Source organism: Phascolarctos cinereus, unplaced genomic scaffold (genome assembly GCF_003287225.1).
Source record: "Phascolarctos cinereus isolate Bilbo 61053 unplaced genomic scaffold, phaCin_HiC Scaffold_5;HRSCAF=322, whole genome shotgun sequence".
NCBI lineage: Eukaryota > Metazoa > Chordata > Mammalia > Diprotodontia > Phascolarctidae > Phascolarctos > Phascolarctos cinereus.
Window position 1 is genome coordinate 242,697,185 of NW_027555958.1, and position 144,179 is coordinate 242,841,363.

Sequence of the window (144,179 nt, forward strand, 5' to 3'; positions counted from 1 at the left end):
TTTGGAATATCAATCTGATGTCCGGGTGGAGGATCAACTGGAGAGATGACAGCCTTGAAGGCAAAGAGCCCAGTTAGGAGATTATTGCAATAGTACAGATGATGAGGGTCTGAATTACATTGTGTGAATGGAGAAGGCTTCTGTATTACATCTAGGATCAAACAACATTCTCTGTCATTCAAAACTCTTCACAATGGGGCCCCTCCGTCTCTTTCTAGACTTCTTGCCCCCCACTCCAGGCACTCTATGGTCCAGTCATACTGGCCTACTTGCTAGCAGATCCCTACACATTCCATTCCATCTCTTTTCTTCATGACTTTGTACTAGCTGCCCCCATGCCTCTCCTCACCTCTTCATCTTAGAATCCAGAGTTTCTCTCAAGATTCAGTTTAAGCACCATCTTCTGCAGGAGGCAGTTCCTGGTCCCCTCAGGTAGTAGTGCCTCCCCCCTAAGATTAATCTGTACATCTACTTTGTAGATATATTGCGTCTAACTATATATGGACACTCTGTCCTTCCTTTTAGGATGTGAGCTCCCTGTGAGGAGGGACTGTCTTGTTTTTGTCTTTGAGTCTTTATTCTAGCATAGTTCCAGGTACATAGTAGTTGCTTAGTAAATACTTTTTGATTTATTGATCAACATGAGACGTTGGGGAGTTAGAATTGACAAGAAAGAAATTGATTTGCTATGGGGAATGAGGGAGAGGGGAGAGTCAAAGATGATTTTAAGGCTGCAAACCTGGATTGCTGGAAATATGATGGTGCCTTGGATAGAAATAAGAAATTTTGGAAGAGTATAATGTCTTGCAACAAATACATAAACAAGAGTTGCAAGACTTCATGCCAACTGAAGTCTGCAACAAGGAAAAACAATAGGAAATCTATGAAATGTTTTTTGTGTATACTTCAACTCTAAAAGTTAAAAGCTTATTTTTTTGGTTTGTTTTTCAATGAGGCAATCAGGGGTTAAATGACTTGCCCAGGGTCACACAGCTAGTAAGTATTTGAGGCTGGATTTGAACTCAGGTCCTCTTGACTCCAAGGCAGGAGCTCTATCCACTACACTACCCAGCTGCCCCCTGAAAGCTTATTTTTACAAATACATCATATCAGAGCCATAAGTACTGTAGATCAACTGGCCTTTTATTACTTTATATTTTGACTTTTGACTATAAATGAATTTTGTTGATTTTTTGTCTGTGACATCTATTTTCCAATTAATAAAAAAGCTGATTTAAAAAAAACCTCATCTGATAATACCTGCCATATTAAAATTCTGTCATAGACCCTAGCTGTGTGACCCTAGGTTTGTCATCTGACCTCTCTCTGCCTCAATTTCCTCATCTGTAAAAATGAGAATAATAACAGTGCCTACCTCAACAGGGTTGTTCTGAGGATCAAATGAGATACTATGTTGTCAGGCACCTTGCAAACCTTAAAATATTAGATAAATCTTAGTTATTATCAGTATTCTTTTCTAGTAGGCCCCCACCTGTCTCCTGTGAGGGAAGAGAGATATTTATCTCATTTCTAGGACTATCCCAGGTTTTTTGGTTGCTTAAAATCCAGCTTCCTTTTAGTGTTCATTTCATTTACATTGTTGTAATCATTGTACTTCTTGGTTCTGCTAATTTTGATCAGTATCACTTTATACATATCTTTCAGGACATGCAATTAAGAGGATATGGAAAGCAGCATCTTAAGGCATTTCCTTCCCCACCATGCTCCACTAATCTTTCAGCAGCACAGACAGCTCATGGCATCCCAGGGGTGGTTATTTCCATTGATGCATAAGAGGAGGCTGGTAGAGGGAAGATAGTCTCTTTTCTCCTTTCCCATTCTAGGTAGAGCTATCATACGCCTAAGGAAGGAGCCACCTTTATCAGGAGTCATGGAATTCTACCCTGAGTGTGGGACCAAAGCCATTGAGTGTGTGTAGCATCATTCTTGGCTCTGGTCTCTCTCAGGGCTCAACTTGTTCATAGGACCACAGATCTAGAACCTAAAGAGACCTTTTCGGTCATCTGGTCCAATGTACTCATTTATAGATGTGGAAACTGAGGCCCAGGCAAAATTATGAGATTTGCCTAAATTCACGTGATTTAGTAAGAAGCAGCCATATTTGAACTCAGGTCCTCTAAAATCCAACACTTCATTATGCCACAAGGGAGGAAGTTTCTCAGACAGCACAATGGAAAGGAAGTGTAGAGGAGGACATTGGCTGGAGGAGGGCCAAAGCTGAGTTTACTATAGTGGGTAGTAAGGGAAGCAGGGAGCCACCTCACATTTCCTATTCCCCCTAAGTGACCCTAGACTGATACTGAGATTCTGTATGGCACTAGTGGCCAGCCAGATCAGACAGTTTGTCTGGGGTCAGCAGCACTTTCTTTTAAGTTGAGTGGATATGTGTAACTTAGAACTACACTAGCCATATCTTAATCATCCAAATGTTGACCAGTACTCAATCAGAATCAATGTAATTTTTCAAAAAATAAATTTTTATTGATGCTTTTAAAAAAATGTTGTCACTTCCCAATGACTCCTCTTGACCCATAGAACTGTCTTTATAGCAGTTACATCTTGTAATTTTTTACCTTTACATCTGTTATCTACATGTTCTCTTCACTCACACAGCCACCACTCTACTACAGGCTCTCCTCACCTCTCACAGGGACTATTGCAATAGCATTTCATTTGGTTTCCAATCCAAGTCAAGAAAACAAACACTTGTTAAGTATCTATTATGTGCCAGGCACTGTGTGATAAGTCCTGGGGATACAAAGTGTTAAGTGTAAGAAGGATGGTAAGAAGAGGCTTTAAAAGTAACACAATGAACCACTGGAATTTACTGAATAGAGGATGATATCTCCTCTCCTCTCTCCTCTCCCCTCCCCTCCCCTCTCCTCCCTTTCTGTCCCCTCCCCTCTCCTTCTTCTCTCTCTCTCTCTCTCTCTCTCTCTCTCTCCTCTCTCTCTCTCCTCTCTCTCTTCTCTCGATTTAGACTCCCTATATTTCAGGTTTCCGTTTTTTAAAGACATAAAATATATCATAAAACATATATTTTGCTTCTTCTGAATCTTTTAAAGTCCAATATATTATTATTAATCTGAATCTTTTAAGTCTAATATATTATTTTTCCCCAATTACATGTAAAACTAGTTTTTAACATTTGTTTTTAAGTTTTGAGTTCCAAATTCTATCCATCCCTCCCCTCCCTCCAACCTCCTTGAGATAGTAAGCAATCTGATAGAGGTTATACACAAGCAATCATATAATACATTTCCATATTAGTCGTTTTATGCAAGAAAACTCAAACAACAATAAAAAAGAAAGTGAAAAATACTTTAGTCTGTATTCAGCTGACATCAATTCTTTCTTTGGAGGCAGATAGCATTTTTCATCATGAGTCCTTTGGTATTATCTTGGATCACTGTATTGCTAAGGATGGCTAAGTCATTCACAGTTGTTCACTGTACAATATTGTTGTTATTGGATATGGGGAGTAGAGAGTGAGGAACAGAGACTGACACCTAGGTTCTGAGCCTGGAGTACTGTGAGGATGGTGCTACCCCTTGATAGCAAAAGGGAAGTTAGGAAGAGGGGTTTTGGGATGGAGGGAAGATAATGAATTCCATTTGGGATGTATCAAGTTCAAGATGTCTAGAGAATATCCAGAGGACCATTTAAAGTTCTTCCCAACCTTGCTCCTTCCTGTCTTTCCAGGTTTCTCATACTTTAGCTCCTTCATGAACTCCACCCAGTAACACCAGACCATTTGCAGTTCTTCACATAGAACACTCCATCTCCTAACACCATACATTTGCACTGACTTTCCCCACATTCCTGGAATACTCTCCCTTTTCAATCTGATTCCTAGCTTCTCTGGCTTATTTCAAGACTTAACTCAGATCCTACCTTCTGTGAAATGTCTTCCTAGTGCCTCCTCTTGCCCTCCCCACCCCAGTCCCTTCCCTCTTCCAATGACACTGCATGTACATAGTTAGATAGTTTGCATGTTATCTCCCCCGTTAGAATGCAAGGTGGTTGAGAGCAGGAACCTGATTTTTGTCTTTCTTTCTATCTTTAGTGCTTTACACAGTGCCTGTCACATGATAAATGCTTAATAAATGCTTGTTAACTGACTAAATAGTTAAGCAAGAGACATCACCTTGAGGACAAAGGTCCATACTGTTCTTCCACTAGCAGTGTGTGGCTGTGAGAGTTGGACTATAAGCTGAGCACCACAGAGTTGATGCTTTCAAATTGTGGTGCTAGAGAAGAAGACTTTTGAAACTCTCTTGAAAAGCAAGATCAAATCAGTCAATACTTAAAGAAATTAATTCACTCACTGGAAGGTCAAATACTGGAGTTTAAACACTTCAGCTTCTGTATTTGACCTTCCAGTGAATTAATTGAATTAATTTAAGTATTGACTGATTTGATGAGAAGAGAGGACTCATTGGAAAAGACCCTGATATTGGGAATGATTGAAGGCAAAAGAAAGAGGGGAAGTTAAAAGGTGAGATGGATAGATAGAATCTTGAAACAACAGCTTTGAGAGATAGTGGAGGATAAAAGGGCCTGGTACGCTGTGGTCCATGGGGTCTTGAAGAGCTGGACACGACTGAATGACTGAACAACCAAAAAACCAACCACATAGGGCATCTCTGACAATGTATGCCTTATTCCATACCTACCTTCCATGTACCACCTTTCTGCCAGAGGGGGAAGGGATGCTTTTCATCCATCTAGCACAGCCAGTTAGCACCCAGGACAAGAGTGTTTGTTTTTCATACCCCATCAAGGATATGGGATCAGAATCTCAATTTTTGTGCTAAAGCGGGATGTTCATACCCTGTCCACAAACTTTTAAATACTAAGTAAATGTTAGTTTTGAAAAGCAGTGTGGCCAAGTGAATTGTACGCTGAACTTGGAGTCAGAGTGGATTTGAATTCTGCCTCAGATATGATGGCTGTGTGACCCTGGCCAAGTCACCTAACCCTGGTGAACCTTAGTTTCCTCACCTGCAAGATCAGTTGAAATCAAGTATATGCCTTGAAAACCTGAAGCACTTTATGAGTCAGCTGTTATTTATTATTTTTAGCAATAGTAATAATAAAAATAAACATCATCTCATATTGCCATTAAGCAGGAAACCAAATATTATCTCTGAGCCCCCTTTCAAGAAGATCTCAAATGGCAGATCCAGGACATTTGAAAAGAATCCTGTAATTGTTGTGTGTGGGTCCTACACCTTATCTGAGAAAAAACAAGCTGCAAAGCCAACCAGACTTTATATTTATATTTAGCATGGGTTTGGCAGCCTGAGAGGGCAGAGTGCCTTGCTTAGAGCTTCTGAGACACTTTCCAGAAGGCTTTGCCATGCAATGTGCCCCTTGTCTCCACTGGTCCTCAAATCCTAAAGAATCAACCCTTCTGAGTTCAGCTCAAGTCTTGAGTTCTGCATGGCATTTTCTTTTTTATGACTAGGCCAATCCACAGGGATTTCTCTCTTCTAAATCCCCTCTGAGTTCATGGTCTGTTTATGTCTAGATGAACAGTCCCTCTTCTTAATTCCAGTGTCTTTCCTCTGTTAATTATTTCCACTTTATCCTGTGTAGTTTGCTTTGTACATATTTGTTTTCAAGTTGCCTCCCTGATAGATTAGACTGTAAACTCCTTGAGGGCAGGAACTGTCTTTTGTCTCTGTTTTCCCAAAACTTAGTACCGTGCCTGGCACATAGTAGGCACTTAATAAATTGACTGACTTCTGTAGCTACCACCACCTTTATTTTATTTTTTTTTAAAGTTTCACTCTTGCTTTTTTTCTTTTTATTTATCATCCTTACTTCCTAATGACTCTTTCTTCTCCCGCCAGCTCCTGTTTGGCCTTCTCTTGTAACCTTGTAATGTAAGTATTGTCAAGCAAAACACACTACGGTTATGTTGAAAATGTCATTCTTTACCTATAGTCCACCACCTCTGTTTCACCAATGTCCTCTGAAGTCATAATTGGACACTTCATTGATTGAGTTCTAAAGTCTTTCAATGTTGTTTTCTTTGACATATTGTGGTCGTCATGCTACACCTTTCTAAATCCCAGGATTCACTCACTCTAACATGACATCTTTTTTTTTATCTCTCTGCCCAGCATATGATTCAGTGTTTGTGGACTTAAGAGGCTTCTATCTCATCAAGAAGTGTTACCCCTATTTATAGTGTGGGTGTTTTTGAGTGCCTCAATGGGTAAGTTAAACAACTTTAACTTATTTCCTAGAATTAGGAACAAAGGGAAGAAGAGAAGGAAGGATTATATAATCAGTAATTATTAAATCTCTGTTTATCCTTTGGGTAGCAATGCAGAGTTACCACCTCAAGATACTCTCCTTCTGGGATGCTTGGGGCAGGTGACCTTTAGCCAATATACATTCTTATAGGTGATGTAGGTTAGCATACTTTGAAGAAAAAGGAAGGAAGGAAAAACAAGCCAAATCTCCTTATTTTACAAGTGAAGTAAATGAGGCCTGGGGAGAGAAAGAGACTTGGCCAAGGTCACACAGTTAAGTAAATGGTGGAGTCAGGACTAGGACCCATGCCTCCTAATTACCAGTCTTTCTATACTAGCTCTATAAACCATACCATACAGAACACAACAACGGTTCAAATCAGCCGACGCATCAAATCTGTTGGGTATGTGATGCATGCAAAGCTCAGACTACAAGTTATCTAACCTGTTTTAAATCCTGTGCCTGCCTCAGAGGCAACTATGAAGTGATGGAATGTTTGGCTATGTTGTTGTCATCTCAATATTAAGTTCTAGAACATTTCAGAAGCCCAGGAACTTTGTAAAATGATGTACGTCTTCTTTTATAAGTGCAATGCTTCTGGTACTATTGTATGTTGTTTGTTGTAGTGGGGCCTTTTTCTCTGTTCCCTTTGAAAGAGTCATTCCTGGAAGAAGTCTGGGACAAAGGAAGAATCCAGTGACAATAGTCAGTCCTTCAGCCTTCTTGACTACACTGTTAACCATCCCCTACCTCTTCTTGACACAATCTCCTCTTGGCTTTGGCTCCTGTGACATTCTGCTAGATATCCTCCAGCCTGACTATTCCTTTTAAAGTCTTCAATCACTATTTCTCCTATTCTTCCAAGGCCTTTCTGTTTTATACCCTATTCTTTTCTCTATCTTTGCTCTTCCTTGGCAATTTTACTTATGTTTTCATGGCATTCATTTGTTACTTTTATGCATTGACTCCCAAATCCATATATTTAGCCTGGTAACTGGGCACCAGAGATAGCCCTTCTCTGATGTGGTAGCCTATTCTGTAGCTATATACAATATTTCCCCTCTCCCTGGACATCACCACCTGCCTGTTGGACATCAGGGGAAAGACCTGCTCAAAGATCTCCAACCAGTGGCAGAAATTGATTGTGACCAAGGAGACGGGATGGCAGACTGGATCAGAGCAGCTTTGTATTGTTCCTGATGGGAACCCCTCCTGGGATACACTAGAATAAATGATCCTACCTTTAGGCATATTTTTCTGTGCCTTTGTTTTTAAAGATAGACTATAAAGGACTTAATTAGATGTAGGAGGAGAGAGAAGTGTTAGTGATGACGATGAGGTTTTAATCTTGGATAACTAGGAGCATATTAAGGATATAACAAAATTAGGGAATTTAGCCCAGTTTTTAGTAGGAAGATGACGAATAACATTTGGACATGTTGAGTTTGAGGTTTTAGTACACCATTCGAGAAGAGATGTTTGACAGGTAAGTTTAAAAGAGAGGACTGTATCAGTTTTAGAAGTGACTCCTTCAGTGTTTCACTCTGCTCCCTTGAGTGAGACACTGGCCAGGTGGTGAGGTCTGACACTTAAAAGTCCTGAGAAATCTAAGGAGAAGGAACACAGGACCTTGGCTCTAATCTTCTTAACATTCCCGTCTAACTGGTCATCATGTCTTGTTAAAAAATCTTCAGTATATGCTTATTGATTTGATTGGCTTCGTCACTGTCTCCTTGATAAAACGGAAACAAACTCAGCCTGGCACTTCAAATCCTCCAAAGTCAGCCCACTTTTCCCAACCAAACTGGACTAATTGTTTTTCAGATTACTCGTGCACTTCTTTCTCCAGGTATTTTGTACAGCCTTATACAACATCATCCACATTTCTGCCTTGAAAACATGCTAACATACCATCAGTTATTGCATATAGACCAAGCTGGCCTGACCCCTTTCCATTCTCCTATTTCTTGGATAACATTGTTTAGATCTTTTCTATGCCTTTATTATCAGAAAGGAGCTAGGTGGTTTAGTGAATAGAGCACCAAGCCTGGAGTCAGGATAGACATGAATTCAAATCTGGCCTCAGACACTTACTTAACTGTGTGATTGCCTTAATCCACTGGAGAAGAAAATGACAAACTACTCCAGTATCTTTGCCAAGAAAACCACATGGACAGTGGTCCACAGGACCACGAAGATCCCATAGGACTGAAGAACACCAACAATGCCTTTATCTCATTCTACCTAGAGGCAGGGTGGCATGGTAAACACAAATTATGTAGTTTCAGGAAGACCTAGATTTCCTGGCTCCCACACAAGAGGGTGCCGGAGCTAGCTCTTACTGGCTCTCATGAGCTGATTGTTAAATTTTCAGTGTTAAATTTACACCTCAGAATCAGAACAAATCAGAACTTGATTTAGTATTTTGTGAATACTCTAGACTGGAAGTGATGGGGAAAATATTTCCAATGCAGATTAAATTAAAAGCATGTTGTGGGTTTTTGGAGAGCCGGTTATTAAAAGTTCACCAGTACAACTCTGCTCCCATAACTCTTAGCTCTGAGATCATGGGCAAGTAAGTTCCTTAATTTCCCTCAGCCTCATTTTCTTTTGTAAAATGGGGTGATAATAGGCAGACAATTACATCACAGTGTTGTGAGCCAAACAGCTGAAGAACTACATAAAGTGCCGTATAAATGTCGCTATTATGGTTATTTTGCATCATACATATTTCTCTATCCCTCTCTATCGAGTTAAAGGGAGGCAACGTGGTATAATGGAAAATATATTGGCCTTGCAGTCCGGATAAACCTGGGTTCAAATCCTATCTGTGACGATCATTACCTGTGTTACTTTGGGCAAGTGTTCTCTGTAATGCTGGGATACTTGTAGTAACTTTTTAGAGTTGTTGTGGGGTTCAGATGAAATAATGCATGCGAAAGTGCAGTATAAACATCAGTGATCATGTGACTGCAATTTCCTTGAAGTCAGAGGTTGTTTTCTCCCCCACCTTTATACTGCCAGTACCTACTAGCATAATGTCTGGTACAGAGTCCATAAAAGGTGAATTGAATATTTTCTATTTCAGCCTTGGAGAAAGGAAAGGAAACAAAGTTGGGGATAAATAATGGCACCTGAATGAGTAATAACTCCCAGGGGACACACAACAGTAACTGCTTCTTCTAAAGGTCAACCTTGACCTTCAGGGGAGAGGAGAGAGTCAGAATGTGCCTCCTCCTGACTGTCGTAGTGCCACAGACACTGTAGAACTGGGAATTACCTCTGGCAGGCTTGAGACCAGAGCAGCTGAAAAAGGTAGCGGGTAAAAATATAGAAATGAAGACTCCTGGTTCTACCACTTAACCCTCCAGGGCCTTTCCTTCACCTCTTCTGCCAATTACTAGATGATGTGGAAGGCTCCATTCAGTTTTAATATTCACTGATTCCATGAGCACATAATGGGGGCCTGACCAGGGAGGTACGTCACAGACTTGAGGTTGCATTTGTCATGTTGCTGAAGTGTGTGTTACAATGTTTGTTACTGTAGGATATGGATAATAAGTTCCTGGGACTTAGCCTGTTTTTGGTGAGGGGTTGACAAACCTTTGATTGCACTGTGTAGTTTATGAGGATGTTTGGTTGTATTATATGCATTGTGTTTAGTTAGCCCTGGGCTTGGGTATAATGTTACAGGGATGCTCACCAGGTTTTTGGAAGAAAGATGCAATCATTTATGTAATAATAAGAGAAACACATGTATATATGTAAATATATTATTACTATTGTATGTATATGCAAATATGTATACATACTGTAATAATAATATTGTATTTAGGGCTATTTATGAAAAATACTGATATTGAATTAAGGTCAATGATTATCATTAAGAGCGTACGTAAGGTTGCTTATAAGTGTATATAAGAGTACATATAAGGTTGTTTTACTCCAAGAATCTCATTTTGGAAAACTTTAAAGTACACTCCTTGGCACAGAGTTAATACTCCTTAATAATGCTTAATAGTGCTTGTTGACTATTATTAGAAAGAAAACTGGTCTGGGAAAACCAATAAGCTTGTGCTTTATTTTCCCGGCTTTCTTTTGTGACCTTGGGCAAGTCATTCCCTCTGGTCTATAGAGACTAATCTGTACAATAAAGGGATTGGCCTGGAAGAACTATTCTCTTGGGGCTCTAGAACACCACAATTTGGTGCCTCTCAGATCCCTTTCAACTGAAATTCTAGGATCAATGATTCTTCACTTCCACCCGCTTTTACTCCCTCCTGCTTCCTAGCAGATCAATTTCAAAGGTCATTTATTTCACTGTCCTGGAGCAAGTCACAATCTGCCTCAGTTCCTTCATCTGTAGAATAACAATACCAGCTATGTAGCTCTTTAAGCTAAAAGCCCCACACTGCTTTTTTTCCTTTCGATGTCAACTCGAATTTATTACGCGCCTACAAAGTGCTAACTGGATGACCTTCTAGCCACTACGCCACTGTTTTCCTCCGTACAGGACATCATTCCCATTTTATAGCTCAGCAAACTGAGGCAAGAAGCTCCGTCAAAAGTCACGGAGGCACTGATTGCCACTTAAAAGTCACACCTTGAACCCAGCTCCTCCAAGCAGGCCGGGGTTATCCCCCTGGACCCCTTTACTAGGGCGAGCGCGCCGCCTCCCCCACTGCCCCGCCGGCCAGACCACGACCCTCTCGGGGCTGTCTCTCCTCCACATCCTTCACTCTATCATGGAGCGAGCGCTTAGGCTCTTCTCTCCAACCCCCCACTCCTCCTCCGCTTCCCCCCCACCCCGGGCCTTCCCTCCCGCTCGTTCCACCGAGCTGAGGTCACGCGGGGGACGTCACGGGGTTGTGACGTCACTAAGGGGCGGGGGGACTCCGGAGAGGAAGGGGCAGGGAGGGGGTGGCCCCTCCACCCCCCCGCCGGGCCGCGGCGCCTGCGCAGTGGGTGCGGCGCGGAAGGAGGAGGGAAAGGAGAAGGTGGAGGCGGAGGTCTGGAGAAAAGGGGGGGAGGTGGAGGAGGAGGAGGAGGAGGAGGAGGCGGCGGCCGCGGCGGCGCTGGGGGGGGGGGTGGGGGCGGGGGCGAGCGCGGAGCGTGAGAGCGAGAACGAGAGCTAGCGAGACTTTGCCCCCATGAAGCGGTGAGAGGCCCGGGGCCTACCTACCTACCTACCTCAGCCGGGCAGAGCGGGCTCGGGCTCGGGCTCGGGCTCGGCTCCGGGGGGCGGGGGGGGTGGAGCCGGGGGAGCAGCGCCCGGCGGCGGCGGCGGCGGGAGGCACGGTTGTAGCGGCGGCGGCGGCGGCGGTCTGGGCGGCAGGGGTGTCTGGCCCCCGCCATGGAGGGCATGGACGTAGACCTGGACCCGGAGCTGATGCAGAAGTTCAGCTGCCTGGGCACCACCGACAAGGACGTGCTCATCTCCGAGTTCCAGCGGCTGCTCGGCTTCCAGCTCAACCCGGCCGGCTGCGCCTTCTTCCTGGACATGACCAACTGGTGAGCCCGGCAGCGCGCCGCGGGACGGCCGGCCAGGGGCCCCGGAGGGACGGCGGAGCCGGCTTCCCGGCCCGGGCCGGGGCAGAGCTCCGGGGCCGGGAGGCCGAGGGGCCGGGGAGAGAGCAGAGGGGCCGGGGCAGAGTTGGGGGCCGGAGCAGGCAGGGCTTCGGGAAGGAGATAAAGGGTGAGGGGCAGAGTTAGTGAGGGGCCTGTCCTGGGAGGAGCTAGGACTTAAGCAGGGGGCAAAGATGGGCTTGGGGGAGTTGTTCTGGGTTCGCTGGAAGGGGTTGAGCCATGGGAGGAGAGGTGAGGGATTCAGGAAGGTTTAGGGGAGGGGGGCAGCCGGGAAAAGGGAGGAATGTTTTGGGAATTGAGTGATTTTGTGAGGCTAGGACCCCGGGGAAGTGGAAGAAAGCAGTAGGTAAAAGTTGGGATAACACTGGAGGAGGAACAGTGGAGTAACTAGGGAGAGTTCAGAGGCAGGGGTTGAAGAAACTTTTTCCTAAAATAATAATACCTTGGAAGAAAGCGGAATGCTTTGGGAGGAGAGTTTGTGAGGAAATCAGGGCTATCTGAAGAAGACGTAGAGAAGGGAAAAGGCAGGGGAGAGGGAAGCTCAGAGGGACGAAGTCTTTAGATTAGGGTGCTTGTCTGTTCTCTGAGCACCTTAAGGTTCCAGTAAGGGGCATAGTACTCTGGGATATAGTTAAAAGGAAGGGGGGGGGGAGAAGGTGCTTTTCTTTTTCCTGAAATGGGTTTTTTTTAAATGGAAGGTAGAGAAATGGAAAACTCTTAAAGTGCTTAAGAGTAAGCCAGTTTTTAGCAAGCTCATTTCTCTTTGGTCAAGATGCAGTGGAGGAGATGCACTTTACCCTTTGTGTTGGGCACCCAGTCTCCTGACGTATGGCACCTTGTTTTCCTTGGCTTTAATCCCACAGCCTACCATCCTCTTATCCTGTTCTCACTGAATTCTGCATAAATACATTTAAAGGACCACAACGAGAAAAGTGACTGTTAACCACAAGCCCTGTTCAATTTTCTACCTATCTTTGAGGTCACATGTGTTTATTGAATTGATACAAGCACCAGTGAGTCCACTGCCAGTGTCTTATGTATCAGTCAGACCAGGCGTAATATTTGCTTTTTCCTGCTTCCTGCATCCTCAGAAATGTCTCTCTGCTCTTTCATGGTAGTTTTTTTTTTGAAGACTAGTAGTAGTAGTAAAATGGAATTGAACCACTTACTTGACCTCTAAAGTCCCAGTTAAGGCCTGGTGCCTAAAAAACTTTGTCATAAGTAGCAGACTGTATTTATATTCTCTTCCTATGTACAATATACATCAAATTTTGAGACATTGCTTTTGTGTCCTGCTTTGTGTATTATCATTTGATAATGCATGTGTAGTGCATTAAGATTGGCAGAGTACTTTTTTTAAAACAGTTCTCTGAGGTAGGTAGCACAACGATTTTCATCTCTGTTTTATAGATAAGCAAACTGAGGCTCAGAGACACTAGGAGTCACTTGACTGGTAGGATCACAGCTCTGTCACCTGTCAGAATTGGGATGAAAATCTAACTTTCCTGAATACTGTCTATATAGCTCTTTCTCCATGGGTGCTGCAGCTTATAGTAATTCCCTCCCTTCCTCCCTCTGAATGCCTATGGCCCTCATTGTCTGTACAGCTATTCAGCATTTATCATATATACTATTCATCATCATTTATCTAGTGTTTAAGTAACCTCCTTGAGGACAGGAACTCTTTGGAACTTCTTTGGAACTTAGCATAGTGCCTTTTACATAATAAGTATTCAATGAATAGTCAATGAAAAAATTGAGAAGAAAATCTATTGAAGAAGTGTCTTTTGGACATTTCTCTCCCAACTTCTAGCTTGTTTATAGTAGCACAGAATATAATTAATCCAGTGATCTCATTTGGGATGGATCATTACTTTCTTCAATTTGCCAGTGTGTCAGTGGTGCCCTTTAAATCCTGCTATTGTTAAGTTTAGTGGTTTCATGATAGTTTTTATTTTTAGTAATAGGATAGAGTTAGGAGCTAAGCTTGTGATTTCATTGCAGTAGGGAATGCCCAAGTAAGGAAACACCTTCTACCAGTGTAGTTCACTTTTCTGTAATTTATAATCTTAGTTTAGAACAATTGTAATTGTTAAGTTCAATGACTTAACTACGGTCACAAAGCCAGTATGTACCAGAGGCCTGGCAGGTCCTTCTGACTATCTGCTAAATATGGTGGTTGGAAAACCTTGCTGTCTAATGTAATGAATATTATGAGCCTGGAGAGAGTCTTATGTGTTTATTTATTTGGCATCTGAAATGTTTATTTTTAGGTATTATGACAGGTGAAGAATAGATGATAGTGTAAATAAGAATTTAAGTGACTTGAATACTTTTTTTTAATGACAAGCATTTTAAAGGGTCTGCACTTTCGTAGATGATCATGCAATAGGTACAATACGTAAATCACTTATATGTAACTGTAACACTAGATATATAACAGTTTTCAGGGTGAAGGTGAACCATTCAGAAAAGTTTCTGAGCACTTTCAAAAAGTATGATCTTTAAAATCATATAAGCTTTTGGGGTTTATCAGAGTCTACTGAAGGGGTAATCCAGTTTTTAGTAGCAAATTTTGTAGGTATGGAAGTAATGTTTTCTTCGCATTAATTCTAAAATAAAGGAATCATTAAGGAAATAATAGTAAGAAAGCTTGTTCTCATTTTATGAGTAAGTTATATAAACTGATAATGATATTTTAAAATGTTTCTGTTGACCTGGGTGAAATAGTTCACTTAGTTTTTATTTTAATCAAAATCATTTCTAGGTAAAATTACTAAAAATTTAGAATATTTTGTTAAAATAAACATTTAAGTTTTAGAATACACAGGCTTACTCTCTTAGTTAAAAATAATTTGCATGTCTGTTGCTTTTGGAGATAATTGTCTGATGGTTCTTCAGTAGTCAGTCACTAGTGATGTTTTCCATTGGATGATTGCACTTCTCAGTGACTGCACAAGCAATATGTTTTAGTTAGTAAATAAAATAATCAGTCAGCTCTCTGATGTATTTGCATAAATAATCTTAAAATCCAGTTAAATGTTTTGCCATGTATACCATTTACTTTGTAAAAATGAAACCAGTGTTATTCTGAATTATAAAGATTATACAATCTTAAGATTGTATTCAATAAGAATGAACATTTTGTAGACAAAATGTAGTAAATTGATTGTTTATGATTAGTGATTTAAATTAATGTGATCTGTAAAATCTGTCTTGGGTAGTAACTTTTAAAGAACTATATAGAAAGTAGTTTGGGATATTTTTGTGTAATTTAAAATCCTAGTGCCACAAGCTATAAGTTACAGAACAGTTTTAAATATGCATTGATAGATGGAGTTTCGACACTAGGAATTCCTATCCTGATGAATTTGTGGATGTGGTACCCCCAAAATTGTAACCAAATGCCCATTTTAGTTTTGTGTATTTTTGCAGTATTCACACCAGATGAGGAGTTGGGGTTAGGGGAAGGGAATAAGCATTTATTAAGTGCCAACTCTGTGCCAGGCACTTTACATCATTTGATCCTCACAACAACCTTGCTAGGTAGTTGCTTTATTATCTCCTTTTCAGTTGAGGAAACTGAGCTAAACAGAAGTTGTTGCCCTGGATCACACAGTGAGTAAGTGTCTGAATTGTTCAGGGTTATTGGGAATAAGTGTATGAAGCTGGATTTGAGCTTGGGTTTTCCTGACTCTAGGCCCAGCACTCTTATTTCACCACCTAGCTAGCTGCCTCTTGTCTCCTGCTGAAGATCAGTAAGTCTGAAGTTCCCAAATGATAATGGTTATAAAATAAAATTCAAATGATGAAAAATAAACCGTGGAACTTAAAGTACTTTTAGTAGTAGTCATGACGTGAAATGGCTTTTCTTACTGAGATGAATTTTTCACAGAATATGATGTGTGATGGGGGCCTTAGTGGCCAGCTAGCCCATCACATACTCAAAAGGCATCCTCACTACAACTTACCATAGTGGTCATCCAGTGTTTGAAGACCTCCAATATCACCACCTCTCTTGGCAGTCTGTTCTAATTTTGAGCCACTCTGATTTTTAATAGGAGAGTTTTCTGACATCAAGCCTGAATTTACCTATAGGCAACTTCTACCCAATGTCCTGCCCTTTGGGGCTGAATAGAACAAGTCTAATTCTTTTTCCATGTGTTGAGTTGGTACTTGAAATAACTTGTTACAGCTATCCTGTCCTCCCAGAGTCGTCTTTAGGCTAAATAAATGCCCCTACTTCCTTTAGCTAATCCTCATTTAATGTGGTCTCAAGGCCCTTCACCATTATCTGGCTTACTAATTTCCTTCTTAAACTGTAATGCCCAGAACTAAATAAAGTACTTTGAATGTAGTCTAGCTTTGGGCAGAGAACAGAGCTGTTGGACACCTTATTCCTGGAAACCATGCCTCTCTTAATGTAGCCCAAGATTGCATTAACTTTTTTGGCTGCCACTTCATAGTGCTGACTCATTGAGTTTGCAATCCACTAAAACCTCCAGATCTTTTTTAGACAAACTGCTAACTATGTTTTCCTCATTCTCTACTTGTGAAGTTGATTTTTTTTGAGCCTAATTATAAGACTTTACATTTATCCCTATTGAATTTCATCTTCAGTTCAGTCTAGTGCCCAGCATGTCAAGATCTTTTTGTATCTTAATCCTGGCATCTTGTGTGTTAACTATCTTTTGAAGCCATGTGCACATTTGATGAACACACCATCTAAAACCTTATCTATAGTTCATGGCCAAGTGCAGATCCTTAATGGACTGTACTGGAGACATCCTGCCACATTGATATTGAATCATTAACAACTACTCTTGGAGTCTGGCTGGTCATTCAGTTCTGAATCTGTCTCATTAATTGTATTGTTTGGTTTACATTTTCCCATCTTCACAGAATGATATGATGTACTTTATTAAATGCTTTCATTGAATCTAGGTATACTGTAGCTACAGGATTCCCCTGATCTACCAGTTGAGTGACCCTATCAAAAAAGGAAATAAGGTTAGTCTGGCATGACCTGTTCTTGAAGAAGCCATGCTGACTCTTTGTAATCACCACTTCCCTTAATGGATCTTTACTAGCTATCTCTTTAATGATTTGTCAAACAATTTTCTTAGGAGTCAAAGTCAAGCTCCTTAGCCTGTAGTTTGCAGAATACTCTTTCCTTACTTTGAATATGGAACATTCACCCTTCTCCAGTCTTGTGGTACTACTTCTGCTTTCCATGATCTTTCAGATAAATGTGTTACTGACAGTGGCTTAGCAATCATATCTACTAGTTATCTTAGTACTTAAGTATGTAGTTTGTTGGAGCTCAGTGATTTGAATCAATCAAGGGCGAATAAATGCTCTTACTATCCCCTTCATTAATCTCAGATATCAACTCCCTGTTAGCCATTTTAATTGTCATTTCCATTACAAAGGTCATTTACTTTGGCACAGAAAATAAGCAAAATAAGAATTGAGCTCTGCTGTGTTCTCTCTTGGTCCTTGGCTATTATCATGACTGCTTGAAGTTTCAAGGACAGATGATCTATCCATTCTTTTTATCCTCCTTTTTCTCTAGTATAGCTCAAAACCCCCCACTCCTGTTCAATTTCTTTAGCTTTCTTCACCAGCCTCACATGCTTAATTTGAGTACTTCTGGCTTTTCTGTGGGGTTGTACTGTGTTGTTTTTTAAACATCTTAAGTTTGTGAGTGAATTGCCTGTCTGTCCACGTCAGCCTCTTTAGAAAAGACCCGTTTTTCTTCATTGGCATTGTTCTCTTTTATGTCTAAAGCATTTCATTCTTGAGCATTTCTCATTTCTCCTAGCTTCCTCTGTAAAATTTAATCCATAAGATCCTACCTTTCCTGTCTCTGACTAGTTGAAATTCTCCTCTCCCTTTCTGCCCCAAATTTTGAGGAGACTTAACAGACTATAATTAGATTTCCTCTCTTTATCACAGAGTCTAGGAGAGAATGGTCGCTTCTCCACAGGGTGTCCCGTCATTTTCACTCCAGCAATCAGTTCTTCTGTGATAGTGAGAATCAGATTCAGAATAGAATTTCCATTATTGGTTCCTCCACCTTTTAAAGTCTGAAATTATCATTAAGACAAGTAAAAAGGTTAGTAGTTGCTTTGCTCTGGGTAGAGAGAGTACTTTAGTAGCCATCAAGACAATTGAAGTCCCTGGCTCTGTGCCAGGCTTGTGATCTGTTTCCTAAATTTAATCATTTATTTCTTCTTTCTGTTTAGGTGGTCTGTGGTATAGTCTAATAACAAAATTGCTTCTGTTTTTCCTTCCACTGATCTGCGCCCAAATGTTTTCCACAGTGCTTCCCCTGCTTTGCTTCCTGGATTTCCTCATGTGAGTTATCCTGTTTCTTTGGAATAAAGTATATCCATCCAGAGTTATGTTCCGGTTATGAGTTTCAGTGTTACCAAGTCTCAGTTATAACTGAGGGCAAATTTGCTCCCTCTTGTTATGACCTCTGATTCTTGTTACCTTAGTCATTTGAAGTATGGAATAAAATTATGACTATGGTAGTAAATGTTAGACCTAGAAGAGAACTCAAGATCTAGTACATTTTAGTTTTTCCTAAAAGATATGTCTAATCTTTCCAGAGTGTTGTCCTTTTATTCTTGGTCCTTAAGGACAGATTTACATGTTAGTCCTACATAGTATTTTAAATACAATTCAACAAGTATTATTTAATCATTTTGCTAGTTGTATATGGAATTCTATGCTTAGGCACTGGAAGTCCAAGAAGTTGACAGTCTAGTGGGATAATGTGACAAATTCAAATATAACTAATATAAAATAAATGGTAAGCATATTAGAGAGGTGCAGCCTTGTTAGGTTGAAGGTGGAAAAGACTAGGGAAGGCTTCGTGAAGGAGGTGGCAACATTTGGTTTGGCTTTAAAGAATGGGTATGAATTTTACTTAGGAGAAAAGGCATTGAGGAGATGTATATGAAATTATATGATATGATTATGTGAGAGGGAGCTGACACAATGAATGACAGCCAAGATTAAAAAAAGATTTTTATAGGAGCACTCAATGGGTCATATCTAATAAAATGAAATTAATAGGGATAAATGTAAAGTTTAAAATCTGGCTTCACAAGTATAGGATGTGGAAGGTGTGGTTAGGTCACAGTTGCTGTGAAAAAGATCTGGAAGTGTTAATGGAATGAAAGCTCGAAATGAGTAAAAAGTATGACGTGGCAACGAAAAAATTGAATTCAGTCTTACACTACATTTAGAGAGTCATAGTGTCTTGATTAAAGAAGGTGATGGATACTCTGATTGGAACACATCTGAGATAGTATGTTCAGTTCTTGGTCTCACACTCCTTTCTTGCTCCATACAGTGTTTTGCACACATTAGATGTCTAATACATGATAAACATTCTTGTGTGCTAATAAATTGGCAGAAAAACAGATTAATGGAAAGAAGAGAGTCCTGTTCCATGCATATTTGTCTGTACTGTTTTAGGTAGGAAAGCCAGCAGGTAACAGTGGCACAGTAAGAATCACAGAGTTTGAAAGTTGGGAGGTACCTCAGTGGCCATCAGGTACAACCTGTACACAAAGGAATTCCCAATTAATACAATGCACATGACAAGTGGCCATCTAGTCTCTGCTTCAAGACCTCTAAGGAGGTAGAATTCACTACCACTTGAAGTGCCCTTTTCCATTTTGGACGGCTCTAAGAGGTAGTTTTTCCTGATGTTAAACCTAAATTGGACTTTTTGCAGCTTCTGCCTGTTGGTTCTAGTCCTGCCCTCTAGGGGCAGAGCAATCTTCCTCTTAAATATGATAGCCCTTCAAAAACTTGACCATAGTCGTCATGTCCTCCTGAATCTTTTCTCTTGGCTAAACACGTCCAGTTCCTTCAACAGATCCTCATATGTCATGAATTCAAGGCCTCTTACCATCCTTGTTACCCTCCTTTGGACAATCTCCAGTTTTTCAATATCTTTCTTAAAAATGTGGTGTCCAGAACTGAAAGAGAAAAGAGTGCTGCTGAAAAAGAAACTTTTTTGCCATAAACTGCCCTCCAAACTGCAAGTAAATGGGTATGAGTATTGCTCTATGTAATTGTTCATTTAATACTGAACATACAAACCATGCTATGCCCTAGTAGACTCCACAGTTGTAAGCTCCATGAATCAAGAAGCATGTCTTAATTATCTTTTTATCTTCCCCTGTCTCCTGAGTTCATAACCTCAGGTTTTATCCTTTGACTCCTTACTTTTCTTCACCCTCCATATCCAGTCAATTGCCAGGTCTCATCATTTCTACCTCTACAATATCTCCCATCTTGATCCTTTTCTCTCATAGCTAACATCTTAATTCAGGTCTTTATCACTGCTTTTCCGGACTATTACAGTAGCCTCCTAATTGGTCTCCAAGCCTCTAATCCAAAGGTAGAGAAGCTGTCACCTTGAGGCCATATGTGGCCCTCTAGATCCTCAAGTGTGGCCCTCTGACTGAATCCACAGAAGTTTGTATTCAGTCAGATGGCTGCACTTGAGGACGTAAAGGGTCACAGGTTCCCCATCCCTGCTCTAGTCTTTGTCTTCTCCAGTGGAGCCTCCTCACAACTGCCAAATTACTACCTCCTCCCCATTTATTTGTTTTTTTTAAACTTTTTTTTCCTTTTACATTTTGAGTTCCAAATTCTCTCCCTACCTCTAGCCCCTTCCCCACCCATCAAGAAGGCAATCAATATGATATCAATTATACATGTGGAGTCATGCAAAACATTTTCTTATTAGCCATGTTGCCAAAAAAAAAAAGGCAAGAAAAATATAGTGAAAAAATTATGTTTAAATCTACACTCAGTTCATGAGTTCTCTTTCTGGAGGTGGATCCTATTTTTAATCATGGGTACTTTGAAATTGTTTTGGATCATTGTATTGAGTACCTAATTAGGTACCTTAGAGTACCTAAGTCTTTCACAGTTGATCATCATACAATATTGCTGTTACTGTGTACGATGTTCTCCTGACTTCACTTTCCATCACTTCCAAATTGATATTCCTGTAGCATTAGTCCATCACTCCCCTACTCAAGCACTTTCAGTGGGTCCTGTTGCCTTTAAGACAAAATGTAAACGTCCTTTTGGTTTTTTAAAGCTTGTCATGGTTCATATCAGCCTACTTTTACAGGCTTATTTCTCTTCATTCACTCTGTGTTCCAGCCAAACTGGCCTTCTTGCTTGGCTGTTCTCCAAACTCAGTATTTCTTGTCCTGCCTTATTCCATTGCTCAGGCTCTAGACAAGGCATCTCTCCTTGCCTCCACCTCTTAGAATTCCTAGTTTCCTTCAAGACTTGGCTCCTGTGCCCCCCACCTGTGTGAAACCTTTTGTAGAAATTTGTTAGTGCTCTTTCTCTTAAAAATTGTGTACATCCTTAAGCTGCTTATATGTTTTGCCCTCATCTCCACAGTAGAATGTAGATTATTGAGAGCATGGGCTAGTTTTACCTTTGCATCTGTGTCCTCAGTGACTAGCATAGTTTTTTTTTTACCTAATAGGTGCTTATTAGTAAATGCTTATTGTATTTAAGAAATTTAGCTTCAAGATACTTTTAGAAATAGAGTTGAATCATTCCACAGTGATTTGACTTAGCATAGAATTATCTTTGTGATAAAATATTAGAATTTGAGAGGCATATAGCCAATAATTTCATCTTTTCCAGAAGTCACATGATTTAAGTAATTCCTGAAGACAGAAAATTTATTAAATTCTAATTACTATCTTTTTATGTAACCTTCATTTCTGGATATGTCCCTCACCACCCCTCCTACCTAGTGAGTTAGTCCTATGAATGAAGAAGAAAAAGAGAAGGAAAAAAGAAATTCATCCAAATTAAATCTCATACCCCCTACTTAATACATTCTATGAAGTGTCCTTGACCTCTGCAAAGAAGGAGGGAGATATATTTTCTCACTTCTTGGACCATTCTTGGCCATTTTATTCACAGCATTCTTCTTTGTGGGTTTCTCTTTTAGTGTCCTTTGAGGTCCTATGTATATTTCTTGTTTTGCTTACTCATTCTGCTTCAGTTAATTTAAGTCTTCCCAGGTATCTCTTGAATTTTTCATAAACATTGTTTTTCACTGCATATTCTGTAATTTGTTTAGCCATTCCCTAATTGATGTGCATCTGTTTTATATCCTGTTCTTCATTACCACAAAAAATACTGCCATGAATATTTTGGAATATGTGGGACCTTTCTGTCTTTGACCTTTTAGTTATAACATGTGTAGCTGGCAGTGGGATCTCTGGGTCAGAGTATAAGGATAATTCCAAATTATTGTTTAGAATGCTTTTCTTCTACTTAAACACCTGTGTACAACAAAAATGACATTTTATCTTCTTGTTTTACATTGTTGATAACATACTGATAAAAATATTTTTCATTTTATCCCAACCCATTAAAATTTTTTTATATTTTCTTTTCTCCGTGTTTTGACTGGAACTGAAATTAACTTGGTTCTTCCTCCATATTTTCTGTCTTGGTAGCCATTTGTTATACACCTTAACATGTTTTTGGTGGGGTTTGTGGATCATTTTGATTATGGCTAGCAGTGGCTTCTTACTGCTACTTGTATTAATTTAAACTTAAATTCATCAGGAGTTTTAAGACCCTCCTCCATGTGGTGTTTTTTTTTTTTTGGCTAGGCAATGGGGTTAAGTGACTTGCCCAGGGTCACACAGCTAGTAAGTGTTATGTGTCTGAGGTCAGATTTGAACTCCGGTCCTCCTGAAGCCAGGGACTGGTGCTCTAGCTACTGTGCCACCTAGCTGCCCCCACCATATGGTTTTGCCATATGCATCCTGGCTTGTATTTTCTATTCTAGCTTTGCAAACCCTGTGCAGGGGAAATCCAAATACTGCCCCTCCCTGTCTAGATGGAGCCAGTTATCCAACTCTTCAGGCTGCATTTCCTAATCTGTAAAATATCAGCCTGAAAGCTGCATTAGCGTCCATGGCATATTTAAAAAACACCTAGAGGCGCACTTAAAGTAAGGACATTGGGCAGCTCTCCTGAATTTTTTTTTTTTAGGCAGTTGGGGTTAAGTGACTTGCCCAGGGTAACACAGCTAGTGAGTGTCAAGTGTTTGGTCTGAGGCTGGATTTGAACTCAGGTCCTCCTGACTTGAGGGCCAGTGCTCTATCCACTGCACCATCTAGCTGCCCCTGCTCTCCTGGATTGTTTATGGACAGACATGGACTAGAATCACACAGCATGTGAAGGCATGGAGGGATGTGTTTTGTTCTGTACTGATACAGAGAGATAACCATATCAATTTAGATTCATAGAATTACTGAAGCAATACTACCTCCTTCACAAGATAATTGTGAGGAAAGTGTTTGGAAAGCTGCAAAACAGTGTGTGTATACATAAATTTTTATGTATATACACAAAAAAACCGCTATCTGCATATGTTAATGAGTTACTAGTATTAGTATTGCCTTATGAAGGCTTATCAGTTTTTAACAGGTTACCTGTTTTTCTCATGGAACCATCACTCAATTCCCCTGGGAAAATTCTTATTTTTCTCTGCCTCTCTATGTCCTTTTTCCTTCAGAACTGTTGAAGATTTACTTCCTCCTTGCAAATTTTCCTAACCTTATCTGGCTGTAACACATCTGGCCTTGCACATAATAAATATTTGATTGAATGACTTCTCCAGCCTCTACTTTTTGTCTTCTCAGTTAATTAACATGTATTTTTTGATCTTTTATACAATTATAGTTAAACTATAGTATCATATAGTGTTAGTGCTGGAGGGGGTTTTAAAATGTAAAAGTTCAATCTGATTTTATAGATGAAGAAATTGAAGCCCAGAAGGGTCATGTGACTTGGTCTCATGGTTAGCTTGTTAGTTATATATATGTTCTTATGAGTATGTTTTTACATGTTGAGTATATATATATACATATATATACATATATGTATATATATATATACACACACATATATATATACATATATATAAATATATATATATATATATATATATAAAAAATTGGATCTTTCTTCCTCAATAGATTGGGAAACTTTAATGTTTGCCATATATTTCCCCTGGATGTTATATGTTGAATTTTCCCTTAAGTTTTGGGGTTTTTGTCACAAAAACCTGAAAGTCTTTGAGTTCATTAAATTTCCATTTTTAAATTTCAGGATTTTACTTAACTTTGCTGGGTAAATTACCCTTGGTTGTAGCCCTAGCTCTTTTGCTTTGTGGTCCTTCAACGTAGTAGCTGCTAGGTCTTATATAATCCTTATTGTAGCTTCATGATATTTAAATTGTTTTTTTCGTGTTGCTTCCAGTATTTTCTCCTTAACCTGGGAGCTTTGAAATTTGTCTCTGGCATTCCTGTAAGTTTTCCTTTTGGGATCTCTTTCAGGTGGTGATCGGTGGCTTTTTTCTCTTTCTACTTTGCCTTCTTGTTCTAGAACTTCAAGGCAGTTCTCCTTGAAAATTTCTTGTAATGTATCAAGATTATTTTTTTTCAGGTAGTCCAACTATTATTATTTCCAGATCGGTTGTTTTTCTGATGAGATGTTTCATTTTCTCTTCTATTTTTCCATTCTTTCGATTTTGTCTTGTAATTTCTTAGTGTCTTCAAATGTTATTAGTTTTTCCTTGTCCAATTCTAGTTTTTGAGGAATGATTTTCTTAAGTTTTTGATTCTCTATTTCCAGTGGTTGGCTTTCATTTCATAATTTTCTTGGATTGCCCTTTTTTTCCTAATTTTTTTCCCTAATTTTTCCTTGATCTCTCTAATTTGATTTTTAAAGTCCTTTTTAAGTTTTTCCAAGAACTCTTTTTGTGCTTGGGGACCATTTTACCTTTTTTTTATTGAAAAAGGAGTGGCATTTTAGCTCCATTATCTTCCTCTGAATATGAACTCATATCTTCTCTATCTCCCATAGTAACTATCTATGGTTGGTTTCTTTCTCCTTTGCTTATTCATCTTTATTTTGTTTTATTTTGCTTTTAGCAGCTATTAGTGTAATCAAGTTATAGTCTTGGGGCATGGGGAATGATGTGCCAACCCTTAGGTCCTTATTACTGTTATTTTCTGAGATCTCTCTCACGGTCTAACTTTGGGCTCCCCTCTTTACTCCTAAGCCACAGCTAGGGCCCCCAGCCACACAGTACCACAAATGATTTTGCTTCCTTTGGTCCCTCCAGTGGCTGCAAACTATAGCTGTCCTCTATGCCTCAGAACTGAAACCAGGGACTCTGCTCTCCTGCAAGTGTCCACAGCCAACGTGTCCCTGCCCCTTGCTACTTGCACTCAACAGGTTTGGGCTAGCTCCTTCTCCCTGCAGCCATAGCCTAGGACACATATGGTCAGCACAGCTGTGTTTGGTGTCCCTTAACAGTGGAAGGGCCTTCAGTCTTCTCCTACTCAGCTGTCAGACCCCAACACTGTGAGATTAAAGTTTCTAAGGGTGAGGCTGCCTCTCAACCCAGTTGCTCCCAGGGCTTGTTGTAAATTGATTCTACAGAGTTGGCCTGGAGGTGTCAGGCTACAACTTCGATTCTTGGAAGCTCAGTCTTTCCTGGGGTCTTCTCATATTGTCTTAGGAGGACAACTGCTTTATGCTTTGTTTATATCTGCTGCTCTGAGGCGATGTCTTTTTTTGTGGAGGAAATTTGGAGAGCCTAAAGTTTTCTGACATACTCTGCCATCTTCCCAGAATCCTCACCAGTATATCCACATTTTATAGTTGGGAGAACTTAGGAAACTTTGTTAAGTGACTTGCCCAGAGTATTAAGTATCTGTGATTGGATTTGAATTCAGGTTATCCAGTGTGTCACTTAGTTGCCTTGAGAGGCATCCTTGAGGAGGATATTAGTTAGGAGTAATCAGACTTTTACAAGTGATATTCCACAGTAAACCATATTTTTACCATTACATGATTTACCAGAAGATGTGTAGAATACAGGATCTCATTGTGCTCATTTGTTAATTATGAAAAAGCATTTGATTTGGTAGAAAAATGGTACTTAAATTACTTGCTTCCAAAAAGGTGTCTCCCACTTACATACCAAAATCATTCAAGATTCTTTGAAAGTTTTAACAGATGTGAACTTTTTCTTTTTCTATCTTTCTTTATTTTTTGGTGAGGCAATTGGGGTTAAGTGACTTGCCCAGGGTCACACAGCTAGTAAATGTCATGTGTCTGAGGCTGGATTTGAACTCATGTCCTCCTGACTCCAAGACCAGAGCTTGATCCACCTGGGCTACCTGGCTGCCACTTGATGTGAACTTTTTCATTGACTGATCATGAAAATCAGATGAGGAATAGAGTTCATCACTGTGATGGAGGAGATCCAGCCAAGAGTCCAGGTTGAAGAGGAGTTTTCTATTGCTTGTGAGGTCTTCCAGATGCTCTTGTTTGTGTGTGACATGGTGGTTGCATCAAGCCCTGGAACATTGCAGAGCCTTTTAAGAGGGAGCTGTACTTAAGAATTTGACCTGATTAGCTGCACGGGAAAGACCAAGTAAATAAAGAATGATATCCATGCTGCACCTCCTGTCCACTGCAGGTTATGATGTGTGTGTGGATGGACAACCTATAGAAATTGTTCATTAGTGTGTACCTTCTGAGGCAGAAGGTACAGAAAGACAAGTTGGGCCCAAAATTGCACAGGAGAAGGAATGGGCAAGATTTCAAATTTCAGTGATTCTTTAAAATACCTAAACTTTGCCAGAAACAAATCTAACTTTTTTTATTTTTAAAGAAATTTTTATTGATAGCTTTTGTTTTTCTATTACCTACATTTTCTAATATTTTCTTCCACCCCCTCAACTTTCTTAAAGTATAGAAAAGAGGGAAAATAAACCAATTTTTAAAAACTTCTCAATTTATCAAAAAAATCTGATACAATATAGTATTCCATATACATAGTCTCCCACCTCTTCAAAGAATCAGGGGAAGTAAGACTTACCACTTTAACTCTTATGGTATTGTTTGGCTTTAAGAGAGAGAGAGAGAACACAAGTCTCTTGAGTTGAAAGTGCATATCATTTAGAGGGCAGTAGAGAGGGAAATTAAGTGTGAGCAGGCTCTGTGGTACATAACCATTGAGGATCTTGAAAGAATAGAAATGCAAGATGTCATGAGGGAAATAGAAGATTAAAAAAAGATAGACTGGTCAGCTGGCAAGAGACAACAGGTAAACAGATTGAGTGCATCATAGGTGTCCTTGTGATTTCAGTAAAAAGTGAGGAAGGCCTCCAGCCTGTTGGATACATTCCCTTTGGAAAATTTAGAAGCCGACATGGACAATAATTGCACAGAATGAACAGGCATGTATTAGATTGTGATCTTTGTCATTAGAGGGGAATATCCACATCAGTGAAGTGGCAGATTCATTTGAGTATATGTGTATACTTTGACACTTTGTGACTTCATTGCAAAAATAAGCGTAAGTCAGAATGGCAAAAACTGTGTTGAAAAATATTATTGCTCTAGAATAGGGAGTGGGAGAGACCAAAGAAATGTAGGCTGCACAGTAGCTTCATGTCTTCAGATTGTCAGTACATTTTTTGAGAGCCAACCAACACACACGAAGTACTGTGCACCCTGCAGATGTTGCAGATGCAAAGACAAAAAAGAAATTGTCCTTGTCCTCAAAGAGCTTACATTCTATATAGGGAGACAACATGTGCAAGTGTAAGTATTTATAAAGTAACACAAGGTAATTTGAGAACAAAAGGTAGCAGCAGCAAGGAAGGATGAGGAAAGATTGTTTGGGAGAGGTGGCGTTTGAGCTGAGTTTTAAAGGAAACTAGACATTCTTGGAGGTAGAGGTGAGGGGAGAGGGCCAGAGATGGAGACACCACCAGTAACACAGATTTTAAAATATATTTTTAGGAAGATTGATGCTAGGATAGCCCTGTCGAATGGGGCACTTACACGTTGTATCACCTCTCATAATCAGTTACAACCAACTTTGATTCCGTGTGTACAGTATCCCTTACATCCATCCCCTCCATTTCCAATCCAGTAAAGGCCCTTAGTACTATCTGCCTAGACTATTTGGAACAGCTTTCTTCTAGTTATGGATTTAGAGCTGGTAGAAGAAGGCTTATTGAAGTCCATCCTTCTTCATTTTTTACCAGTGATGAGACCAAGGCATAGAAAATTTAAATGACTTATTCCGAATTTGTAGCTACAAAGTATGTGATTTGAAATTTGAACTTAGATCTGCCTGATTCCAGCCATGTTGCCTTTCCTAACTGGTCTTCCTGCTCTTAATTTATCTTGTACACTGCTGCCAGAATTATCTTTTTTTTTTTTTTTGCCAAGCAGTGGGGTTAAGTGACTTGCCTAGGGTCGCAGAGGTACTAAGTATCAAGTGTCTGAGACTGGATTTGAACTGAGGTCCTCCTGACTCCTGGGCTGGTGCTCTATTCACTGTGCCACCTAGCTGCCCCTAGAATTATGTTTCTTTATCAATGGATCGAGTCCCATCAGTGCATTGCTTAAAAATCTTCAGTGGTTCCCCATTAATTTAAACTGCTTTCATATCCAAGAGCCTCTGTAATGTCTCCTCCCTCTTTCAGTCATTTCTCATACTATTCCATGTCACTAGGTCTTACTTTAAATCGTCTAATCTATTCACCTTAACTTTGTTCAAAAGAAAGAATCTGAAACAGTTGAATGAAAGTACCAAATTATATCATACATTTAAAAAAGAAAGAAATCAGTTTACTGGCTGTTCCTCTGCAAATTCATCCAAGTACTTTTCTTTTTAAATATGTAGTTGTAGTGTGAATGCCGTTACAGTTTTCCTGATGCGGCTTTACAATAGGTCATGCCATCTTTGAATATTTCCTTTTGTTATTTGTATGCATCTATTTTTGTTTTATGATTTCATTCTTTGCATTAATATAATTCATTTGGCCATTCTTTTGTTGTATGCATAGATTTTTTTTAAGGTTTTTGAGGGATATGATTAGTAGCTAAAAGGATTAAAAACTTTCTCTTGAGTATCACATTAGGACTGAACAATTATGTTCTTGGATGTAATGTGAAATGTTGGTACCTGTATATAGGCATACCTCAGAGACATTGCGGGTTTAGTTCCGGATAACTACAATAAAATGGATATTGCAAATAAGCAATTCACATTTTTTTTTAATTTCCCGGTGCATATATTATTATTATTTTTTTTTATTTCTTGGTGCATATAAAAATTATGTTTGCACTATATTGTAGTCTTTTAAATGCAATAGTATTATGTCTTTAAAAATGTACATATCTTAATTGAAGATACTTTATTGCTAAAAAATGCTAACCATTATCTGAGCCTTCAACAAGTCATAATTGCTGGTGGAGGGTCTTGCCTCAATGTTGATGGTTGCTGGCTGATCAGGATGGTGGTTGCTGAAGGTTGGGGTGGCTGTGGAAATTTCTTAAAATAAGATAATGCAGTTTCTTGCATCTATTGACTCTTTCACTTGAACATTTGTAGGGTTATTTATTGACCCAATTTCAGTATGGTGTCTCAGGGCATAGGGAAGCCTGAGGAGAGAGAGACAGGGAATGGCTGGTTAGTGAAGCATTAGAATACACACAACATTTATTAAGTTTACTTGTGCATGGTTTGTGGCACCCCAAAACAGTTAGAACAGTGACATCAAAGATCACAGTAACATATAATAATAATGAAAAAATTAGGAATATTGGGATAATCACCAAAATGTGACAAAGACACGCAATGTGAGTACATGTCATTGGAAAAATGGAGCTAATAGATTTGCTGGACTCAGGGTTGCCCCAAACCTTCACGTTGTAAAAAATACAGTATCTTCGAAGTTCAACCAAACAAAGTATTATGCCTGTATTTCTTGAGCATTTTAAGAAGTTGGCATTGCAATATCTATAAGTGGCAGCCTTACTTTCTTGAAAGTAGGGATGATACTTGCAAATTAATCGTTGATTTTGAGTGGAGAAAAAACTTTTGTTAATCAAATCTTTACTAGGTATGAGATTGTGTGATTGTTCTTTTTTAAGTAATCTACAATCAGAAACCTTTTGTTATTTGAATAAAAAAAACTTGCTTCATGGAAACTGGAATTAAGGTTCTCAGAGGATTTTTTCTTTTTTGTTTCATGGAACTGGTAATCTGGTTAACTCTCAGTAGTTCCTGAGCAGTGATAGTTACTCTGATGAACTGGATGATTGTATTTACTTATTATTAAGTTATGGGGAAAAGAAAGGCACCATATAGAAATTTCTTTAACTTATCTAGCTTGGTATTTAGAATCTCTTGTCACTGAGTTTATATCCCATTTGGAATATGTGGAATATTCTGTTTTTGAGCTACTCCTATTCAAATTAGAGAAAAGGTAGCCACACAGAAATGTTTCTTTTTAAAACCCTGAGTTTGAAGGGCATTTCTCTTTAAAAACAAAATGTGTAATTGGTTTTTTATCAAGTTCATATCTGAATGGTTTTGTGAAATTAAAAAAGTACTAATTAAAAATGTATGTTTTGGGAGATAGATCTGTAAGATAACGACTAGATAATCCCTGTCCCCGGGCAATTTGCCCTCATATTACTGTTTAGCATAATTATGGCTGATTGTGACTGATAGTACTTGTTGCGGTTCACTTTTGTAGTTCATTGATTAACAATATATGTGCTTTAACTTTGACAGTATGATGCCAACTTTGGCAGATAGATTTGACCTGAAATTTTTACCCCTTATATAGATGTATTGTATTTTTGCTTTTCTTTATTTCACCAGCACTTAGCTCAGTGCCTAGCGCATAAGAAGTACTTAATAAATATTTATCGGTTCTTGTAGTTCTTGTGTATGTTCTTTGGTTCTGCTTTTAAAAATTCTGTACCTGTCTTTCTCACAATTCCTCATATGCTTCATTATTTATAGTATCAGTAATAGTAAGACCTAGGTCCATTTATACAAAAATATTTATAACCAACTCTTTTTGGAGTGGCAAAGAATTAGAAATTCAGGGGATTGCCATCACTTGTGGAATGGCTGAACACACTATGGTATATGATTGTGATAGAATACTATTGCGCTATAAGAAATGACAAAGGGAATAGTTTCAGAAAAACCTGGGAAAACTTATATAAGCTGATGCAAAGTGATGTGAGCAGAACCAGGAGAACATTGTTCACAGTAACAGTAATATTGTAATAACAAACAAAAGCTGGGAGAGGTGTCTTTTCGTATCTCCTCTGGGGCCAAGTGTGTTTCTTGAAATTTTGTGACATTCAGTTTTAATTGTTATTCTTAACATTTATGTAATATGTTATCATTGTGTATATTATTTTCTTCGCTTTGATTACTTCACTTGGAATCAGTGCATGTAAGTCTTTATGTGCGTCTCTGTATTCATCATATTCATTGTTTTTTTGTAAGACAGTGATATAATAATAATAATTTACAGAGCATCTGCTGTGTCTCAGGCACAGTGCTAAGTGCTTTACGAATATCTTATTTGATCCTCACAACAGCCCTGAGAGATAGGTGCTATTTTTATCCCTATTTTACTGAGAAGGAAGCTGAGACAGAGTTTGAATGTCTTGCCCAAGATCACACTGCTAGTAAGTGTCAGAGGCAAGATTTGAACTCACATCCTTCTGACTCCAGGCTTCTCATAACTGTCCACTGACTACCTACTACCTACCTAGCTGCCTCAGGTATAATAATCTATTACATTTATATATCACAGTTTGTTTAGCTGTTCCCCAATTAATGGACATCTTTTCTGTTGCACAAAATGCTGCTCTAAATATGTTCATGTATCTCTTTCTGGTATTTACTTAGCAGTGGAATTTCTGGATTAAAAGGTATGGATAATTTAGCTACTTTATTTGCATAATTCCAGATTGTTTTCTAGAATGATTGTACTATATCACAGCTCAGCCAACAAGACATTAGGGGGACTGTCTATAACCCCTACAACATTGACTATTACATCATCTTTTATAATGTTTGCCTATTTGTTGGTTGTGAAGTGAAACCTTAGGATTGTTTTGATTTGCTTTTCTCATTTTATTAGTGATTTGGATCATTTTTTTCATGATTGTCAATAGTTTGCAATTTAAAGAACTATTTATTCATATCCTTTGATCACTTCTCTACTGGGGAAAGGCTTTTGGTCTTACCTGTTTCTATTAGTTGTTTTTATATGTTGGATACAGAACCCTTATCTGAGAAATTTGGTATTAAGATTACTTTCCTTCCAGTTCCTTCTTATACCAGGTGCATAAATTTTGTGAAAAACTTTTAAATTTTGTCTGATATGATAAAAATTATGCATTTTGTCTTGTACAGTTGCCTCTATCCCTTGTTTGGTTAAGAATTCATCTCCTCTTAGTTGTGACAGGTATAGGATCTGCCCCTCTAATTTTTTAAATATTAAGGTCACATACTCATTTGGATTTGTTGTGGAATATAGTATAAGCCTTTCTGCCAGACTGCCTTCCAGTTTTTCCAAGAGTTCTTAATACATAGGGAGTTCTTTCTTAGGTGATTCATGGTCTTGGATTTGTGTACCGCGGTGATACTGAGTTCCATTATTTCTGATTCTCTTATCTGTCCTATTGATCTTTTTTTTTGTTTTTCATTTTTTATTCAGCTATATTATTTATTTTTTTGAATTATTAATTTTTTTTTTGTTTTCAACAATCACTTCCATAAGATTTTGAGTTTTAAATTTTCTCCTCCTCCCCCCCAAGACAGCATGCAATCTGATATAGGCTCTACTTATACATTTCATGTTAAGCACATTTTTCCCATTAGTCATGATATAAAGAGCAATTAGAACTAATGGGGGGAACCATAAGAATGAAGCAATAAAACAAAAAAACAAAGGAAAAGGAGAGCGAATAGTGTGCTTCCATCTTCATTCAGGCTCCATAGTTCTTTCTTTGGATGTGGATAGCATTTTCCATCATGAGTCTTGTGGAGTTGCCTTAGATCCTTGCTGAGAAGAGCCAAGTCTATCAAAGTCAGTTATCACACGGTGTAGCTGTTACTGTATACGATGTTCTCCTGATTCTGCTCATTTCATTCACATCAATTCATATAAGTCTTTCTAGGTTTTTCTGAAGTCTGCCTGCTCATAGTTTCTTATAGCACAATATAGTATTCTGTTACTTTCATATACCACAACTTGTTCAGCCATTCCCCAACTGATAGGCATCCCCTTAGTTTCCAATTCTTTGCCACCACAAAAAGAGCTGGTACAAATATTTTTGTACCTGTGAATCCTTTTCCCATTTTTATGACCTCTTTGGGATACAGACCTAGAAGTGGTATTGCTGGGTCAAAAGGGTATGCACAATTTTATAACTCTTTGGGCGTAGTTGCAAATTGCTCTCCAGAATGGTTGGATCATTTCACAACTCCACCAACAGTGTATTAGTGTTCCAGTTTTCCCACATCTCCAACATTTATCATTTACCTGTTTTGTCTTGTTGGCCAGTCTGATAGGTGTGATGTGGTACCTCAGAGTTGTTTTGATTTGCATGTCTCTAATCAGTAGTGATTTAGATCAGTTTTTCATGCTATTATACATAGCTTTAATTTCTTCCTCTGAAAACTGCTTGTTCGTATCCTTTGACCATTTATTAACCGAGGAATGACTTATGCTTATACATTTAACTTAGTTCTCTATATATTTTAGAAATGAGGCCTTTATCAGATATACTGGTTATAAAAATTCTTTCCCAGTTTTCTGCTTCCCTCTTAATCTTGGATGGATTGACTTTGTTTATGTAAAAACTTTTCAATTTAATGTAATCAAAATTATTCATTTTGCATTTCATAATGTTCTCTAACTCTTTTTTGGTCACAAATTCTTCCCTTCTCCATAGATCTGAAAGGTAAACTATTCCTTGCTCTTCTAGTTTGCTTATAGTCTCAGTCTTTATATCTAAATCATGTACCCATTTTGACTTTATCTTGGTATAGGGTGTAAGATGTTGGTCTATGTCTAGTTTCTACCATACTCTTTTCCAGTTTTCCCAGCAGTTTTTGTTAAATAGTGCTTTTTTTATCCGAGAAGTCTTTGGACTTATCAAATAGTAGATTTGTATAGTCATTGACTGTTGTGTCATACCTAACCTGTTCCACTGATCTACTATTATGTTTCTTAGCCAGTACCAAATAGTTTTGATGATTGCTGCAGTTTCTGATGAATAGGGAATCCTATTCAGCATTTGAATAATGGGTTCTTTTGCCTTAGGAAATACTATGCCACTTTGTGTGTTTGCTATATGCTGTGGACCTAATGATGAACTTCTCTGTTTTTGAATCATTGTCAAATAGTTCTTTGCAACTCAGCCTGTTTACTTTTTAAAATAAATGCATTTATTTTTATATGCATGTATAATCTGTCTTCTCACTGCCCCTACAACTGAACAATAACGAAAGAAACCCTTAAAATAAAACCTTATCATAAACATGCCTAGTCTAGCAGAACACATCCATATTAGTCATACCCCAAAATTTATTAGTAGATAGGTTTGGTAATTATTACTTTGTAGGATATTTTGAAATCTGGTACTCTGATTTCTTCCTAATTTTTTCATTGTCTTCTTGGGATTCTTGCTGTTTTGTTCTTTAGAGTAGATTTTTTTATTATTTTTTTCCTAACTCTCTAATCTTTTGCTAGTTTGAATAATAGGGCACTGGTTAAGTAAAATTAGTTTAGGTAATGTCATTTTAAAAAATTATCTTTACTTGAATTATTATATAGACCTTATATATATAGACCTTATATAGAATTATTTAGGTCTATATTTCGGTAAAAAGTGTTTTGTAGTTGCATTTATAGAGTTTCTGTATATGTCTTGGTAGACAGACTCAATTATTTTACATTCTGTAGTTATTTTGAAAGATTGGCAATACTTATTTATTTTTTATTTGCTTTTTGGTGAGGCAGTTGGGGTTAAGTGACTTGCTCAGGGTCACACAGCTAGTAAAAGTGTTATGTGTCTGAGGTCACATTTGAACTCGGGTCCTCCTGACTCCAAGGCTGGAGCTCAATCCACTGGGCCACCTAGCTGCCCTGGTTGGCATTTCTTTATAAATATTTATACACTGTTCTTGGCATATAAGAACATATAAGAACAGAATTTGACTGTTAATTAGTGGTTTTATGTTTGAATGGCATTCTGTTTTTCCCTTTCTTCAAAGAATTATTTATCTAGTTCCTGGAGCATGATATAGGCACTTAGATTTTTTGTTACAAGTTTGCCTTTTAAACATACTTCAAAAATTTTAATTACAGTTGTTTGATGATTATGTAACTTGTATTTTAAACTCGTTAAAATTTCATGAAAACCAACAAACAGACTTTAAAAAATTAAAATAGTACTGTCTGCTTTTCATTTTCTATACCAGTCATTCTTAAATTTGGCATGTATCTTGTATATTGATACTTTTTCCTGTTTTACTCACACTTACGTTTCCTTGGAAATTCCATTTGGCAAGAACTTTAGGAGAGTCAGTGTCATCTTGAACACAGTGGCAGTTCCTTACCTTAATAGCTTAAATCAGAGGAAGAGTCATCGACAGCTATAGATATGGAATGACTTCTAAACAGATATTTTTAATGGAAAATTGAGTTCTTGAAAGCTAATTATGGTGAAGGGAATGACTAAGCAAAATAGTACTTTGTACAAGATACTCTCTTACCCTTATTATTGGCATCTTTACAATTTATATCTTGAGATTAATTATTTTTCGTTTGTGTTTGGAATTTTAGTTTGACAGAAGGGAACAGTTATTCTTTCTCATAGCAACTCCCAACTTCAGAAACTGTCTTTTAAAATTGAAATTTAAATAGTTTTGGGGTGTGGAAGGAAAGAGGACTCAGTGTTTTTTGTTCTTTTTTTTGGTAGGATGATGATGTCTTAGATCCATTTGAATTGAGTCATCAGTCTAGCACTTTTTAAGCACCTACTGTGTGCTGGACACTGCTAGTTACTGGTTATACACATACAGGGAATTGAAACGGTCCCAACTTTGGAGGATCTTGTAATAGATACCTCTGTGTGTGTGTGTGTGTATGTGTGTGTGTGTGTGTGTGTGTGTGTGTGTGTGTGTGTGTGTAAAATAAGGGAGATTAATTTAAATGTTATAAGGTAGTTGGGGAGGGAGGGCACTTCAGTAGCAGTTGAGGGGGATCAGGAAAGGCTTCATACATAAGGTTGTGCTTTTGTCTTAAAAGAAGAGAAGGATTCTTTGAAGAGGAGGGGGAAAGCATTCCAGGCATAGGAAGGTCAGCCAGTACAAAGACCCAAAGATAGGAGATTGGAGGTCCATGTTTGAGAAACAGGATTGTAGGATTGGGAAGGGAAGTAATGTCCAATGCAACCAGAAAGAGGTTGAGGCTGGGTTGTGAAGTGCTTTCAAAGCCCTTTAGGAGTTTATATATCCTCCTGGAAACAATAGGGATCCACTAGAGTGTGATTGGGCAGTCACATACTCAGACTGGAGCTTTGTTGCCTGTGTGGATGGTGGTTTGGAGTCGGGAGAGACTTGAAGCAGGGAGACCATGTGAGAGACTGTTGCAGGAATTGGAAAGGTGATAAGGGTCTGAAAGAAGGTGTGATGTGAGAGATGTTGTAGAGGTAGAAGTGACAAGGGTTATGTGGGATGAGGGTGAGTGAGGAGTTATGACAGTGCTGAGGTTATGAATATTGGGAGGTGCCTTTGACAGAAAAAGTGAAGTTTGGACGAAAGGGTAGATTTGGAAGGACTGATTTGAACTCTTGAAATACAAGGAGTCAGGCACTTACTTGTACATTGTGGCTTTTTTTGTTCTAAAAAATACCATTTCTGAGACTCTTGGGCCAGTCCATCTTAATTTATCCCAAATCAAACCAGTGATAAATTAGAAAATTCAAATATGAGCCTGACTACTCAGCCCAACACTGAAATTTATCAGTATAGATAGAGCGGAAAGAATGAGGATGGTGGACAAGTTTTTCAAGTGTTTGACTGAAATATCCTTGAAGTAGCTAGCCAGAGTGTTTTTCATGGTAGTCTTTCTAATGAAATTTGGCCCCATAACAAAAACTCTTGGTTTGATCACCACTGCTTGCTTGTTACTTTTTTTTTTTTGCTTTTAGTGAGGCAGTTGGGGTTAAGTGACTTGCCCATGGTCACACAGCTAGTAAGTGTTGTGTCTGAGGTCACATTTGAACTCAGGTTCTCCTGACTTCAAGGCTGGAGCTCTGTCCACTGCGCCACCTAGCTGCCCCCTATGTTACTTTCTCTTGAATTGAGATTTTTCCTTACCAGTCTTGGATGGCTAGTGGCACCAGTCGGGACATTTCTATTCCTTTCAGTTTGAGGGACACTTGTATCCCCCAAATTCAGTTTATCAAGATAATCTGTCCCCTTTCTGTTACATTCTGTTAAATCAGTTGCCAACTCCATTGTTTTTCTCTTTAGCCATATAATATGAATTTGACCATTTTTCTGTTTTATGATAAGTGCTTTGTTGAAAACTTACTCTAACCATTCTCCTGTTGACCTCCCCGTTTTCATGCTTTCAAAATAATTTTCAACACTGTATCAAAATAATTTTCCAAGTTGACACCCTTGATTATATAATTTTATTTATAGCCCTGCAATGGCTATTCCATTCGTGTTTTAGTTTTGTTTTTATAAAGTAGTATTTTTATTTTTAAACACCAAAAAAGAGCATTCATACCCAGCAGAACACAAAAAGAGAATTGATTATATATTAAACTGTGGATGTCTATTTCATACCCCTTGCTTTTGTTTTAAAGGTATGTAATAATTTCACACATTATTTTCAGAACCATCTGGCTTGTCTGTGCTTCCTTTTGGACTTCTGTTCTTTTTTGTGCATTGAAAAAAAAGGTGTTTCAATTTTTTGACATCATTATTGCTAAACCCCTTTCCCTCCCAACCTCCTTGTGCAGTTAAAAACAAAGAGAAGGGGAAAATGAATATACCCTGTGGCCATGTCCAAAAACACATTTGCCTTTCTACACCTTGAATCCATCACCTCTCTGTCAGGAGGTGGGTAACATGTGTTTTCATGGGACCTCTAGAGATATGGTTAGTTTCTGCCTTGATCAGAGTTCTTCAGTCTTGTCTTTCAAAGTTATTTATATATGTATATATTTAAAGTTATTTTTGTATATTTATTTGTACAGTGTATAAGCTTAATTTAGAAGAATCTGAGGATAGACAGGTAGAGGATGGTGTTGTCATTGTATAAATTGTTCTCCTGGTTCTGCTCACTGTCAGTTCATGATATCCAGGATTCTCTGACATTTTCTCTTTTGTCATTTCTTATGATGTAATAATATTCCATTGTATTCATATATCAAATTTCCTTTTTAAATTTCCTTTAGAACCAGGAAATTTGTTTTGTTTGTGGCTGTTCTCTCCTCAGTATTGTCCTTTCTCTTAATAGTCTCCCCCCACCAAGTCCTGCTATTTCCCTGGGGAGTTTGATTTATTTCTACACCAAATTATCTTTATCCATTTCAATTATTCTTTGTCTGTTTCATTTGGGGGACGGTTTCTGATGCTGCTCCCTTCCCTTTCCTTTATGTTCATGTGATTTCCCCAGTGATGAGGAATAACAAGTCTGTCCCTTCTTTCCTCTTTCTACTCCTCAGTATTCCTCCTTTCACCCTTCCTTTTCTTTTCCTTCTTAAAACTCCTAACATAGACTTAATCCATCTCTGTGACAGTTTTTCTTATTTAATTCTCTCAAGTATTCTTTGAAGACTTCTGAGGAAACTTGTTTCTTCTTTCCCATTAGAATGTTAGTACTACACCCTCATATAGTCCCTTCTAACTGTTCACATAAATTTGTTTTTCTAGGTTTCACTTTACTCTTGTATTTATATTTCAAATTTCTTATTCTTTTTTTAGATAAAAAAATGCTTGGAAATATTTTTCGTGCTCCTTGTTTTACATGCTATACTACATCTTTCTGCTCTGTCATTTTCCAGGATACTTCTTTTAGGTGGTCTTTCTAGTTCTTCAGCCCATCACCTGACTTAGTTCTTTTTATTAATAATTTTTTTAGAGACAGCTAGGTGGCACAGTGGATAGAGCTCAGGCCTTGAAGTCAGGAGGACCTGGGTTCAAATCCAGACCCAGACATATAACACTAGCTGTGTGACCTTGGGCAAGTCACTTAACCCCGTTGCCTAGCAAAATAAAAAATTAATAATGTTTTTACTGTGTATGTGTGTAATTGTTTGCGTAGTTAGTTAATGCTGTTAAGGCTTTATTAGTGGGCTGGATCCCCAATGGAGCATCACTTCGACTGTATTCCACTTCCCTCCTTTGATCTTAGACATTAGACTTGGAGAATTTTATTTTGTTCTAGTCAGAGTAAAGATAAAGTAAAAATGTGTAGATGAATACAAATTAATCGCTACTACTGAAAAATACTCAAAGCATATGCCCTACTGTTGGTGATGGTGGGTCAGGTTAATGTTTCTATGTGGACAGCCTGTTCATTCACTTAAATTGTGTTTCTTGTTTCCTTATTTGAATATTTCAAATAAATAACCAACAAGCATTTGTTAGGGGCTTATTTACCAAGCATTGTGCTAAGTTCTAGGGATAGAAAAAAAGTGAAAAAAAGTTTGTGCCCTTAAAGAGTTTATATTCTAATGGAGGAGACAACATATATTGATACGGATGAGAGAAATGTAGAACAAGTGGAAGTCAGCCTTAGAGGGAAGACACTAGTGCCTGAGGGGATTGAGAAAAACCTCCTGTATGAGGTGATGTTTAATGTGAATCTCAGAGGAAACCAGAGATTCAAAGAGGCATACGTGAGAAGGGAAGAACATTCCTAGCTTGAGAAATATACAGCAACCTAGAGAGATGAGAGATGAAATGTGTGAGAAACACACAAGTTGGCCAATATAGCTGGACTGTGGAGCTAATGGAAAGGAGTGATGTGTAAAAATTTTGGAAAGATAGCAAGGGACTAGTTGTGAAAGGCTTTAAATGCTAAATAAGAATTTGTATTTGATTCTAGAGGTAGCCTTTGGAGTTTAGAGGGATGATGTGGTAAGATACCTGTCCTAGGAAAATTTCTTTGGCATTTGTCAGAGGATAGATTGGGTTGGGGGAAAACTTGAGGCAAGAAATCTAATTAAGAGACTTGCAGTAGTCCAGAGAAGAGGGTATGAGTGCTAGCTGAGAGTTAGGGTTTGTGATTGTGTTAGTGGAGAGAAGGAGATGCGTGTGAGAGATATTGTAAGGAAAGAAATTGGGACATTGAGGTGGTACAGTGAATAGAGCACCTGCCCTGGAGTCAGGAGGACCTGAGTTCAAATCCAGCCTCAGACACTTGACACTAGCTGTGTGACCCTAGACAAGTCACTTAACCCCAATTGCCTCACACACAAAGAAAAAAAGAAAAAGAGGAAAGAAATTACAAGATTTCACTATTTGGATATGTAGGGTGATCAAAAGAACTGAGGAAGACATTGAAATTGTGAAGCTGGACCATTGGAAGGATAGTGATGCCCTTTATAGTAATGGGGAAATGTGGAAAAGGAGTGGGTTTTGGGGGAGAAAGGTAATGAATTTTGTTTTGGTTGGAATTCTGTTCAGGTTGAGATGTCTATGGGATATTCAGGTTCATATGGATAGTAGGCAGTTTGCTATGTGGAACTCAAGTAATAGACTAGGACTGCATAAATAGATGGAGGAATTACCTATGTAATGTAGAGATGATACTCAAACACATGGGGGAGGTGATGAGATCACCTAGGGAGAGAGTACAGCGGCAAAAGAGAAGAGGGCCAGAGACAGAGCCTTGGGGGACACTCACAGTGTGTAAAGCACGGATGAAGAGCTAGCAGATGATATAGAAATGGAACGGTAAGACAGAACTGGGAGAGTACAGTGATGTAAGAAAAGAAAGTATCTAAGAGAGATAAAGGACAGGAATATCTAAAAGGCAGCTAGGTAGCACAGAGGATAGAGCACTTAGGACTTGAGTTCAAATTCTAGCCTCAGACACTTAGTAGCTGTGTGACCCTGGGTGAGACAATTAATGTCCGTTTACCTCAGTTTCCTCAACTGTAAAATGTGGATGATAGCATCTATCTCTTAGTGTTGTTGTGAGGATTGAGTGAGATAATATTTGTAGAATACTTAGCACAGTGCTTGGGCTAGTAGGTGCTACATAAATACTTATTTTTGCCCTGCAACAGTCTCACATGCTGCAAAGGGGTCAAGAAGGATGAGGACTGAGGAGAAAAGGTCATCAGATATGACATTTGAGATCATTGCTGTCTTTGGAACGAGCAGTTTTAGTTGAGTGATGAGGTCAAAAGCCAGATTGTAGGTGTATTAGAGAGTAGTGGAGAGGAAGTGGGTAATCCAGTTCAGGTGACTTTTTCGTGGAGTTTAACTGGGAAGGGGATGACATGTAAGATGACAGCTGGTGGCCATGGTAGGATCTAGTGAGGGTTTAAGAAATGGTGAGACTTCAGCCTGTTTGTAGGAAGCAGAGGAGGAGCCAGTAGACAGGGCCATGTTGAAGACGAGAGAAGAGAATTAGGGATGATGGTGGAGCAGTTTGTTGGAGCAAGTGGTATGTGTTTTCATTGGCGTCAGACTTTTTATTAGATGCCTACTGTGTGCTACTAGATAACTTTTGCTAGGTATATTCTTTTTTCCCCCCTGTAAAGCTTATATGCCAGGGAACAGTGAATCTCTAGGGAATGGAATAGACATCTGTACAGTGCCTGCTGTGTGGCAGGTGCTTTGGTTGTACAAATACCTCATTTGATCCTCACAACAACCTTGTGAGGTAAGTGCTGTTATTATCCCCATTTTACAGATGAGGAAACTGAGGCAAGCAGGTTAAATGACTTGTGCATGTAGGTCTCATAGCTAGTAAGTGTCTGAGTCTGGATTTGAACTCAGGCCTTCTTGACTCCATGCCCAGCACTCTGTCCACTGCACCACTAGCTGCCTCAAAAATGGCCACTTGGGATTTGAAACACAAAATGTAGGTAGGGAATTGGTTTAAGATTTGCAAAGCATTTTACAAATACCTCATTTTATCCTCACAACAATTCTGGGAGGTGAATGCTGTTATTTTCTCCTTTTTACAGATGAGGAAACTGAGGAAGAAGTTAATGCTAAAGTTCATACATCCAGTAAGGTGTCTGAAGCTGGATTTGAACTGGGGTCTTCTTGATTCCAGACCTAGCACTCTCCATTGTGTCACTAGTTTTGATTTCATTTTGCCTTGAGGGCAAGTACAAGTAGATGACTTCTGCATGTGTTCCTACAGTTGCAGAAATTTTAACCCCATTCAGTTTTTTTTTAAAAGGCAGTTTCCTGTAAGATCATATGAAGATGTAAATCTTAAGAGAATTTGTATTTCTCAGTCCATCTTTCTTGAGTATGTTAGGGTTTGCGTATTTCTATCTTTGTCAGTCTTTCCCTTTTTAAATTGGCCTTTGCACTTACTAATTGTTTGTGGAATTGAATAACTGATCATAATATGGAAGGGAAATAGATTTTTTTATACTTGTTACCCCTATGGAGTAGAATCTTATGTTCCTTTATCTTTAAAAGAATGAGCAGACATATTCTTTCATTAAAAAAATAAAACAAAGGGGCAGCTAGGTGGAGCAGTGGATAGAACACTGGCCTTGGATTCAGAAGGACCTGAGTTCAAATCTGGCCTCAGACACATAACACTTACTAGCTGTGTGACCCTGGGTAAGTCACTTAACCCCATTGCCTAGCAAAAACGAAAACAAACAAACAAAAAAATAAAACAAAAGCAAAAATCAGCACAAGAGCTGCCAGACTTAAATGACTTCCCTTTTTTGTGTCTCTCATCTTTTTTTCCCCCCTTATTGCTGGTTCTTATTAAGATGATGATTCTCCATTTTTGTTGCTATGAAATATTGATTAATGTAATTTTTAAAAAAGTCTTGGCCCATATCACTTCTGGGTGGTAAAAAATAGGATTTGAAAAGGGGATAGAGATTTGGCATACAGGAAATTTTTGGTTATGAATGGGCTGGAAATAGCCATGGGCACAAGACAACAACAGAAACTGAGAAAGTGTTATGGAAAGCAGCAGCAAAGTCGGGCAAGTAGAGCTTTGGTTAAGTGGGAAAAACCCAAGTCAGACTGGGTTTATGTGTTAATGTGGGGAGATTTCTGTTGCCGAATTGTGTGACAGTTAGGAGGTGCATAGATTAAATGTAATTTAACAACAGAGATGAGAGAAGGTCTAAGCACGGAAAGAACCAGCACCACCAGCCTCTAGTGATAAGAGAAAGTTGCTACGGGGCTATGGTTTCCACCAAAGAATGCAGTGGAGATAATGGCCTGGTACAGGTGGAAAGAGCCCTTGATTTGGAGTCAGGACGCTGGCTTCAATATGTGGTTCTGGCATTTTACTTAGTAATGTGACTTCAGACAAATCACTTTACTTCGCTGGTGCTCAGGTTCCTCATCATCTGTGCAATGAAAGGTCTGGATAGAATAACTTCTAAGGTCCTTTCCAGTTCTAAATCTTGGATCCTAAGCCGGGAGATTTGCGAGTTGGAAGAATGAAGTGTTTTGCAGATAGTAGGAACTCAGTGAATATTTATCTGGTTGATGTTATTATTAAAGGTGTGTGGGACAGCAACCCCAACCCAATTAAACTCAGAGACTTCTCAAAGTGGAAAGTACAGGTCACCTTTATTACACTCTCGGGAGTTGGCTGTCTGCTCCTCTGATACACGTGGGGGGGGAGAGAGAGAGAGAGAGAGAGAGAGAGAGAGAGAGAGAGAGAGAGAGAGAGATAGAGAGAGATAGATACAGACAGACAGACAGACAGACAGACAGACAGACAGACAGACACCGCCTAACAGGGGCTGCCTTATAAAAGCAAATCTCCGCCCACCATGAAAACAAGTCTCCACCCACCACTGTCCCTTACCCCCTTAACTGGGGGTGGGCTTACATTCTAAGCTTCAAAGGTTCTTCCTATCCCCTTACCGGGGAGGTGGGGCTTACTTACATTCCAGGCACAAGTTCAAAGCCAAGGACAAACGGCTCAGGTTGGGGGTGGGGCAGGGCTTATTCTTTCTGTTAAGTGCTTAAAAACAGGGTCTGAGTGGGGGAGGATTTTGAAAGTAGTAATCAAGAATTATTTGACCCTTTGAGGAACCTTCACTTGGAGAGTTCATTTCTCACACTACCTTCTGAACTCATTACCTTAATTGCACTGAAAAGTCTTCACTGGGACATCCCATTCAAAGGGAGGTTTGAAATCTTTTAAAGCTTAGAGTTCAGTTGTCATAACTGGAGATGTTAGACTGAGTCTTAGATTAAATGTTCTGTTTCTTTTCAAAATTTATTTGTGAGAAATAGAAATGGGAAATGGCCATTAGGATAAAGAAATAAAGCTGATACAGTTGAGTCTAGCTGACTTACAAAACATGTCTCAACTTGTTTTCTCATCGGTTTTCAAAGTCTGATCCTTGTTTAATGCAATTGACATCTGATTCATTAAAAACTAAGGTTTTTTGGTTTTTTTTTTAACCAAGCAGAATGCTGTATTAAGAATTTTGGGCCAGTGTTGTAATTGAGTTTTTCTGCCTCTCAGTTCTGTTTGATCTTTTGTATTAGCTAAAAGTTGGTAATGAGGAACCAATAATTTCTAACAGGATGTTCTTGAATAATAGCTATAGCCTCAAAACATGCTCTTTTGACCTTTTATTTTGAAAGACTCAGCTGGGGGGAAGAGGAAGCCCTGGAAATTGATCAAATTAAAGGATCAGTGTAAAGCCAGGAAGAGGAAATGTGATATAATTAACAGTTCTTGAAAATGATTTTGGCTATAAAGAGTCATGAGGGGGCAGCTAGGTGGTGCAGTGAATAAAGCTCTGGCCTTGGGGTCAGGAGGACCTGAGTTCAAATCCAGCCTCAGACCTTAACACTTACTAGCTGTGTGACCTTGGGCAAGTCACTTAACCCTGATCGCCTCATCAAAAAAAGAAGAAAAAAAAGTCATGAGAATTCTGGTGTGAACACTAGACATTTAATCAAACTTTTCACAACCTCTCCATTCTTGATTTTGCATATTGAATAGTAGCCCCATTTAGGAACTTCACAAGCATCCTATTCTTTCTCAACCCTGGGCCCTGTTTTTCACCTGTAGTCCTTTTTCTAGTCCAAGTAAATTGTTAGTCCCATCCCATTCTGAAGCAGATTGGAAGACTGGGCAGGGGCTTTTTCCTCCTCTGGCCCTCCCTTTAATTGCTATTTCAGTTAAAGTTAAAGTTCAGTTAAGTTCCTGTAGGACCATCTTTTTTGGTGTTCCATTAACAATAAGGCCTTGGCACTTTAAGTGAAGATAGCAAAATGCAGTGCAACATGGATCATCTGGGTTTTGCCAGTAATGTGGAAGTATTGTTTCATTATCTACTACTTAAAATTGTGTGAGTAGATGTGACATGCTTTAAAAAAAATTCTGCTTGTGTAGAGAATAGAAGGTATTTTTTTTTCATTCAAAATTGGGGTCCCAGTAATAGTTCTTGCCTAACTTACCTTCTCACAATGTCTTTGTCCCTGATCTGTTCTGTGTGTGTGTGTGTGTGTGTGTGTGTGTGTGTGTGTGTGTGTGTGTGTGTGTATATGTAGCAGTTGGGGTTAAGTCACACAGCTAGTGAGTATCATGTGTCTGAGGCCAGATTTGAACTCAGGTCCTCCTGACTCCAAGGCTGGAGCTCTATCCACTGCGCCACCTAGCTGCCCCAGTTCTACCCTTTTCTAACACAATGTCTTTGGGAGATTTCCTTGAATATATATGTATGTGATACAAATGGCCTCTTCTCTAGAGCTGTAGATTTTGTGCCATTTTGTATTGTAAAAATACATTCTGTATTTGCAGCAGTTTGCATGTATTCATTCTCATTCATCTACCTGAAAGACATTGTACCTGGTTGACAAGCAATCTGTTTATAGAATTTACTCTTCAGTATTCCACATCACTTCAGCTTTCAGAGATTCATATAATTGAAATATTTGGAATAAGAGTTATAAATTTTGTGCCCTTTGAGTAGATGGGCTGCCAAGGGTACAACATTATATTACATCAGGGAACATATGATCAGTATAGTCCATAGTAAAAATCAACTTGAGTTATTAATAAAAGTGGGAATATGTGTTGTGCAACTTGTCAGTGAATACTTGTTTTTATCCTAGGATCTAGGAAGGCTGTGTGTTGTTGTATAGAGAACTGGCTTGAGAGTCAGGAAGATCTGGGTTCACTTGAGGCTTTCAAGCATCCTGGTTATGTGACCCTGGGCAAGTCACTTAACCTTTCAGGGACCCTCAGAGTCTCGAAGGCTCTAAATTACACAACTGCATTGGTGGAGGGCAACCAGGGAAACTCTTCATACCAGTGAGATCCAGGGCCTGACTTCTGCCCCCCTTCCCAAAACCCTAGGCTATGGGAAGCTGCCTATGTGGGAGGGAGGTTGATGATTATAGGTATTTCTCAAAATTCGGGAGATTGATCTCTGTTTTTTGTTATTTTTTAGAAGAATAGACAGATGTCTCAATAAAACTGATTCCACATCCCTAAAACAGAAGAAAACTAAAAAGCAATATTTAACAGAAAGTACTGAAGTACTCTAGATGTTCAGACCTTCCTGCTGTCCAGAGTTCTGGGTTACTTACACTGCAAGGCCTTTGGGAGTGGTAAAGGGAAGTCTTAATCATGTCAGCTGACTTTATTTGATGCCGAATTTTTTGGTGGCTATGTACAACAGGATCATAGGTTCAAAGGTAAAAGGGACCTTATAGGCCTTCTAGTCCAACACTCCCCCATTTTACAGATGAGGAAAGCAAGGCCAAGAGATGTTGAGTGACGTGCCCATGGCCATACAGATAATGATAATAAGTGGTAGAAGTGATATTTGAATTCAGATCTTCTGACTAAATCCAATGTTCTTTCCTTTGTACTAAACTGTAAGCTGAATGTGTTGTTCAAGATATGAAAGAGCATGCACAGCAGGTCTGTCTGTTGGTGTCTATGGATTGAAACCTGAGTGAGTTTATTCCTACCATTGCTTACTTAGTCCATTGAGACTGTAATATGGATGATTTAATCACTGAGGAGTTTTGTAACTTACCAGGAAATTTTAAATTTGGGCTAAAAATCCTCTGTCAACTCTAAACTTAAATAAATTTGCTTTGTCATTCTTACTCCTTCTTCCTGCCAGGCTTGTGCTTTGCTACTTTCATTTTCAGTTTGATCTTTAAAAAAATTGTTTAATCCTTGCTTGGCTCAGCCACCTGCATTGTAAGCATTACCATTTGCTTTGGCTGTTTGAGAGCAAATTGTGGGGGACAAACCTGTTTAGGCAGAGTAGCAAGAATATGTTTTTAAACTTGCATCTGGAGAGCGTTTTAACTTTCTGCAGTGCTCTGAGTCTCATCTTCATGTTGGGACCAAGTGGTGAAATGTGACACAAGACAGAGAAGGGAATTGGCAGGAGGCCTGGGGGCATAAATAGCTTCTTTACTTTAAAGTATATTTTACAGCCAGGGGAACAGAAAGGAAACAACAGTTCTTCAGGCTCCTTGTTGGGGAATTGAAATAAGAAACAATTGTATTGACAGCAGGAAGCATTGCTTCCTTTAAAATAAAACAAAACAAAAAAAACCTTGAAAGAAATGATTGCAAACTGAAAAATCGGCAAGACTTATTAAATATGTATACTATGCATTATACACTGGGATACAAATAAAAAAATGTAACAGACTGTTCCCAAAGAGCATAGATTCTGCTGGCAGGTGGGGAGACAGGACAGTGTAACATGTTCACGGATAAGTGAAGGATATTTACCAACTAAATGCAATGTGATGGAGGTATGTTACTTTTACTAACAACTAGGGAGACTGGGAAAGGCCTCTTGACATAAGTGACATTTGAGCTGAACCTTAAAGGGTTGTGGGGATTCGAAGACAGACTAGGGGGAGTGGATTTTATGAAATATTCAGAGCTGGATGATGAAATGTTTGGTAATAAGGAACAACAAATAGACCAGTTTGTCTGGAGTGCAGAGAGTATGAATGGGGAGTAATGGTTACTAGGCTGTAGGTTGGAACCAGATCATGAAGGATTTTAGTGCCAAATAGAGGTGTGGGTAATGTATTCTATAGGCAACAAGGATCCACTGAAAGCTTTTTGAGTAGTGGAATGACTTGGTCAGATGTGGTCTTTAGAATGATTGGTGTAGGGATAGACTGGATGCAGGGGAATGCTTTTATAATAGTCCATGTGTGGTGATGGGGTCAGAGCTAAGGTAGTTGTGGTGTGAGAGGAGAGAACAAGATAGATCGGAGAAATACAGTGAGATAGAATTGATTGAGATTCGTTAACTGATTGGCTGTAGGGGGAGGGGGAGAGGAAGAAGAAGAGTGAAGAAATAAGGATGACTGAAATTGTTGACCTGAGTGGCTGGAAGGTGATGCCTTCAACAGAAACAAAGAAGTTAGGGACAGGTTGGGTTTAGAAAGGTATGTTTGGTTTTAGACATGTTCAACATTAGATGGCTGTGGGATAAGGACAGGTGGAGGTGTTAGCAGACAAATAGAGATCTGGAACTGGAGCTCAAGAGAGAAATGAGAACTGAATATGTAGATTTGGGTGTCATTTATATAGAGGTGATAATTGAATACATGGGAACTGATAAAATCACCAAGAAAGAGCATAGAGATAAGGAAGAGGACCAGGGATCTATCTACTCATAGGAGGTGTTGGAGTGGAGGAGTGCAGAATGATGACCCTGTAGAGGAGACTGAGAAGTATCAGGCAGTTAGGAAGAGAACCACAACAGATCATTGTTGTGAACTCAGGGAGAAGAGAGTATTCAGGAGGAGGGGAGGTCAACTGTGTTAAATACTTGGGGAAAGGATTAGGATATAGTGGAAATGAGTGTACCAATCAAGTATTTATTAAGTGCCTGCCATGTGTATATAAGACACTGTCCTGTATTACCTGGGGGGGATATACAGATAAAAATCAGCCTTTGTCCCTAAGGATCTAACATTCTACTGGAGGAGAGGAGAGAAGAGAGACAGAGAGTTTGTGTTTGTAATTTTTGGGAGCAGACACCGGCAGCTGGGAGACCAGGAAAGGTCTTATTAACAAACAGGTCAACAAATGTTAAGTGCCAGCAATGTGCATGCATTGGGAATAAAAGCAGAGAGATGGTTGCTGCCCTCAAGGAGCCTATATTTTAATGAGGAAAGACAACATATGGAAGGAACCTGGGATGGGGCGGGGGGGGGGGGGGGAGAAGGATGAAGGTACCTGTCCTAGGAATGAAGACGTGGGCGGTTGTGGGAAGAAAGCAAATCAGAGGAAAGAGCCTCATGTAAAAAGTAGCACTTGAGCTGAGTTTTGTCTTTAAACAGTTTTTTTTAAGAATTTGACTTATGGGGGCAGCTAGGTGGCACAGTGGATAGAGCACCAGCCCTGAACTCAGGAGGACCTGGGTTCAAATTTGACTTCAGACACATAACGCTCACTAGCTATGTGACTCTGGTCAAGTCACTTAACCCCAATTGCCTCACCAAAAAGAAAAAAAAATTTGACTATTAAAAAGAGATGAGAAACTAAGATAGCTTGAGAGGGATGGTAGGGTCAGGTGAAGGCTCTTTCAAGAAAAGAGAAATCTGGATCTGTTTGTAGATTGCAGGTTAAGGGTACAGTGTATAAGGTGAGGTTGAAAATTAGAGATAGAGGAGAGAAAAGGGGCAAGTTCCCAGAAGAAATAAAAAGGGGGATGAGATCAAAGGAATGAGTAAAAGAGGAAAGAAGGGCTTTTTATTCATCCTCTGAGATTGTAGCAAAGGGAATGAGAGATTGGGAGGGATGATGTTGAGATGTTTTGAAGTTTGGGATTCTGGAAGGAGAGGATAGGTGACAGATGGCCTCAGTTTTTTCAGTGATTTATGAGGTGAAATCATTTGAAGAGGTGTGGAAAGGTAAAAGGTAAGGTATAAGTAGCTTGAGGAGAAAATTTTGGTATAGACACCATGGAAAAGAGGTTGGTCAGTAGCTCCCCTCACTATTTTTCTATCCTACTCTGTTTCACTGGCTCCAAAATCTGTGCTTCGAGATATGACTATCTCCAGGTGTGCTCATATGCCAGTTTGTGGGAGGTAGGGGGTGGATTACATGCTGCTTTTGATTAAACACATCACTGTCAATCAAATAGGAAATTGCCATGAAGACTAGTGCCTAAGTTATACTGTTATCTGGTATAGCAAATAGGATCTATTTTAAAACTTAATAGTCCTGCTCTGCTTTATGTTTAGTATATATGTGGTCACTGTTGTAATGCTAGTCAAAATTGGCTAATGTTAGAGACATTCATTTTATAAAGTTTGACCAAGCTGGCCATTGTAAGGAAAATAAAAGCTCTGCAACTACAAACATCTGCAGCTGCAAGTGAGCATCGTGGTATGAAATAATTTATTGTTAATGGTGTGCCTGTTAAGTAACTTTTAGTGACTTTTGCTGCCATTGGCTGTGTGCTGTGTTTACAAATTTGAGTATCTGCTAATGCTGTGTAACTGCTATGCTGAGAAGATAACAGTTGATATTGTTGCTTGCTGAAGGAACTTGATTCCACTAGTTGTAGTAGAATGAGAAATGAAGCCACTAATGTAATTACCAACATTTCTTTGATTTTTTTTGAATAGTAATAAATATGACTTAAATCAGCTTTTTTTTTTCTTTTGGCAGTCTATATAATTTTTTAACCTTTGGTGTTAATGTAATTGTGGATCCTGTATTGGCTGCTTTGTAGTAACATGATGGAGCTTTCAAGGAGTTTGAATTTTAAAGTTATTCTTTTCATATTCCAGAGTAATAAACATTGACAGCTTCTGACTCTCATTCAGTCTGTCTGTCTGTCTCTTGACTCCACACCTCACCTGTCTTGGGGCCTCTTTATGAGTGTGGAGACTTCATGAACTATGCTTTTGCTTATTTTTCTTGGTATTTGGTAATCTTTTCTTTATGGGAGTACTTTTTCTTTTGTTACTTGGTGATAGCTATGAGAGTTGAAGACATTCTAGGAGTATGAGCATTTGTCATAAACTCTGAGGAAAAAACCATTGGGTTGGGTAGTGAAATACTGAAGTTTACTAAAGGGTAGATTTAGTTCTCTTAAGGGAGGCTTTACCTCACTGGGACTGAAGTGTGTTGCATTCTCTCTTGATTTACAGGAACCTGCAAGCAGCTATTGGAGCCTACTATGATTTTGAGAGTCCAAACATCAGCGTGCCCTCTATGTCCTTTGTTGAGGATGTTACCATAGGAGAAGGGGAATCGATACCTCCTGACACCCAATTTACAAAAACATGGCGGATACAAAACTCTGGTAAATGTGTGGCCAGGGAGTTTCCCTCGCCCACAACTTTTGGTTTCTCCTTAAACTAAAATTTAATAAAAATTAAGAGGTAAATGTTTTAACTTGAGCTATATGATTGTGTAACTTTGTTTTTTTTCTTCTTAAACATGGTACAGCATTTTCTTGTACTGCCATGATGAACAAAGGTCAGTGCCTTAAAATATCAATGTCCCTGACTAGGAAAAGAAATCGAGGTCTTCTCCTACTCTCTTCCACCCAACCACTTGTGACTTGGCAGCATATAAACATTTGAACTTTCATGTAGGAAATGGAAAAGAAAGAGAAGCCTTGTATGTGCTAGTGACTTCACCTGCTTCTGCTTCCCATTTTAGTTCTGCTCTAATTAGTCTTCACCTTCAGGGTTATTACCAGTGTGTAGTAGAAAAGGTGTCTTTTTGAGGAAAACTGGGTGGTTGGGAGTGTCAGTTAACAGCTATTCCTTTAAAAGTTCTTGTCATTTGGGACTACAAGGATAATTCTGTAAACTGTTCACTAGGGCCTGAGTACTTGTCTGTGATTTTAAGACAAGGGATGGTCTTACCTCTGTGGAAGAGGGACCAAAAATTCTAGGAGTTTGCCTATAACCAGTAAAGAAGGAAGATAGGGTTGGAAAACAAAATTTCATTGTATTGAATGGGCTGCTTTGTAGAAACATCCTAACTTTAAGGAATGTTAATTGTACTCCATTTGTTAATAGTGAATCTAAGTACCATTTAACTACTAGAAATCTCTTTTTACTGACCTTTTTTTTTTTAAATTTGAATTGGGATTTTATTTCTTCAAATCTTGTGCCTGCTCAGTTAGCTAATGAAAGTACTTTGAATGAGTGAAGTCCTAGTAAAGTGGCCTCTAAGTAAGTAGCCAGTTAATGAGGACTCTTGGAGAAGCACTGAGTGAGATGAAGCTCCTTAAAAGGAAGGGCAAGATTTAATTGAAACTTGTGGAGAAGACAGTAATGCAATTCTAGGAAAATGATCTGATGTGAGATGAAGCAAAACTCTGGACTCTCAGAACAAACCCAGAAAGAGATTATGACAATGGGACCTCCTTTAGTTTTTGCTTGTCTTTTTGATTAAGGAAAATGGTAAGAAAAAGCAAAACCAGAAGACTAGTAGAGTGAACTCATCTGTCTTAACCATCATGTATAGTATTTCTCACATATTTTAGAAAATAGTCTTGATTTGAGGGATCAGTATAGTTGATGAATAAGAAACTTGAATTAATACTGCTTTATAGGTGGTGCTTGTTTTTTAGAATAATACATCAGCTATAATGCACATGGTAGCTTATGTGGAGAGGGGAGGGTCAGATTTATGTAATTTTCTTGAGACTCTTGTCCTTTTTTTTTTCTTTACCCATTCTGATTTCTTTGTCAGCTTCCTTTGAGGAAACTCCTTCTGCCACTGCTGACCTGTAACTGTTGTTTCACAACAATTTGGGAGTTCCCTGGGACTGAGGGAGGCTGTGACTTGCCCAGGGCCACATAGCCAATAAGTGTCAAATGAAAGCTTTGAACCCAGATGTTGGTGACTCAGAGACTAGCCCCTCTAACCACTAAATGTTACCTCTCTAATTTCTTTTGTGTCTGTGCTGATTTCCATACTTGTTTCGAATTTAATAATATTAGAAAGGTACTGGATAGAGAGCTGGTCTCCTAATCAGGATGATCTGGGTTCAAGTGCTGCCCACTGACATGTACTAATTGTGACCCTGACAAAGTCACTTAATTTCTCAGTATCCCAGGCAACTTTTTTAAAAGTAGGAAGTGAAGGTGTTTGCTTACATTTATAGAGGACATTTCTTTATGGGGACACTCCCTATGTCAATAGAATCACCAGTCTGGTCCCTATCTCCAATATCACAATGGTTCTGCCATTTGGGTCCTCATCATTTCTGCCTTGAGTAACCTTATAGCATTGATGATTTACTATGTTAACTAATCAAAAACTAATTCAGTTGTCTTTGACAACTTTCTTTATTATGAGAGCAGCTTTTTAGAAGCCATTTACTTTTCTTTTTTCAAAAATTAGACTTTTTCCCCCTCCCAAATTAAATTGAGACATTTATTTTAACCAATGGCTTATGCTCAAAATTTTGGAGCTCCTATGAGCTTTTAGTTTTAGCACCTAGGACAGTGCCTGACACATAATAGGTACTTTATAGATGCTTGGCAGCTTGATTGAGGTTTTTTTTCTTTTCTTTTTTTCTTTTTTGGCTGGGCAGTGGGGTTAAGTGACTTGCCCAGAGTCACATAGCTAGTGAGTGTTACATGTCTGAGACCGGATTTGAACTCAGGTCCTTCTGAATCCAGGGCTGGTGCTCTATCCACTGAACCACCTAGCTGCCCCAGATCGATTTTTAATCCATGAGCTTTTTGGAGTTCCTTTTAAGGATGTTTAATACTGTGTTTCAGGAAAATGACCAAGTTTATGAAAGTCCAGATAAAGTTTTGGTTAGGCAGTTAGCTGGTTGTTAGATTAATTGGGAAAGTAGTGACAGCAGTGGCTAAAATGTCAAATTGTGAACTGGATGAGGGATCTGAACTCTTGGTTTTGGCTTGACTTTCAGGGCCTGTATTTGTGCACCAGATTTTTAAATGAGCATTGAGAATTGGACTCCTTGCATTTGAATTTTTTTTTCCCAAAGTGAAAAGGGTTACTTGAGACTAAAATTTGTTTCTTCAGCTAATTATGCAAATGTGATTTTATTTTTCTAGAACTTTGTCCATTTGTAAAATAGCTTTGTAGAGTTACCCGGATTGTTCCTGTTGTGGAAGAACCGATTTAAAGGAATGCATGCAGTTTGAAAGAGCTGTGATTTCATGCAGAATTTCAAATTGCAATGTACTGGAGCCCTTTGATATTTTAATATTTTGGAGTTGGGGCAATAATGTGCCACTTTGGATTGCTTAGCTCCTCTGGTTTTTTTATTATACTTATTAATAATGCCTTTTATTCTACTTCTAGCATCCAGATCATCATGTTACATGCTATAGCCTGCTTGCATCCACTTATGTTTTTCTGTTATCGTTTGGGTTATTTCTAATTTTAATTCTTAAGAGATTTTATTGGTCATTGATTCATAGGCATAGTGTCCTTGGAGAAATGTTGTTAGAGAGAAGGGCTTTTACAACTAAGAGCAGTTTGGGGATCCTTGAATGTGGTGTCTTAATGAATTCAGTCCAGCCCAATTTATTTACTCTTATTCAGCTCTGAGTCTATCTTATTACTCATTTGCAACACTAATCTAAGCTATACATATTGATACATTAATTCAGCAGATATGCCATCATCTGGGTGTAATATCTTTGATATGCTTTGTTTTTTTCACCCCAGTATTTGTTTGGACCAAACTCAGAGAGACAGCTAGATGGTGTAGTAGAGAGAGTGCTGGGCCTGGAATCAGGAAGACCTGATTTCAGATCTGGCCTCAGACAGTTTACTAGCTGTGTGGTCCCGGGCAAATTACTTCAGTTTCTTCAACTGAAAAATGGGGATGATAGTCTTGAAGGGTTGTTGTGAGAATCAAATGAGATCGTATTTGTGAAAGTACTTAGCAAGTAATGTGCTATATAGATATGTGTTCCCTTCCCCTTTCCCTTCCTCACCATTCCCAATATTACTGCGGATTTCACTGAAGAGGCTTATGGTGTTTGGGGAAAATCAGTGCAGCTTGTACATTGACATGTACAAATAGAAGATTTGGAGACTCTTGCCATAGGAAATTTCCCTTTTGTTGAGACTTAATTATGGCTAGTTTAGCTTTTAGTTTTGTTTAGACTTTATTGTACAGATAATCTTCCATGACATTGGTGAATACCTGTAGCAAACATGTATCTTTCTCTCTTCCTTTTTAACATGTCATTTTGGTGTTCAGCAGGTTGTTTGACAGATTAATCTCTAGAGTTGGACCTTTTGTGGAATTTTATATAATTTTACTGTATATCTGAGAGATATTTGTCTAAGGAAAGCTTTCAAGATTGTATTTTATTCTACCAAGTCAAATGCTTAAAAAAAATTCTGTACACCTTATAGTCATATGAATATAAAGATGTAGTCTGTTGTAAAAAATCATGCAAAAGGCTGACTCCTCTCTTCTTGTTTTTGTGAAGTTTGTATTCAATGTGCACAGACCCTTTTCATAAAAATTTTATGTAGCTAAGAAAGAAATATAATGCTAAGAAAGGAAGTATGTGGGTCAATAATTGCTAATGTTTTCTTGGTTACTTAAATTTAAAAAAAATGGATGCCTTTTATTTGTTATATTATTCCCATTTGGCTATGTCTATACTGGAAAATACATTTGCAGCCTTCCTTGTCATAAAACAGTTAAGCAAAAATGGCCAATATGAAGGGGTGTGTGTGTGTGTGTGTGTGTGTGTGTGTATGTGTGTGTGTGTGTGTAGGGGAAGTGTGAAAGAATGATTTGTGGTCTTTCTCATTCTTTTGGAATCAAATGACAATTGATTGAAGCACTTCAAAAATTATTGCTTCCAGCACAGGTTTTTTCCATAAATACTTGTTAAGGTCTAGCTGCTATTCTCAGTTTTATAATAAATTCTGTTATAATTAATTCACATACATCAGATACTAAGATGGAACTAATGCCACATTTGGACTCTCCCACCATTGTTAGCAATGAGAACACATTATTAAAAATGTCAGCAGATTGGTTTAATTTCCCATCTTCATATGTTCTTGGGATAAGCCAGCTTAACTGGATTTTATACCAAGATCTCTGTAAGCTCCTTTTTTTTTTCCCCTCAGCTGTTTCTTTAAACTATTTTTGAAGTATATACTGTATATTAGTATATACTGCTTATAATCTGTCATTTTCCTTGGTGTAATATCTTAATGGGGTCTTTTTTGGGGTGGAGGGTTAGGCAGTGGGGTTAAGTGATTTGCCCAGGGTCACACAGCTAGTAAGTGTCAAGTGTCTGAGGTCGGATTTGTACTCAGGTCCTCCTGACTCCAGGGCTGGTGCTCTATCCACTGCACCACCTAGCTGCCCCTGGTGTAATATCTTACAAATAAGCTTTTACCCTGAAACAGGCATCACCATTGTTCACAGAAAATGTTTCCTAGTTAGAATAAGTTTCTAGGTTCTTTGAGCTTTTTTGTGAACTGGGCTACTATTAGGTTTGAATTAAAAATTATCCAAAACAAAATGCCAATTTTGTGATTCTCCTTATTCTTATACTTCCCAGTGTTCAGGGTCTGACAAGCAGCTGCTTTTCCATGAGATTGTTTTATATCAACTACTTTTCCCCTCCTGAATATATACTTGGCAGGTCACCAATGTCCTGTATAATACAGTAGAAATAACAATAGTACTGGTGTGTGTTCTTAGTGTATTTGCAGTAGTGCTGTCACTGATTATTTTGCCTTCTATTCAACAGAAAGGTTTGACAAGCACAATTTTTGCTTAAGGAGACACATCAAAATACAAAACCCATCTCTACAAGAGGCTTTCTCCTTTAGTTACATCTTCTACTACCATTTATGGTTTGGGGTAGAAGCCAGAGGAACTCCACTTTGGATTAAAACTGTGGAACTTAATTCTTTGTCCTCAACTTTGTATCTTTTTTCAGTACTAAGTATCTCAAACTAAGCTAGTCATTGAAAAAAAATCACTACAGTTTGAGGAATTTGAGTATAAACCATAGATAGCTATGTAGATAGAGAATTATGTAAAGAAACATTATTTCCAGATTAGTTATTTTAGTAATTTCCTTGTTCTAGACTTTGCTTTACCCCTCAGAATTTATTTATTTCCGATCTAAGAGTTTCTCTTCTTGATTTTCTAAGTTAGTATTCTCATATGAGGTATCTTGATTCTAAACCTCCTACTCTAAGCTAGATCCCCCTTCTTCTAGTCTACTTTGATCACCAAATAAAGTAGATCTGTCTAAGGCCCTTCAATTAAAGTAGAATCATCTCTTAGTCTTAATTTTCCTTAGTCTTGTAGCTCTAAGATTTGGCTGTTTATCACCAGCTTTCTGGATGTTATTCCAGCTTTCTAGCCTCTTTACCTTACCTCCAAATTATCTGGCCTTTTCAGGCTATTATCGTTATACCTTCTTTTCTCTTATAGCTCACTAGTTTTTATTGTATAGGATGTCTAGGTCCAAAGGTTTTGATCTGCCAGATAACTTCCAGTCATTGGAATTAATTGCTTCCTTAGAGACATAAGCCTCAGGCTTCAGAGTAATGCATGTAAGTGGATGGAGAGGGCTATTGGTGATGGAGGCTTCCTGTCAGTCATGTTGTGACTCTGAATTTTTAACCAAATTGATACTTTGTAAATAAATAAAAATATATTCTAAAAGCACTGTTTATGTGTCTTCAGAGGATCTTTGCCAAAGCTTTTTGTTGTTGTTGTTGTTGTTGTTATTGTTGTTATTTGTACCATATCCTAGGGGATTGTTGGCCAAAGCCTCTAGGATCTCTCAGTACAGCTTGGTAGTAGTAGCATCTACATTAGTTGCCAGAACAATAGCACTGGACTTTTTTTTCTCTCTACTAATTTGTCAACTCCAAGAATGTTGACAATGTGGCTCTCCTACCACATTTCTGCCTAGGATCTCTCTACTTAGAGGACACAGGAAAGGAATAAAACCAATAAAAATTGTTTAAATGGGAAATATGGATGTAACTTGGTTGTCCCAAGCCCTCAGCAAATCAGGATGGTTCATAATTTGAAGAATCAAAGATGAGCAAAGTGACAGTTTCACTTTAAGGGCATCTTAAAAAGTTGAAGACCATATAGTGACTATTGAATAATAAATGAAGCCACCAAAGGTTTAGCAATGTGGTTGGATGACATGTAGACCCTTTGCACCTGCAGTTTCTTAGTGTAGTTAATGATGATGACATATCCTGGGCTTGTTAGACTGTTGATTTCTTTATTCTTGAGCATTTGTTTTACTTCTGCTTGTGTGTCCTCTTGAGGATGTGAACTCTTTTATTGATATGAGGTTATTTGCCATAATGCTTGTTCTTTCTGGCTGATTGTGGAAATGGTATAGTCCTAGGATATAAACAACTTGTGTGTATGAAGGAGACTCTATTTCAGGTTGCAGGCATGTTGCAAGCCACACCAACCATGGAATCACTAATGTCTTAACATTTTTCTTTTTGTTTGAACTCAGGAGCAGAGGCTTGGCCACCAGGGGTTTGTCTTAAGTATGTTGGGGGAGACCAATTTGGACATGTGAACATGGTGATGGTGAGATCGTTAGAACCTCAAGAGATGGCAGATGTCAGTGTCCAGATGTGCAGTCCCAGCATAGCAGGAATGTATCAGGGACAATGGCGTATGTGCACTGCTACAGGACTCTACTATGGAGGTGAGTCTGTCATGGTAACCCTAGATGAAGAGCGTTCTCATTGCTCATAGAACCTACTTGTGCAGCGTCTTTTAAACAATCCCCAAATATAGAGCCTAAAATAAATTTAGAGTAGAATAAACTCTAACACTCTACTCCATGTGGGGCAGATTTATTCCCTTTCACCTGGATAATTTGATTTAAAGTTAACTTAGTATAAGCAAAAGAAGTATCCTAATGTGCTATGCTATGTATTGCTTATTATTATTATGCTTATCACATAAGGTGTTAGGTGCTATACAGAATACAAAAGTCATAGTCTCCATCCTCAAGGAGGTTAATAGAGACCAGCCATACCAAACAGACATATGGGATAAGTATAGTTTTATGTAAACATCTACCAAGTGGCATGATAAGAACATTTATTTCTCTTCAGTTTTTTTTGCTTTTTAGTGCTTTTAGATGAGAGGAAATTGGTGTTATATTATTTATATTATTATTTTATTCCAAAGATCATTCTTTATCTTGTTTTCTGTAGTCCCTGAGGATTGTAGTCTTCAGGACTTTGTTTGCTTTTAGTGAAAAGTTGGGAATAATTATCATCATTCTGTGTAATATTAAGGTAGGTTTTTTTTTTTTTACCAATACCGGAGGCAGTATAGGCCTCCATTATATATAATATAAGCATTGTGGACTTTTAGGGATGGAAGGAACCTTAGGAGCTCACCTAATCCATCCTTTCCTCTAGGCCAGGCCCATTCTTGAACATCTTTAAAGAGGTGAAAATATATCTTGTACCCAAAAATCATTTTTTAATTAAATAGAACTGTCTTTTGGGGGGGGGGCGCAACAGGGTGACTGTTTAACAGGCTTAGTCTTCACAGGATCAAAATGTTTAAAATGGAAAGGACCTTACGGATTGTTTAAGTCTAATACTCTCATTTTGCAGATGAGCAAACAGATCTGTGAAGTAAAGGGTTTGCCTAAGATCTTAGAGGTCCTGGTTTGATGCCAGGTTCTCATATCTTTGCATTGAACCATAGTGGACTAAGTCTTAGAGGGTCTGATTTTCCTTTGTTAAATACTATCATATTTCTGTAATAGTAGCAATCATAAAGTAATTTATTTTTAATTTTTTGACATTTACAGAAGAGTTTCTTGTCTTTTTTCACTTTAGTTAGGTTGAATTAGATGGCACATTTTAAAAATCCTAGGTGGTACAATGATTGGAGACCGGTATCTGAGGTTGGGAACATCTGAATTCAAATGTGGCTTTAGGCACTTATTAGGTGTGTGCCTTAGGCAGGGCACCTGTTTGCCTCAGTTTCCTCAAACAGTAAAATGGGGTTAAAAACAGCATCTATCTTGCAGCAGGGTTGTTATAAGGGTCAAATGTCAAATGAGAACCATTGTAAAGTGTTTAGCACAGTGCTTGATACACAGTAAGCAATATATAAATGTTAGCTATTATTATTACAGTTGTCACTTAACATTTATGGGGGTTAGGGATGCAGGACCCCTGTGAGCCTGAAAAACTTTGAATAACTCTAGGTCCCATTCCAAACCTTTATTTTTAATAATTCTGATCAGATTTTAAACACAAAATAAGTAAAAAAACACTGTAGCCATAAAAAAGTTGCAGTTTCTATGAGGAATTAATATCTCATACATGGTGTAGTATCTTTGCAGCTGCTGGTGTAGCTGCAACAACTGCTTCATGGATTTCCTTCTCCAAAGCAAAGATCACTTCAGGAGAAAATCATGTGACTGTTTCTGGATAGTAGAGAGACAAAGAGGGAGCATTCCCCAAAAGAGTGCTTAGTTTTTATTTAGTGCATTGAAAGTTTGAACAAAGTGTAAGTGTTTATAATTTATGAATGTTTACATATATACATATGGTAGTAAAAGATAAAATAGAGTAATTTACAATATTTATGCATTTATGACTTAGTGAATTTTTTTTAGTTTTCTTTATATATGTGCATCATTTGCGATTTTCCACAGTACATCACAAATCTACAAAAATTCCATTTAATTATTGATGGCCAATCCGCTAATAACCCATAACCACAAATCTGAAACCTACAAATGTCAAGGGATAATTTATGTTTTAGCTATTAAGCAGTGTTTCTTACGTGAAACCTTTCCTGATCCCCAAGTATCTCTGATCTCACTTGCCAGCTTTGAATTTACCTTATATTTACTTTGCGTATGAGGCAGTGTGGCACAGTGGAGAGGTAGTTGTTCTCAGAACCAGGAAGGCCTGGCTCAGTTCCTGCCTCTGAGATCCCCTGGCTGTGTTGCCCTGTCAGTGCGCTAGTCCAGCAGAGTCAAACTCAAACAGAAACAGATGCCTGTGGGCCACACACTGACTCAGAAAGCCACAAAGCAACATTATCTGTGGTTTACAATACTATTTTGTTGAACATTTACTAAATACATTTAGATCTGACTCCTCTATGAGTTCAGGGCCTCAGGCAGCCTTGCCCCTTCTCTGGTCTTACCTTGCATTAACAGAGGAAGCTCCTTACCAGGTTCTCTCTGTACTAATTAAATCACAAGTCCAAGCCCTACCCCATGCCTACTTTGCATATATTTTCCATCTATTTGTGTCTGTACATGTTGTTGCATGTGTCCTCTACAGTGGGTATAGTGACTGGCACACACAATAATAGCTTAATAAATGCTTGTTGATTGACTGTTCTCCTCAGAGGAGGAAAAAAAAATAAGTGTGACATCTGTCATCTATAAAATGAGGTTGACTGGATGACCTCTAGTTTCCTTCCAGCTCTAAATCTGTGATTCTGTAATTAGGCTGAAGAAGATTGGGTTTACAAATGATATCTGATCTGTCAGTGAGACTGATTTTTTTTGTGTGTGTGTTAATTGTTGTTTGGTTGTTTTAGTCGTGTCTGACTCTTTGTGATCCTATTTTGGGTTTTCTTGGCAAAGATGCTGAAGTCATTTCTTTCTCCAGCTCAATTTTACAGATGAGGAACTGAGGCAAATAGCGTTAAATGACTTGCCCAGGGTCATACAACTAGTATGTCTGAGGCTGGATTTGACTTAAAGTCTTCCTGACTCCAGGCACAGAACTCAAACCATCGTGCCACCTAGCTGCCTTTGAGGGCCTAAACGAGGATAGTTGTGGTGTGAATGGATGTAGATAGACATGACAAATGTTCTGGAGATAAAATTGACAACACTTGGCAACTGATTGGTTATGTGTGGATTGGATGAGAGTAATCAGTGACTCTATTATCACAGCGGTGACCCCAAGTTTTTCCCTGAAGCCAAGGCCCATCATTTTTTAACACCAGTAGTTTGGTGTCGTCAGGTCAAAGTTGGTGGTTACTCAGAAGGCAATATGGAGATTCATTGTGGGCATAAGTAAGTTATTGTTCATTTGTTTTCAGTCATGTCCGACTTTTCATGTCCCCATTTGGGAATTGGTTCTGTAGATGGTAATCAGAGCTGTATGTCTGAAAAAGGAGATGGGCCATTCATGTAGCTTTTGATAGCTACATAATGGCAAGAAGGCTAGAGGAAGCCCCCTAGAATGTTGAATGTTTATGGGAGGATCCATGTAAGAGGAGGAGAAAATATAGATGTGATCTGCATTGTTACAGGGAATTCCTATGTTGATAAGATTACAGGCCTGTTGGAACATGAAAATACATACCATTGGAAGGTTTCCTATGTAGTTGATGTACATTATTTCACTTGATCCTCAAAACAACTTTGTGAAGTACAGGGAGCGTCACTCCATTTAAGAAAAGCATAGCTCTTTACTCATGTATACATTCATATTCTCTCTCTCTTTAGTTTGAGCTAATTTTTCTTTTTAGTTCACAATTTCATCATCCCTGTAGAGAATTAAAAGGGGAATTAGAAGAAAATACATCTTCATTACAACATTCTAATTCTGTTTTTGTTGTCTTTGAAATACATCATGTAAATTTTAAGCCTTTGTCACTATTAATATATATATTAACTTTCATTTTACTAATAATGCTACTGTGTATTTGCTGTTAATGAGATGTACTGATGTTGATGATAGTTTAAACGACAGAAGCAACTTTGTAAGCAACAGTTTGAATTTTATGTTAGGTTTTATTAAAAATAACTTTATTATTAATCTGTCACTCTTTGGTTTGAACCTTCATGTTGTTTTTGTAAAGTGAACACAAGCTACCTTGTCAAGCTTAAACCAGTTTTTTATTTTTTGTTTTATATATGCCGTGTATATATATATATATATATGTATATGTATAAATATATACATACTATATATTTTAGTTTAAAATGTACAATCAGTTTTATTGATTACTTTTGTTTTTGCATCACAGTCATTGCATGCTCTGCCTCCCATTCCAGTTGAATTCTGTCTTGTGACAAAAGCAGCTAGCATAAACAGACAGGAGAACAAGTGTTATCTGACTATTGTATGACAACATTCTGCTGTAGTATTCTCCCATGTCTCTGCTTTTAGGAGAGGAAGCTATTTTTTGGCTGAAAAAAGTGACTTTTTTTTCCACTTATAGTGGTTTTTAAAAATTGATGCCTTTAAAAAAAAAACATTTCCAATATATCCCTTCCCATCTGTCCCTCAGCAAGATAAGCCTTTTAACCAAAATTTTAAAAAGAAACAGGAAAAAAAATAATTTTGCCACAACGAACCAACACATTGACCTTGTTCTACAGTATAGGCAATATTTATACCCATTATCTCCCACCTGTACAGAGAAGTGAAATATTTTTCCTTAACTCTTCTCTGTGACCAAACTTGGTTATTAAAATTATACAGTATTCATTTTAATTTCCTTGTAATTTCCATTTATGTAGCTGTAGTCGTGTATGCTCTTTTCATTCTGCTTATTTATATCTGCATCCCTTCATAGTCTTCCCATGTTTCTCTTCCTCATCCATATTTTATTATACAGTGATACTTCATTGTTATTTACATGCCAGAGTTCGTTCAGCCATTCCCTAATTGATGGGTACCACTTTGTTTCTAGTTTTTTGCTGCCTTAAAGAGTATTATTATGAATATTTTGGTATGTATTAGACCTTTTTTTCTGTCTTTGCATTCCGTAGGGCATATATGCTGCGTAGTGAGAGCACTGTTGCAGAGTATGGACAGTTTAGCCATTTTTCTCACATGATTCCAAGTTGTTAACCAGAGCGGTGGAGAGCAAATTCTTGGTTCCATCAACAGTGCCAGTGTTCCTGTAGCCCTTCCAACATTTCCTTCTTTTTCTGAAAGTTCATTGCCTTCCCTAAGAGTACATTCTGAAATTTTGTTTTGATTTGTTTTATGAGGCATTTGGAGTTAAGTGACTTGCCCAGAGTCACACAGCTTTAAGTGTCAAGTGTCTGAGGTCAAATTGGAACACAGAACACCCACCAGCTCTGGAGTCAGGCAGATCTATCTATTGTGCCACCTAGCTACTCCCATTCTGAAGTTTTCTGAAGAATTATAGTCAAGCTCACTGGCTTTTGTAGGTTTCATCCCCCCCCCTTTTTTAATATTGGGAAAACATTTTTCCTTCTCTGGTACTGCTCAGTACTTTTCCATTCCATTTCTCTATTATCTTACAAAAATCCCTGACACTGGCTCAGCAATCACATCTGCCATTTTTTCTGTTGCCTTAAATGATAAATCATCTGGGATTTTGGTGATCTTTCTTTTTAACTCATCAAGGATAGCTGGTTATTGTTTCTTCATTCATCTTAGGTTTCAAATCCTTGTTAGCCATTTTTGTACTCTTCTTTTTAGTTATTTTTAGCAAAGAAACAAAGCAAAATAAGATTTGTGCTCCTTTGCTTTGTCTCTGAGTTGTGACCATCCTGTCTGTGCTGAGCAGGGATCAGTTTGCTGCTTCCCTTGCCTTGGGAGTGCCTACTGTTTTCTGAGTCCCAGAGACACCAAGTGTAGAGACACAGTTGAGACCCCAAGTTGAGACTCGGAAGTGAGCCAAGATCAAGAACATCATACTCTCCTGCCTTGGTCACTGGAGCTATTCTCATCCACTGTTAACTCTGTACTCATTCCTTGGTAGTCCTTGTGAGACTCAATTCCAGATGGTGGAAAAACATTCTCCACCCCCACTCCTGCCCAAACCTTGCTTTTTATACTCTCATCCTCTTTCATCTCAATTCTTGTCCTCTAGTCTTTCACTGTATATGTTCCCACCTTTTCTACAGTGTCCTCTGGAATTCTCACACTATAATAAACTAAATTCCCTTCCTTCAGGCCTCTTTGTCTCATGTTTCATTCATCTTTTGCCTCCCACTGAGACCTGGCTCCCCCTAAATCAACACATCCCTGGTCTTTCTTTCTAATACTGGTTGCACCTTCTCTCGTATTTCCCAATTTAATAGTCCCAGACGTAGTGCTGGAATACTCCTTGTTCCTCATCACTACTAGACTCTACCACTATCACTGACTTAACCTCTCTTTTTTTTGTTTGTTGGCTAGGCAATGGGATTAGTGGCTTGTCCAGGGCCACACAGCTAGTAAGTTAACCTCTTCTCCTTTGAGGTTGACTATATATCACCGAATCCTATTTCTGGTAGCTGTTATCTAGCAATCTCCAGGACATTATTGCTGCTTTTTCAGTGAGCTTAACCTGACTCATCTCCTTTTTTGTTCCAACTCCTGCCCTCATACTAGGTGACTTCAATAAACATATTGATATTCACTCACATATCCTAACCTTCAAATTCATCAATAGACCTATCTCCCAAGACTTACTTTTCTACTTCCCCTCAGGTACACATAGTTATCTGTCTATCACCCCTAAGCAGTCTACTTCCAAAATTACCATATCTGATAAGTTTCGTGTCTTTATATTTTGCTTTATTCCTCCTGAATTTATTTTTTTGTCCTCACTTCAATATGCAATCTGTCCACCACTCAGTTTTTTACCAGGCTAGACCTCTGTCTTCTGTTCTTGAATCTTCTACTACTTTTTCATATTCCTTCTTATGCCCTGTCAAACCTCACCCCTGGATTACTCTTACCACTTGGCTCCCACTCTCAACCGGGTGAGAAGTCAGGAAATTATGTTGATTGGGTCCATTACAAATTTGTGTTATCTAATTAACTAGGCCCTCCCTGTATTAAAGCAATCCTTTTACTCTTCCTTAATTGGGTGTACTATATACCATTGTGTGTCTCCATAATGGTTATTCCAAAATACTCCTTTCTTCCAGTCTTCTCAAGGCATACCCTTCCCCAGCCCGCAGATAAGTGCTTCACTTCCTAAGTCACTACAAAAGTTGAGGCACTTCACCTTAACTTTCACTCTCTTCTAAACTCTTCACAGTAGATTCACTGACTGGCTTTCAGTTTTTATCACTCAATTGCAACTGCTCTCTCCACTTACCAGTAATCTCTTAATTACCAAATTAATTGCCTCTTCACTGTCTTTTCTCCTACTTGTCATCTCTGTAACATTTGACAGAGTTGACCACCCTCCCCTACAGGTTACTTTCTCATGTCCTAGGTTTTCATGACATTTTTCTTTTCTGGTTCTTCTCCTTATGTAAGAACATACCTTGACTCATTCATCATTCATGTCATGTTCTCTCTGTGGATTTCTCTCATGACTATGTCTTGGTCACTCTTCTGTTTTCTCACTCATTAACTTCTGTGAATTTGATCTCTATACCAGAAACTCTCAGATCTACATATCCAGCTGTAGTCTCTCTCCTGATTTGCAAGCCTGAATAATGAATTACCCATTAGACATTTGTATGTCTAATATGTATGTCTTGCTAAGTGTCTTAAGCTGAGCTTCTTTCCCTGAAAGCCACCCCTCTTTTGACCTTTCTAGTCACCCAGATTCTCAACATTAGTGCCACTCTTCATATATCCAATCAATTGTCAGACGTTATTTCAGCCTTTGCAATATTTCTTACATATATATTCCCTTCCATATATATTCCTTCCTCATCACTTGGCCATTTTGCTGCTGTTTTTGTTCAGTCATTTTCAGTTGTGCCCGACTCTTTGTGACTTCATTTGGGATTTTCCTTGGTGAAGGTACTGGAGTGGTTTGCCCTTTTCCTCTCCAGCTCATTTTGCAAGTGAGGAAACTGAGGCAGACAAGGTTAAGTGACTTTCCCAGGGTCACACAGTAAGTGCCTGAGGTCAGATTTGAACTCATGAAGATGAGTCTTTTTGACTTGAGTCCTGGCATTCTATCCACTGTTCCACTGGGCTGCCCTTGCTTGGCTCATAGTAGGCCCTTAATTAATGCTTATTTTCTTCCTTCCATCCAATCCAAAATAATCCAACAAGTATTATTTAAATACCTATTCTATGCCAGTCGCCATGTTGGGCACTGAGGAATACAAGGACAAAATGAAAAGATGGTTTTTGCTTCAGGGAGCTGATTTTCTTTTGGAGGAGACTGACTCTAGGCCTAGTTGTCTACTCAGCCACTAATATTCTCATCACCTTTCCCCTGGTTTTGGCTTTTTATTTGGTTTCTTTACCTAAAGTCTCTCCCCACTCTAATCTAACCTCCATGCATTTGCCAAAATAATCGTGATAAAATGTAGGGCTGACTATACTACTCCTTTTCAGTAAATTTCAGTGGCTTCCTCTTACTTCTAGGATCAGGAATAAATATTATTCTTTGGCATTTGAATCTCTTTCTAACCTGGTGCTGCATACTTTTATCTAGCTAAATGGCTTACTTGCTGCTCCTCATCTACGGCATTCTATGTTGCCATGCTTGGAGTATACTTTTTCTCCCCTCAGAACCCCTGGTTTTCGTTACAATTTGGCCCAAGTACCACATTCTCTGTAGAACCTTTCCTGATTCCCTTGAGCTGCCAGTGAACTCCCTCCCAAAACTTATTTTTAGAATAGAAGCCCCTTGAGGTCAGGGACTGTTTCATTTTTGTATTTGTTACTCCCCACCCCACTCCCACTCCACCCTTAGTATAGAGCCTTGGCACATAAGTGCTCAGTAGGTATTTTGGCTATATTCCTTCTTTTGTCCTTTTTGGGCAGTGCAGCAAAAAAGCAACCCCTCCCTACCCAGAAACCTACAACAAAGCAAACAAAAAATCAAACCTTTCTATTTTCCTGAGCTTTTTTTTTTTTTGCAAACTTCAACTTATTCTTGATACATTCAACCAGTATTGTGCTACACTTTTTTATTCATTCTCCTTTTCTTTTATTTGCATTTATCTTCTCCGTATGTTTTTTTTTTAATCTAAATTGGTTCATGAGTTCCTTGTGTATCCATATTGGTTTCTAGTTAATTCTTTCTTTTCTTCCTTGATGGCTTTTCTTTGTATTCTCAAAATTTCATTCTTTAGAATTTCCTTAAAGAAATTTAGTCTTTGAGATTATACCTATCTTCTTTTCTCTGATCCCTTTGAAATGAATTTTTCCAGAGTCTAAGATGAATGTCATTATACCGAGCTTTCTTCTACTGTCTCTCAAATTTGAAGAGGGAGTGGGCCTTTTACCCCCAAAGTTCCTGTCATTTCCATTCTCATATCCTTTCCCCCTTGCAGGTCAGATCCACCATCATAGTGGTTATCTGAATTGGTTCTTCTATCATCTGAATGATAAAATCATTAAAACAAGGCATGCTTTGCCTTTGTCAGACTTCTTTTGTACATGCCTGGTTAATTGAATTCTATCATGATTACTCTATCATACCTCTATTTCAGGCTTATGATCTATTTCTAGGATTCTTTTCCTTCTCTGTCCAGGTGGTATGTAATATATTCTGGTGATAATTTCTATCTGTCTCTTTTGATCCTCCATCATGCTTATTTCTTTTGGTCGGTCCTGCACAGCATATGGCCCGAGCTGCTTGTAGCCCACCAAAGGATTTCAGGCAGCCTGCTACTACCCACTTTCCTGTTTGTCCCAAGGCTACCAACCATTGTCACTAGTTACCTTTACTTGGAAAGTGAGCCACTACTTGGAAAGTGAGCCACTAAAAACCTATCTGCAGCCTTGAAGAAGTTTAGCTTACTTTTAATTTTGGCCCCTACCTCCTACCAAAGCAGGTACTGAAGCAGGTCTGCTTTAGGTTCTTACGCCCTCCCATGAGTTGTCTTCCTAATATGTAGTGCTTTGCCACCCTACCCCCACAATATCCTCTTGCTTGTGTCTTTTGAATAAAGTATAACCTTCCAGAGGTATATTCCAGTCCCAGTGATCATCTGATTTGACTCCTTTTCTTTCTTTTTTTTTTTTTAAATAGGCAATTGGGGTTATGTGACTTGCCCAGGGTCCCATAGCTAGTAAGTGTCAAGTGTTTGGTCTGAGGCCAGACTTGAACTCAGGTTCTCCTGACTTCAGGGCCGGTGCTCTACTCGCTGCACCACCTAGCTGCCCCAAGGACTCCTTTTCTTGTGAGAGATTTGTCTCCAGTCCATCTTGCCTGTTAGATATACTTGATACATTTGTGTGTAGAACTCTGAAGGCATGAGTTTTATTGGATTTTATCAATTTTGGGTACTTTTACTGCTAATATTATGTTGTAACTATATAGTTAGGTGGTTATACAGTTAGTCAGCTTTTTTCTCTCTCATTTTCGTTCTAATTCCCAACCCTTATGGTTAGAACTGGAATACTCAAACACAGACCAGCCCTTGTTAGTTAGATTCTCTACCAGTATTTTAAGCCATCCTCTAGAACTCTGTACCATTCCCAAACACATCTTTTTTTAACCTGCCATTCACTTCTCAGATCTGTTGTCCTTTTCTGAATCTCCTACCCCTGAGGGCAGTAAGCAAGAAAATACCACCTCTGCTTCAAGGCCTCCAATTTCTTAAAATTTTCTTAATCGTTATCAAAGCTTTTTTAGGCTCCTTCAGGCAGTATCATTTATGTCCACATGAGTTATCAAGTAGGTGATAGTCAGCTGACTCCAGGGAATAGGCAAGCCTGAGTTTTAGGTAGAATTCATTTTCACGATTACTATCACTTCTGCTCTCAACCAACCACTAATCCCAATTAACACAGCATAAGCCCAGGCAATCTAAACATTCTAGTGTTGACATTAAATATTTTATTTTTTAAAAAATTCACTAGGGGCAGCTAGGTGGCACAGTGAATAGAGTTCTGGAGTCAGGAGACCTGAGTTCAAATGCAGCCTCAGACACTAGCTGTGTGATCCTGGGCAAGTCACTTAACCGTGATCACCTCAGCAAAAAGTAAAAACAAAACAACAACAAGAACATTCATTGGTTATCTCCCCCTCCAGTTTTCTAGCTACTATACGGAGAATTTTTTAGTTCCTGTTGACAACTTGGGCCTTAATGGCAGTGTTTTGAACTCAGGTATTTAACATTGATCTGGGTCACTTATTATTTTCATATCTGAGAAATCACTGTAGTCAAAATTCCCATATATCAGATGCCATTATGATGAATGATTGTCTACAGTAGTGATTCATATATACTCTAATGTAGGCCCCATAATAGTTTTTTGATTTGTTTTTAACAAACTTCTTATAGCAATTAATTATGTATAGCAAATCCAGTAAAAGAAGTAACTTAAAGGAAGTTAGGTCAGTAGGCAGAGCAAAGGAGGAAGAACAGGGACAGCCAGAGAAAATGCCTAGAACCAAGAGTCTTTTTTGAGAAACCACCAGGAGGACAGTATCACTAGATTGAAGAGTATATGTCACAGAGTAAGGTGTAAGAAGACTGGAAAGGTAGGAAGAGGAGTTAGGTTATGAAGGGCTTTCAATGCCAAAAAAGAACATTTTGTATTTGATTGTGGGAGTTTATTGAATAGAAGGTGGTGTGGTTGGACCTGTGCTTTAGGAAAATTACTTATTGACTGAATGGAGGATGGATTGGAGTGGGGAGAGATTTGATGTAGGCATTCTATTGCAGTGGTCCAGGCATGAGGTGATAAGGGTCTGTATTAGAGTAGTGGCATTGTCAGAAGAGAGAAATGGGGGAAATGTGAGAGATGTTTCAGGCCTTGGCAACAGATTAGATGTGGGGAGTGAGAGATAGTGAGAAGTTCAGGATGACCCCTAGGTTGCAATGCTGAGGATATTTCCTTCTATAGTAATAGGGAAGGTAGGAGTTGGGGGAGAGTTTAAGGGGAAAGATGAGTTCAGATTTAGACATGTTGACTCTAAGATGTCTACTGAACATCAAGATGTCTGAAAGGCAGTTGAAGATGTGAGATTGTAGATCAGGAGAGACTAGGGCAGGATTAGGTATATTTGAGAATCATCAGCATAGAGATGGTGATTAAATATGTGGGAGCCGATGAGATCACCAAGTGAAGTAGCATAGAGAGAGAAGAGTAGGAGGCCCAGGACAGAACTCTGATGGATACCTAGGGTTAGAGGACATGATTCTGGAAGAGGATTCATCAAAGGAGAGAGAGAATGATTCCTCGTATAGGAAGAGAACCAGGAGAGAATGGTTTCCTGAAAGCATAAAGAGAAGAGGATATCAAGGAGGAGAACTTGATCAACATTATCAAAGCCAGAAGGGAAATCAAAGAGAAAGAGACTTGACAAAAGGCTGTTGGATCTGGCAGCTAAGACATCATTGGTAACTTTGGAGAAAGCAGAATGATAAATAGGAAGCCAGATTGTAGATGGTCTTTTTAATGAGTTTAGCTACAAAGGGCAGAAGAGAGATAAGATGATGATTAGTAGAGATGGGAGGATCAAATGAGGATGGAGGAGGCCTGGGCATAATGGTAGACAGGAGGAAATGTACACAGAAAGAGATTGAAACTAAGTGAAAGAGTGGGAATGACAGAGAAGGCAATGTTGGAGGAGATGGGATGGAATAAGATTTCTTAAATAAGTAGAGGGGTTAGCCTTTGTAAACAGTAAGGCTACTTCATCATGTGAAACAGGACTGAAGGAGGAGAAAGTGGCAGAGGCATGTGAGTGATAGGAAGAGGGTGCTCACAGAAAATAACCTCAATTTTTTCGGTCAAATATGAGACGAAGTTCTCAGCAGAGGGTGGGGAGGGGGAGCTATGGGGGAGATTTGAAGAGTGATGAAAAGGTTCTCAAAGAGCCACTTTGGAAAGTGGGGTTAGTGAGTTATAATAGGATTGCCTAGCAACAATGAGGACCCAGTCGAGGTTGTGTTAATACAAATTTGTAGTAATTTGTGTAACACAATCCACAAATGGATTTTTTTCTATTGTTGTTCAGCCTGTGTGTAGAAATGAGGCTGGCTAATGGTGGGAATGATCCAAAGCTAAGGCTTGGCTGGTGTAATTCGTGATATCGTAAGGGGTCTTAGAGATTCAAGAGAGGAGGACAGAGCAGAATTTGTTCATCAAGGGGTCAAGATGGGGGGGGAGAAAAGAGAGGGACTAGTGATGGGGAAGGAGGACTGGGGAGAGATGGCCTGGGAGAGAATTGAGTAGTCAAGGGACTGGAAGTCACATTGTGGATGGAGTTTTTTAAGGGAAGGCAGAGGGAGAGGTGAAAAAGCAGATTTTAGTTAGATGGGAGATTTCAGAATTCTTGAACATAGAGATGATAGATTTTCTAAGTGATGGCTTGATCGATGTTATAACTCTCTGTATGTGACTGATAGGTTGAAGAACCAAGTAGTTAGAGTATTTGAGGAAGAATCAATTTGTATGTTGAAGTTCCCTAGTGTGAGGGCAGAATCTGGGGAGGGAAGAACAATTGTGAGCTGGCTTAAACTCATTGAGGAAGAACAGGGAGTGACCGGGGATTTGTAGATACCAGCTATCAGGATTTTGATTGGTTAATAGAGATGAACCTCTTGAACTTTAGAGGAGAGCTTACTAAATGATGGAGAAGGGGTGAGAACCTGGAAGAGGCAGTGGGAACAAAAAGAATTCCAACTCCCTCATGTTGACCAGTGAGCTGAGGAGAAGGAGCGGAAAGGCAGCCAGTACTGGGAAGAGTGGCCAGGGAAGCTGCGTCATCAGAGAGAGGCCAGGTTTTGGCAATATCTAATAAATGGAAGGAGTGGGAGAGGAGAAGATTTGAGATGAAAGGAAGTTTACTGTCTGTGGAACAGGCAATCCGTATACGGGACACAGTGGGAAGGCTGTGTGGCATTTGGTTAGAACTTCGGGATGGGAAGGTTGAAAGTGATGGGGGTGATCAGGTCAGGGTGGGGTAGGAAATGGGGTTTGGATGATGATCTGCAGGATCACACAGCTAATAAATACCTGAGTGTTTCCCACTCTAGGTGCGGAGCTCTATCCACTCTACCGCCTATTACCTTAAGCTGAAAGATTTGTTTCTGTTCTGCTGTTCCCCAGTGCCTTTCACATAGCAATTTCTGAACTTGAGTTGAACCGTGAAGGAGAAGAATGTGGTATAGATCTGGAGAGGGATAGGGATGGGGAAGAGGTTTCATAGAGAAAGGACAAGCGAACTGATGTTAAGCCAATCTGAGTCTAAATCTCTGGGCCCTTTTGAACGAGTATGTTCTCATGGGATTATGAAATCCTGAGCAAAAAACTGAAAACCTAAAGGAGTGGGACCCAAGTGGTTATTTTTTGTTTTCATGACCACTGCTTATTGATTGGGACTTTTGGAAGGTGAACAGCATATTTGGTAAGTAAACAGCTGGTTAAAAAGCCAATAGGATCATAGATCAAGGCCTAAGAGACCTGAAAGGGACCCGAGAGACAAAGATATGGTGTCTGAGAGGGGGTCTTGTGTTTCTCAATTGTGGCTTAAAATAAATGGAGCACATATTCTTGTCTGAGGACTGGTGAAAATATATACTTATAGACTTAAAAAAAATTAAGACTACTTTAAATTGAAAAGAGTTGGAGATGAGGTCATCTACTTGAGTCTAACAAGCTAGGTATCAGAGACACTAGCAGCTACAGTATAGGAAGAAAAGTAGAAATAGAGAGACCTAGAAAATTCACAGGAGAAAAATATAGAAAAGAACCCAACATTAAAACCCATGACCCTATAAATAAATGTACAAAGTATGATGAGCAAATAAGTTGAAATATTCTTTTTGAAAGGAAGCAATTTTGGCCTTATAGGAATCAGTTAAACTTGATGAGGGATGGGACAAATGATTAAAATATGGTTGTTAATCAGATAATTATTAAATACTTGCTATGTGGCAGGTACCCTTCTAGAGGCATGGTAGATAATTAAGATATGAAAGAAACCCTACTGTCAAGGAATATTAGATCCTATCAGAAGAAACTTGTTCATATATAAATAGATACAAAATAAGCACAAGGTAATTTGGGGATTGGAGAGGGGTGCTAAAGAACTAGAGAAATTAGGAGAGGCTTTATTGTAGAAGGTGAGGCTTGAGATGAGTTTTGAAGGAAACAAGGAATTCTAAGAGGTGGAGGTGAAGCAAGAGTGCTTTCCAGGCACTGGGAAAGTGCGAAAGTAAAGCAATAAGAGATGAAGAGTGTTGTATGTGAGGAGCAGTGCGATGCAGCCCATGTGACTTGACATCTGAGTGTGAAGGGGAGAAGTGCATAACAAGGTTGGAAAGATGAATTGGAAGAAGGCTGTCAGAGGTTTTAAAAGCCTTTGTATCTGATCCTAAAGGCAATAAGGGAGCCATTAGAATTAGATGGATGCTTTTAAGATGATCACCTATGTGGAGGATAGGTTAGAGGAGGGAGAAGCTTCAGGAAGTGGGACCAAGTAAGAGGCTGTTGCGGTAGTCCAAGGGATGAGAACCTGAATTAGCATGGTGGCCCTGCTAGTAGAAAGAAGGGAACAGATGTGAGAGATGTTGTAAGGTAGAAACCAAATACTGGCAGCTCATTGGGAGAGTGAAGAGTTCAGGATAACACTTAAGTTGTGAATCTGGGTGATTGGAAGAATGGTAGTACACTCAACAAAATCAGAGAGGTTTGGAAGATAGATGGATTTTGGGGGTTAGAGAATGTATTCTAGTCTGGAAATATTAAGATTGAAGTAACTGGAACTAGGGGAGGGGATAGGTAGGTCTAAAGACCTGAAAATCGTCTGCGTTCAGATAGTCATTAAGCTGACTTAGGTCACCAAGTGAGAGAGTATAACAAAAGAAGGAAAGAAGACACAGGAGAGGAAGAAAATGCCCTATTCAGAAGTAAAAGAGGGAAAAAGATGATGACGGAATAGCATTAAATATAAAGATACAGTCATGAGAAAACCCAGGAACCACAGAAGGGGGGAACATGGGGAAAAACAATTGAGGTGAAAATCATCCAAAGGAAGAATAAAAGTGATGCTGCTACTGCAAGATACATGAACAGAAAGGAGAAATAGATGAGAAATTTAAGTAAACCCAATCACAATACGGAGGCCGTATTCTAGTAGTGATAGAATTCTTGGATTATCTGTTCCTGTGTTAGAATGTTCTCCTCTTGAAACAGAGCTATCTTTCAATTCTTCTATGCCTTAATGATTACTTCATGAGAACTGCTCTTTTGGACCTGATTTTCAGTCCTTAAAGGAATGAGTTACTGAATTAGAAATGATGCAAACTTTGGGTAGCCATGACCATTCTATCTTAGTTCATGATAAGAGAGGCAAGGAAGCAGAGATTGTGTGGTATGCATCTTAGATTTTGTAGGTTGGGCTTCAAAGGTTTAAACATGTTAGGTATCATCTCATGAGGTGAAATACTTTGGGATAGTGGGGGATCATTAACAACCTTAGATTTTTAAAAGCTGTGTTTAGATGATAGAAGGACAGATAATAGGGGATGAATACAATAGCACAGCATGATGCTGTAATAGTTGTCTTGGGCACATTAAAGTGCAGAATGAACTAAAGTTGAAGACTGTTAAGGACCAGAAAAAAGCAGTATTATTTTTCCTCCTCTGTTGGTGGGGAGAAGAAAAGGAAAGGAGAGTAGTAGGGTCACTGCTTTGGGTGGATGAGACAGTGATAATGGATGCTGGAGAGAAAGAAGATATTTTTCATTTTTCTTAAGTTTTATTAATGTGTTTTATTTTCATATTAAACATTTCCAGATTACCCCCATCCTGTTACAGCTGTCTGGTAACAAAGTAGAACAAGCAAAACTAGTAACACCATGACCTAACATTCTCCACCTATGGCCCCCCTCTATTTTTAGTGTGTTTTTTAAAATTTAACAAATTGTTTTTTTCCCTTCCCACCCCCCCATTCCATGGAAGAAAAGAGAAAATAAAAATCTCTTATTTTAATCAACTTTCAGTTTTAATTAATCAATTTAATTTTAATCAACTCTCTGTCAGAAGGTAGGTAGCATGTTTCGTAATTGGTTCTCTGGAATCATGGATGATCATTCTTACAGCTTTCAAAATTATTGTCATTGTACAAGCTGTTCTCTTGGTTCTGCTTATTCCATTTAAAAAATGAATTTATAAAAGTCTTCAAAATTGTTTTTATAATGTTGATGTTATTTTGAGGCATTTGGTGACACAGTGAATAGAATGCTGTACCCTTAGTCAGGAAGTCCTTTGCTCAAATCTGGCCTCAGACAGACGCTTAACCTCTGTTTTCTAAATTGTAAAATGAGGATAATAATAGCACCTAACTCCCAGGGTTGTTGTGAGCATCAAATGAATTACCATTTGTAAAAGAACTTAGCACAGAGTCAGGCACATAGTATGCACCAATGTAAATCTAAATGTAAAAAAAATCTTCCCTAACATAAAATCTTCTTGTTCTGCTTACTTTGCTGCATCAGTTTGTACGCGTCTTTCCATGTCACTTTGAAGTCATCTGTTTCCTCATCTCTTACATTCACATGCCACAATTAAGCACCTTGCTACTCTCCTGAAGTTTTTCACCAGCTTCAGGGTATTGAAAAACACTTTCATATGAGGCTGGTAAGCCGCTAACCTGTGACCTTTTAAAGATTATAGAGAAGAGGAGGGGTGCTGTGGAACTGAAGAAGGTCAAACAACAAGAAAATCAAGGTGGAGTTATGTCAAGATACTAGTGGAATGAAATTAGGAAGAACACAGTTCTTCCCACGTCCTCTGCCCCCATGAAGAATGAATAGTTTAAAATGTCTCCAAATACAAAATAAATAATTGAGAGAAGAGGAAAGGGAATCAACTAAAAAAGCCTTAAAAGAAAGAAACCTTTTCCATAGGATAAAGGAAAGAACAAGAAAATGAGCAAGCAGCAGGAAAAAAAATAACTACTATGGATCCTGAATAAAAGTCACCAGAAGGGGAAAAAAACCCCAAAACTGAATTTTAGTAAAAGAAAGTTGTACCTGATAGAAAACACATCAAATTGGATAATAAACACTTTAAAGGTAATGGAGGATATTCTAGCTTTAGTAAAGAGTGATCTGGAATTGGTCATCAGAGTTCTGTCAGGGAAAATAGGATAAGCCAAATTAATAATGAAAATTAACAACTTTGAGAAAGAAGTAGAAAATTTGAATAATGGAATGAAACCAATGGAATAATGGCAATAAAATTCTCCGGCTGAAAGTGAAAGACTATTCTTCAGAAGTGGCAGAAAATGTAACAAAAGAAGATTGAAAGAAAACACATCTGAAGAAAGATAGAAACCTTTACAAAGCAAAGGTGGTACATCTAGAAGACAGAACTCTGAGAGATAATTTAAGAATTTTTACATTACCTGAAAAACATGCAAATAAAAAAGTTCAACCATCATCTTTAAGGAAATTGCTCAAGAAAACTTTTTGGACATGGAAGATAAAATCAAGGGACAGACTACACATTGATAGACTTCAAAGAATACCCTCAGTCTTAACTCATCCAAACACATTATTAAACCCCCTTGGTAAGTGATATTTTTATTCTTAGATACTATGAAATCCTGCATCACAAGAAAACACAGGAAGAGCTGTGAATGTAATTTACAAAAAGTCAGTAGGAATTGTACTTCACTCCAGAATTTTCTAACCAGGTAAACTTGGAGTTACATAGATTTTATTTAAATCTGGGCCTGTGATTTTATTGATGTAGATGAGGAAAGTCTCTGTACCAACGCATTGGCAAATGTTCTTCAATATGATCTTAACCTTCCAAAATATTTAACCAGGGTTCAGAGGTGGAACTTGAATCCAGATCTGCCTGACCCCAAAGTGGGCTTTCTGTTGAACCTTATTGCTTGTCTGAAATAACATAAAATTAAAAAAAAATTTTTTTCCAGTACTCCACAGCATTTCCAAGAAAAACATTTCTATAGGAAAAAGAAAATCTTGCTGAAATCTTTTTTATGCACTCTGCTTCCTGGCAGATTTGTGTGGTTGGCTTGAAGAGATAGAGATGCAAGGTGAACATTTCATGAAACAAAGTTATCAACAATATGTAGTGCCACAAGATAAGTATTTATAATCATATTTTAAAGACTGTAATTTACAGGTCCTTAAATTCTAACACAAATTTACTATTTCCTGGTTAGTAATTGTTATTTAATAAAGCCAGTATTTTTTTGGGGGGAAGGGGATTTATTTAGTATTTTATTTTTCCTCAGTTACATGTAAAACATTTGTTTTTAAAACCTTGAGTTTCAAATTCTCTCCCTTCCTCCTTCCTCACCCCCCATCATTGAGAAGACAAGCAATTCAGTATGGGTTATACATGTGTAGTCATGCGGAACATTTCCATAGTAGTCATGGTGTGAAAGAAAACATAGACAAAAAAAACCTCGAGAAAAATAAAGTAAAAAGAATATATACTTCAATCTGTATGCAGCCACCATCAGTTCTTTTTCTGGGGATGGGTAGCATTTCAGCACAAGTCCTTCAGAGTTGTCTTTGGTTGTTGTATTGCTGAGAATAGCTAAGTCATTCACAGCCAATCATCTCACTATATTGCTGTTACTTTGTACACAGTACATTTTACTTTTCATTAGCCCGTGCAAGTCTTTCCACGTTTTTCTGAGAGCATTCGGCTCATCATTACTGATAGTACAATATTCTTCAATCATAATCACATACCACTTATTCTGCTGTCCCCCAACTGATGGGCATCCTTTCAATTTCCAATTCTTTACTCCCAGAAAATGGCTGCTATAAATATTTTTGTATGTAATAGGTCCTTTTGGTTTTTGTTTTTTCTCTCTTTTGGGATGCAAACCTAGTAGTGATATTGCTGGTTTAAAAGTGATATGCATGGTTTTATGGCCCTTTGGACATAGCTCATACAGAATGTTTGAATCAGTTCACAACTCTACCGTTAGTGCATTAATGTCTCATTTTTCCCACATCCCCTCCATCTTTTGTCATTTACCTTTTCTGTCCTAATTAGCCAGTGTAATAGGTATGAGTTAGTACCTCAGAATTGTTTTAATTTACATTTCTCCCGTAGTGAGTTACAATATTTTTTCATATGGCTATAGATAGCTTTGATTGATAGCATCTGAAAACTGATTGTATCTTTTGATGATTTATCATTTGGGGAATGGTTCTTATTTTTATAAATTTGACTCAGTTCTCTATATGTTTGAAAAATGAGGTCTTTATCAAAGAAACTTGCTTCAAAATGTTTTTCCACAGTTACTATTACTTACTGTATTTCCCTCCTCTTCTTCCTACCCCCGTTTATTCTCTGTCTTCTTTCACACTGTCCCTCCTCAAAAGTGTTTTGTTTTTGACTACCCCTTCCCCTAATCTGCCTTCCTTTCTACAGCCCCTCTTTTTCTCCTGTCTCCTTTCCCTCCTACTTTCCTGCAGGGTAAGATAGATTTCTATACCCAATTGAGTGTGTATGTTATTCAGTCTTTGAGTCAGTTTTGATGAGAATAAGATTCATTCACTCTCCCTCACCTTCCCCCTCTTCCCCTCTACTGTAAAAGCTTTTTCTTGCCTCTTTTATGTGAGATAATTTACCCCATTCTACCTCTCCCTTTCTCTTTCTCCCAGTACATTCATCTCTCACCCCTTAATTTTATTGTTTTTTACATATCATCCCTTCATATTCAGCTCACACCTGGGCCTTCTGTCTATATGTATTCCTTCTAACTTACCCTAATAATGAGAAATATATAATGTATATTATTATATATAATATATAACTATATTATATATAATAATATATAATGTATATTATTATATATAATATATAACTATATTATATATAATATATAATATAAATAATATATAACTATATTATATATAATATAAATAATAATACAAGAAATTTGGGATTCATAAAGTGAAGGAATGAATGAAGAAAGGACAACCAAAATAATTTTTTAAATTTTTATATATATATATATATATATATATATATATATATATATATATATATATATATATGGGGGGGTTGCAGTTTTTTTTCCTTTTTTTAGGCAGTTGGGGTTAAGTGACTTGCCCAGCATCAAGTGTTTGGTCTGAGGCCGGATTTGAGCTCAGGTCCTCCTGACTTCAGGGCTAGTGCTCTATCTGCAGTGCCACCTAACTGCCCCTTTTTAATCTTTTTTTTTTTTTGGGTAGATTTTCTTTTTCCACTGCTCTGAATAGAGAAAATAAGTCACTATCGATTGGAGATGGGACAAAGATGGTATCTACAATCTTTGAGATGCTTGGGGGGTGTGTGTATGTGTGTAGGTAGTTCTTGCTGTTGAAGTGGGAGAAGAGAGAGCATATCAATAGTGTATGTAGCTGTCTACCCAGGCCTGTCTTCTTGCAGCACAGTTTTTTTTTAAATGGAATTTCATTTTTCCAATTACATGTAAAGATAGCTTTCAATATTAATTTTTTTTTAAAGATTTTAAGTTCCAAATTTTTCTCCCTCTCTCCTTTCTACAGAGGGCAAGCAATAGGTTATACATGTGTAATCATGTTAAACACATTTCCACATTAGTCGTGTTGTGAAAGAAGAAACAGAACAAAAGGGAAAAATCACAAAGAAGAAAACACCCCAAAAAGTGAAAGTAGTATGCTCCTATCTGCATTCGGACTCCATAGTTCTTTTGGAATTGTCTTGGATCATTGTAGTATTTAGAAGAGCTAAGTCATTCATAGTTGACCATTATACAGTGTTGCTGTTATTGTGTTCTGGTTCTGCTCACTTCACTCAGCATCAGTTCATGTAAATCTCTCCAGGGTTTTTCTGAGATCTGCCTGCTCATCATTTCTTATAGCACAATAGTATTCCATTACATTCATATACCTTAACTTGTTTAGCCATTCCTCAGTTGATGGGCATTCCCTCAATTTACATTTCTTTACCAGCATTAATTCTTGAGGTTTCCCCCCTTTCCTTTATTAGATAATAATTGTTATTGTATCACAAAGTTTTGGAAGAGACCTTAAAGATGATCTAATCTGAGGGTACTTAGCTTTTTTGTGTCATGGACAGTTTGAAGCCTAGGATTACAAAGAAAACCAATTATACTGAAATAGTTATCAAAATGTTTTTTAAAAACTAAGGGCATGGACCTCTCATTACGAATCTCTGGTCTAATCTAAACCCTTCATGTTACAGATGAGGATCTGAAGGCCAAAGCACACAGTAAATAGCAGAGCTGGGAAATTGAACTTTAGTCATCTGTTTAAAAATAATCCTGTGCTTTTTACCATATTAGGCTACCTCCAGTGGACCTATTTCTTCAGAGTATTACAAGATGACTGTTTATGTCTATATAGGGAATTCTTGGAAATCAGTCTTAACCCAAGGCAATGTTCGTGGTAAAAAAAAGGGTCAGGCTTGTGAGGATAAGTTGAGTGACTTCACAGTATTTTGGTAAATGGTAGTCATCTCATCAAGTCACACCATTATAATTTTCCAAGTCTAATAGTCTATAATTCTATTCATAATATTTTGATGATAAAGCCAATAGACTTTGGCATACTTGATAACCTAAATTGCTTGTTATTCTTTTAGAGAATAAGGACTTGAATTCTGCTAATTGTTTTTTGTAACAGCATAAAAAATTTAAAAACAATCTTAAGTTTGGCTTCTGACTTCATCCTTTAACTGAAGGTGCTCTGTCCAAAATTACCATTGGTTAATTGTCAGACCCAATGGTCTCTTCTTAGTCCTCATCCTTCTTGATCTCTCTACAACTTTTAAAAAATATATTTTAATTTATTTTGTTAAATATTTCCTAATCATGCATAAATTTTAAAAAATATACATTAAAAATCTTTTTGAGTCCTAAATTCTCCCCCTTCATCCCGCCCTTTGAAAAGGCAAACACTGTAATATCAGTTATGTGTGAAGTCATGCAAAACATTTTCATATTAGCCCTGTTGCAAAAGAAAACACACACACACACACACACACACACACGCCCAAGAAAAATAAGATTTAAAAAGTGTGTTTCAGTCTGAACTCAGAGTTTATCAGCTCTCTCTCCAGAGATGCATAGCATTTTTCGTCATGGGTCCTTTGAAACTGTCTTGAGCTAAATCTTTTACAATTGATTGTTGTTGTAGTATTTCTGTTTCTATGTACTCTAGTCTCCTGGTCCTGCTCAGTTCACTTTGCATCAGTTCATGTAAGTCTTCTCGGTTTTTCTGAAACTGTCCTCATCATTTCTACAACCTTTTATACTGTTGATCATCCTCTTCCCCTAGATATTTTCTTCTCTTTAGGTTTTCATGACACTTTTTCCTGGCTTTCTTCCTACTTTTCTGATCAGTCCTTCTCAGTTTCCTTTGCTGGATGTTCATCTAAGTTAGGCTCGCTCACCATGGGTATCCCTCCAGTGGTAATGCCCTTGGCCATCTTCTCTTTTCCCTCTGTACTGTCTCATTTGGTGATATTATCAGCTTCCATAGATTCAGTTATCATATATCTAGAGATGATTTCTAGATCTATATAGCAAACTCTTCTGACTTCTAGTTCTGTATCACCAACTACCTATTATAGCTCTCAAACTTGATGTCCGGTTGATATGTCAAACTCATTTTGGCCAAAAGAAAGCTCACTGTCCTTATCTTCAAACCCTTTCTGCTTCCCAGCTTCCCTGTCTATAAAGAACAATACCATCTACCCAGGCTGGATCAGCTCTACTTAAACTACCCCACGTATCCAATCTGTTGCCACAGCTTGTCATTTCTACTTTCATAGCCTCTCTAGTATATATCCCCTTCACTACATCCCCATAGCCACCACTCTGCTGTGGGTCCTTGTAGCCTCATATCTGGGTAATTGGAAGAGCCTGCTGGCTCATCTTCCCACCTCAGGTCTCTTTTCATTCCAGTTCATCTTCTACTCACCTGCCAAATCTTCTTTTTGGCTTTTAAAGCCTTTCATATTCTAGTCCCTTACTATCTTTCTAGTGTTCCATGTATTTTGCAGTCTTCCAACACTGGTCTTCTTGCTGTTCCTTCTACAAAACACTCCATTTCCTGACTTTGTGTATTTTCACTTGCTGTGCCCCGTGCTTGGGATGTTTCCTTCCTCAGCTCCTTCAAGACTCAGCTCAAATCCTACCTTCTACAAATGACCTGTCCTGGTCTTCCCTCTGAGATTACGTTCCGTTTATACTGTATGTACTTATTACATACAGTTGTCTTCATGTGAGCTCCTTGAGGGCAGGGACTATGTTTTTGCCTTTCTTTGGATCTTCATTGTTTGACACATTGTAAGTGCTTAATAAATAATGATGATAATGATGATACTTTATCATCATTCTTTTCTGGCCTATTTTCAGTTTTATTTTCTGATTTGTGGACAATAACTTTACTTATTCTTTATTTCTCTCTCTCATGGGGATAAAGCTCCTGAAGTACCAAGTTTAAGTTTCCTTCTTTATCCAATTTCTTTGTTACTGTCTTTGTAGATCTTACCCCACTCCTTTTTTCACTGTATCTCACTCAATAGAATAGAAATTCTTGAGGTAAGTAATGTCAACTGAACAGTATTTTGTAGTAGAAGTCACCTCAGGGTCCCAAATTGTGAAACCCTTACTATCCCCTGCCCATATCAGAGTCTAGGTAGGTACAATCCTTTCTCAGATAAGGTGGTCTACTGTGCAAATTCTCCACAGATGAAGCCTGCTATTGTGTTCCTGTCTTTTACTTGTAGACATTGTAGACATTTTCTCCTATGGGAATATTTTTTAGTAGAAAATCTTTTCCCTTTCCTTTCTGGGACAAGACCCTCTTTGTCCCAGTCGATCTCCACTATTGTTTCTAATCCTGGTCGTCTTCAGCACCTTCTCCTTTTTACCCTCCTACTCATGTTCCCTCTTGTTGAGAGGCTATAGCTGTTAATCATGTTTCACTGTTCATCTGTGAACTTTATAGAGTATATGACCCACTGTTTTCTCCCCATTCATGCAACTTCCCACTGTTATTCCCTCACATAAAAGATATTGGTGCTTTAGTCCTGGAGCATTAATTCAACTCTTCTACCTTTGCTTCTACTGATTAAGTTCCTCTTAAATCTTTAGTTGCTTAATTTTTTTTTTTTATTTTTTTAATCCCTTAATACGCTTTTTTTTTTTTTACCTCATTGAGCATTCTTTTTTGGGGGAAAATAAAAGAATAATTATGAGAATTTATTTCATTATGTAGTTTTATTTTGATAATTGTACTTGCTTTTCTCATGCTTATGTTATTTGGAGTGTTTACAAGTTAAATCTCCCCCCCCCCCAAATTCTTCAAATGTTCAAATACTTCTTATCCATTTCTACCCATTTATTACAGTAAAGGTTGCACATTGACCTTGTTTGCTTTTTACTAATTCATTCTCTCTAATTTTTAAAATTAATAAACATTAATTTTCTTTCTCCCATCTCCCATCTCCCTTCCTCCCAAAGAAACACAAATTTCTTGTAACAAATATGGGTAGTCAAATGAAATAAATTCTCACATTGGCCATGTCCAAAAATGTATGGCTCAGTCTTCATCTTGAGCCCATTCACATCTGACAGGAGGTAGGTAAAATTCATTGGTGCTTTGGAACTGTGGTTAGTTACTGCATTAATGAGAATTCAAGTCTTTCAAAGCTATTCATTTTTACAGTGTTGTTGTTTTTGTTTATTCTCCCTCGCTCTATACTCTTTGCATCAGTTCATTCAGGCCTTCTCAGATTTCTTAGTGAAAAATAGGATACCTTTATGTTTAGGTACCATAATTTGTTCAGCCATTCTCCAAATGATGGGTACTCTATTAGTTTCCAGTTCTTTACCACCAAAAAAAAAAAGCTGCTATGAATATTTTTGTACATATGGGTCCTTTTCCTTTTTCTTTCCTCTCTTTAGGATGTAGATCTAGTAGTGGTATTGCGGGGTCAAAGGGTATGCCCAGTTTAGTAACTTTTGAGGCATAGTTGCTCAAAGTTGCTTTAATTTGCCTTATCTAATTATCAGTTATTAATTTGTTACAGTTATTCTTTCATATTTGAATGTTTGTTCAGAGTGGTTTATTTTTCCTTCTGTCTTTATGCCTTTTGGTTTGTCTTCTTGTGGCTTGGGCTTTCTCCCCTCCCTCTGCCCTCTTATATCCCCCTTCCTTGATTCTTCTTCCTTTGGCTCCTCTCCTTCCTCCTAGGTCTTCATCCTTCAGGCTGAGGCTTCCTACTTTGGTTGCTCATCCTGGGGATTAGCTAGCCTTTAGTCGTCTTGCGATAAGGGAGGAGAGAGGACATGGTTTGTAGTCCCCTTTGCCTCTAACCTAACACTGTTCTGTTGCCGGGAACTCTTGAGTCCTGAGTCTTCTGTTTGCCCTGTACTTTCCTTCTAGGAATTGTCACATCTTTTCAGGTTCATGAGTGAGAGTATTTTGGGAAGAATCTTCCAGTTTGCTGGTGCTCCCTTCAGTGGGCATGCAGTCAGTAGGAGGTGGGTAGGGATTGTTATGGGGTAGGTCTACTGAAATGGAGCTCTATTTATTAAAGTTCTCCAGTGTTAATTCGTGAGGTTTTACCTTGCTCTGTTTTCTTAATAGGTTCAGCTGTAAGTACTCTTTATGTCTGGCACATAATTTACTTGGGGGGAAAAAGAGGATTTGGGGCTAGAGAAGTTTGTGAAAAAGCACTGTATTTGGCTATTTTCTGGGCACATGATTCTTTCATTAAGATTTTATTGATTTTTTTTGGTTTTGTTTTTACATTTTAATCATCATGGAGACCTGTTTCTTCTTCTTCCTTCTCTCATAAGCCTTTTCTTGTAACAGAGAAAAACAGTTAAAAGCAAAACCAATGAACATAGTGACCATATATGAAAATCATATGAAACATTCTGAACTTATAGTCCCTCCACTTCTCTGAGGCGTGGAGGCCCAAGATTGGTCATTACATTTGTATTGCATTTGACTTAATTTTAGTATTTTCTTTTCTTTTCTTTTCTTTCCCTTTTTTTGGTTTCAACTTTTAAAAATTAATTTATTTTTAGTTTTCAGCAATCACTTCCATATGCTTTTGAGTTTTACATTTTTCTCCTCCCTCCCCAGGACCATGTGTTTTCTCCCCCTCCCTCCTCACCTCCTTCCCCAAAAGGGCATACAGTCTGATATAGGTTCTACACACACATGCTTATTAAACATATTTTCACGTTAGTCATGTTGTAAGGAAGAATTAGAACCAATAGTAGGAACCACAAGAAAGAAGAAAAAATAAAACAGAAGGGAAAAAAAAGAGCAAATAGTATGCTTTAATCTGCATTCAAACTCCTAGTTCTTTCTCTGGGTGTGGATAGCATTTTCCATCATGAGACTTTTGGAGATGTCTTAGACCCTTGGATTGCTGAGAAGGGCTAAGTCCATCAATGTTAGTCAGTCATCACACAACGTGGCTGTTAGTATGTATAACATTCTCCTGGTTCTGCTCACTTCACTCAGCATCAGTCCATACAAATCTTTCCAGGTTTTTCTGAGGTCTGCCTGCTCATGAATTTCTTAGAGCACAATAGTTAGTATTCCATTACGTTCATATACCACAACTTGCTCAGCCATTCCCCAATTGATGGGCATCCTCTCAATTTCCAGTTCTTTGCCACCACAAAAAGAGCTGCTATAAATATTTTTGTACATGTGGGTCTTTTCCCCATTTGTGTGATTTCTTTGAGATACAGCCGTAGAAGTGCTGCTGCACATTTTTATAGCTCTTTGGGCATAGTTCCAAATTGCTCTCCAAAATAGGTTGGATCAGTTCACAACTCCACCAATAATTCATTATTGTTCCAATTTTCCCATATCTTCTCCAACATTTATCATTTTCTTATTTTATCATGTTGGTCAATCTAATAGGTGTGATATGGTACCTCAGAGTCATTTTGCTTTGCATTTTTCTAAACAATAGTGATTTGGAAAGTATTTTCTTTTTTTAAAAAATGTTTTTATTGATATCTTTTTTAAAAAAACATTCTTTTCATTTATATTACTTTAGTTGTTGTCACAGATTATTGATCAGGAAAACCATAGAAAACCACTGGATGAAAGAAGATATTGTGGAGAGGAAGAAGGAAACTAACTTTGAGTTACATTTATTTCTCACTTGAGTTTATCTCACAAACTGCTTCATGCCTGGAACCAGCACATCCTGCCACATCTCCAACGTGATGAATTCCTTCTTTTCTTTCAAAACCCAACTGAGATGCCACCTTTTAGTTATGTGACCCTAGAGAATGGATTTAATATCTGTATTTTTTCTTTTTGTATCTCTAGCACTTAGAGCAGAGATTCTTTCTTGTTCCGTTGATGTTCTGGTAAGGCCTAAGGATCCCCTTTTCAGAACATTGCTTTTTTAAAAACATAATTGGAGGAAATGCTAAATTTCAGTTAGAAGTTGGTGAAAACAAATATGTAATTTTTTTTTTACCAAGTTCTTGGACTCCCCAAATTTGTTTGTGAACCCCAGTGAAGAATCTTTGACCTAGAGCATGGCATTATTGGGTGTAATGTGTAGCAAATTAAATTTAATTGTGTGGTGGCATTTAGTATAGGACAGTATTAAATATAGGCCCACCACTTGATTTTTTTTTTCCCCAGTCAATAAAAACTATTGTTTATATGATTAATTTGGTTCTGATTTACATTCCTGCTTTGCTCTTGATACATTCTCAAGTTCCGAAATTAAATTGTGCACTATGTGTTCTCTTGATGTTCTGGAATCCTATGCTGTTTGAAATAGCCCTGTCTAGATTGAAGGCAGCCTTCTACTCTCCCTTCACACATGGGCCGAGCTTTTTCTTTGTCATGGTGTAGTGATGGAGGACCCTATATTCCTTGGCTAATTGGGACTATTTGCCATAAGTTAACAGCAGATGGCACTATATTCCCATTTACATTAGAATTTGGACTTGCAGCTGTTAGATTTATCTGAGAATTTGAGAGCCGTTTATATGTTGCCACTAAGATAAGGTATTCCCAAAGCAGTTCTGAACAACAGACTTTTTTTTGACTAGGAAATGCATCCCATGCTGTATAATTTCATAAAGTCAGGGTTGCTAAGTATCTACTTGATTTTTAACTGAAATTGGGTTAGAATTTTTTTTTTACCCTGTTTCTCATTCTTTGCTGGTCTGTCACTCCTAATCAGTTTAAAATTGATCCCTATCCTAGTCCTTCAGCAGTTACCTGAAAGGCTAGAATTTTTTTATTCTTTGTAAAATGGTAATCCTTTGAGAATGTAAATACAACTATTCTCCGAGTCTTGCCATTTAATTTAAAAGAAGTCCCCCCCCCCTTTTTTTTTTACTTTATGCCTAACTTAGTCTGTCAGTTCAGGAAATAAGGAACTAAATTAGGAAATTTAAAGTGTGGTATACCTTACACTGTTTTCTTCAGTGTAACCAAGTAGTTGGGGTTTTCATTTATTTGAAACACAATTAATATTAAATTATAGCACAATTGGTATTAAATTATAGATGTTAATTTTAAAATTATAAACTAATCATTAACAAAAAAAATAAGCCTATACAATAAGGAGGAAAACCTTAGGTAAAACCCTAGCATTTAACACAAAGCTAAATGAATTAATGAACTAGCAAAAACAATTTCTGTTCTGTCTGTCATTCCAGGCCTACCTGAAGTTATTCTACCTTTGGCTTTTTATCTTCAAAATAAATAAATAAATAAAATTTTAGTGTACATGCAGTTTGGTGCTATTTTTCTTTGCATCACTTTTATTTTTTATCACATTCATTTTTATGTACCATAATATTCTAATACATTCATTTACCATTACATTCATATACCACGATTCATTCAGCTGCTCCCCAGTTATTGAAAATAAAGTTGTTTCTGCTTTTTTGTTATTAAAAATAGAGCATATATAATATGTATATTATATGTATATAGAGGGGAAAGTGGATTTATGATTACTTTGGACATATAGTTAGCATTGGAATTGAGTCAAAAGATGTGATCAGTTTTGTGACTCTTTTTGCCCTGTCAGTCTCCAAAACTTACTAAGTTATGGTCCCACCAAACATCAGAGATGTCAAACTCAAGCAGGCTGCAGGGAACCAGATGTAATTTGGAAATGTTTAACAAAATAGAAATACAATAGGACATAATATTAATTTATGGTTTTCTAAGTATGTAGCTGGCAAGGATCCATTCCTTTTTGAGTTTGATACTGTCTTAGATGATCAGTTATGGTCTCAGAAAATAAGATAATGAAGCACACTTCCTTTATCTTGGTAGAAGTGAGTAACTGTAGGTCCATAAGGTTGTATATGCTATCAGCTGGTAGTTGTGAAATTGGGTTTTCAACTTTGTTGTTGCTTCTGTTGTTGTTGTTGCTACATGGGTAGGTTATAGTGGTGATATGATATATTAGAAAATGACGGGTATAAAAAAGGTAATAACTCCTTCCCTCAATCATCAAGAGAGCTTGAAACCTGTGATCAGTATATTTAAGTGTTTGTTTCCCCACAGCCCTACTATTATTGGCTGAAACAGTTTTTTCCCCTGGTTTTGCCATTCTTGATGAGTATGAAATGTCATGAATCCTTGACTTGTATTTCATTGCTTATTAGGGAATTTTAGCAACTTCTTATATGTTTATTTATGATTTTATGTTTTCTCTCAGAATTTGTCTAAAACAAAACCAATGACGGGAGTGGTGATGGGAAATGTTAGAAAAAAGAGCGAATTATATCTCAAGGTTTATTTTTCTTTTATTTTTCTTTTTATTTATTTTTCTTTTTTAAGAGTTGTGCCTTTATCTCTCTGAATGCACTTATAGTGATAAGACATAAAACCACAACTATCTATCTCGTCATTCTGGGAGTTATATCTTTTCTATTCTTGTCTAAATGACTATTTTACTACATAGGGCCCATGAAAGTTGAATTTGGAATTTAAAAAAAAGGAAAAAACTTTGTGTAGAAATGCCACAGCAGCAGTTCTTAAAGATAGCATTCCCCCTTTGGTGCCTGTTAGACACATTCCAGCCTCTAGACTTGTTCAGCATTGGGGTTCCCTCTGATTGTCACAGTGGCCTGAGGGTGGTTTCTCCTTGTGTTCATATGAATTGATTTTATTTTTCAGATGTCATCTGGGTGATCCTCAGTGTGGAGGTGGGAGGACTTTTAGGAGTAACGCAGCAGCTGTCATCCTTTGAAACTGAGTTCAACACGCAACCGCACCGCAAGGTAGAAGGAAACTTTAACCCATTCGCCTCTCCGCAGAAGAACAGGCAACCAGATGAAAACAACTTAAAAGACCCTGGGGGTTCCGGGCTAGGCACTATCAGCAAAAACACATGGGCTCCTGCTCCTGACCAAATTGAACAAGATCAAAACGGACTGTCACAAAACTCTGTAAATCTCTCCCCCAGCAGTCACTCAAACAACTTATCGGTAGTGACTTACAGTAAGGTAGGTGCCCTAGGAGAAATGGAGAAGGGGTAGGTGATGGGCCTTGGTGTTTGTTGTCACTGCAGACTTCAAAGCCCAGAATGCCGTTCATCTAAGGAGTTTCTTTTAAGACTATTTAACTCACTTGTTGGCCCTTATGTTTTGATAACATCATCTTAAAAAAAAAAAAAGAACCCCTATTTAAAAAATCTTCATGTCCTGTAGACTTTGCTACATCCACATTTTCAAATTCAGTCTTTAGTTGTTCTGGTCTTGTTTGGGTGCTGTAAAAGACAGAGAGGTCCTTCAATTTCTTGAGTATTATTTAAACAAAGTCAAAATATCACCAGCAGTGCTTCCAGGTTAAATGTAGACAATCTTATAAGTTCTCTAAAAGAGTTTGAAAAAAATGTGGAATTTGTCCAGGATTTGTTTCTGAAGGAAAAGACCAACTCGATACTTTGGATCCAGCCATTGCCATTGGGTCTCTCCAGATATTCTTATCCCAGACATATGTATTCTTCTCTGTACTCTTTGACTATATTGTTGCCCTTTAGCCTGTTCACATAAAGAGTGATCTGAGTGGCATTTTGACTTTGGCTTTTCATCTGTGGAAAATGCATGTTGAGTTTATTATGATTTTAAAATCATTTTATTGTTGTAAGATCCTCTTAGGTGTTTTCATACCTGTCCTTTGTCTTTATGACAGTTGATTAAAACCTTTTAATCATAGCTTATTGTCTTTCAAGCTCTGTCAGGGTTATTATGCCCAGTTGTTAATTTTTCACGGTTTAATAAAGCCCTGATGTTGGGATCTGTACTGTTGCAGGTGGTTCATATGGCTGGGTCCCAAAGAGTGTATTTGGTATATTTTGTATCATTTCGCTCTGACTGACAATACTGGGATGAAACCATCAGTGATTTGAATTTAGTCAGGTGTTAGATCCAGCATCCCTTTCTGCTGTAATCATGAAAGCAGTTTATAAACTAACTTTTGCTTTGCTTCAAGATAGCATTCAGACAGAGGAAGCTAAAATAAGACCATTTTATTTGAGACGTGAGCTGTCTTATTGTAACCCTAGCTTTTAACGTCTCTGGCCAAAGGTTTATACCTAGTGTGGATCGGGAGCCTTGGAAAGAAAGCTGGTAGTTTGATTCATATTTCTCAGTGTAACCTTGTAGGAGAGACCTTCAAGTAATAATGGAAAAATCATACAAATATGTGTTGTTGGAGCTGTGGTCGGAGCTCTGACATCATTTCAGGATATGCTGTGGAAGTTGGCGGAGTTTATCTTTATTTGATGACAGCAGCTGCCTACCTGTGTATTCCCTAATTTCAAAATTGTAGAAACTCTAGTGTGTGGGTTCATTCCAATTGGCCCTGGGTAAAAATGAGCTGGATCTAAGGTGAACCCTGCTATTTCTTCTGATTAGAACACTGCAGTAAAATTGGAGAGCTCAGAGTTCATTAAAAGGGGATTGATGGGAAGGTGAGGGTTGGAGGAAGAAAGGATTGAGAGAATTGATTGCCTGTGTGTAATCTCGGTCCTTTATATGTGAACTGCTTGTTATCACATCATTGTTCTTCAGAGTGTCATCTACTTCAGTGAATATGGGCAGCACCCTTTTTCTTGTACCTGAAGACCTGGCCAACAAAAAAAGCTAGGGAGGTAATTCGTCACACTCTACTCTTTGCTTCTCAGACTACCTCAGAAGTATTGTGTTCTGTTTGGGATACCACATATTGATGAATGGGAATATGTCTGGAGGAGGACAGTAAGCTAGTGAGAGGAGCCTTTCAAACCATGCCTGAGTAGCTTAGAGAAGAGAAGACTTAGCGGGAGAACATAGTAGTTGAAGGGCAGTGGACTTAGGCTTGTGGAAGAGGCGGTAGACTTAGGCTTTGTAGCTGCTGAAGGTAGAGTGTAGGGCCAGTGGATGAAAATTATGAGAACTGTCTAACAATTAAAATGCTTCCCAAAATATGCTGCTGCCTTTTGAAATATTCCTGGATGGAGTGGTGGACCTAACTAGGTGACCTCTAAAGTCCTTCTTCTAAGATGCTCGGATGGTATGAGGACATGTACTGATTGGTTGAAATTTGAATTGTTCTCTCTTTTAATTGTGACTTTTACTTTTCACTTGTACTGGTGCTTTTAAATGAGGATTGGGTTGGTTTTTTGTTTGTTTGTTTATTCTTAACCTTGTGTTATATTTTCTCCGCTAGCCCTCCTTGGATTTGCAGACATTGCTTGACACTTCTTTGGAAATGTTAGGTTATAGTGAGAAGGTTTTGATTTCCCTTGTAGTTCAGGTAATACTACTCTTGTACTGCCTGAAGTTTTTCCATGGACCGTATTGGATTCTTTAGGGCTTGGAGATACTACAGTTGGGGTTAAAGTTTGAAAAGAACTGTGGCAAAGAGCAAGACTCTGAAGATGGTACTCAACAGAAAATAACATTGACTATGGGGCATCTGGAGAGATAAGACTCCAAAACTGAAATTTGATTCCTAGATTCTCCACACCTGAACAGCATCCTGGTCAGAAATATTAATCACTGTATTTGGCCTTATAATAAGGCCCCTGCTGGCATATCAAGCTAAGGTCCAGTCATCTCCACTTCTTATCTCCTAAATAGAGTAGAGCTCTTGGAAAATCAATAGGTTTTGAACACCTAGAATGTGCCCAACAGTTGCTTAAGCACTGTGGAGAATTTACTGCCCCTCCCACCCCCCATGTGACATGATCCTTGACCAGTTTACAGTCTAATTGGAGAGATAAAACCTAAACAAAACAATTAGAAATAAGTCAATATATATTAAAATACCTGTTAAGTACAATTAAATGGTCATTTATAAAGTTTTATAACGTTTGTTTAATTGAATTGAAAATGAAAATGCCAATTTTATGTTACAGACAGTGAGTCTAATAGGAGTTAGAGAGGTCATTGTGGGATAGAATCATCAGGGAAAGCTTCATGGGTTTTGAAAAATTAGTAGGATTTGGGTAAATGGAGAAGGAGGATATTTAGGGGTGGGGAAGCTAGGGAATGTCATGAACAAAGGTACCAAGGGGAGAATAAGTAAGGGAGGGGGCGTGTATGTATGTATGTATGTATCTATGTATGTATGTATGTGAAAAGGAATGGGAAATAAGGTTGAATACATAAGGTGGGGTTGGTAGTTCTCTATTTCTAGTTTCTTTATATAATTTCTAGTTTGTTTTTAGTTAAACTAAAACTTATAAAACTTTTAAAACTCTCCTTCATACTACTGCCAAATTAGTCGTCTTTTAAATCCCAGTTCTGATAATGTCACTTGCCCACTTGAAAAAACTTTTAGTGGTTTTCCCATTGTTTGCTGGAAAAAAAGTTCAAGCTTCTCAGCCTGGCATTCAGCAGAGAATTCTGACTTTCCTCCCCCCACCCCCATGTCTGTCTTCTCTCTCTGCCATGATCTTATTTATTCTTAAAGGACTATTCTACATATATGCTGCCTTATTTATGAAGAGCTTCCTGGTTCTGTCCAACTGGATATGATTGGCTCTCTGTCCTCTGAGCCCCCAAAGTACTTTGTTGTCTCTCTTATGACACTTATATTCTGTCTTGTTTAACAGTATTTATGTACTAGGTGTATACTCCATTAGATTATAAAATTTTTGAGGGTAGAATATACATCATCTCTGAAATTACTTCTACCAGGTCTTATGTGGGGTAGATGTTTTGTGAATATTTGTTAAATTGAATTACCACAATGAGCATAGTAACAATACTTCTCTCTCTCTCTCTCTCTCTCTCTCTCTCTCTCTCTCTCTCTCTCACACACACACACACACACACACACACACGTGTGTGTAGCATCTTAATTATTTTTGCTTATAGAGGCAAATAGTGGCGGATATTCTGAAAGTCATTTACAACTGCCTGTAGAATTATGAATTTTTGATCTATTTAAATATGAGTATGTACTGGGGATACATTATGATTCAAGCTAAATAATAAAGTCCTGGTGTGGATACCTGGCTATGGAAGGTCTGGAAAACATTACCTTGAAGACCAGTGCCCTCGCCATGAGTAAAGTCATACATGCATTTCTCTAAGTTTATTGTTTGATTCACCCTTCTTGGGCAGAGGGGTGAAAAACTAAATATTTTTGGTTTAAAATATCTTTCCTGGTGTCACAACTTAGAACTTTTGCCAGATCTTCCTAAACTTCATTGAGGAAATAAACAAAAGAGTTAGGTAGGTAGAGAAACTGAATAAATAAAAAAGATTGAAGCAGCATCACCTCAGAGATAAATTGGAGGTTGGTCCATGGCACCTTTTTTCCCTAAAAAGCATCCATATGTGTCATTTGAATGTTGTTTATTTGAGTAACTTTCATGATTCCTGATTTATCCTTCTAGATTTGGGGTGGGGGGGCAGAAACATTATCTTTATTTCACATAAAAGGAAACTGAAACAAAGAGACATTAATTGATTTGTCCAGGAAATTTTAGTGGTGGAGCCAGGACTAGACAGGATGCCTGATTTTGACCCAGAATTCTTGCCACTGGATCTTAGTATGTCATCAGCACAGATTTTTAGGTCAGAGACAGCAGCATGATGTAGTAGGGAGGATTTTGAATTTGGGCTCATGATACTCAGCTCTGCTACTTAATACCTGTGTGATCTTGGACAAGTCATTTAATGTATCTGGACCTCAGGTTTCCTTATATGTAAAATAAAAGGTTTGGAATAAAGGATCTCTGAAGTCTTTTCTAAATCTAAATCTTTCTATAAGTGTTGTTTCTCCTGGCTTGATGTAAGCAGGTAGGGAGGAAACATCCTTGGCATCAGAAATCACTGAGTTAATATGGGTGGAAATTTGGTTTGCCTTAAAAGAAACTTTCTGTATGGCAAGTGTGTCATGATGCAGTTGGTAGCTCATGACAGCAATTAAAGAAAGTAGGTACAGATTCCTGCTGCCTTCACAGTTACAGTTTAACTTGCTAAGGTTGGCAGCATAAAATTAAAAGATTTCTTCATGCATCCTGCTTTTTTAGGGCTGGGTGGATGTGTCAACATAATGGTACATCTGTCACCGTCAGGAACTGGACACCTTTGCTCTATGTCTAGAACTCCTCCCCAACAACAACTTAATAATAAAATGCTTAATGAAATGTGCCCAGTGGGAGCCTGCAGGTGGGAATGACTCTTCTGTCTGCATCCCATACCCCAGGAGCTCCTGAGAGCCTTCCAAAGGTAGCCAGAAAGTGTATGTTGACCTGCTCTGTTCAGTCATAAATCTGGTTTATTAGAAATTGACTGGTCTGTTTGTCAGCTCAATTGTAAGTAGCCTATCCCGATCACTTATCCTTGAAGGTTAGGACCTGTTTTAATTAACCCTTATCTAAAAAGCCTCTGTAACAAAATAGACAATATTTTGTGAATAGACATTCATTCTTTTGACACAAGGTTAATCTAGCAGATATGTTTATTCTAGTGTTCTGAATTATGTTTTACAGTCAAAATAGCTTCTATTTGGAGATGTTTAGTGTAGCAAGAAGCAACTTCAGTGGTGTGACAGGATGGAAAAGAAGAGAAAGATTAAAATTAGTCTGTTTCTCTTGTAATTTTGCTCTTTAAATTTTTGAAGAAATGTAGTTTGTTAGTTTGAAGGTACTAGTCACAATTCCTCAGAGACCAAACCAATTGTTTTGGTTCTGAATGTAAAATCATTCTGAAAATAAGACTAACCTAGGATCATGAGAGCAGCTTTTAATTAGCCAGTAACTGACCTGCCCTGAATGAGTAATTAATTATGCTGGACAAGAAGAGACTCTTGAATTAATTTATTAACTACCTGGGGTAGGGTGTTTTGGTTTTACTTTTTTAAACTGCTTCTGGCTACTTGACATTTCCTAGACCAGATGATGGTATAGTATGATCATCTGTTACTGATTCTACTAAATGCCATGTCAGAATAATTACCTTGCCATTCTTTTATCTGTGTAGAAAGGTTCACTTTGTTCCCAGGTGTTCATTCATCCATCCATTGCTAAGTCATCTATTCTGCTTTCCCTGTACCCCAGCCCACTTGCATTCTCCTGCAGATTTGTCTTCCTAATAGTCTCTAACTGATGAGTTCTATATCTAGAATTTAGCAAAAATTAATCTGCTGTTATTAGGGGAGGAGGAGAAGGGAACAAATATTTGTATGTCTACAGTGTAAATATCTACAATGTGCCAGGAACTGTAGTAAGCACTTTTTATAGATATCATCTCATTTGATTTTCACAACAACCCTTTGAGGTAGGTGCTGTTATTAGCCCCATTTTGTAGTTAAAGAAACTGAGGCAAACAGAGGTTAAATGACTTGCCCAGAGTCACACACAGAGTATCTGAGTCTGGATTTGAACTCAATCTTCCTGACTCCAGGTGCAGCACTCAGTCTCAATCCGTTGCACCACTTAACTGCCCCTCTCAAGTATTAAATAAGTTAATTGTTCTGGCTACTAGTCAGTGTCTGTAGTAACTTAAATATTTAAACTAAAGTATGTATCCTTCATTTCATTCAGTTTTATGGGAGTTGTTAGGGGCAGGAGATTTAGCAAAGGAGAGTGCCGTCCTGTTGAAATAGCTTTCTGAAGACTTTATGCATGTGAAACAAAGGTGGATACTATTATTCACAGTTTGGGGAAGAGGTTGGATGTTTTGGTAGAATGAGATAACGACTTCTTAATTCAAAGGTTTTTTTAAAGTATGCAATATTCATCTGTAGTGAGGCTAATGGCTTTGTATGACATTAGAGTATGTATGTAACCATTTATTTTAGCCACTAATCTACAGGATTGTTCTCTTTGACTGTCAGACAAAGACCTTTTATAAAAACTTTTAAAAGATGGTTCCTGGAGAATGTAGTGGCTTCGCAGCTCTCCCTGTTTTAGCCAGTGTGTAATAGTTTCTGGCAGGGATCAGAGAGCATACCCATTCCATTGTGCTGTCAGAAGCAAATAGTGCAACCAGTTGTGGTATTTAGAATTGTGTTGTTCCCTTGGTGCCAGCCCCTTTGGCAACTATAGCAAATCCAGCTAACAACATTGATTTGTGAGCCTCTTATTACTGATTTAACTGAAATCTGTTTTACTCATTTTCCCATTCTCCAAAGGAAGGAATAGTTCTTCATAAAGCATTATTTCCTGAATTTAGTATATTGTAGGCAACACTTATGTCTTACGTTTCTTGTGGCAGCAGTGGGTGAGATATATACTTCTCAGAATAACTCTTCTGTGGCTGTGTCCTCTGATTACATCCAAGATAGTTTGGGCTTTGGTCATCCATCAGTAATGATTTTAAATTTCTTTTGAATATGTTGTGTTGATTTCTAATTCAGAAATACACCTAAGCACAACTTGGTTACATTTTGTTCTTAGGGTTATAGGTCTCAAGAAGATCATTTTCTCAAAGGAACCAGGTCTTCTGCCTTGGAACAGGAAGTAGTCCGCCCAGCTCTGTTCTAATAGAGCAAAGAGTCTTAAACAAGGGTTCATGAACTTTTTTAAAAAATTATTTTGACAGCTATATTTCAATAAACTTTTCTTTGCAGTCCTAAGCATTTTTATTTAAAAATACTGTTTTGAGACGAGCTCTCACTAGATCTTCACCAGACTGCCAAAGGGATCCATAATATAACAAAAGGTGAACTTCTGCTCTAGGGGCATAAAGGAAATAAATAGGGGCAGCTAGGTGATGTAGTGGATAGAGCACTGGCCCTAGAGTCGGGAGGACCTGAGTTCAAATCCAGCCTCAGATACTTGACACTAGCTTCGTGACTCTGGGCGAGTCACTTAACCCCAATTGCCTCACCAAAAAAAAAAAAAAAGCCGAACAAACAAACAAAAAAAACTTCTGCTGTAGAATCTCCTTCCTGGAAAGTTCCTTTCTGGCACATGATTAGGTACCAACTTCTGTGTCACTGCTGCTGTCATTAACTCTCCATGGGCAGCTTGTGGTTGTAAGGGCAAGTAGGCTAAGTCTTGCCAGGTAGTAGTGTAAAGTGTAAAGTCTTGCAGGCATTTGAGGAAGCAGTCTACTAGCATTCCTACTGTTATATGGTCTGTTGCTGTGGGGAGAATGAGCCAGACATTCCCATGGGACTTTTAAGGATTTTCAGGCCATTTGAGATTTTAATTTTTTAAATGGAGGGACAAATCAGCTACCAACATAAATACTTTCCATGGAGCTCAAAGGAAAGTAGAAATTCATGTATAAATACGGATTGTCTGAAATTCTTATATTCCTAAGGGAATCCACAGAATATAGTAATAATACTGTGTAGCCATGTAGTGCTTTATACTGTAGAAGTCCTTTTGCAAATGTTATTTCATTTTATCCTCAAAACATTCTGTGGAAATGTGCAGGTATTATGCCTGTTTGACAGATGAGAAAAAGACATAGACAGGTTATGACTTGGCAAAGGTCATTCATGAATCTGTGGTTGACGCAGGATGACAGCTCTCCTGACTTGTAATTATAGTTCTGCCATCCTAGACATACTATTTATTATGTGTTCTTTGATGTCAGATACCAAGGTAAGTTGTGTTAAAAAAAAAGTAGTCTTACACTTTTAATTGTGATGTGGATATATATACCTCTTTCTTCCCCCAAAGACTCCAGAAACACTCCAAAGAGTTTTGTGGCTGAGAAGGAGGTAACACAGGATGATTAAAGCAACTTGCCATGGGTTAAGGCAGATTAACAACATGAACATTTTCCAGTTTTGCTTGATTTCGATAGTTCTAAAGTAACTCTTTTTTGAATATTAGTTAAATTAGAATATTGGTTAAAATTTTACTATTTTCTCCTGTGTTTAAATTGGCAGGGGTCATAATAAATTAATCAAACACTGTGGGCTTAAAAACCTTTCTCTTATAACACATTAGAAAGACTGAAGATTAAAATTATGTCCAAGGACTGATCTTTTTTCCTCATTTAATAAGAATGTTTCATTTATTTCTAAGTGACAGCAAAACCACTTAGCTCCATTTTGTTTACTTTTGAACTTTGAATGTTATCCAAGCTGCCCAGATTCTGACTGTACTTGCTAACAACTAGAATGAAGTTTTGTTTTTTATGAATACTGAGCTGTTTTGGGGGATGAGGGGGAAACACTTTACCATCATATTTATAGTGCCCAATCAAATCCTAGTAAAAGTTTTAAAATAATTTTTTTTAAATGGGGCTTTTAAGGGATTATTCATGGATGGCAGGGATAGGTTCAACCACGTTGACATATTTTACAAATACCTGACAGTTTTATTCCTTGTTTAGTTGACAATATCTGTATTCTGAATTCATGCTCAGTTATGGCTGTTGTTACTATGTGAAGCCTACTAGAAAATGTAAAGTCTATCATTGTTCTCCACCAAAAAACTGGTTCCCTAAATTACCTTCATTTCTTTAAAACCCTTTCCAAAGATTTGGTCATGTTCCAGCAGGAATATCTGTGTTTTTGCTGCCATTTCATCTCCTGGGGGCCCGTTATATTCACTCCATATATTCACATTTACTACTCTGGTATCAATCTGGTATTAATCAATAATTATTAGGTAAGCACAGTGAGGGATGCAGAAAAATATGAAATAGCCTTTCCTCTCTAAGAATGTATGGTTGGAAAACTAAAGCTAATATACTTGATGAATAATGAACTGTATGTGATAGTGCTAGATTATAAGTCAAAGGCCATAGAATTCAGAGGAAAAGAGAGATCAGTGAAGGCCAGAGTACAGGATCTTAGAATATAAGACTGCAGGGGAAACTTAAATACTATCTGCTATTCCCTGGGTATCCAGCTATGGACTATTGACCCCAGGTTGCAGTCCTCCAAAAGTCTTACCTAATAAGCTAGCATAGATGTGCTTGTATTACCTGCTTCCGCAACACCATTGTGTAATCAACTGCTAACAGCTTTGGATCAGTTAGTATTTGTAATTCTTAAAAAGTTCACATGTACCAAACACTGATAACTAGTACACTATTAGATCTGATCCAGTCTCCTCATATTATAGATCAGGAAATCGAGGCCTACAGTAGTCAGAGAAGATTTAATAGAAAAGGAATTGAAGAAGGATATAAGAGGGGAACTTCAAAAGGAGAGGTAGGAATGAGTATGTGAAACAGTGAGAAGGCAACCCCAGATTAGAATAACAGTATGTCTGTAAAGAAGTATAGTAGGAAATACGTGTATGTAGGTAGAGTGGGGGGCCAATTAGGAGGGTTGTGGCCACTAAGTAGAAAAGTGAAGGTTTTATGGGAAAAGAAATGGAAAACCATTGACTACTTTTGAGCTGAGGAATGATTTGAAAGCAAGGTATGATAAGACTTGGAGGTTTTTTGTTTTGTTTTATTTTTTCCTTCGTTGTCTTCATACCCAGCAACAGCATAGTGGGTGAAGTAATTGTATTCTATGGAAAGGAGTAGTATTTAGAGAATACTGCACAAAGTTGAATGGAAGTTCAAGTAGGATTGTGGGACTTGGGGGAGGGTGGAGGGGAGTGTTCATAAGTCTCAGTCTGTTCCTTACCAGAAATCCTTATTTGAATTCAGACTTCTTCCTTGCACCAATGTCAGTTTGTTTATATCACCAGGAACTTGGATCTCCATCGGCCAACAGACCTTCAGACTAGATCCTCTCCATTGGGTTTCCACCCCAGCGGGACTCGACAGGTGTTTGGATCCAGTTCTTACTCCCATTCTAGTGTTCTCCCCTGCCCTATGGGTAGAGAAAAGGCCACCAGGGAGCTCTGCCATTATCCCACCTGGAGTCCAGCACACTTCACTGTTGGAGAACCGTTTTGTTTTTGGTTTTGGTTGTTGTTTTTTGTTTTTGCATTGTTCCAAACAGTTTGAAGAGTGCACTTTCTAAACTTTTTACTTGGAGGGGTGTGTCTAACCCAGCTGGAAGCTTCCTGGTCTTCTTGTAGACCTTTAAACAACTTGTTCTCATTCAAGTTAGTGTTTGAGTTTTATTCTTCAGAGTGCTTTTCTTGAAACTTAAATGGGTGGGGGAGGGCTTCTCCACAAGGGTAGGATCTGCTCTGCCCCTTTTGGGTTGGGGATGTCCAAGTTGACTCTGGGAGCTGCCTTTGACCATGGGGATTCTGGAACACATGAGTGAATCCGAGGGGACTGACTGCCCCCAGCAGGGTTGAAGAAGTTAGTTGGCAGCCACAGAAGAACTGCTGTAGGCGGTAAGTATGGAGAATGGTTTAGCAGTGCTTTTTAAACCCTTTTCATTCTGCGGCATGCTTGGAGCTTTGTGGCACAGTAAGAGGCATCACCAAAAGACTCATGAATTGAGTGAGCATGTGCCTGCTCATAACCAAGCCATGCTGACTTCTACTTGTGCTGGTCCTTTCACTCATCCTTGGCCAGCACATATGTGAATCTTCTGTAATCATGTTGGAGTGGGTTTTTTTGTTAGTGTTACAGTGGCCAGAAAACTTCTTTCACTAATGACATACCACTAGCATGCCTCAGCATGCTGATTGAAAAGCACTAGTTCAGAAGAAATGGGAAAAAGAAGCCAGATTTGACTAAATGATCTTTGCCCATATAAAATTGTCGCTAACATCTATACCAATATGCAGTATATTTTATTTTAGCTGACAAGTGACTGATGGTTTGAAAAAGTGTCACTGATTTAACCAGGGTAGCCTTGGTGTATATAGAGAGGTAGGGCCTTACCACCTGGCCACACCATATTTGCATTAGTAGGATTGGGGTAGAACCAAAGTACTAAATGCTGTCTTCTTCTGTGTTTGTATTCAGTGTACGTAAGTGATACAAAACAACAAGCACTAGTCTGGAGAAGCATTGACCGGGAATGACTCAGGAAATGATATAGAAGAGAGAAGGGACTCATGGTGTTATCTGATGCTGCCATCAGTATACACTGGGAGATTTATGTTATTTTGCAGCCATGCAGCAAAAGCCTCCTGTCTCTTTAATAACCTGTGTGAACCTTTTTATTTATTTAAATCAAATTACAAATAAAAGCAAAATAAAGACAGGTGTGTGAAGTTTCCGTGTTGTGGTGGTTTATCCAACAGCAAACTCACTAATTTTAAAAGGGTAACAAAAATAAATAAATAAAGGCCTTCAGCAGTAATTTGAGAGCAGACTTACAAGTATAGTGAATTTCAGTCTTGATTTCAAAAAATAGTTAAATGCCTAGTATGTATACCATGTTGTGCGAAAGCCTTAGCAAAGAGAGGGACTAGGGATTGATCCTGAGCCAAAAAAATGCAAAGTATGCTCTCTGCCAATAAGCTGAGTGACAAATTTGTACATCTGTATAACACTTTCCAGTTTACAAATCACTTTTATCCTTTTTATTTTTCTGATCTTAGAGCCTCACTAAAACTCTCAGGTGGTAGTTGAGATGGGTGATGATGACTCATATTTCTGTTACATTTCAAGGTTTACAAAGTACTTTTCTCATAAGGATCCTATGAGGTAGTGGTTCAAGCATTGTTATCTTCATTTTACAGATAAATAAACTGAGGTTCAGATGGGACTGTGACTTGCCCAGAATCACATGATAGCTGCTAAGAGCCAGTGCCTGGACTTTTGCCCCTATTTCCTAACTTCAGGTCCAGTGCTCCTTTCCCTCTTCACTTGTCAGATTAGGAGCTTTTAGAAGGTGACTTATTCAAGGTCATGCAGCTACTAAGTGGGGGAAAATGAAACTAGAAGGCTAGATCTTATGAATCTGAATCTTATTCTGTACTGTGATGCTGAAAGTAATTGGTGAATAAATAACATCAAAAAGACTGTTTCTTTCTGCCCTTGGCACCTTGGCTCAGTAAACATCCTCTTGCTCAGAAGTAGTTTTCAACTCACAATTTTTCTTTGAAGATGTTATTTTAGAGCAGAGTATTTTAGCCAGAGCCATAAAGTGCTTCAAGTGCCAGACCCAGATAAGACAATTAATAACCAAATCATAGTACACATAGACTTCGTATTGTACCCCACAGGCATCTTGAAACTATCCTGCTACCTGCACATTTTGGGCCACTGGGACCACAAAGCCAGTTACAATGCCTGTTTGGAAAGTTAGTGTAATTCACAACTAGTCGCCCAGGAAAACATTTATCAGTAAACACTTTACATTGTACATTGCACATGGAAGCTGAAACTCAAACTGACTCTTGATAATTCACAACAGGAGAGGTCAATGTTATTGTGATGACCAAAAGCAGAAAACAAATTGGAGACTCTCTAAGGAATATATATGAAATAATCTTCATTCACACCCATTTTGACAACTGTAAGAGCAAATGATGTGTTTGATTTTTTTAAAAAAAGTTTTGATAGATGCTGTGTACTAAGGCTTAGAAAAAAAAATTTTTTTTTTTTAATTTTAGGAGCCTGAATTCAAGGTAGATGGAAAATGAGTGTCTCAATTTCAGTTTTTAGAAGAATCTTTTTAATAATCCTGATTATCTCTGGGTATCTTACGATATAAAATCTGGAAGACTCAGGAGCCTCCCTGACTACTATACCACCTGATTGGTTTGAAGGTCTTGCTCCTGCTCCTCACAGCAGAGCGAATTGTTCATGTGAGGAGCAGAAAAGCATCCCTGACCCAGCTGAGAGGTAGAGAATACTCTATACCCATGAGAATTCCTCTGCCTCCTAACTTGAGTCAGGGCTCTGGTTGCATTTCTAGCACGATGATATGACCACCATTGGATGCTGAAATCTCCATTGAGAAAAGTGGGAATACTACCTGAAGAAGGAGGTCCTTATTGTTGAATACTTGCTATACTTTTGTTGGGAACCATAATCCTATGTGAATGAAAGTCTGTGGTAGCTGGGCCCAGTAACCCTACCTCAGAAAGCCTATCTACTTGTCTAGGTAGGGCCTCGTGAATTTTGGCCACTGGGTTGTCATTATAGATAATTGAGATGGTATTCCTTGTTCCCCAGAAAATATTCTTCTGTTTCCCATAAAGGCAGCATAGCACGGGCAGCTAGATGGCGCAGTGGATAGAGCACTGGCCCTGAAGTCAGGAGAACCTGAGTTCAAATGCGACCTCAGACCAAACACACACTTGACACTTACTAGCTGTGTGACCCTGGGCAAGTAAGTGACTTAACCCCAATTGCCTTTAAAAAAAAAAAAGACAGCATAGGAGCTTATCAGTAATCTGCAAACTCAGCTTTAAACTGGGATTTTGTAAGCAAAACTTCTGTATTATATAAAGGATTCCTGTTTGGGTACTGGTTAGATTAAGATAATCTCTGAAATCCCTTCCCACTCTGAAATTGTGACCTTTTCTCGAAGGTATGAATGAAGATTATTTCATATATATTCATTAGATATATATTCATTAGAGAGTCTCCTATTTGTTTTCTGCTTTTGGTCGCCACCATAACATTGACCTCTGTTGTCGTGAATTATCAAGAGTCAATTTGAGTTTCAGCTTCCACTTGAAATGTACAATGAAAAGTGTTTACTGATAACTGTTTTCCTGGGCAATGAGTTGTGAGTTATACTAACTTTCCAAATAGGCGTTGTAGTCAGCCTCATGGCCCCAGTGGCCCTTTGTTTCATGTGTCTTGTAGTGGGCTCAGTACTTAGTCATTATATCCCTCCTGTTGGATTCCATTGTCATCTGTGGCATGACTGACTTGTGGAAGAAACCATGCTACTGAAACCAGGTCAGATCAAGTGCTTTTGGTGTCATGATCTCAAAGTGATCTTGAGCCTACCTACTTTAGTCCTTAGCTTAATTTCACAGGTTAATGTCTACATTCACCCTGTTTGGATGTGCAGTGAAAAAGAGTCATTTCCTAGTGTGTAGATGCCTTAACTCTGTCTTTTTTTTTTTTTTTTTGCTTTTAGGCAATTGGGGTTAAAGGACTTGCCCAGGGTCACACAGCTAGTAAGTGTCAAGTGTTTGGTATGAGGCCACATTTGAACTCGGGTCCTCCTGACTTCAGGGCAGGTGCTCTATCCACTGCGCCACCTACCTGCCCCCTTAACTCTGTCTTCGTGATGGAAGCTGGTCATATTTGCCACCATACACTGTTATCCTGTCCTTTCAACTCTAGCTGCTAGAGAACACTAATCATGGTAGTGAAACTGCCCATTAAGTTAGGCTGACAGCTCCTGATGAGGGAAAAAAAAAATTGGAGTTTGTGGTCTCCTGCCATGAGACAACCTGCGCAAGCTGTGCTTGGAAATTCCTTCATTTCTTGCTGCCTCTAAAAATCTATTACTTTTTCTCTCTACTTGAACGATCAGCTCTCAGTATTTAAAATCAAGTCTATGTACAGTTGATGTCTTAAACTATTTGAAAATTGTATTCTTTTTCTTCCTTAAAGTGATAGTGCTTGCTTTGATGGTATGAGAGCAGTGGGAAGAGAGTTCGTGGAAAGGGAGAAAGAATGTGCACCAGAAGGTACCTTTCTGCCTCTCTAAATAGGCCTTCAGTACCTCCACCTCTGCAATTAATGCCATTCCTCTGGTGAAAGGGAATTAGGAATCGTTTCCTCCTTTCGCCCTCCCCTAAATGTCAAGGAAATAGAAGATCGAGGAAAGCTTGTATAAAATAGATTAAATACCACATTGTAAGTTGAGTAGGTTAAGGATCAGAGCACTAGTGTGGAAGTTTTAAAATGTGTTCTTCCATCTACCTCGGCCAACAGGCTGAGTCTTTAATGTTTCCTTCTCAGTAAAATGAAGATGCATACCTGTGTCTTGAGCTCTGTACTGTGTATTTCCCAGACTTTTAACACTAGGCAGTTCACATATGTGTAATGTGAGTTGGAGGTAGGATGGGTGTGCCTCATAGAGACTGTACTGAAGTTTGAAAGGTAGGCCAGGAAGTTTAATTTGGTATGAACAAACACTGGACAGCAAATGAATACTCCTCATATCAAGTTTATCTGTATGAAATTTTTCCTCACTGTGTGACTCCAGGCAAAGTCATTCAGATCTCTCTGAGCCTTCTTTCCTCATCTGCAAAATGGACACAAAAATAGTACCTACCTCGAGGTTCTTGTGAGAATCAAATGAGATCATAGATCCAGTATGTGTTATGGTAGTGATGCCTACTGTCAGTGATACTTTAAGGCTATTACATAATTATTTCCTCTCAACAGCTCTTTGTAGAGTAGGTAGTATAATTTTTATTTTCTTTGTCTTATAGATTAAGAACCTGAAATTCAGAGAGATAATGACATGCTCAAGATATCACATAGCTAATTTATTCAAAATCCAGGGCCTTTTCTATTATACTACATACTTAATAATTCTGTGTATTCTGTAGTGCAAATATTTATTATCTGCCTTTGACAGATGGAAAATGGTGCCTTACGGAGGAAGGAAAGCAATTTGCCCATAACTCATAAACTGACTTGGTCTTTATTTCTGACTCCCAAGTGCAGTGCTGTTTCTGCTACATAGTGCTGCTTCCCATAATATTATTTCTCTAAACTGAAACTCTACTGGCTTTTTGATATTTTTATGGCAGACTAGGATAAGTGTTTGAAGTGTTGTTGAGAATTGAGTCTGAACCACTTATCTTAAGCCTCCTTCTTTCCTTTTCCTTCCTTTTCATTCAGTAACTGCAGTTCTGCTTGGAATTGTCACTCTAAAAAATAGTTATTTTTTAGGGACTAGGGAAGAATGGAGCTGTCTGCTGTGCAGCATCAGGGTAGTGCAAGTGATAGCTCCCAGGGGTTTTGGTTCAGTTTCACTATTCAGTAAATGGGATTTTGGCAGGGCAGAGTAAGGTGATTGGTAACAACAGGAGGAAAACCTCTGGTTAGCACTTAGGTAAGATTGTACTTTACATTGGAGGCCCTCTCCCCATTCATTCTAGTTGCCCTAATCTCTAGGTTTGAATATAATCAAGCTGCTGGGTCTCCGGATCTTTTGTGGTCTGGTTCAGGTAGATTTTTGTAAACTTGAAAATCAAATCACTAAAATACTAGAACTGGAAAGGATCCTCAAGATCTCTAGTACAGAAGTCTTTAACCTTTTTTGAGGCATGGACTCCTCTGGCAGCCTAATGAAGCCTATGAACACTTTCTCAGAGCCATGTTTTTAAATGTATCAAATAAAATACATAGTGTTACAAAGGGTACTCAGTTATGTTACAATAAAGATGTCATTTTTTCCCATCCAAGTTCATGGACTCTCTGAAATCTATCCACAGATGCATTGAGGGGAGGTTTATGGGCCTCAGCGTTAAGAAGCCATGCTGTTATCACCTCATTTAATAGAAGGGAAAAGGGAAGCCCAGGGAAGGGGATTTGACTTGCCCAGAATTAAGCCGTCAGTCAGTGCCAAGACTGACCCTCCTGAGCCACAGTCCTCAGCTCTGCTCTTGCCACTACTATGCTATGTTATCATAGTCCTTTGGTTGATAGCACTCCCAGAAGTTGGTAACATGGCCTGGCAGGTACAACTAATGAAATAAGTCAACATACTACCTCTGTCTGAAAATGTATGTTTTGATCTATAACTCCAGTCATTCATTTTTTTACTGGGAGAAAGTAAGCGTGCTTCGCTCTCAGTTCTTGTCACTCCTTTGATGAGAGTTCTGAAGTCTTTCAGTATTGCTTCCCTTGACGTTGTTGTGTTTGTTTTTTTATAAATTGCTCTCCTGGTTCTGTTTACTTGGCTTTGCAACAGTTCATATAAGCCTTCTTAAATTTTCCTGAATTCTTTGTATTTGTAGTTTTCTTATGATGCAATAATATCCCATTAACATTAGTTTATCATAGTTTCTGCTTTCCTACCACAAAATAGTTTCTACTTTCCTACCACATCTGTTTTAGTGACTTGTTTCTCTTGACACTTTATGTGGCTAGCTAACATTCCTTGTTGAAGTAGGGTTATCTAAATGTATAAATATTAATAGTTACTTATCAAACAAAGGATTTTTTGGCTAATGGGATTTTGTTCCCAGACACTTAAAATTGATCGCAATGAAAAGAAAGAAGGAAAGAGAGAAAGAAAGAAAGAAAGAAAGAAAGAAAGAAAGAAAGAAAGAAAGAAAGAAAGAAAGAAAGAAAGAAAGAAAGAAAGAACTAGTGGGAGGAGGGCGATAGTTGCAATATTAAGAGAATGGAGAAGAAAAAACTATATCTTGCTCTTTGGTCATTGCTTTCAACAGGTGTACTAGACTAAATCTGGTTCTTAGCAGATGGGGAAATAAGACCATGAAACATTGGATTCCTGTATGTGGGATGTGGTCAGAAGCATGGGGTTTGGGGGCAAACTTCCTTGAGAATGGGTGACAGCAGGTGACCTACACATGTGGTACACCATGTCCAGATTTACAGACGAAGAACAAAAGTGTCATGTTAGCTGGCCACTTTGGGGGAAATCTTTACACAGTGTCAACACTGGTACTTGAACCTAGGCCTTCTCACTCCCAAGTCCTTGGTTCCCTCCACTGTCTTACTGACTTCTAGTGACCAAGAGACCTTACTGGCAGTTGTTGAGATGGTGGAACAAAGGAAAGTGTATTGGATGCAGTTGATTCTATTAATGGTTGATTTGTCAACACTGTCTTGATGCTGTCAAAAATAAATCACATATTGTCTTCAACTCTTTTCTAGGGGTTCCACGGCCCTTATCCTTTTGGACAGTCGTAAAACGGGTTTCATCGTGAAGAGAAATTTACAAAGAAGGATTGACTTTGGGTGGGGAGGGCAAGGGGTTCCTTTGGATTCCAGACAACACAATATGGACCTCTGGCTCTGACTCCACATCCTGGATGAAGAGGAATCTAAACAGACTAGTTTCAAGTAAACTCCGTATGCATGTGTGAATGCTGAATTGCGGGAATGCTGATTGAGGCTACAGAGAAGAAATCCTCACGGTCAAGCTGTGTTATGGGAAGGGGGGAGGGGCTTTTTTCTTTTTTTTTTTTTTAAGGTAACACAAGTAATTAGATTGCTTGGAAGGGGAAAAAGGTTTAGAAGTGGGAGAGAGAAAAAAAGCCATCTTTTTAAACAAAACTTATTTTGCCTATAGAGAGGCTGTTGTTTTGAGAAAATGTTAAGTTGTTTTTGATTTGTTTTCCCACCCCCCCTTCTCTCCCTGTTCTCCAACCTCATTTTTAAAAAACAAGGGGCAGCATGCGTGGTTTGGATTGGCTATTTTACTCCTTGCTCTGAGCAGGGGCAGATTGGAAAGCTCGAGTCAAGCGTGTGTTTTGGGAGTCTGTGTATCATTGCAGCGAGTGTTTTATGTGTTGTTTAATGTGAGGTCAGAGCAGGTGCTGACCTTGTGTTTTGAATGGCATCAGCCATTTACTTCTCCCCCTCCCCCCCTTTAATCTTCTTGATTTACCCTTTTGGCATTTGAATTAACCGACCTGTGGCTCTTTTTCACCAAAAAACCTCTCTGGAGACCACTTTCCCCATGTCTTCAACAGAGGAGGCCTCTGGAACAGGCCTCAGATGGTGGAGGTCTTTATTCATCTGAAGGTATCCCTGGCACACATGGGTGCACACGCACGCACGAGCACTCTGAAATCTGGAGCAAGAAACAAAATTGCTTTTCTTCTACATTTCTCTTATTATAGAGAAATGTTGTCCACAGGTGAAATTCTGTTTAGGGTCATGCATTGACTTTCAGTAACAGGGTATAGATTCCATGCCCTTACATTCTTCTCCCCCCCCCCAAAAAAAAAGCGTGTATGTTTCTTGGTGTAATTCATCAGCTAGTGTGTAGTGTGTAAGTTTTAAGGTGTCATGTATTTCTGTTTTCCTCCCCTGTATTTTCCCTCAAGTCCTACTTTGTGATGTGTTCACAGCCAGCCTGTGGAGGCTGAGCTGCTGCTGTCTGGAAATATTGAAACTAGAGCCGGAAGTGTAATCAGCCATAGGGGAGAGCCACATTCAGTCACTTCTCAGTTTTAGAGGCCACATTAGTCTGGAAACGAGAGATCTTCTGGGCAGGGTGCTTTGTAGAAGTGGCTGGGAACTAGGGTTAATGGGCAGGGGAGGGGGTGGGGTGGGGTGGGGTGCGGGAATTACAGCCAGAGCTGGAGCCCAGCTGCTGGCTGTACGTCTGTTTCAGGCTCAAATCACTGCACTGCCCTAGCTGCCTGTTGGCTCTGGGACGTGTAGGATATGGATATCCCAGTGGGAAGCTTGAACCAGGCTAGAACAGCTGTCTGCCAAAGATACAAGAATATGCAAAGTCCTCTTCCGGCCCCTTCTTCCTTACCCCCTCCAAACCCTCTTCCCCATTACCCTTCTCCCCAAACCACACTGAAAAGTCTTAGCAAATAACCAGGTCTGGAGGGTTGTGTTGTCTCTCAGTAAGTGGACCTGAAATGTAGTCGCAGTATTGTCTGCCCATTGCCACTGTCAGGGTGGCATTAAGCTTCCCAGACCAGATATGCAGCTGCAGGGGGTCCTGTAGCCTCGTCTTTGTGTGGTTGAGCGTATGTATGTGTAAGGTTTTGGTGTCTCTTGTTTGGATGATAGTTCTGAGAGTGTGGTCCTTCTCGTCCTCCTCTGATACTGGTGTTTTGTTTTTTTAAAAGAATGATTGTAAGAGAGGGGCGTGTGTGAGAGTGTGTGTATGTGTGTGTGTGTGTGTGTGCTATAATGGGAGGTTGGCCTTTTGCCTACTAGGGAAGCCCTGGGGAATGTTAGGAGCCAACTTGATCATAAGGGGGCAATTGTAGACCAGTATGGGATCGGGGGTAGTGTTTATACTGCAGTAATCATTTTCTATGCACAGGCTGAGTGCCTCATCCTCTTTGCAAAGGGGGAAAATGTGCTGGGTGACTGACTAGTAGGCCACGGAGCTGAGTTAAACCAGCAGAGTTCCAAGTTCTAAGAAGCAGATTGTGGCATTCTAGAGAGAGGCATAGATTTCTGCTTCTGCTACCATCTTCTGCCCTTTCAAACTTTTTGCAGGCTTAGGCTATATCCTGAGACCCAGGAATCTTCTGCTAGTTCCTTCCTCTTTTACTAGCCCAGAAAGTAGAAAATCAGTAGCCCCTCCCAGGGTACCCTTTGCTACATGATACTCAGGCCTAATTTGTATTTGAAAGAGTTCTCCCACCCACTGTAATAGCAATAGGGGGGGATCGGCTACAGATGCCATGGGCCTTCTTGAATCACAGGCCTGACCCCTTCCCTGCAGTTGGGTGATGATTCTTACCTGCACACACTGGAGTCAGCTTAAACTCCCTTCAAAATACAGACCAAGGAGTGAGTGCTGTCTGGGTCAACTGAAGCAGGGCATGGTCAGCAGCTCTCATGGTGTAACAAGGGCACCAGTCAGGTATGAGTTTTTAGCTGCTGACTTCCCTGTTTGTTTCCTTTTTTCTCCTTTGACTAACTGGTAGAATGCTCCCATTCTTTCTGTCCTTATTTTGGAAACATCTGTAAATGTCTGGACAGGGCAGCCTTCCCCATTGAGATAAGGAGGGAGACATTTTGCTGCCTTGTCTGCAGAATGGGAAATATTTCCCCTTTGGTGCTGACTCATGGTCTACCTTATTTAGGCCAATGGGGAGGAGCTAGGGGGCTCAGGGTGAGATCAGTATGTGTGGTATGTATGCATGCGTTCCTTTGGGGGAAGGAGGGATAAGAGTTTGGGAGCATTTTTCTAAAGTAGATTTGTGCTTCCTTCTGGGAGGAATGCTTCCAGCCTAGGAAAGAATCTGCCCTGACACAGTAGTATGGCCTAAGGTTAACTAGGAAGGGAAGGTAATGGGAACAGAAACTCCAGGACTTGGTCTTGTATCCTAGCTCCTAGAGTGTAGGGGTGCTGGGCCCACCTGGAAATGCACTTTGTTCCCTGCCTAGACTTTCCTTCCTTCTCTCTGGTCATTGGAGTGGGGTGGCATGACAGAGCAGGAGCAGCTCCAGGCTGCCCGCTCTTGTTAGGGTGGTGATGCATGTGTTGAGAGAGAGAGAGAGAGAGAGAGAGAGAGAGAGAGAGAGAGAGAGAGAGAGAGAGAGAGAGAAAGGTGGATGATGTGGTGGGGCCTCACAGTGCCTGGGAGGAGATGGTGAAGAGGCTTTTCATTACTGTATAAATGAATATTTGTATGATTAAATTAACGCAGAAAATCTACATCTAAACCTGGTGTGTTTCATTGAACTCGCTTATCAAGCTCTTCCACTGATCCTTTGGCGCCCCAGAAATTTCATTCACTCTGGTTGTTAACTCTGTGGTGTTTTGCAGTCTCCATTTTCTGGGTTCCCTGGGCTCTCCCAGCATCTAGAGTCTGGAGTCCAAGCAACCAAGGAGAACAATTAGTGTTTAGCACAGTCCAGAGATGATGACATGACTCCTTCCATAGCACTGCTCTAGCTTGTTTGTCCTACCTGTATGATTGACTGTTTGGTCTCCTGGATAGATCATCTGAGAGTGGGGAGAGATGGGAGGTGCCTAGCCACAAGAATGGTCAAGAGGATGATGGGAGCTTAAGTTCATTCATTTTTTCTTTCTTTTTTTAAAATTTTTAATTAATTTATTTTGAATTATCAACAATGACTTCCATAAGCTTTTAAGTTTTAAATTTTTTTCTTCCTCCCTCTCCAAGACGGCGTGCAATCTGATACAAGTTCATTCTTTCAAACACCAGTTGCTCTGGCTCCCTGCCTGATCCTTACGCCTATGGAATCTTTGAATCTATTTCCTCATTTTGTCCTTGAGCAGAGAAATAAAAGCTCAAGAGAAAACCAGGTCACACAGCTGGTGTTAGAATTATGGTTAAAACCCTACTCTCCTAGCTCCAAGACCAACACTGTTTATGGGCCTGCATTATTATTATCATTACTATTATTATCATTATTATTATTGTTATTAATATCCTAACCTCCTCATAGATCCCTGAATTTTTCTCTCAAGAAATAATATCTCTAGGTAATAATATAATAATATATGATATTTAGCTAGCATTTTAAAATTTACCAAGGGTTTTACATGCACATAATTTGTGCCTCCCTGTGACTGAGATAGATAATATAGTTATCCCTATATTACAGATAAAGAAACAGGCTAAGGTTACACACCAGTCAATCAACAGTAAGTATTAAGTGCCTATTCTTTGCCCAACACTTTGCTAGGCTCTGGGGAAAGAGATATTCCTTATTCACATGGAGTTTACCATTGTAATGGAGGAGACTGCATGTACATTAATATGTAAATATGTACAGCATAATATAACATGAATAAATACAAATCTACACATGAGATAGTTTGGGAGGGTTATGAAAGGCTTCTGTAGGAGATGGTCCTTGAGATACTGTCTTCAATGAAGAGAGGGACCCTGGAGGAGGAGGTAAATATGGAATGTATTCCAGAAATTTAGAACAGCCAGCTCAAAGCAGTAATAGAGGAGATGGAGGGTTTTGTGTGAGGAACAAAGAAAAAAGCCAGTTTGGCTGGTTCATAGAGTATAGAGGAGGAGGAGGAGGAGTGATGTCCACCGAGGCTGGAAAGATAGGTTGGGTCCAGATTTTGTAGGTCTCATTTAAAAGCTAAACAGAGGAATTTGTTTTAGAGGCAATAGGAAGCCATTGGCGTTTATTGAGTAAGGGGGTGGGGGAATGACATGGTCAGATATGCACTTAAGGAAAATTTCTTGGAAGTAGTGTGTAAGATAGACTGTAGTGATGAGAAAATTGGGGCAGGAGACCATTTGGGAGGCTTGTTGCAATAATCTAGGAGAGAGAGGATGAGAGACTGAACTGAGGTGGGAGCTGCTCGAGTTGAGTCTCGAGAGATGTTGTAAAGATGTAGAAACAGTGAGATTTGGCAGTTGGTTGGAGAAAGGCAACAAAGAAAGGTAAAAACATGATCCCTGTCCTCAAGGTGCTCACATTCTAATGGGGGACAAGATTTGGAAATTATGTCTCTTGTGTGTTACTGACCAACAGAGGTCTTGGGCTTCACTGTAGTACCTTTGGTCATAAGATTTAGAGCTGTACGGGGTCTGAGAGATGGTCATTTTATGCATGAATGAAAAAGCATTGGTTATTTACTATGTGTAAAGCCCTGTGCTAATAAGCTTTGAAGGTTCAAATAGAAAAGCAGAGGCAGTCCCTTTTCTGGAGGAGGCCACATTCTGATGGGAGGCAATACATATTGGATGTTTCAGCTATAAGTCAGATGGAAAGGTCTTGTGGTCCATAGGGTGCATCTGCAAAGCAGGTAATGAGGCATCTTCTTTAATGTAAAACACTGATAAGATGGTGTTTCTGGTGTTGGATCATTTGACAGTGCCAAGGACTTTGGTGTGAAGATCTTTTTTCTAAGCCTTCAAGGGGCTTCCTTGGATAATGGCTGTCAGTTGCTGGACCAGAAACAGGGCCAGTATCTTGGGGAGTACTGCCATTCCTGGTTCTCTTGGTCTTATCTGCCCACTGTGGTAGCTGACAAATGGTTGTTGGTAATGGTGTTGAGAAAGGTAACCGTCTCAGGGAATGCTCACGTCAATGTTTGTGGAGGCTAAGCATTCCAGTGGCGACTGCTCTTCCTGAGACTGTTGGGTTTCAGAGTCCTGGGTTAACTCCATTGGGGTCCGAGGAGAGGTGATGGTTTGACCCTCCTGGTATGTTGCTTTGTGACTCGCTTTTGTTATGCTAGGCCAGCTCACCCCCCTCATAGGTGGCAGATAATATAAATGGTTGGGCCCTTGTCCACAGTAGTTATGGGAAAAAAAGTTCTAGAGAAGGGAAATCACCCAATCACATTTATAATAAGTACTAGAGCCAGAGTTCATATCCAAGTCTCTTTCTAATTGGTGATCTTTTCCCCCTGTGCCCCTTGCAACCCAGCTTATCACAGAGTGAATAGTTGTGTATTATAGAGAGTGGAATTTTCTGGCATTGAAAACATGTATATTTCTGAAGAGGAATATCTGGGTCTTCGGTTGCATTTCCTGCCTACTCTTAGTCCCCACTCTGCCAGGATGAGTAGGCCCTGAGATCTAGAGATGTTCTTAGAAAATTCGACAGGGGAAGCTGGGCCTCATGAGCCAGTGTAATGGGATGAGGGGTTACACAGAAGGGAAAACACTTGGCTGAAGTTACACAGCAAGGTAGTGCTCAAATTGGGGCCTAAACCTAAGGTTCTAGGTCTGTTGGTCAGATCAGAGATGCCAGTCTCTGGCGTCCATCAGATAGGGCCCAGCCCCAGGAACAGCTGGGGTGGGGTGGCTGGAGAATGGGATTACAGAACATTACAGCTGCATGGATGTTACAAAGACTTTAGAGGCCAACATTTTGGACATAGATTGTTACTGATAACTTTTTTTTTTACATTGCCTTCATTTCCCCCGTTTCTTTCTCTCCCAGAGAGCTATCCCTTAAAACAAAGACTTTTTTAAAAAAGAAAACAAAAAAGAGGGAGGCAAAAACAACCCCCTCATTGTTATGGAGAAAGAAATTTAGGACTAAAGAGAGAAACAGACTTGCCCAGGATCACATAGGGTAGTAAGTAGCAGAGCAGGAATTTGAACCCAGGTCCTCTGACTACAAAAAGAGAAACACTTCCCTCCAGACTGGAGTTCTTCTGGATTGAGTAAGTGGTTACTACCCATATTCCTTACCCCACCCGTATTCTATGGCACAGGCCATGAACCCATATCCTGCTTCAAGTGCCTGTAGCTGTTTGTTCTGGTAGGGAAATGCAGCCCCTCCACCCCGTCCCACCACCTGACTTCTTTCTCTCAGGACTGCCCCTCTTTGCTACTCACTGTCGTATACATACCCACACCTCTGTCACTGAGCAGCTAAATACTTGACAGAATCTGTTTGTCTTTGGGGCTGTAACCTGTCACAAATCCACTGAGCTCAGGGAGAGTGGAGCAGATCAGATGGCACCTCCTCGCCCAGCTCATTCCCACGGGGGCTTTGTGACACAGGTGAGGGCTGTCAGCCATAGTTCTGTGAATGTGTGCGTTGGGGGGTGAGGGGGAGTAGGGAGCAGCTTGCCAGGGCCTAGCCCTCCTGGCAAAACAAATGAGTCCCCCCCCACTGAGGTTGCGCCTGGGCCAGCCTTACCTCCCACCCTGTTCTTCAACCGTCCTGCTGGGCACCTCCTGGTGTCCATACAGCTCTTTCCCAGAGCAGAATTTGGATGCCTTGGCCCTATTTGGCAGCAGGGGCAGCCTCAGCTCAAGAATTGAACACACCCCACACCACATCCTGAAGACCAGGATGGTGAGCCTTCACTGTTCTGTGGCCATGGTAGCAGTTACTGTTATGATTATTATTATCATTTTTGTTTGTTTGTGGTGTAGCCAGAAGACTTGGAAAGAAAGGACTCTGAGGAAAGTATCAGCTCTGACACTGACTGACTTAGCTTTGTGATCTTGGGCGGGTCGCCAGGCCTTCATTTCCTCATCTGTAATCCATGGAGCTGGACTTATGGACTTTAATGTCCAGGTGTTGTGCTAGGCCCAAAGGATACAGACAGCATGGATGAAACACTTCCTACCCACAAGAAGCTTACATTCTAACGAGGGAAACAAAGACACAGAATTAAAAGTAGCCAAGAGAACGAGGGCGCCAACAGTTGTGGACGTCAGGAAAGGCTCCACAAGAAGGTGATGCTTGAGCTGTGATTTGAAGGAAGAGAGGGACTGTGGGGTGGATGCCCTTCCTGTTTTAACATTCGGTTACTATCATCATCACTACCATATTGTATTTATATAGTGTTTGGGGTTTTATAAAGCACTTCATAGACATTATTCCACTTGAGTCTCACAGCAAATCTGTCAAATAGGTAGTATAAATATCCCCATTTTATAGATAGGCAAACTGATAGCCTGTAGTGACTCTTCCAAGGTCAAACATTAAGTGGCAAGAGCAGGGGCTCAAAACCCCATGTCATTTTAACCCCAAATCCAGTGCCTATGGATGGTTGTTATGGGTTGTTGAGCTTCTCTCCTCAAGAGTGGGTCTGTTGCTTTGTCTAGAAATGGGAATCATAACTTTTATTTTTCCCTGCCAAGTCAGTCTGTTGCCTTGTATTTTTATACCATGGTTATTTCTGCTTAAATCCCCTCCTCCTCTTGAATCCTACCTTTGTAATCAAGAAATGCATATAAACCAAACTAGCCGATGCAAGCAGTTTGTTGAGACAGTATATGTCATATTTCACATCCATAGTCTTGCATCTAACCCTGTTTGTTCACCTCCCCACTCCCACCTGTCTACTGAGAGGAAGGTCATATGTTTGGCCATTATAATTTATCTGTGTGTGTGTGTGTGTTTCAGTTACAATATTGTCATTGTGTCTGTCCTTCCCCAGGGTTCTATGCTTTACCCTACCTCAGTGCATAAAAAATCTTTAATAACTTCTAAAAGCCAGGAGGCCAGACTGGAAGGCATCAAGGTTTCTTTCCTGGTTGGAAATCTGTGATTCTGTGAACAGATCTATGGTCTCTTCTGGTGTGGGCATGAAGCAGAGTGACAGCTTGCCCCTTTCTGGATAGAATGCCCTTGGGGCTGAGCCAGATTGACCACTGATCACCGTAAGATATTATCTGCCTGTCCAGAGAGGAGCTGACAGCTCAGAGTTATCAGACCCGGGTGGGAATTAGATTGAGCAAAACCTTGTTTCCTTATAAATAATAATGATTTACATTTTATAGCACTAATATCCTCTATTTCTTCATTTGATCTTCATAATAGTTAACATTTATATAGTGCTGACTATGTGCCAGGCACAGTGTTAAGCACTTTACAATGAATGTCTTGGTTAAACCTCACAAAAGCCCTTGAAGGTAGGTGCTGTTATTATCCCCATTTGACAGCTGAGGAAACTGAGGCAAACAGATTAAGTGACTTACCCAGGGTCACAAAACTATTAAGTGTTTGAGTCTGCATTTGAATTCAGGTCTTCCTGACTCGAGGCAGCTAGGTGGCGCAGTGGATAGAGTGTTGGGGCCTGAGTCAGGAAGACCTGAATTCAAATGTGGCCTCAGACACTTAGTAGCTGTGTGACTCTGGGCAAGTCACTTAGCCTCTTTTCCTTAACCCACTGGCCAAGGAAACGGCAAACCACTCCAGTATCTTTGCCAAGAAAACTCTATGGACAGTATAGGCATGCTGTGGTCCATGGGATCACAAAGAGTTGGGTTCAACTGAACAGCAACTTCCTGACTTCAGGCCCTGAACATTATCAACTGTATCACCTACCTGCCCCTTAATAATAATAGTAAGTAATAATAATAATAATAATAGCTAGCATTTATCTAGAGCTTTCAGGTTTGCAAAATTCTTTAGATATATCTTATTTTAGCCTCACAATGACCCTGAAATGTATGAAAGGTATTTCTTCCATTTTACAGATGAGGAAATTGAGGCACAGAGAGATTAAGTGACTCACCTAGGGTCTCATAGCTAGTGTCTGAGCTTGGATTTGATCTTGGGTCTTCCTGACTCTAGGTCTAATGTTCTGTCCACTGTACCACTTAGCTGCCCTGCGCTAAGTAATAATAATAACAGCTAACATTCATATAGTGCTTTAAGGTTTGCCAAGCACTTTGTATTTCATCAGATGCTTGCAACAACCCTTGGAATTATTGTCTCCGTTTTATTGATGAGGAAAGTAAGACTGAGAGGTCAAGTGACTTCCCATACTGATAATAAGTGTCTGAGGCAGGATTCTGAGCCTGGTAGCTTCCTAGCTAGTATAAGTTATCCCCATTTTATACATGAGAAAACTGAATTAGTATGGCTAATGCTCGGCAGTGCTGGGACACAAAGTTGGGTCTTCTGGTGTAACTGCAGTGTTTATTCTACCATGTTGCATTATCTTTGCTCTGAGTGGCCTGTCACAATGTCTGGACTGCTGTGCACTTCCCTCGTCCCCTCTTGCCCAGCCCGTTATTCATCTTGATCCCTAAGGCGATCGGGGCTGGAATTGGAATGTTGCTGCTGAGTGGGCAGAGGAACCCCAAGCTTGATTGGGTTTTTCATGGAGGCATCATTAGAGCTTGAAGCTGTTCATCCTTCATTTTCAAAGAGGAGCAATGACATCACCAGTGACTTGCGTGTGAATTGGATTTAAGTGAGGCAGAGTTGAGCAGAGTCCATCAGCCTCACTCTCTCTTCTAGAATCAGCAAAGTCCAGTGGCAGGACAGAAGTCAGGAGGACTGGCCATGGCCCAGGATGCAGCGAATGACCTCTTTGCTTCACTCCACAGCACCAGCTTCAGCCGCCTTCGTGACCTTTGGAACAAGTTGTTCTCATCCACCCGTTCTGCCAGAGACAGTCTTCACGTGCTTAGGGTAGTCATCGCACCCCCCAACTCACCGATGCATTTGAGACCTGTCAGTTACATTCACCCGGGTTAGCCCATCTTCTGAGAGGGGTTTACTGGGGTGCATGCTACAGTTTCTTGGAGCCATGGGTAAGAGATGGGTGCCAGGTGGACACGAAAGGTAGATGAGCAGCTCTGAAAAGATCTTCACAAGCCCTCATAGCAGAGGTGCTAGACTTCTCTGAACACCCTATACGCCTCACAGCTCGAAGGTACTTCAGTGGTCAGTGCTGGCATTCAGTCTTAATAAGCATTTAGTAAACACCTTTGGCCAGTAACTTTACTGAGTACGTGAGATAACAAAGAAAGTTAAACACACACAGGCCCCGCTCTCAAGGAGCTCACGTTCCAGTGGGGAAAACAACATGCAAATAACTATGTACAAACAAGACATACACAGGATAAACTGGAGATAAGCAACAGGGGGAAGGCAGTAACTTTAATGTTTCTAACTTTTCCCCGTGTCTGTATTTTGTTTACACTGTAAATGAATAATGGCTAATGTTCCACTGTTCTCTTTGATGTAGGTATTGATGTTTGCCCCTGTCTTGGAGGACAGGGAGCAGTTGGAAGAGGCATTCTCTCTAGGTCAATCAAAAGCAATTTTTATTCACCTGCTATATGCTGGGCTCTGTACTGAGCATTGAGGGTACAAATACAATGAATGAAACAATCCCTACTCACAAGTAGCTTACATTCTAATGGGGAGACAAGAAGAATGTGTGTGTGTGAGAGAGAGAGAGAGAGAGAGAGAGAGAGAGAGAGAGAGAGAGAGAATAAACATAAAGAGAATAAATACAGGGCAATTTGAAAAGGAGGAAAGGCTTTAAGTAGTACATGAGGGTACATAGGTCTGTGATTGGATAAATTCATATTATTCAACTTCAACTGAGCCATCCTTTTATTTTATTTTTCCCTAACTGATTTTTCTCTCCACGAAAAGCCCTTCTAAACCTCTTTTCAATCCTCTCACACCTCCACCATCCACATTTCTGCCCATAACCTCAAATCTTACTTTACTTAGAAAAGCAAGGGTGTTCTATATGAGAAGCTCACATATGCTTCCTATCCCTTTCTCTTCATCTCAGAACTCAGTATCCTCCGCTACTCTCCCTTTTCCCAGTCTCTCACAACGAGGTGGTCGTTCTCTTTGCCAAGACTAGATAATGCCCTCAATCCCATGCCCTTCCGTGTCTTCAGTTGATTGCTCCCTCAAGCATTCTTTGTCTCTCTCCAACCTTTCCCTAGCTACTGGTTCCTTTCCTGCTGCCTTGAAACCTGCCTAGGTCTCCCTCATCCTTAAAAAATTTTCACTAGAACTTATCAGCCCCTGAAGTTATTATACTCTGTCTTGCCTCCCTTTATCATACTCGTAGACAAAGCTGTCCATGTTTGCTGCCTCTACTTCGGTTTCTGACCTCACCAGTAGACTGAAACTGTTCCCCCAAAGTTACCAAGGACTTCTTAATCTCTAAATCCAATGATCTTTTTTTTTTCCAGTCCTTGTAATTCTTGATCTCCTGCTTCATTTGACACTGTTGTCCAGCCTCTCTTCCTTGTATCCTCCCTTGTCTGGGTTCCTGTCACACTGTTCTTTTGATTCTCCTGTCTGAATTTTTTTTTCTTCCCCTTTTAAAAATTCTTTGATCTAAGAGTTGGCTCTTGGGGAAGAGGAGGGAAAGGGACACAGGGGAAATGTAGGTGATGTTAAAAACAGATATCAGTACAAATTGTGATTAAAATAAAAAACATTAAAAAAACAGCACAGCACACTGTCAAATACAGTAGCGGAAATTGTTAATAGACACATTCAGGCTCGACTGGGGAGAACTTCTTAATACTTAGAGATGTCCAAAGGTGAAATTGACTGCTTTAGGAAATAGTGACTTCCCCATACTAGAGATTTTTAAGCAAAGACTGAGTGACCACTTATTGAATATTTTGAGGAGGAGGATGTGGTTCTTTCAGATAAGGCTTGATTTCAAGAATTGTGAGATTTGTTGCCTATGTGAAGTATGCTTCTTTGGTGTCCCATACAAAGTGTTAGTCTCCCACATGTTCTGCTCAGATTTTTTTTTTAATATTGCCAAAGTAAGAGCAATGAGAAAAGCCTAGCATAGTGCATAGGGCGCTGGACCCTGCCCCAGATCTCTCCTTAGTCATGTGATACTGGGCAAGTCATTTAATTTTCTCTGACCATCAACTTTCTCCATCTGTAAGATAAGTGCATCTACCTCACAAGATTATGGTGAGAATCAGAAGAGATGATGTATATAAGGAACTTGGCATGCCTTAAAGTGCTATAGGAAAGTGAGCTATAATTTTGAGGTTCAATAGTATGTTCCCCTTTATTGAGGTAGTCCAGTGATGGAGAAAGTTGGAATATCAGGTTCTGACTGGCTTCCTGTTTCCAGACTGATTAACAGTCTCATTCCTTTGAGATCATCAGATGAGAAGCTAGGACTTCTTTGGATGACAAATTGAAGTTCTAAATGGCCAGGAAATTGTTCTTAATCTGGTCTGACTTATATCTGAATTCAAAATTCAAGCCTATTTCCACTGTCAAGATGGAGAGGACAGCTTTGGGAGGGGTTGAATGAATGGTATTCTCGGTTATATATCCTATCCAATCCTCCAGTTACATCTTAATCTTATACAGGGCAAAGTTTAATATGCTGAATACATATTAGTTATTAATTATTATTATCCCTCCACTTGAGAATAATGCCTGCTATCATTCAACTTGTTTCCCCCCTCTGAAAATTCTACTCTATGACCCACAATTTTTTGAGTAGCCTTCTCTCTAACACTTCAATTTCCCTTAGATGCAGAGTTTTGGAAGCACTCGTCAATCTTTTCATTTTTCCCCAGGCAACCCTAATTTGACAATTTATTGCTTAGAGTCCCTATTTTGATTACTTTCCATTATTGCTGGTTCTAGAAAGCAAGGCAAGGAAGAGAAGCCTTTGGATTCAGTCAGTCCATAAGCGTTTATTAAGCACGTGATATCTGCCAGACATTGATGATACAAAATCAAAATAACCCCTTACCCTCAGGAGCTTACATTCTGCCCAGGGAGACAACACGTAGACATAATCCCATACAAACAATGGGTTCAAAGGACACTCCTTCCCTCTTGATAGGGAAGAAACATCTCTGAGCCTTGGGATGGGGAGTAGAATGAGGGTGATAAAATTTGGAGGCAAGACAGTAAGGAGGCAGGCTCCGCTACTGTCTCTGACTTCCGGGGAAGTAGCATCCACGTGTTTGCCTGCTCTGTGGTGCTATGTACTGAGTCTGAGGACTATGGAGTCATGATTGATTGAACATTAGAGCTGAGAAGAGACCGCATTCCAGCCCAGTCCCATTTGACAAATCAGTCCCATCAGAAGCATTTATTAAGTATGTACAGGCCACAATGATAGAGGCAGAAATGGCCTCACAGAGGGGAAGTGCCAAAGGACCCATGGGGACTTTAGTTACCAAGCAAGAACCTGAATCTGTCCCCAGTTCCCGCCTTGCACTTTCTTTCCAATACACTAATCTATTTTTAACCTGTTTCAGGTCTAGTCTAGTGTCGGCCCAGACCAATGCACCTTAGGCCCAGGCAGCAGCCTTTCTAGGGCAATATTTGGACAAGCTCCCAGGTCCTCTGAGCCCCCAACTCACATCTGCCTGTAGTGAATAGCTTGAGCCAGCAGAGGGCACTGAGTGTCCTAGTCTCCATCAGGTCTTGGGGTTGACAGCTATTAACTAGGAATTCTAACACCTGGAGCAAATTCAGTAGAGGTGGAAGAGAGGGCAGTAGGGGAGATTGGAGGTATGTCCTATGGATGGCTCAGATGGATTGGAGGCAAAAGTCATGGGAATTGAGGTTAAGGAACTTGGGAGCCAGAGGGTTCAAAGAGAGTAGAAAGTAGATAGGAAGGTGGTGTGCTAGGTACTGAATTTATTAGGGAGGAGGCAGGGAGGAAGGGAGGGAGACCTGGAGGTCCACAGGGCAAAACAACGAGATCTGGGCAGTCTGGAGTGTACTTTAAAGGAGAAAGGTGGTTGCTGAGTGGTGCTGGCAGAGGGAGTGTCTGAAAGTGCCCGTGGGAAGCAAGAAGCACGCCAAGTCTTCCTCCTGGCCCTGTGTGCCTGGGAGTGTGAAAAAATGAGCAGCTAGCCATGGAGAAGATGCCAAGAGACGCGGTATCTTCCAGAGAAAGCTCGATTGTGGTTTGGGGGCGACATAAACCTTCAGAGAGGTTTATATTGACATTGTAGCTTCACAGCTAGAAGGAACTTTAGCTAATAATAGGTAATGACAGCTGGCATTTATATAGCACTTTAGGGTTTGCAAAATTCTTACCATATTCTCCCATTTGATTCTCACAGTATTTCTGAGAGATAGGTGTTGTTATTATCCCAGGGTTTTTGTTTGTTTTACAAATGAGGAAGCTGACTAAGACTGAGGGGCCTGTGGACAGCTACTAAGTATCTGAGGCAGCATTTGAACTCAAGCCTTCCTGACTCCATATCCAGTGTTTAATCTGTTAGCTGTTCATCTCTATGCCTAGAGGCAGTTGCCCTAATGCAACCCTTCCAACTATTTTACAAATAAGAAAAGGGAAACTCGGAATAGGAGTAAGTAGCAGAATCAGGATTTGAACTCAGGTTCTCTGACTTTAAATCCAGGGATCTTTCCTGTGTACCACAACAGAAGAAGGTTCTCAAAGCAGATGCAGTAGAACAGGAGAGCCAGATTTGTAGATGTGTAGGGAGCAGGTTAGAAAGGGTGTTTGGGGTGACCTGAATTTCCAGGTCAGATGCCTCTCTTGGGATGTGATAGCTATGGAATTTTGGAAGAGCTGTAGGTCAAGAGTCAGTGACCAAGCCAGTGGGCCAGGTGGTCAGATGACTAATGAATGATTCTGGGGAGTGACAGCCTTCCCATCCTAGGATGTCAGCATCTGGGGTAAAATCCTGATTGCTTTGTGTTCCAAGTGGAGGGAGAGGGTGATATTCTAGGCTGCGGTAATTGGGCTGGAGTCAGATGGTGGACAAAGCTGGGGTAGTAATCTGTTCTGGACCTTGTGTTGTATGGGTAGGTGGAGGGTGGGGGGACTATAGATGCAGGTGGTAAACTTGTTCCCTTTTTGTGTGTACTCCTATAGCAGGACCTTCAACCTATGCAACTTATACCACTTCACTCATTAGGAAAAAAGTAATTCTAATATGGGATGGCCAAGGAACCCTGTCTGGGCAGTTGACAGATAGGAAATAGAGATAGAATGGTTGGCTAGGGAAAGGGAGGTAAAATCCCTCAACTTCTATCCATGAGACAGGGGACAAAGGAGAGTCTGGCATGAGTGGGGCTGAACTGAGGGGGTATTGTTGAAGGATTCTGAGGCAAGGGGGAATATATGGACAGGAGAGAAGACTTTGTGAGGCAGGAGGAGCTTGGGATTCAGAGTCCTAGTCCAACCCCTGACTCTTTAGGATGCTACAGTGCCCTTGACACATCCACCTGTCCTTGAAGATGCTAGTTCCAACACTTGCTGCTTGTTTTTGGTGGAGTCGTCTCAGTATGGATGACTCCCAGGTGCTTTTATCCAATCCTAGTCTTTTTGCTGAGCTCCAGTTTCAATCACCCACTGCCCGTTGGACATTTCAAACTAGATGTCCCTGAGGCAGCTCAACATCCAAAAAAGAACTCTACACCTTTTCCCCTAAATCTGTCCTTCTTTTGTGTTTCCCTATTTCTGTCAAGGGTACCACCATTCCTCTAATCATCTAGGTTTATCACTTCATTTCACGTGACTCCTCGCTCCGGGTCCTTCCCAGATGTCCAATCAGTTGCCAAGTCTTGTTGGCAACTACCTTTATAACATACCTCCATCCATTGCCTTCTTTCCACCATTACTGCTACCACATGTGCCTAGACTCCTAATTGGTCTCTGTGCCTCAGGTATCTCCCTTCTTCAGCTCATTTTCCACAGCACAGCTGCCATTGATTTTGCTAGGGTATAGAGCTGACTTAAATGTCATTCCTCTCCTCAATAACTCCAGTGGTTCCCTATTAGCTCTAAGATCAAGTATAAGTTCTTATGTTTATTGTTTAAAGCCAAACTTGGCTTCAACCTACTTTTCTAGCTTCATTGTACACTATTTCCTTTCATGTACTCTGTACATGTCTCATCAAGTTTTTTGGGTTTTTTTGGGCGAGGCAATGGGGTTAAGTGACTTTCCCAGCATCACGTTGCTAGTAAGTGTTATGTGCCCAAGGCCGGACTTGAACTCAGGTCCTCCTGAATCCAGGACCGGTGCTCTATCCACTGTGCCGCCACCTGCCCAAACTTGCCTTCTTACAGGATGCTACAGACAGATGTCTTTGTACCACCTGGCCCCTGTGCCTGGAATGCACTCCCTTTCTCACCAATGTTTCCTAGATAGATGTGCTAGTTTCCTTCAAAGGTCCGCCAAATTACCACTTTCTACATAAAGCCTTTCCTTGTCTCCCACCAGCTGCTAGTATCTCCCTGTCCCCCATTACCTTGTATTTATTTGTAGTAATATGCTTATCTATGTAACCGTTGTCTCCCTCCCATGGAATGGAAGTTCCTTGAGGGCAGACACTGCTTAATTTTTGTCTTTGTATTCCCCAGCACCTAGTGCTGGTGCCTAGCACATAGTAGGCACTTTGCTAATTGATCAGAGAAGGAGAGAGTTTCCCAAGAAGGAGAAGATCTCTCAGGGATGAGCCTCTGCAAGGGTACTGTTGTCAGTCCTTGTGTTTTAGTTTAAATGGAGACTGGCTTGCGAGTGGGTGTTTTTAGCCAGCTTCATGGGGCTGTGATCTTAGAGTGGTACATACATTGGGCTTAGACTCAAGTTTTGATGCCTCAAGCTCCCCTGTCATCCCCTCGAAACATCTGGGGAGGGAGTGGCAGTTATTTGGCCTGACTGCACCAGGGGTTCTGAGTGATAGCTTGGGGAGCCTGTGGCTGGGAACTGGTCTGGCAAGCTGTGCTTGGCCTGAGCTGCTGTGGTTTACCACTTCCGAGCTGGTCTCTTCAGCTGATGGCAACTGGGAGAGCAGGAGTGGAGGCACATCTTGTCCTCGGTGCCTGGGGAGGACAAGCCACCTCCCAGGGATGGAGGCCGGAGTGATGGGCCAGGTATAAAAATGGGCTTGGGCCTGGGGCTCCCAACCAGGAAGTTCTCCTGGGCTTGCTGCCTGTGCTCATTTTGTTTATACTAACAACAGTGACCTCCACTTTTATTGGGTTTTTCACGTTTACAAAATGTTTAACTAGGAAGGTGGCACAAGGAGAAAATGGAAGCTCAGAGGTCTAAATGACCTCTTAGTATAGGATAACAGGGCAGCTAGGTGGCAAAAGTGGATAGAGTGCTGACTCATCTTCCTGAGTTCAAATACTAGTGGTATGACCCTGGGCAAGTCACTTAACTCTCTTTACCCTGAGCTGGAGAAGGAAATAGCAAACCACTCTAATATCTTTGCTAAGAAAACCCCAAATGGGGTCATGAAGTGTCAAAGACACAACAATAGGGTCACATAGATTTAGGGCTAGAAGGGACCTTAGAAGTCATCTGGTGTAACCCCTTCATTTTTGCAGATGAGGAAACTGAGACCCAAGTAGGAAGTGACTAGCCCAGGATCACATGGGTACCAAAAACAGTAGACCTCAATTTGGAATCTTCAAGCACAACCAATGTATTATCAATAAACTGGACAATCAGTAAACATAAGAATTACTTTCTAAAATCCCTTTCATCTCTTAGATCTGTGAAGTGGCTTGCCAGTGGTCTTACAGCTGCTAGTCAAAGGGTATCACAACATCATTATCAGTATCGAAATCAGATGGAAATCTCCACCCTGCCCCACTTAGCAGAAGTGAAAGTAGGCACTGGGGCTCCATTGCTTGGGAAGAATTCAGGAGGGGAGGAGAGGGCCTGGGTACTATGAACTTTAAGACTTTAGTTCCTTCTGGTCAGTGGGGGGTCCCTCTGGTACTGCCCAAGGATTGTGTTAGACATAAAGGGAATGTTCTGGCACAGGGGTGGGGAATCTGCAGCCTCGAGGCTACATGTGGCCCTTTAGGTCCTCAAGTGTGGTCCTTTGACTGAATCCAAACTTCCCAGAACGATTTGTTTTGAATTTATGGGGCTGTGATCTTAGAGTGGGCAGCACACCACGCTTGGAGTCAGGGAGGCCTGATTTCAGACCCCATGTGAACTTACTAGCTGTATGATGCTGGGAAAGTCATTTAACTGAACCTCAGTTTCCTCGTTTTACAAAATGAGGAGGTTGGGTGTAATGGCTTCTACAGTCCCTTCCAACTCTATAAATAATCTATGATTTTATGATCCCTGTAAGAGATGGAGGAAAAGTGGGCCCCGGGAGAAGGATAGTCTTGGCCCTGTGGGTATCTCTACCACTTGGGCAGAGTGGGCTTGCAAAATCTCAAGGTGAGCTTTGGAGAAGGGGATCAACCTGGGATGGTGGTGCCCTGGGGCAAAGCTCTGATCACCCCCATGCTATTATGCCTCTCTTCTATCCCCAACTCTAAGGAGCTCAAGGTAGTCACTCAGAAGATAGAACCAACCTGCACAGTGACAGTCTCTTGGGGTCCAGCACCAAGCTGCCTGCCATATCTTCTACTCCCTCTTCTTATTTTTGTGCACTCTCTTTGTCCTCAGGCCTGGGATAGAGGGGAGATCCATGACTGCGGAAGACAGAGAGGACTTCTGACACATCCTCCAATACACTTATGTGGGTAGTTATCTCTATCAGGCTAGAATAAACTGGACAGTATGGTCTTGGTCAAAAGAAAATGAGATGCTGAAGGGAAATTGTCCCAAGATGAGTTGGAAACCCCAAATTGCAAATATGCCAAGGTTTTTGGGGATTAGAAGGAGGTCTGTGTTGCCAGGTATGCCTCAGGTATCTCCTTTCTGGCAGCTGGTGGGGGTAGGACCCTGACCCAGGCTAGCAATAGTAAGCACAGCTAAAGCTAGGGTCCAGGTCTGGTGGTGTTCATGATGAGGAGAGAAAGTTGGGGACCAAAATCTGTGAAAGGGCTTCGCTTTCTTTGCATGTCCTTCCCTCTCAGGTTATCTCCAGTTTACCCTGTCTTCTTTGTACATAGTTTGTTTGCATGTTCTCTTCCCCCATTAGACTGTGTGCTCCTTGAGGGTAGGGACTATTTTTGGCTTTCTTTGTATCTCCAGCACTTAGCACAGTGCCTGGCACATAGGCAATGGATAAATGCTTGTTGACATGTCTTTTTCTCCTCCTCTATCTCCACTTCTAGAGGAATAATCTTAAAGATTATTCTGGAGGGAATCTTAAAGATCATTAACCCCCTCATTGGACTTGCCCAAGGTCATACTGCTTGGCCCTAACTTGTCCACAGTCGTACTACTTGTCAGTGGTAGAGCCCATGCTGTCCATGCCAACCTGGGGTTCTTGGCATCAGCACTGTGTGTGGTAATGGTTGGTGTATGGTGGAGGGAAAGGTCGCTATGACAAAGAACTCGAGGAGAAGAGAAACTATCCGTTTCATACCAGTGGTTCTTACTTTCTGAGGGATGGGAAAGGAGTGAGTCCAATCTCAGTCTGAGTATTTGGCCCTGGGTTGTGGGGCACAGGGACAGTTTTGGGCTCCCAGGGATCATTTGCATGCAAGGAAAGGAAATTTGCATTTTTGAGAGAGCAAACTCTGGGAACAAGGAAGAGGAGGAGGAGGAGGAGGGGGAGTGAAGGGAAATGAGGTATTAGTGAGAAAAAGAAGGTGTTGTGGCTGACAGGATGCTTATCTTTTGGGGAGTCTGGAAACCAACCACAGCTGAAAGGCAGACAGGCATTGCTTAGTGGAAGGTGAAGGCAGAGGTTTTTGAGGGAGGAGGGGCCATGCTTTCTTCTTCCTTCTCATAAGCAGGAGCTGATCAGACTGCTGGGTTTTGGATTCAGACTCTTTCTTGCTTCAAGTAGTCAGAATTCAGGGTATATTTATATGAGCCAGATGGCCAAGGATCCACATGCCCTCTCTCCTCCATTCCTAATAAATTACAGAATGTCAGAGTTGGGAGGAAACTCAGAGACCATATAGTTCAACTCAGCTTTACAGGGAAGAAATCTGAGGCACAGAGAAGGGAATCCACTTGTCTGGAGTCACGCAGTTGTCAGGGTCAATTCAAATCCGAGTCTTCTGACTCTAAGGGGAGAGTTTTTCCCCCGTACTGTGCCTCCGTGTTTCAATTAATAATAATAAAAACCAATCTACATTTCTGCATTGCTTTCCTTACAACAACTCTGAGGTAGGTAGTATTTTTGTCACCATTTTACAGAGCAAACTGAGATTCAGAGCTCAGCCATGATTGGGTCTCAGGCTCCCCTGAGAAGATGGGTGCTTGACAGAGCAATTTGCCTTCACTGAAAGCTTGAAGAGAGAAGCTGAGGCAATAAAGAGCAGGATGGGAAGAGGTGATTGAAGTCTGAGTAGCAGAAAAAGGATAATCGGATTCTGCTTGAGATCTCAAAGGCAACAGTGGGAAACTTATGTTTGCAGGGGGGCTTTGACAGGAGTCTGTTGTCAAAGGCAGTTGGGCAAAAGCTAGCATCATGTGAGAAAAGACAGGAAGACTGATGAGAGTAAATATTACAGCCTCTCTGGGCAGTCCCCAGAAACTAAGCTGCCAGTGTTACTAATTGGAAATTTGGCTGTGAGAATTGGCCCGCAGGAGCTACCAAGGAAAGTGATGGAGCGCTGAGGATCTCACAGTAAGTATGGATGATAAGGAGAATTTTACACTGACTTGTAGAGTCTGTTTTCCTGACAATAACTAGCAACAGCTATGCCTACACATAAAGTCTGAGTGAATCTCCTTTCTAGAGGAGGTGACTAAAATGGCTGGAGAAACTCTTCAGGGTCAGAGATTGTTAACATTGTTAATGGAATGAAATGTAGCCCTCCTGGAGAGAAGGAATAAATAGATGAGTTCAGCAAATATGACAAACCTGACCTAGAAGTGTAGTAACAAGGGATTTCAGCCATGCTGATATCTGTTGGGATTCTCTCTTTCTGTATATCCTTTAATGACATTTTTACTTGGCTTAATGACAATTTCAGGTATTCCAAATGTGAAAGAAGTCATGAAGGACCAGTGTCCTGAAGGAGAAAAAGATGGGAACCTTAGAAGGAATCTGAGAACTCATGATAGAGAAGAAAGAAACCAATACAGAGCCTGAATTTTGGAAGGGAAGCTTCAAAGAATTCATAGAGGGCACAGATAGCATCCCATGGCCTAAATTCTATAAGAGAAGGCAGCCCAGGAAGAAAGGAAAGTCTTAAGAATGAAATTCTAAAGCCATGAAGATAAACAGTTCTGATATGGAGGAAAAATCTGTTGACAGAAGAAACACATGTGCATGCATGGGGAGCTCATCTACCAACTTAGATTTTTTTTTTCTTTTTAGACATCTATAGAAGATGGAAACAAGGGCACTTAATACAAAAGAGTGTCTTAGCCCCAAAGTGTTAAAGTTCAGAATGAGCTGAGCCTGACCACAAATGCTAAGGACAAAGAAGAGAGTTCCATGCTTTTTAAGCTAAAAATTGAAGTGAATTGCATACTGATAGCTGATAGAGAGAGGGAGGTAAAACTTCTTTGTTGTTGAGTAGTTTTTAAGTCATGTCTGACTCTTCATGACCCCATTTGGGATTTTCTTGGCAAAGGTACTGGAGTGGGTTGCCATTTCCTTCTCCAGCTCATTTTACAGATAAGGAAACTAAGGCAAATAGGGTTTAAGTGACTTGCCCAGGGTCACATAGCTAATAGGTATCTGAGGCTGGATTTGAACGTATGAAGATGAGTCTGTCTGATTCCAAGCCCAGTCTATCCTCTGTGCCACTCAGCTACCGCCCCTCCCCCCCGTTCTTATCTTGACTTGTCATTAGTTGTGATAGAGAAAAAAATAATTGGTGTGGAGTTGAAGTACAAGTAAGTCAATAAGTCAACAAGCATTTGATAAAATACCTACTGTATACCAGGCACTGGGCCAGAAAGAAAGGCAAAAGATCATCTCTGCTGTCAAGATGCTAGCAATTTTGAGGCAGCTGAGTGGTGCAGTGGATACAGCCATGGGCCTTGAAGTCAGGAGAACCTGAATTCAAATGCAGCTTCAGACACTAGCTGTGTAATCCTGGGCAAGTCACTTAACCTCGATTGCCTTCCCTTCCCCCCCCCCCCCAAAAAGATGCTAGCAGTTTAATGGGGGAGACATGCAAGCAACCATGTACAAACAAGATATGGGCAGGAAATTAGGAGTAGGTTCCTTAAGAAAGTACAAGATTGAGGCAGACCAGGAGAGGCTTCTTGCAGAAGATGAGACTCCCACTGCGCTTTGAAGGAAGCCAGGGAATCCAGGAGTTGGAAATGAGGAGGCATGAGGGACAAGCCAGTGAAGGTGGAATGGTGGGGAGTAAGAAGACTGGAAAAGTAGGAGTGAACCATATTATGAAGAACTTCAAGTGTGAAACGAAGGATTTTATACTTTATCCTGGAGTTAATGGGGGGCCACTTGAATTTATTGAATGGGTATTTATGTGATAGTCATACTCAAGTTTAGTTGAGAAGAACATGGGCTAGAGACCTGAGTGAGGCAGCCCAACCAGCAGTCTTGCATGAGTCTGGGGATGAGGAGATGAGGGCGTGCACCAGGGTGGTACCAGTGTTCAGTGAGAGAAGGGGGCCTATACAACAGATGTTTTGAAGGTAGAAAAGACAGGACTTGGTACCTGATTGGATATGGGAACTGAGAGTGAGGAGTCAAAGATGATTCTGAGGTTGCAAGTCTAGGGAACTGGGAAGATAGTGGTGCCCTCAACCCTCCAAGAGGAATAAGTCATCCTGTCATGCAGAGGATCTACTTGGCCTGGAGTAGTTATATTCTCTGACATGACTTCCCATTTACTCCCCATTAGAATGTGAGCTTCTTGGGAGCAAAGACTTTGTATTTGCTTTCTTTGTATTTTCAGTTGTTAGCACAGCGAGGGGTACATGGCAAGCAAGAATTTAATAAATGAGTGTTAACTTGAATTGATTTTGGTGACCGAATCACCTGTCAATACCTTTGGAAAACTGCAGAACAGCAGAGATACTGAAGGATTAGAGAGGGCAAACTCCCAGATTAATAATAATAACAATAATAATAATAGATTGGCATCTGTAGATTAAGCCTCCGAGTTTGACTTTGATTTCTAGAAAAAAGTGCAAAAGTAGCCCATAAACACCTTCCTGAATCTTTCTTGTGTCTCCTTGATGAGAAGTCAGATTCCCTTGATGAGGCTAGCTCTTTGGTAAAATCTGAAATCAACTCCCACCTTCCCACCCCCAAGATATTCCCTTTGTTCACATTGAGAATCATTTATTGGGCAACTCTAGAGTTGGACCATAAACCCTTGGACTTGGTACTTAAAAGGAGCACTGTAGATTAGACTCAGGGCTGAAGAAAGAGGAAACTCAAAGTTGGGAGGTCAGACAGAAGCTGGTTCAACAAACAGGAATTCAGTTGACAAGAGGGAAGCACCTTCAGAGACTTATGCACTCCAGGAAACCACTGGGTTACAGAAATTACGTTGAATAGAAGCAGCAGCAGAATGATAGAGGAGTTCCTAGACCAAGCCTCTTGGATTCATCAAAAGTTTTAAGATCTAATGGGACATGGAAGGAAAGGAAGATGTATTAAGAACTTACTATTTGCCAGGCACTGTGCTTAAGCGGTTTATAAAAATTATCTCATTTGACCCTCACCACAACCCTCCCAACATAAAGCCAGAGAGCAACAAGGGACAAAGCCATGATGTAGAGGAACAAACCTTACCCTTGATCATCACTGCTATTCAGTCAACAAGTATTTACACACACACACACACACACACACACATTTAGATATAGATCATTTGTTAAGCATCTACTGTATACCAGGCCCTAAGCTAGATGATTGGAATTCAAATAGAAAAAATGAAATAATCCCTACAATCTTACATTCTGATGGGGGAGATAAGTGCATCAAAAATATAGATAGCATAAATACAAAGTAGTTAAATAGAGGGCAGTTTGGAAGGGAGAGGACTAGCAGCTGGGGAAGGGGGGACATCAGGAAAGATTTCATGTAGAGGATAGTGCCCGAGTTGGCATCTTGAAGAGAGAGACTTTTTGTCCCTGTATATTATATTCTTTTTTTTAAATTATATTTTATTTTCCCCAATTACTTGTAAAGAGAGAGACTCTTTGAGGAGGTGAGTTATGTGAATTGTGCACATTTCAAAGGCATATGGGACCTACCAGAAAGCAGGGTTGGGTTTAGTTCTTGATCCACTTGGAAGAGGGGGAGGGAGGGTTGTGGTGGTGGTAGCCTTCAACTTCCCAGTTGTGCTAGAATAAATCCAAAGAGACTGTGTATTCTCTTCAGTAGCAGCCCAGCCTCATGGGGCTTGACTCCCTCTAGCTGTGCTGGGTTCTTTCCTTGCTACGAAATGGACTTCAGACCCAGGCTAGTCCTTTAAGGCTGGAGGACTGTTCAGGTCCTTAGGGAAGAAGAGTTCTCTGGAGGGGGAAGGAAAATGATCTTGACTGTTTATGGACTCAGGTGTAAGTTCTTTGCATTTTTCTGTTGAGTTAAGGAAAGCCTGTCCTATATTCAGTATTTTGCTTAGCCTGAAGGTTTCATGAGAGCTGAGGGTACTTCTTTTGTTGTGGATAGCTAGACATGAGCCAGATTCTGATTTGCCCAAGGGAAACTCTGGGTGGGGGGAAAATGAGCCAGATTCTAATTTCTCGGAGAGAACCCTGGGTGGGAATGTGATCCAAAAAGAGAGGTTATATGAGAGGTCCCAAAGATTGAACCCAGTCTTTGTAAACCCCAACCTCAGGTCCTGGGTTACAGTATTATTAAAGGGCTTCGGAATCATCCAAAAGGGAACCAGTGATTACCAAGAGCCTGCATAGGTTCATCAAGAACAGGTCATGTTAGGGGCAGTTAGGTGGCACAGTGGATAGAGCACTGGCCCTGGAGTTAGGAGGACTTGAGTTCAAATCTGGTCTCAGACACTGGACACTTACTAACTGTGTGACCCTGGGCAAGTCACTTAACCCCATTGCCTAGCAAAAACCAAACAAAAAAGAACAGTTCATATTAGACCTCATTTCATTTTATCTTCGGGCTACTGGGTTTAGGATCATTTGAACTTGGGTTCAAAAAATAAAGTACACAAATGCAGGATGAGGGATAAGAATGGGGAAGGCAGGAAACAGGCCTTTATTAAGTGCCAGGCCCTGTGCTATGTAGTTTTATAAATGTTATCTCATTTAATCCTCACAACAGCCCTGGGAGGCAGGTGCTATTATTTATCTCCATTTTGCAGTTGAAAAAACCGAGGCAAGTACAGGTTAAGTGACTTGCCCAGGATCACAGTTAAGTGTTTGAGGTAGGATTTGAACTCAGGTCTTCGTGACTCCAGGTCCAGCACCCTTACCCAGTGGGCCACCTAGATGCCTCTGGTATCTAGACAGCCGGCCATGTGGGAAAAGACCTGGGGGATTTTAGTGGGCTGTAAGCTCAGTTGGGCAGTTAGGTGGTGCAGTGGATAGAGCAGGCCTAGAGTGGGGAAGAGTCGTCTTCCAGAGTTCAATCCAGCCTCAGACACTGACTGGTTGTATGACTCTGAGCAAGTCACTTCACCCTGTTTGCCTCAGTTTCCTCATCGGTAAAATGAGCTAGGGAAGGAATTATCAAAACCACTCCAGTATCTTTGCCAAGAAAACCCCAAATGGCTCATGAGGAGTCACACATGACTGGAAAACAAAAAAGCTCAAGCAGCTGTGTTATAGTGGTCAAAAAAGAAAAAATGCTGTTCATTGGAGGTGGTTGATGGCCGAGCCTGGAGTCAAGAGGCTCTGAGTTCAAATTCAGCCTCAGCCTCGGTAAGTGTTAGACACTAACAAATTAGACACTATCTTTATGAGCCTGGGCAAGTTATTTAACCTCTGTCCCTTTCCATTTCCTCATCTGTAAAATGGGATTAAAATAGCATCTTCCTTCCAGGGTAGTTGTGAAGATCGAATGAGATAATGTTTGTAAAAAGTGCTTAGCGCATTGCCTGGCATGTAGTAGGCACTTAGTAAATGTTTATTCCCTTCCCTTCCCCTGTGTTAAGAGAAACGGTGTCCAAAATGCTGGATATGATAGTTCTGTTGTCACCTACCCTGGTCAGACCACCTCTGGATATGGCATTCAGTCTTGGGGACCCCATTTCAGAGTGGACATTTCTAAGCTGGAGCACATACATGTGAGATCAACATACAGGGGGACCAATATGGTGAGAGGAGTGAAGCCTAGGGGTTTGGGGTGGTGTAGATCATGATAGCTGCCTTCAGATATTTGAAAGATGTGACAACAGAAGAACCTAGGCTTTTTCTGTATATACCCAGAGGGCAGAACCAGGATAATAGGTAGAAATGGAAGAGAGGCAAATTTAGGCTCAGCATAGAAACAATAGCGACCTGGACCAGAACAAAACTTCCTAGCCATTTGCTGTCTAAAGAGGCAGCTAGAGGGCTAAGTGGATTGAGCACTGGACTTGATAGTCTGGGAAGCCTGAGTTCCATCCCACCTCAGATATTTACTAGCTCTGTGATCCTGGGAAAGTCATTTGACTTCTCTCTGCCTCAGTGTCCTTATCTGTAAAATGGAGATGATGATAATAATAGCACCTACCTCAGAGGGTCATTGTGAGGATCAAGTGAGATAATACAGAGTACCTCAAATGTCCATTTATCTTTCCGTAGCTAGATATATCAATATCCACAGATATGTTAGATGTGAAGTGCTTTGCTAAGTGTAAATGTTATAAATGTTAACTATTGAAAATGGAACGGACAGCCTCAGGAAATGGTGAGTTCCCCATATCTGGAAGTCTTCAAGTGAGGTCAAAGATATTATGGAGGGAATTCCTTTTCAGGGATTTTGTGTAAAATACTGGATGATCACCCAGGTTCCCTCTAACTCTATGCGGTTTAACTTTGTGAGGTTAAGTGATTTGTTTGAGGTCACACACCTAGTAAGCACGAAAGCTAGAACTTGAGCCCAGATTTCTTGGCCTAGCAAACTTCCCACTATCCCAGACCCGTTTCCTTCTTCACCCCCCCCCCACCCGTGCTTAACGGTCTCCTGTGGAGGTGTTCAGTGCAGCTAGGTGGCACAGTGGATTGAGCACTGGTCTTAGAATCAGGAAAACTCATGTTCCTGAGTTCAAATCCAGCTTCAGACACTTACTAGCTGTGTGACCCTGGGCAAGTCACTTAATCCCTTCCTTGCCTCAGTTCCTTGTCTGCAAAACAGGGACACACTAGAGAAGCAAATGGCACCACTCTGATATCTTTGCCAAGAAAACCCCATGGACAGTGTCTTGCAGAGTCGACTGAACAACAAACATTAATTTAACTATTCGTACTCTAAATGTAAAATCTTTGTCCAGTGTTTGGTGTATTGGATATGCAGCTTGTAGAATATAACCTTATCAGTTTTGACATTCTTGCTATAAGTGAAACTAGAAGACAGGAGCTAAATGCGAAGATGGTCCACGGAGCCCTCCTAGAGAGACACATGAAAGAACAGAAGAACTAATTTTGTCATCCATCCAGGGGCAATAAGAAGCATGATTTCATGGGATATTTGGACATCTCTCTTTGTGGCCCTTAGGTGTTTGCAGAGACTGCTGTGAAAATACCTACAGCTTATGTACCAACATCTGGTGCAGAGGATGAAGAGATAAGAAATTCTATAAAGAACTCAAGCTTTCAACTTAATGCTACCAGTTAAATAAAAGTATGTGATACTCATAATGGAAGCCAAGGTAGATGAAAGCTTCAGGAAGAGGTTTGTCAACAGTACTACGGAGATGTCAAAGAGGATGAGGAATGAGAAAAGGTGATTGGATTTGGTCATGAGTGCCTTGGTGATCTTAGAGAGCCATTTCAGTGGAGTGATCTCTGATTTTTGGTGGGGAAGGCTTCTCTGAAACCTGTAAGGTCACTCTCAGTAGACTGACTCTGCTCTGGACATTGGACCGCCTATTCCTCTTTTTTCTAGAAACTTCCATTGCTTATGCTTGCTTTAAATACTTTATTTACCAGGCCCATCCCTAGGGTCTACCTGCCTAATGCATCCGAACTGGAAAACCAACTGAAGGTGCCTGAGCAGGAACCTGCCCTTTTCCTTGGATGCCTTGTTGAGATCCCTTAGTATGGCTAGGATGAGGACCCCAGACGTCATTGCAGGCTGAATGTTGTACTTGGCAGATCCCGAGTGTGCCAAGAATGAGGGCAGCTTCTTTGAAGGAACATCACTGAGTCCTATCTCTCCTCTGGCCCAAAGACCAGCCCACTAAGCTTTGCTTAATCACTCTGTGATTAAGATTCATTGTATCTATCCCCTCCCAGCAACTGAGATCAACTGGTGTTCTTCACCCTACATTCCACTTCCCTTCCTCCATGATTCATTTTAGACTGGCCCTCAACTTTGCTGTAACAAAGGCTTATTACATTACATATCACTGGTCTGTCTTACTCTTTTGTGAAAACTCTAAATCCCTAAAATGCCACATTGAACTAAATCAGTGTGGGTGGTGAGGAAATGGAGGCAGCAATTGTGTATGATTTTTTCCCAGGAGTTTGGCTGACAAGGGGAAAAGAGAAAAGAGGATGATGGCTTGATAGTGTCAAGGTCAAGAAAAGGGATCTTCCTTCCTTCCTTCCCTCCTACCTGCCTTGCTTCTTTCTTCTCTCCCTTCCTTCCTCTCTCCCTTCTTCCCTCCTTTCATTCCTCTCTTTCTTTCCCTTCCTTTCTCTTTTTCCCTTTCTTTCTTCCTCCCTTCCCCCCCTACTCCTTCCTGCCTCCTTCCCTCCCTCCCCCTTTTTCTCTTCCTTCTTCTCTCCCTCTCTGCCTGCCTTCTTTCCTTCTCTCCTTCTCTCCCTCCCTTTTTTCTTTCTAAAGGTGAGACCCAGGCATGTTTGTAGGCCAAGGGGAAGAAGCCATTAAAGACAAAGAGACTGAAAATGTAAGAGAGAGAAGAGATAGGGAGTTCAGATTCAGGGTGTTTTGAACTCCCTGGGGACTCTAGCTCCACTCAGGTAATCAGTGATTCTGCTGCTATAACCTTGATTTGGTCCCCTTCCTGTTCCCTCCACCTCCCTGCTTCTTCCACCTCCTCTGGCACCACCTCCTTCTCTCCCTTTATTTTATTTATTTATATAGTTTTATTATGAACTTGTCAAATATCAAATGTAAACATTTCCGTATACAAAGAACAGACAAAAGATGATTGCATAAGAAACCATTTATTTTTTTAGCTCTGTTAGATAGATTGGCATTTTTTAAAATATAGAATAAATTTAACACAGTAGTACTAACACTGCACTGATTGTCTCTGTCCCTTTCTGAACTTTCTTCAACTCTCCTCAGTATATTTTAAAACTGTTCCACTGTGGCTCTTTTTTTTTTGTTTTTGGAGGAGGTGGGAGAGTGTCTCCCAGCCCACTTAGTTCCCCTCTCCAGGCTGGAGCCCTAGATCTTGCTTTTTCTGGGTAATGTGTTTAATGATTGTAGTAATTCTACAAGCACAGAATATCAAAACTGGAAGGAATCTCATTGGTTATCGATCAATCAATCAATAAGCATTGATAAGCAATTACTTTGGGATTGTACCAGGTGCTGTGCAAAATGCCTTTAAGGAGTTCATATTCTATCAAGGAGAAAATAACAGCAACAACAATAATGAGCGTTATTATATAAGGACTTTAAGGTTTGGAAAGTACTTTACAGCTATCCTATTTGATCCTCACAATAACCTTGAGAAGAAGGGGCTATTATAATCCCTATTTTACAGATGAGGAAGCTAAGGCAGGGAGAGGTTAAATGACTTGCCCAGAATCACATGGCTAGTTAAGTATCTGAGGCAGGATTTGAATTTGATAGTGTCAGGATCAAGCCAAGTGTTCTTCCTTCCTCCCTCCCTCCTTCTCTTCTTTCCTCTCTCCCTTCCTTCCTCTTATTTCAAGTCCAGTGCTCTATCCACTGCATCATCTCACTGCCTGTATAAAATAAATACAAGGTGATTTATTTCATCAAGTCCAACAAAGAAGACAGGCCGGGGTCCCATAGTGGGAACGGCAGGTCCAAGACCAGAATCTAGATCTCCCTGCCCAGGGATCCTTCCTCTGTCCTGGGATGTGCTACCTCTTTTGGTTTTTTGAAGTATTTTCTTATCCATTCATTCATCCATCCATCCATCCATGAACAAGTACATATTAAATGCCTCTTTTTTTTTTATTTAATCCAGCAGGGGCTACATCATTCCTGTCCTCAAAGAGCTCGTAGCCTATCTAGGGAGCAAGACTGAAACATAGGGAACAATGAAAACAGTGGAAGATAAAGCTTCATTAAAGGTTAAATTAGGTGGCATAGACTGTGAAGACAATTGGAATTCAAAGAAAGGAGATTAAAGGTTTCACGGGAGAACATACCCCAGCAAAAGCTCTTCCAGTGACCAGGGGTGTTCAGATGATGTATGCATGGGAGGGCAATGTTGGGAGATGGACTAGGGGAAAGGTGACAAGGAAGACCTCTTACAAGGAAGATTCCTAGAAGATTCCTAGCCATTTGATCCTTTCAGTGGCCCTAAGAAAGGCACTGTGGCAGAGCCAGCCTCAGAGTGAGGAGAAATTGGGCTCATACTACACCTCTTACTGAGGTGACCTCAGTAGGCTGAGGGACCCCAAACCAGTTACTAAACCTCTCAGTGCCTTTAGGCTACTCTCTAAGACTGTAAATTGCAAACCGGCTACCAATCTGCATTGGTAGAAAGAATTTATAGGTTAAGAGCCTAAAGGAATCTAAGAAGTCATTGACTCTAATCCTCTCGTTTTTACAGAGGAAACTGAGACCCAGAGAAGTTAGTATGTATCTAAGGTGGGATTCAAACCCAGGGCCTCCTTACTCTTGCATTCTCTCCACTATGCCAGTTGCTTCCCTTAGGTCTGTTTTAAGGATCATATCAGATAATGACCTTCCAAGAAGATTTCTATAGGAAGTTTATCTTCACTGGCTTCTTTCCTTCAGTCCATTTTCCAATACCAGCCTTCATCATCATGAGTTCCCAGTACCAAGGTCTAGTTTGAAAAAGAGACATGGAGTGGGGCATTAGTGGGGAGGTAATCCTGCTATTATCATCCCCATTTGACAAATGAGAATAATGACACCTGGAACAGAGCATTTGACTTACCCATATTCACACTGTTGTTCAGTTGTTTCAGTCATGTCCAACTCTTTGTGACTCCTTTTGGGTTTTTTTTGACAAAGATACTGGAGTGGTTTGGTATTTCTTTCCCCAGTTCATTTTACCAATGCGGAATTGAGGCAAACAGGTTAAGTGACTTGCCTAGGTTCACACAGGATTTGAACTCAGGAGGATGTCTTCCTGATTCCTAGCCCAGTGCTTTATCCGCTGTGACACCTAGCTGCCCAGATTCACGTAGCAAATTAGTAACATGGCCAGATTAAGAACCCAGATCTCCAGGTGCCCATGAGTTTTCTGTTATACCATTCCAAACTTTTTGGTATCACATACATGTTCCCTAACAGGGTACCCAAGAATTTTGGGTAACAGTGGAGGCTGGAGGTAAGATTACAGTAAGTATATGGTAAGAGGAAAGAAGTTATGAAGGGAATGTAGCATCTTACAAAAGAACCAAGAAGCTATTTCCTATAACTCTATGGTCCAAAGCACAGGTGCAATCAATGGAATTATCGTCATTTATAACTGCCACCTCCCTCATGTGGAACCATAAAATTCCACTTTCTGATCATAATTACTTAGCTCGCAATCTCTCCCTCCTCTCCATCCTTCCTAGGCATTCTTTCTCACCATCATTCTCCAGTCCTTCCATCCCCTCCTTGTTCTCCTAGTCCATCAGCTTTGCTTTGGCTTCATTTTCCTCTCTTAACAGTCTTGATTCTGTCACTAACCAATTCAACTCTACACTGCCTTCCATTCCACCTTTGAGTCCTTTGCCCCCATGCCCTACTGCTGTCCACGCCCTGTTGGTCCTCCACCCTGTGGCATCCATCTGCCTTCTCCATTCCTACTCCCCTGCTGCTGAACAGAGCTGGAGGAAGTTATACAACAACAATTCAGACTGAGTCCACCACAAATTATTGTCTGATCTCAACCTGGCCTTCACTGCTGCCCCTGAACTCATTAGAGCCTGGTGGACTCTGTCACATTTCCCTTAGGTCCTGTTCTAAACCCTCACCTCAAGTTTCCTAACCCCTCTTGACCCTCTCCCTCTCTCCACATATGATCTTACCTTTTCTAGAGAAGTTGAGGTCATCCCATCACCAAGTCTTCCTCTTAGAGGAAGACTGTGGAGTCTCGTTAAATCCAACCTCTCTGTACCCTGCTTCACTTTCCATGCTTTTGCCACCATCCTTCAGCTGCCTTCTCCCTCCCAACTCTGTGGTTGCATTATCCCATTGGTGAGTTCCTTCTGGAACCTCCATTTTTAAGGAAAAACCCATACCAGCCATCCTTCATCATCTCTGAACTTTGCCACCATGCCCTTACACTTCCCATCTCCCCTCTTTAAGCTCTCATTTAATGTGTCATTTTTCCCCATTAGAACTTAAAATAGGGGCAGCTAGGTGAGACAGTGTATAGAGCACTGGCCCTGGAGTCAAGAGGACCTGAGTTCAAATTTGACCTCAGACACTTATTGTGTGACACTTATTAATCGTGTGGTCAAGTCACTTAACACCCTTGCCCCATTGCCTCCAAAAAAAAACCAAAACCCAAAACACACCAAAAAAAGAAGTTAAGCTTCTTGAGCTCAGAGACTCTTTCTTTTTGCTTATATCTGTATCCCCTGCATTTAGCGCAGTGCCTAACACAGTAGTAAGTGCTTAATAAATGCTTATTGTCTTCTTGGCTTGACTTGACTTGGATTCTATATGGGAAGATTACCCCCAGCAATATTTAATCTCTCACTTCCTGCTGGCTATAAACATCTCCCCTCAAGCTATCATCCTTTATCTCAGGCTTCTAGGAAGAATTATCTACTTTCACCCTTCTACTTCCTCAAGTCTCACTTCTCAATCCCTAATAATCAGGCTTCTGATTCAGCTGCTCTCTTAAAGGCTGACAAAGATCACTTAATGTCTAGGTCCAGCCAGCCACCTTTTCTAAGCCCTTATCCTTCTTGATTTCTCTGTAATTAAGGCCCCCTTTTCTTGAATCTCTCTCTTTTCTTGGCTTCCATGATACTCTGCTGTCTCCTGGTTTTTCTCCCTAATGTCTGACCTCTCCTTTTCAGTGTCTTTTGCTGGTTCATAATTTGTTTCCTGCCCCTGTATTTGAGTGCCCCCGCAAGGTTGTGTCCTGGACCAGTGGTGTGCTGGTAAATGTTTAACAACTAACTCTTCTCCAAAAAAGAAAGTAATACAAGGCATACTTTTAAACTTAATCGGCATTTAATCTAGCAGTTTAAGTCTAGACAATCAACAAAACTAAAAGTCAAGTCCTAATTTGTAGCGTTTGTCAATTTTCTGGTTGTAAATGCTCACCCTAAAAATTTAATAATTGGTTCTCATGAAGTGGTACAAGCTGGCTCCAGCACACCCATGTTTGAACCCTCTCTCTTTGTGTCTGCCTCTCTGTCTCTGTCTGTCTCTTTCTCTGAATCTCTAACTCTGTCTCTAACTCTCAGTCTCTGTCCCTCTCCCCCTCTCTCTCTTCAGTTCTCATAGATTTCTTTGCACATACTTCCCAAATTTATATTTTTCTTTCTTCTAAACTCCTGTATTGTATGTGCAGTTGTGTGCTAGACATCTCTGTGTGGCAGGCGCAGACTCAGCCTATCCAAGACAAAATTCATCTCTCCCCTTTAAGCTTGCCCATCCTCCAGACTTTGCTATTTCTATCAAGGGTACTACCATCTTCCTACGCACCAGAGTTTTTAACTTCAGAGGTATCCTCGACTCTTCTTCTCCCTCCCTCATTTGCAACATTCAGTCAGGTCTTGCTATTTCTATTTCCATGTTGTTTCTCACATTCATCCCCTCTCTTTATTAACATAGCTGCTTTTGTAATTCAGGCACTCATTACCTCTCACCTGGACTATTGTAATAAATAGCCTTCTAATTGGTCTCCCTGGTCTCTTCTCTCTTCAATTCATCCTCCACACAGATGCCCAAAGTAATTTTATTAAAGTATGGACCAGACCATGTCGCTCCCCTTATTCAATAAACTCCAGTGGTTCTCTGTTACCTCTAGGATCAAATGTAAACCTCTGTTTGATATTTAAAACCCTTCAAATCTGGCTCCAACCGATCTTTCCAGCCTTATTATATATTACTTCTCTTCTCACACT

The 144,179-nt window shown here is 39.7% G+C and overlaps 1 protein-coding gene across 13 annotated transcripts; it reads left to right on the forward strand.

Moving 5' to 3' along the window:
- The first annotated feature begins 11,395 nt into the window (after positions 1-11,395).
- On the forward strand, positions 11,396-112,480 carry ILRUN (inflammation and lipid regulator with UBA-like and NBR1-like domains). Of its 13 annotated transcripts, XR_013487058.1 has the most exons (8): positions 11,730-11,799; positions 18,123-18,234; positions 51,191-51,345; positions 58,526-58,723; positions 90,062-90,165; positions 100,419-100,507; positions 100,998-101,600; positions 102,181-102,436. XR_013487058.1 is itself a non-coding variant. In XM_078155411.1 (7 exons), exons 1-7 carry the CDS (start codon positions 11,642-11,644, stop codon positions 109,027-109,029), a joined length of 819 nt encoding a protein of 272 aa, XP_078011537.1. In that variant the 5' UTR covers positions 11,398-11,641; the 3' UTR covers positions 109,030-112,480. The 13 variants fall into 13 exon arrangements, 9 of the variants coding, with proteins under 9 accessions (XP_078011537.1, XP_078011538.1, XP_020855032.1 ...); XR_013487056.1 differs by lacking the exons at positions 18,123-18,234; positions 102,181-102,436 and adding an exon at positions 108,994-112,480 and having other exon boundaries at positions 11,396-11,799; XR_013487055.1 differs by lacking the exon at positions 18,123-18,234 and having other exon boundaries at positions 11,396-11,799.
- The last annotated feature ends 31,699 nt before the right edge of the window (positions 112,481-144,179 follow it).

Bases quoted from the DNA above. Each gene is read 5' to 3' on its own strand.
- ILRUN (XM_020999373.2), top strand. From the start codon at position 11,642: ATGGAGGGCATGGACGTAGACCTGGACCCGGAGCTGATGCAGAAGTTC. The intron at 11,800-51,190 runs GTGAGCCCGGCA...CTTGATTTACAG, and splicing joins TTCCTGGACATGACCAACTG to GAACCTGCAAGCAGCTATTG. The intron at 58,724-90,061 runs GTGAGTCTGTCA...TTTATTTTTCAG, and splicing joins TACAGGACTCTACTATGGAG to ATGTCATCTGGGTGATCCTC.